This window comes from Mangifera indica, chromosome 20 (genome assembly GCF_011075055.1).
Source record: "Mangifera indica cultivar Alphonso chromosome 20, CATAS_Mindica_2.1, whole genome shotgun sequence".
Taxonomy (NCBI): Eukaryota; Viridiplantae; Streptophyta; class Magnoliopsida; order Sapindales; family Anacardiaceae; genus Mangifera; species Mangifera indica.
In genome coordinates this window covers 10,824,880-10,953,856 of record NC_058156.1, presented here as the reverse complement: position 1 = coordinate 10,953,856, position 128,977 = coordinate 10,824,880, and the positions used below count along the sequence as shown (strand labels likewise).

The 128,977-nt window shown below is 32.1% G+C and overlaps 17 protein-coding genes, 1 non-coding gene and 1 pseudogene across 24 annotated transcripts; 8 read left to right on the top strand and 11 right to left on the bottom strand.

Moving 5' to 3' along the window:
- Window positions 1-9,194: 9,194 nt before the first annotated feature.
- Window positions 9,195-16,182, top strand: LOC123204655. 3 transcript variants are annotated; one of them, XM_044621432.1, is made up of 13 exons: window positions 9,195-9,356; window positions 10,292-10,342; window positions 10,811-11,082; window positions 11,169-11,243; window positions 11,340-11,398; window positions 11,532-11,667; window positions 12,595-12,691; window positions 12,796-12,862; window positions 13,661-13,759; window positions 13,933-14,022; window positions 14,409-14,563; window positions 15,381-15,482; window positions 15,598-16,182. In XM_044621432.1, exons 3-13 carry the CDS (start codon window positions 10,830-10,832, stop codon window positions 15,746-15,748), a joined length of 1,284 nt encoding a protein of 427 aa, XP_044477367.1. In that variant the 5' UTR covers window positions 9,195-9,356; window positions 10,292-10,342; window positions 10,811-10,829; the 3' UTR covers window positions 15,749-16,182. The 3 variants fall into 3 exon arrangements, with proteins under 3 accessions (XP_044477367.1, XP_044477366.1, XP_044477368.1); XM_044621431.1 differs by lacking the exon at window positions 9,195-9,356 and adding an exon at window positions 9,418-9,646; XM_044621433.1 differs by lacking the exon at window positions 9,195-9,356 and adding an exon at window positions 9,419-9,570.
- A 451-nt stretch (window positions 16,183-16,633) lies between these two features.
- LOC123204055 (coiled-coil domain-containing protein 12-like) lies at window positions 16,634-19,390 on the bottom strand. The gene is made up of 4 exons (XM_044620597.1): window positions 19,170-19,390; window positions 18,025-18,157; window positions 17,806-17,920; window positions 16,634-17,065 (listed from the first exon to the last, which is right to left on the bottom strand). The coding sequence occupies exons 1-4, from the start codon at window positions 19,313-19,315 to the stop codon at window positions 17,004-17,006; spliced, it is 456 nt and encodes a 151-aa protein (XP_044476532.1). The 5' UTR covers window positions 19,316-19,390; the 3' UTR covers window positions 16,634-17,003.
- A 657-nt stretch (window positions 19,391-20,047) lies between these two features.
- On the top strand, window positions 20,048-23,352 carry LOC123204713. The gene is made up of 4 exons (XM_044621506.1): window positions 20,048-20,322; window positions 20,404-21,181; window positions 22,047-22,213; window positions 22,971-23,352. The coding sequence occupies exons 1-4, from the start codon at window positions 20,156-20,158 to the stop codon at window positions 23,176-23,178; spliced, it is 1,320 nt and encodes a 439-aa protein (XP_044477441.1). The 5' UTR covers window positions 20,048-20,155; the 3' UTR covers window positions 23,179-23,352.
- Window positions 23,353-23,506: 154 nt separating this feature from the next.
- On the bottom strand, window positions 23,507-24,598 carry LOC123204714 (NDR1/HIN1-like protein 6). The gene has a single exon (XM_044621507.1). It carries the CDS (start codon window positions 24,484-24,486, stop codon window positions 23,728-23,730), a length of 759 nt encoding a protein of 252 aa, XP_044477442.1. The 5' UTR covers window positions 24,487-24,598; the 3' UTR covers window positions 23,507-23,727.
- A 2,056-nt stretch (window positions 24,599-26,654) lies between these two features.
- Window positions 26,655-26,738, bottom strand: TRNAL-CAA. Its single transcript has one exon. It is a non-coding gene; the product is annotated as a tRNA-Leu (tRNA).
- Window positions 26,739-27,354: 616 nt separating this feature from the next.
- Window positions 27,355-29,899, bottom strand: LOC123204032 (protein N-lysine methyltransferase METTL21A). The gene is made up of 5 exons (XM_044620567.1): window positions 29,493-29,899; window positions 28,711-28,853; window positions 28,447-28,631; window positions 27,822-27,935; window positions 27,355-27,742 (listed from the first exon to the last, which is right to left on the bottom strand). Exons 1-5 carry the CDS (start codon window positions 29,757-29,759, stop codon window positions 27,615-27,617), a joined length of 837 nt encoding a protein of 278 aa, XP_044476502.1. The 5' UTR covers window positions 29,760-29,899; the 3' UTR covers window positions 27,355-27,614.
- A 711-nt stretch (window positions 29,900-30,610) lies between these two features.
- LOC123204089 (UPF0426 protein At1g28150, chloroplastic) lies at window positions 30,611-33,202 on the bottom strand. The gene is made up of 3 exons (XM_044620636.1): window positions 33,044-33,202; window positions 32,797-32,967; window positions 30,611-30,957 (listed from the first exon to the last, which is right to left on the bottom strand). The coding sequence occupies exons 1-3, from the start codon at window positions 33,131-33,133 to the stop codon at window positions 30,775-30,777; spliced, it is 444 nt and encodes a 147-aa protein (XP_044476571.1). The 5' UTR covers window positions 33,134-33,202; the 3' UTR covers window positions 30,611-30,774.
- A 5,645-nt stretch (window positions 33,203-38,847) lies between these two features.
- LOC123204351 (abietadienol/abietadienal oxidase) lies at window positions 38,848-42,619 on the top strand. Its single transcript, XM_044620953.1, has 8 exons — window positions 38,848-39,396; window positions 39,659-39,808; window positions 40,478-40,717; window positions 40,813-40,887; window positions 41,251-41,329; window positions 41,561-41,682; window positions 42,001-42,128; window positions 42,503-42,619. Exons 1-8 carry the CDS (start codon window positions 38,848-38,850, stop codon window positions 42,600-42,602), a joined length of 1,443 nt encoding a protein of 480 aa, XP_044476888.1. The 3' UTR covers window positions 42,603-42,619.
- A 1,002-nt stretch (window positions 42,620-43,621) lies between these two features.
- On the bottom strand, window positions 43,622-48,415 carry LOC123204078. Its single transcript, XM_044620625.1, has 5 exons — window positions 48,153-48,415; window positions 47,060-47,219; window positions 45,990-46,332; window positions 45,043-45,275; window positions 43,622-44,053 (listed from the first exon to the last, which is right to left on the bottom strand). The coding sequence occupies exons 1-5, from the start codon at window positions 48,235-48,237 to the stop codon at window positions 43,942-43,944; spliced, it is 933 nt and encodes a 310-aa protein (XP_044476560.1). The 5' UTR covers window positions 48,238-48,415; the 3' UTR covers window positions 43,622-43,941.
- A 1,511-nt stretch (window positions 48,416-49,926) lies between these two features.
- On the top strand, window positions 49,927-54,876 carry LOC123204941 (peptidyl-prolyl cis-trans isomerase FKBP43-like). 2 transcript variants are annotated; one of them, XM_044621759.1, is made up of 12 exons: window positions 49,927-50,079; window positions 50,177-50,250; window positions 50,560-50,795; window positions 51,045-51,184; window positions 51,562-51,967; window positions 52,292-52,519; window positions 52,850-53,095; window positions 53,525-53,801; window positions 54,002-54,089; window positions 54,183-54,224; window positions 54,355-54,403; window positions 54,495-54,876. In XM_044621759.1, exons 1-12 carry the CDS (start codon window positions 50,067-50,069, stop codon window positions 54,577-54,579), a joined length of 1,884 nt encoding a protein of 627 aa, XP_044477694.1. In that variant the 5' UTR covers window positions 49,927-50,066; the 3' UTR covers window positions 54,580-54,876. The 2 variants fall into 2 exon arrangements, with proteins under 2 accessions (XP_044477694.1, XP_044477695.1); XM_044621760.1 differs by having other exon boundaries at window positions 49,995-50,079; window positions 50,717-50,795.
- A 1,231-nt stretch (window positions 54,877-56,107) lies between these two features.
- Window positions 56,108-59,064, bottom strand: LOC123204007 (sm-like protein LSM8). The gene is made up of 6 exons (XM_044620530.1): window positions 58,910-59,064; window positions 57,678-57,779; window positions 57,003-57,043; window positions 56,814-56,888; window positions 56,527-56,579; window positions 56,108-56,384 (listed from the first exon to the last, which is right to left on the bottom strand). Exons 2-6 carry the CDS (start codon window positions 57,712-57,714, stop codon window positions 56,294-56,296), a joined length of 297 nt encoding a protein of 98 aa, XP_044476465.1. The 5' UTR covers window positions 57,715-57,779; window positions 58,910-59,064; the 3' UTR covers window positions 56,108-56,293.
- A 929-nt stretch (window positions 59,065-59,993) lies between these two features.
- LOC123204879 lies at window positions 59,994-62,004 on the top strand (annotated as a pseudogene).
- A 530-nt stretch (window positions 62,005-62,534) lies between these two features.
- On the bottom strand, window positions 62,535-68,778 carry LOC123204425. Of its 2 annotated transcripts, none has more exons than XM_044621069.1 (7): window positions 68,366-68,778; window positions 67,361-67,584; window positions 65,847-66,555; window positions 65,153-65,498; window positions 64,979-65,073; window positions 64,083-64,277; window positions 62,535-63,471 (listed from the first exon to the last, which is right to left on the bottom strand). In XM_044621069.1, exons 1-7 carry the CDS (start codon window positions 68,540-68,542, stop codon window positions 62,845-62,847), a joined length of 2,373 nt encoding a protein of 790 aa, XP_044477004.1. In that variant the 5' UTR covers window positions 68,543-68,778; the 3' UTR covers window positions 62,535-62,844. The 2 variants fall into 2 exon arrangements, with proteins under 2 accessions (XP_044477004.1, XP_044477005.1); XM_044621070.1 differs by having other exon boundaries at window positions 65,174-65,498.
- An 840-nt stretch (window positions 68,779-69,618) lies between these two features.
- Window positions 69,619-74,055, bottom strand: LOC123204424. Of its 2 annotated transcripts, XM_044621067.1 has the most exons (7): window positions 73,689-74,055; window positions 73,474-73,570; window positions 71,393-71,610; window positions 71,054-71,294; window positions 70,781-70,866; window positions 70,294-70,385; window positions 69,619-70,198 (listed from the first exon to the last, which is right to left on the bottom strand). In XM_044621067.1, exons 2-7 carry the CDS (start codon window positions 73,555-73,557, stop codon window positions 69,945-69,947), a joined length of 975 nt encoding a protein of 324 aa, XP_044477002.1. In that variant the 5' UTR covers window positions 73,558-73,570; window positions 73,689-74,055; the 3' UTR covers window positions 69,619-69,944. The 2 variants fall into 2 exon arrangements, with proteins under 2 accessions (XP_044477002.1, XP_044477003.1); XM_044621068.1 differs by having other exon boundaries at window positions 73,474-74,054.
- A 2,894-nt stretch (window positions 74,056-76,949) lies between these two features.
- Window positions 76,950-80,147, top strand: LOC123204035. Of its 2 annotated transcripts, XM_044620572.1 has the most exons (3): window positions 76,950-77,722; window positions 79,412-79,522; window positions 79,655-80,147. In XM_044620572.1, exons 1-3 carry the CDS (start codon window positions 77,561-77,563, stop codon window positions 79,964-79,966), a joined length of 585 nt encoding a protein of 194 aa, XP_044476507.1. In that variant the 5' UTR covers window positions 76,950-77,560; the 3' UTR covers window positions 79,967-80,147. The 2 variants fall into 2 exon arrangements, with proteins under 2 accessions (XP_044476507.1, XP_044476506.1); XM_044620571.1 differs by having other exon boundaries at window positions 76,960-77,722; window positions 79,412-80,147.
- Window positions 80,148-101,918: 21,771 nt separating this feature from the next.
- LOC123204350 (putative receptor-like protein kinase At3g47110) lies at window positions 101,919-106,368 on the bottom strand. The gene is made up of 5 exons (XM_044620952.1): window positions 105,450-106,368; window positions 104,732-104,803; window positions 104,429-104,650; window positions 102,347-104,344; window positions 101,919-102,274 (listed from the first exon to the last, which is right to left on the bottom strand). The coding sequence occupies exons 1-5, from the start codon at window positions 106,366-106,368 to the stop codon at window positions 101,919-101,921; spliced, it is 3,567 nt and encodes a 1,188-aa protein (XP_044476887.1).
- A 4,118-nt stretch (window positions 106,369-110,486) lies between these two features.
- LOC123204886 lies at window positions 110,487-113,719 on the bottom strand. Its single transcript, XM_044621691.1, has 5 exons — window positions 112,954-113,719; window positions 111,755-111,910; window positions 111,167-111,265; window positions 110,940-111,095; window positions 110,487-110,851 (listed from the first exon to the last, which is right to left on the bottom strand). Exons 1-5 carry the CDS (start codon window positions 113,608-113,610, stop codon window positions 110,717-110,719), a joined length of 1,203 nt encoding a protein of 400 aa, XP_044477626.1. The 5' UTR covers window positions 113,611-113,719; the 3' UTR covers window positions 110,487-110,716.
- Window positions 113,720-121,057: 7,338 nt separating this feature from the next.
- On the top strand, window positions 121,058-122,413 carry LOC123204706. Its single transcript, XM_044621499.1, has 2 exons — window positions 121,058-121,332; window positions 122,076-122,413. Exons 1-2 carry the CDS (start codon window positions 121,131-121,133, stop codon window positions 122,273-122,275), a joined length of 402 nt encoding a protein of 133 aa, XP_044477434.1. The 5' UTR covers window positions 121,058-121,130; the 3' UTR covers window positions 122,276-122,413.
- A 739-nt stretch (window positions 122,414-123,152) lies between these two features.
- On the top strand, window positions 123,153-126,486 carry LOC123204925. Its single transcript, XM_044621740.1, has 4 exons — window positions 123,153-123,457; window positions 123,740-124,135; window positions 125,257-125,671; window positions 126,001-126,486. The coding sequence occupies exons 1-4, from the start codon at window positions 123,214-123,216 to the stop codon at window positions 126,200-126,202; spliced, it is 1,257 nt and encodes a 418-aa protein (XP_044477675.1). The 5' UTR covers window positions 123,153-123,213; the 3' UTR covers window positions 126,203-126,486.
- The last annotated feature ends 2,491 nt before the right edge of the window (window positions 126,487-128,977 follow it).

The window sequence follows — 128,977 nt, the reverse complement described above, 5'->3', positions numbered from 1 at the left end:
TATTTATAAAAATTGAGATAATCAATTTGTAATCGGATAAAGTAATTGTTTATTTTTACTGTTATTTCAAAATCACTAATTTAAACATCGTCATATCAAGTTGTATAGATAAATTTGTGCAGTTTATATATTTTTCTTGGGCTTAGCTATTTGAAGAATCATTGATCTTTAAAATTTGTTGATTTGCGGAGATGTTGGCAGAACTGTCAAGAAGAGAAATGGCTGCAAATATCAACCCACATCCTTATATTGATCTTTACATGAAAGTGAGATAACCATTAGAAATATGACAACTACATTATGTTATTTTCTGTTTTCCTTTTTGTTAATGGTTAATTAATTTTGCAGGATGCATCACTCGAAGGGCAGCAGACCAATGTAGTTAGAGACTATGTTCTCAAGGTCCCAATTCATAATCCAACTAAACATTTAAGCAACAAATACAGAAATAATTGAACATATGATATTCACATTCATTTGTTTTAACAATTATTCAGATTTTGGGACCTGAAGTATGTGCAGACGCCATGGTGGGAGATGAAAAGATACGAGGCATCTCTGGTGGACAAAAAAAGAGAGTAACAATAGGTGAAGCATAAAAGAATTCACTGTAATTTAAACAAGCCTGGATTTCATCTTTGCTTAGTCTGCTAGATTATTCTGGTACAGGGGAATTGCTAGTTGAACCGGTAAGAGCACTTTTCATCGATGCAATATCAACCGGCTTGTGAATAATGTATGGAGAGACTGCTATGGCTGTGAATGAATTTCTCAAGAACAGTTGGAGTCATGTAAGTAGAAATTTCTTATTTTTAACTATAAATCAGAAGTTTAAGAATTTGAGCTAATTTTTTTCATAATCTTCATTTGCAGATTCCTCCTAATTCTACGAAACAATTAGGAGTTCAGCTGATGAAGAGTCGTGGTCTCTTCCCACAAGCATATTGGTACTGGATTGGACTAGGAGATTTGGTCGACTATGTATTTCTTTCCAACTTCCTTCTAACAATGGTTTGATAGTAAGTAATTCATTCTTATGGGCTTCAAAATCCATGGTGCTAAAAAATTCTTATAATAATTGAGTAATTTGTTGCAGCTTGAAATGGGCCGAAGCTTTTTTAAAAGGAGTTTACAAAAGGACCTCATTTTGCGAATCATTCAGGTAAAATGGCATTATTTGTTAAAGATGAATACTATATGTATTCATTTTTGTATATAATTTGTATATTATTTGATTAGATATTATTTTATTTAATTCAATATCATATAATCAGATAATGATATATTATATATGTACATAAATTAAATATTAAAAATGTGTATATATAGTTTTATTGTTTGTTAAAGGCAATATTATGTGTACCAATTTTTGGTATACAAATGTGTATACACATAAATATATCATCCTATAATTAAATATTAGTTTATCATTAATTCAAAACTACTCAATCGTATAATAACACATTCATGTATGTATATATTTGTCTACCAAAAATATATACACATAATTTTATTGATTTGTTAATAAGTTATAAATTCGAATAATGAGTTTGAACTATCGATTTGAGTTATAAACGCTTTCATTATTGTTTAGGTCTATTGAATGACAAAATTCGTCGTTTAGACAAAGTTTTCATCATCTTAATTGTCAAAAGTTGCTAGATTGTGTGAGTGAAGAGCCTCTAAGCCATTGTCATCGTTGAAGAAAAAGATGGTTCGATCAGAGCCCATTGTTGGTCTCTTATCAGTTTAGAAAACTAATAAGAGAAAATTATATAAATTTTGTAGGGTTTTATGGTTGTGGTAAAATGGGTATTTTATCCTTGTCTCTAAAAAAAATTTAATAAAAATTAGTCTACGGATAAATTTTGGGTTTTTAAAACTTTATGGATGTATATCTATCATGTCATTAAAACTTGGATGGGGAATAGTCCGTTGGCCTTTAAACATGTGCCACCTTTTAGTATTCATGTTATTTTCAATTCAACATCTCTTACATAATGGGCCTAAATGATCCAGCATTTTGAGTGGGCCTAAATGATCTAGTTCCTTCAGTCAGTGTGAAAAATATACCGACACGTGGTACATTTCATCATGTCCCTGACCACCTCGATCAAACCAATTCTCTCACTTTGTGATCTCGATTCGGAAGTCCATGAATAAAGATGGACATGCATGCACGTTATATGTGATTGTGGGCAAAAGAAGTCATGGCAGGGACCAAAAAGTAGGGCCCCCCATGATTGATGCCACGTTGGACTATTTTAGCCATTTAACATGATCAGACGGCTGTTCTCCATCTCCCATCTCCCTAACCTAACTGAAAAGTTGTATTGTTAGCGTCACTGTTCTTACACGTGGCGCGTTCAATTGGGTATTTTATCTTCCTTCACGCACATACCGCAAAATATCGCTAACATTAACCCGATATGGCCAATGTCTTATCATGAGGCTTTCATGGTCTTTTCAACCTCACACGTGTGGCCCTCGTGATTTAGACGCCATTTATTTCATTTTAGGATTATTTATTTCCTTTGTCCCATTATAAATGCATAAAATAATAAAGATATTTTTTCTATTTTTATAATTTAATATTTGCAGAAGCTCAGATTATTGACTCATGTATCCTTTAATAAAAAATTTGCTACATGATGTAAACTAATTTATCCTTTTAAATTTACAAGTTTCTATCCATGGTTTAAAGCTCCAACCAATCAATTTAACAGGGAATTAATGACAAATTTGATTTAGGTTATGGTTAGACAATAAAATTATATATATATATTTAAATATAATTTAAGTGTACAAATAATATATTATTATGTGATTGAATATTTTTAAAATATAGATAAAGTAATATCCACTTACATAATTATACATTATTTATGTATTTAAATTATATATCAAAAATATGTAAATATAATATTACTCTATGGTAAAAGCAATTTAAAATTTTATTAAGCAAAAGTGGAATTGAATTGGATGAAATATATTATGGTTACATTATTAGGTTAAATCGATCTAACTATCGTGTTGATGTCAACATTAATAAAACTCATTTTAACATTTTATTAATATATTATTGATATTATCGATGAATTTATGAATCAGCTCTTTAAATAGGTCAAAACTTAATTCGAGTCTAAATATATTGGTTTTAATAGTAAGTTTGCACTTAATTTCACTTAAATCAAACAAATTTCAAGTTCCAAATATATTTATAATATTTTTAATCTAAAAAAATGTCTATAAAGATTTCGGAATAAATATAAAAATGAATTCGCCAAGTCAAAATGGATGACAACGAGACATACACATATTTTATGTGAACAAATTAGTCAACGAAAGTAAAATAAAAAAAATAATAAATTTTCTTAAAAATTTAGCGACCGTCCTTGGAGGGGTCAGCCCAATCAAAGTCAGGCTTTAGATCATGAAGATGATCTAAGCTGACGTCATGCAAAGGTAATGCCACGCGTTCATGCACGTGGAGCGCTGCTAAACCCTGGACGGTGGCGTTTTGTAAGTGAGTCATTTGTCTGGTCCCAACAACAACTTCCAAAGTATTGTTCTCATCATCTTTTTAAGGATCGTTGTGTTTTCCCGTTCAATCAACTTCGATTCAAATTTACATCAAATTACCAAAAGCGAGGTTTTGGCTTCTCCCTTTGGCATGGATATCCTTTACGTATGGAGATTCATACGTAACATCATTAAAACCTTATCTTATTCAGATAATTATTTAATGAAAACTAAGAAATTAGATTTTTATTGTATTCGAATTGATACTTGATAAAAATAAAGATAGTTACGTAGAACATATCACCATTTGTACGTTCACCAATGGGAAGTGAAAACATGGCTGAAATCTTGTGGACTTAGTTGAAGTGAAATCATGATACATGTCGTATTGTATGAGAAAAATCAATATTAAACTTATATATATGTGATTAAGACTAATTATACATAAAATAATGTTACATGTATAAATAGTAAACACTAATTAGTACAACAATATAATATGTTACATATAATTAGGTAATTTGATTGTTTATTTTATTTTTAATTTGAAATCATTCAATCGTATGATAATATATTAGTTTAATTTAATCCGTTAATACACAACATTTTATAAATAAAGTATTATTGTTATAACAATAAAACCAAATGCATTGACTATACGTGATTGGTGAATTTAACTTAAAGATAAAAAAACCAATATATCGAATGACGACGCAGCATGGTTAAATACAAATTAGTACACATTTTTAATGTTAATAATTTTTCACTTGTTATGAATATTAGAGATTTATGGTAATATTGAAAATTTGAATAATTTTCTCTTTTCGAATTTAGTTAGATAAAAATGAACTCCATGAACCTAAAACCTTTTTCAAAAGGAAAAACCACACACTATGAATCGATGATAAGGTTACGGGCCAATATCATAGTAATTTTTATAATCCCATATGATAATCAATTCAATTAAGTGATCGATTCAATTGGAGTTGAGCTAGAATAAAGGTTAGCTCGAACTCTGATTGAATTAAAAACAATCAACTCAAGTTTAAGTTAACTCTAGTGAATAACGAAATCAAGAAGAAGAAAAAAAATGTCAAAGAAGAAAAGTTTTAGTATATCAATGTTAGCAAACCCTCAAACCTAAAATTCGATTTATTTGAGTTATACATAGATTCGAATCTAAATTGGATAGACTTAAATTCACTGCAAATTTAATGAAAAGGATAGACATTTTGTAATAAATGAAAAATTTAAGGATTTCTTTATAATGTTTAGTATGCATCAAGTGATCTTTATAAAAGCTAGTGATAACAATTGATAGAGAAAATAAATTAAATTATAGTCGAACATTTCTTTCATGTCTTTTTCCAAAATATGATACCGACACATGTCTCTAATTAATTGCATACATATATTTATATCTCATCATATAAATCCAAACATGTTCAAATCTTCACATAAAATTAAGAACAAGCTTCGACTATTAATATATGTGATAATTGGATCTTTCAAATTGTTTTTTGTGGATGATATCTTTGTTACCAACTAAATGTAAATTAGAGCTTTACGTGCCATATATTATAATGGCAGTAATTATAGTTAATAATATAATTTACGGTTATATTCGAATCGAATTTATTTGAGTTTAACTTAAATAAATTCAAACTAAATTTGATTCAAGCAAGAGTAAGGTCTCAAGCTCAAGCCTAAGAGTTCAATATTTTTGAGCTAAACTTTGAACTTAAACTTTAGAGATATTCGGTTTATAAATCTCGCAAACTTTAAAAAATTCAATACAAATTGACTAAAAATAATATCATTTTGATCAATACGCATTAAAACGACATAATTTTAGTATTAAATCGAGCTTAAAATTTGATTCAAGATCAAACTTGAGCTAAACTAGAACTCAGCTTCTCTCGAATAAACTAAACTCGAATACATTTAAAATAAACTTAACGAGTTTAAGCTTGATTCTACTAAACTCGAATACGTTATACAAAATAGACCCAAATATTCTTTTGATGTATATTAATAATGAATATTAATTTATGTGTATAATAATGTATTGTTATATTATTTAATATTATCGTATTTTTAATACAAAGCTATTTATTATTAAAATATATAGTTTTGTCGATATTTATTAGTTCAAATATCTCTTTCAAGCGTTTATCTTGTATTTATTGGCATATAATAAATCCATACCAATGTTGATGTTTCAATATCTAACATTTTCATAACTTTTTAAAGATAAATTGACCGTAGAAATATTTCCACGTCTTAGTATAAAATTAAGGAGTGGTACTACATATATTAATGAATGATAGTGATGAGCAGATGTGTTGTCATATGATTGAGTTATTTAATTAGTTACCAAATATAATCAAAATTATATATATTTTTAAATAATTAGATGATGTGTTGTTGTATAATTATGTGACTAATTATTTTATTTTTAATTCAAAATTTTTTAATCACATGATGACACGTTAGTATTTATATTTGATATATAGTTAATTTTTTTCCCTTGGAGTCAACTCACCGATATAATTATATATAATAATTACTAGATATTGACTAAACAATTACAGGCCGTTGGACCAAACCTCAAGAAGAACAACTCATTTTCTAGAAGTCTTAAAACGGGATATAAAGACCACTTACACCATGATCTCAACAACAACTAAAGCTTTAACCTCCTAAAAACCAATGCAATGGTTAAAGTGTAGTTACGCTACCCATCGTTTCGGAAGCTACCATGATATCATAGCTCTTAATTATGACATTATCTCAAATGTAACCTTCTACTATAAATACAAAACAATGAGTAAGGGAAAAAAGGAGGCATCAATTGATCAATCGAAAAAATCGGTTACTAATACTATTGTATAATATTTTTATATCAATTCAATAATAATATCATCTATATGATCAAAACACATAAACAAATTATTGATTCTTATTTACATACTATATGTATTCATATTATTATAGTTTTTTTTTTTTTTTTCGATGAGAAGAAATGTCACTTAAATCGAATCATCATTTTCAGGACCAAATCAATTATATTAAAAAAGATACGTTCTGAGTCTAGTAACTAATCTTATAATTATTAAACTAAGTAAATTAAAAGTTTAATCTTGATATATCGTCATAAAAAATTTAAACTTATATTCTCTTGTATATAAAGTCTCACATTTTATTATTTAAACTATTCTTTAAAGATTATTTGACTCTAATTGAATCTTACTCATTTTACGCATTTTTAGTGGGTGCATACTTTTGCATTGATAAAATATTATGATGGTTTCTACTAATAGAAGGCGAGAATTGTGTACATTCTAAAGCAACAAATTGCCACCATCCTTTTTTATTGTGTTCCTTTCACATCAAGGCACCACGTTTGTTGGACACGTGTTGATTGGTGCACCGTGACTTCCACCATCAGACAATTCGCTAGTCTGTACCCTTAACTATCCGACACGTGTCCTTTGTCATATAGCTGAAAAAATAGAAACTAAGAAATCCGGTTGATTTGAAAATCAAATATTTTTGGCGTCACCAGGAAAGGGCAACAACAACACAAACAAGTGGAAACAGTGGCAACAGCTGGTGATTCTCAAATCATACCACGTCTGTCCTGAAACGCCGCGTTTGACAAATCTCTCCTACCTCTGATTTCACTGTTTTTATTTTTTCAATTTTAATTTTTAAGCCTAAACATTCAGTCTGGTTTAGACCAATTCGATTTGAATTTTATTAATTTATAAAATTAAATTCAAATTTTTATTTAAACTTGATTCGTTTAATCTAAATTATAGTTTAAACTCTAATAACTTTTATTGAATTTAATCTAATGTATAAGGGTTTACTCAATAAAATTTTATTAGAATAATTTTTTTATAAAAATATTAGTGATTATTTAGATAAAAATGCATAAAAATTTCTCTAATATTAATTTATCAAAAAAGTTTTCATATATATTTAAGGATATTTCTCCATTAAATATATAATTTGTTTATTTATAAAGCACTTTTAAAATTCAATCAAATAGTTTAAAAGATTTTCAAAAGTGCTTATAACTTTCAATCAAGACCAAAAGACTAATTCCCAGCCAAGGTTTTTTAAATCTCTGAACTCTCATCCATTAAATTTTAAAAACTTAAATATTTACTAATTAATTATTAAAGTTAACAAAATCAATTGATTATATAATAAAATCGTTGTTTTATCAATAATATAAAAAAATTATCTCATTTTCTCTTTAAGTTTAAATTATTAATATTTTTTTTAAGAATTAAATTTTAAAAAATTATATTTTTCCTCAGAGAGTTTCAATTTTTCAAATACAATTTTCAAATTGATATGTTATTTTATGTATATTAACTTAATTTCGTGGCAAATAGATAGAATTACCGATAATGAAATACAAGACTATATAACATTACACTAGTGGGTGCTCTCACCAAATCAAATAAATGACGTGATAAACTATCTAACAAAATCTTTTTAGTAACACAATATGTCATTGTTTTATTGGTTGGTATCATCGAGCAAAATGTCGTGACAAGACCATCTCATGCCATTTAAATTTGGTCAAATGACAATTTCTCATCTAAGGTTTGATAAAACAATAAATTTTTATTTTATAAGTTTTAAAAAACAATTTTTTTATTCATCAGTTAAAATTATTAAAAAATTACTTAAATTTAAAAAAAAAAACTAACTAATTAACACTTTGTCATAAAAAATTTGTTAAAATATATTTTACCTTTAATTTATATTAATTTCAATGATTAAAATTAACAGTAGTCAATGATAATGACATTCAAATTGCACCAATCATTAAAGTTAAAAAAAAGTTAGAAGCGATAAAGTGAACGTGAGGAGAAAAAAAGAAAAAAAAATAGGGTAAATGTAATTTAGAGAGAGAATTACTTTTCAAATATAAAAGATTGAAAATATATCAATTTATTGTAGTATCGCGATGAAAAATATTTATTTAAGCTTGTAAATTGATGAGACCAAAGGACTTACTCCCACATTAAGTATCTTCTTTTTTCAAGTTTTTATTTCTCACTTGTAAAAAATTTATTTACCCATTTATGAATGGTTAAAATTAATGAAATTCTAACATTTTAAAAGTCTTTCCAATGAAACTTATTATCTTTCTAGAAAAAGATAATCGTTTTTTCAAAAAAAGACGAGAAAAATGCTCTTCTTTTTTTAGGAAAATAAAGAGTTTTACCTTCTCAACTTCATTTGACATCAATCGGATGTTCAGATAAAAAGAAAGAGATCGTCAGAGGGAGATGAAACATCAAAAGGAAAAGGACACTGGCAATTATACCAAAGTTTGAAAACTAAACTTTACGGGAAAAAAAATCATTTTTTAAAATTTGACATAAAGAAAAATGATTAACTTTTAGGGTTTAAATAAAAAAAATAAAATTTAAATTTATTTTTAATATTATATATAAAATAATAGTTTTACCTTTAAAACTAATAAAATTAATTATAAAATTAAAAGATGGAATTCGGGAAAAAAGGATACTTTAGGTGGTGGGAATACGTCCTTTGGCGTTTGTATCAATTTGAATAATGTCAAATTAGTATATACATATTTCAAATTGAAGAATTTTGATACAATTGTAATGCATATCGAATTAAGGTTAAAAGTTATAAGAGGTTAAAAGTTATTAGAATTTTCAGGAAGAAGATCTATATCCAAGCTTCAACCTCTTTAATTCAAAAATCATACAAACTCGTTTCAATATCAAGACTGTCAATTTTGCAGGTAGAGGCCAACAAGCCAACAAAGCAAGAAAAAGGTTATTAATTTAAATAGTTGCAGTTATCATCAAATTATCTGTTGTTTTTAGTAATTTATTTATTTTTTGATATTCCTAATCCAATCCAATGCGATTCTCTCTCTCAACTTCCAATAAATCCAATTACTCTAAGTTCTCCAACTCTTGATTTCCACCTAATTTCAGATTTCAGTTGGTGCACTCTCCGCATTTCTTAGGCTTTGAATTTCATTTGGTATTATACTCTTGGTCTCAGTTTCAGTTTTTCTTCTTTGACTATCTTCACACAAAACACCGCTTTTCGATTCATGGTAAGATTTTATTCAATTTCAGTTTTCACCATTTTCCCATTTCATCCCGTTTCAGTTTCTTCAAATGATGAGAATTATGGGTTTTTAATTATCAAATTCTTATCATAAAAACTGGGTTTTTGTTGTTTTTGGTGAATTTGCTCTTCTGGGTTCGGTTTCTTTGAGTTTTCTCAGCAACCAAACAGAGTGTTTCTCTTTTGGTTTATTTTTGTTGTTTAATTCATGGATACGCCATTCTCAGACAAATTAAAAAACGAAACAAACAATCGCTTTGCTTTGTGGGTTGCTTCTTTGAGCTCGCTTGCATATTCTTTACTCATAAAATTCATCAATTTTTGAACTTTTTTCCTGCTGTTATTACAGTTCAATTTCTTTGAGTTTATGTTATCATACTCATGGCTAGCTCTGATCTGTTTTGTCACCTACCCCCTTTATTATAATTTTTTCTTTTTTTTAAATCTTGGCTGTATTAGGTATCTTTTTCTTCACAATTTTCTTTTGAAATTTCATGCGTAATTGTAAATATTATGTTGCAAGTTTTAATATTTATGCATTTTTTTTTATTTTTCCTCTTTGAAAAAAATATAAACTTTCATGCTTTACTCGTGATGCGTTGCCTTTAACTCGTCTTACATTCTGGTGCAGAAATTGCTTCAACTTTTGACCCGTCACTCAAGCTTCTGATTATAGGACTTGGTGAGATAGCTTAATCTTTTTGTGCACTGTTTTTTGTTTTCAATCAAATATATTTTTAAAAAATGGACCATCCTTTGAAGGTAAAAAGGGGAAGAAGAAATATTTTAATTTGTTTTAGAAAATTGTTATGTGGGGGAAGAAGAAATGTTTTAATTTGTTTTTGAAAATTGTTATGTGGAAAAGTTATCATTTTCGAGAACTTTTGGGGAGTTCCAGTGAGAGTGATTTGGATGCTGCTCCTCGTGATTTACCAATTGGTCAGCTGTTTGTTAGTTGAACATTAATTGCGTCTGCTGCTACTTGTCCACTTGTGATTTTTGTCCACATTCTTTGAGCTGCATTTTCTTATAATTGTACTTTTCCCCGGTTCATATTTGTAATTGTTGCCCTCTGTATGAGAGGCATTGAGTACTTTGAAATTTTAATTTGATTTTTTGTAATTAATTTTTGATTTCCTTAAATTGGTAGATACAATAAGTTAGAGGATATGGGATGCTTTTTGTCAACGTCCAAGGATACGGTTGGAAATAGAAGAAGGCCAGGAAATATTGGAGATGTTTCTGTTTATGTACCCGGTTTACGAATTCCTAAACCCGTTGATTTCTCTCGATCACTCGGTGACAACTTGTCGAAGAATTTGGTGGAGCGATTATCTGCCCTAAGAACACGTATAGTTGTCATGGCAGCCCAAGAAGGACCAACAGTTACAAGAACAAGAAGAAAGAGTGCTACACAACATGGTCTGTTTCCTCAAAGTAGGAAAGAATGATATTTATTAGAGTTCATTGGCACAGGTTAATGTATTTACCTGAACTGTCATTTGCAGGGGGTTCAACATTGGCTGATCTTCATCAGGCTCTGGAAGATTACTTGCCTGTACTTATGGGATTGGTAAAAGATGGTAATGAGTGCATTTATTGTGATGTTTGAGAGAATGTTCCAACTGCCTTATTTTGTTAGGTAATTTCTACTGTTTTTGATTGTTTATATTGTGCAGGAAACCATCTACTGGACAAAGTACAGTTTGTTTGGATAAATCAGGAGGATGAAGCGGAGGTGGGAGTGTTATTCTAGTCTTTTGAGTTAAAAGTTCTTTTCTATGTTTATTTGGTCTTGATTTGGGATTTCATTCCTCTGCTTGTCGAAATGATGGGTTGATATGAATCACTTTTTTTTTTCTTTTTTTCAGGAAACTGCCATTTCTAATGGTTGGTATGAAGTGTTATCAGTCTTGCACTTGATGGCAATGTTATCATTTTTGCAGGCCAACTTATTACTTCTTCCAAGAACATCTGCTGATGGCTATCAGCCAAAAGTATCTGAAGGTAAGTGTTTTTATGCTGATGATGTTCCCTCTCTCCTGTTTCATTGTCATTATATTGATGTAATTACAAAAGCTTTGAAATTCTTACTTGAGTGCAAGAAGTTGAAGTGTCTTTCTAATTGAAGGATACCAATAATGTAAATAATGTGTTCGAGCTGTATATATGTCCAACCTCATTGTTCATTTGGCAATTAATTTGATCTTATCTTTACACATTTTGAATTAATATGAACTTGTTGTGACAAACAACAGCTTATGGCTAGGTAAATTGTCAAAATCTGTCCATGCTAGCTCTAAAATAAGAGAAGCTGGCTATTATATTCACACTGGATAGTTGGGTTGGAGGGTTAGATTCTACTTTTACTGCTAATTATACAGGAAATGAACATTTGTTTATTCTTTTCATTGTTTGGTCATTTGCCTAAGATGGTTTTCGGATAGTATGTTTAAAAGACTATTGGTTTTGTTAGTCATGAATTTAATTGTAAATTTTTCCTTGTATTAATCTCATACTTGTTAACTATGCTTGATATGTTTTGTTACGGAGAGTATTTGAGTGTTGTATGAAACATTATAATTAACCTGTCGACTGCTCTCTGCCGTGCACTTAATGGTTTTAGTGATTAGCTGTTCTCAAAGATTTTTTAATTCAATTGAGTTCACAATAGGGTTATTTTTTATTATATTTCCAGCCCTGCTATCTGAATAGGCTTTCAGTTTTATCTGATAACACAATTTTAAACAGTTGTTAATATCATTCATTTTCTTGCTAAGATAATTGCTTAGGGATATATTGGGCAAGATGTGCTAGTTTCAAAGCTTTTTGGTTGTTCTTATGCATTCATTCCTTATCCTTTGTGTGCTATATAAGGAAATTTAATTTGTTTATTCCTACTGCAAGTGTGTCATTTTCTCTCTTGTGTGATAGAAAGCAGGCGAGCTTCGATTGATATATTCTTGAAAGCAGCAGGATACCTAGATTGTGCTGTCCGACATGTTCTGCCACAGTTTCCTTCTGAACTCAGGTTTACGAAGATAAAATCTTCACAGAAAACTACTTTAAGGGTTGTAAATTCTTCACCCATTGTGGGGTCTTTTCTCTTTTGTTGACCTCTGCTTTTGGTTGCAGGAGGGAGTTACCAGTAGACCTTGCAGAAGGAGTTCTCCGAGCACTTTGCCTGCAAGCATTAGGGCAGGTACTCTCTGCTATTGGATGGATTTAGTTCATGAACTGTTCCAATACATATATTCTTCTTCTTATAATGTTAGACATGCTAAATTGTGGATAGTGACAAACCCTTGTTCCTCCTATTTATTCTCTCTCAGTTCTACTTGTCCTCTATCTTGATATTTTGTCCTATTCTACCAAATGGATGAAAGAGATGATGGGTCTTTTCTCTTCTTACCTTCTTTTAAATTCAAGCAAATGTGAGAGAAAGGGTTAACTCTCTTCCCTTCTTATTTTCATTCCTTTCCACCTATCCAGTAAGGGATTAAAGAGCTGCATGACTGTTTACCAAGTATTTAGCTGACATGTGAGTTTACCAAAATGCCACCTTACAGTATGTGGTCATATGTTGGTTACCTTTCTTAAATAATATGTTAAAAGGAGTGGTGAAGCCATTGTAGAGATGGGCTTTTCAGTAATACATTGTTTCTAGTTTGCATTGTGATTTCACACTCCAATAAACTTTTAAGAGTAGTCACTTGGTTCATGTAATTGATTGTACATCTTACAATCTCTCAATGAATATTGTAATTTAGTTGTACAAGGTAATATGTAAACAACTGAAACAGTCAGGAAAATGAGAAATCAATGTAAGAAGGAACAGAAAGCTCAAAGCTGAGATAATAGATGATGATGTACATGCACCATTCTTTCTTGCCTGAAATATGATTAATTTAAATTTAAACAGACCCTAACCTCATATCTGCACAATTTTTTCTGTTTGGTCTCTCACATTGTTTCTTACTATTTCTGTTGTTCAATGTAGTGTAATGACATCCAACTTGGAATGGCCATTGATAGTGCAAAAGCCACTTTGGCTGTTAAGCGAAGACTTGCATGTGAGATGGTAAAGTACTGGCAGCAGGTAGATGCATTAACCTTTAATCATTTTTTGAGCTCAGATCAACTGATAATGTTTCCTGAATTCTGGGATATTGTAATAAATTTGTTGTGCTTGCATAGTTTTACGTTTGTTGAACTATTATCCAACTGAGGAATCTATAATGTGTTGCACCTTTTTATGCATTTGCTTCACAGGCTCAAGACAACATCATGAGTCTTCCATTAACAAATGGCTGGGGGGAAAAACATTGTCTCTTTATAAAGTGGAAATATGTTGAAGCAAAGGTATCTCATGATTTCTTTCCTGTGTGTACTTTTTCTGTTTTGCTATAAGTCTCATTGCTCACTTATTGTAGTCATTTTATCTCCTAATGTTTTTTGTTATTAATTGTTTGTACTTGATTAGTGTTTTACTTATAATTTCTAGCTAATCTATGTATGAGTGTTCATCGGTTTTGATTCAATGGATTCGAGTTGTTTATCATCCGGACCTTGAAATGGACAGTCCAAGTTTTGATGTTGCCAGGATTGGTCAATGTCCTTATTGACCAACTTGATTTCTTCTGCTTCACCAAGTCGTTCTGTTCTTAATTGTCTTTTTATTTCCAGCCAAGGGGATTAATGTTTTTCTCCTGTATGTTTTTCCTTCTCTCGTTTTTGCCACTGTATAGGCGGCAGCATATTACTATCATGGTTTGATCCTTGATGAGGGGAACACAGAGAAATCTCATGGGATGGCTGTAGCTGCTTTTCAAGCTGCAGATGGGTATTTCAAAGAGAGTAAAAAGGCAGGCGAAGCTTTTAATGCAGCTCCTCCTTTGTCAAGGTATTCAATAAACCGCTATACTTTTTTTTATTGTCTTTAGTAATGGATCATTTATTTTTTAGAGGACAGGGATTGTTATCTATAATTTTAATCGTAACACTGTTTCCATGGTACTTGTCTCCTTTAGGGGGTAAGCTGCAGCAGCATTATACAGTGTAGACATGTCTTGCCAGAGCACCTCAGTCATTGGGTTGGGTTATGGTGCTTGTAGTTTGTAAAGCCTCATCTGTTATGCTTGGTGTGCATACATGTGATACTTTGTATCCTGTGGAATATACGTATCTATACACCTGATGCAAATAAGCTAAACCAACTTTTAATCCTAATTAGTACGTCACAAGAATAAGCACGCTTGACACTTGTCACCAAGTAGTAGATATACTGAACTATAAATAACCCATCACAGCGAGGCTCTGCCTTAGTGTCTGTTTCCTTCCCTAGAAATAATAAAATCTGAAAGATCCAAAATTGTCTTAAGAACTTTCTCGAACCTAGTACTTGATTTCTGTAACAGCAAGCAGTCATGTGGATTTCATTATCTATTTCATCTTATAAAACTATTGAACTTCTACATTGTTTTTGCACATGTTTGCATGCATTCATAAATTTGAAGTTGGTTCTCCCTATTGTTGTTTCAGCACATTCTGTGTTGAAGATTATTCTCAAGGCAATTTTTCTTTATACTAAGCTTTGACCTCATTCTAATTGCAGACAATGTTGATATTTTTTCCTGTTATATTATATGGTATATGAAGCAGTGTAACAAGTTGATCCATATGGAATTACCTCCTAATTGTCATTCTTGTTGTCTGTCCAGAAATCCGCCGCTTTGGGGAACCATGAAGTATCTCTCTGAGAAAATTCCAAAAGATACTTCAAGCAAGGTTCGGATAAACCGTGACCTATACTCCCAGGAGCAGTAAGTTGTATTTTCAAATGATAATTAAATATAATGTCTTTCTGCGACCTTTTTATTATGGTTGGGAGCGGTTGATAATGAACGATGACATGAATATTGGTAAATTTCACTACAGAATCATGGAGACGGCACCTACCTTGCCTGATTTTGCTCTGGCCCTGAAACCCGATGAATATCAACTTCCTCCAGTGGACCCCTCTTGGAACTTGGAGTCCATGAATAGGGTGCAAACTGCCTCCAACCAACTCAAGGCTGACCAAAGATAGGCCATACATGATATAGATTTCCAGTTACCGATACACTTGGGCCAATGTGAAGCTTAGAATGGCCCGCCAACCAGGTGGAAAATTCTTGAATTGCTGTGTTCATCAAAGGTTCAATTTACTCTGCTGTCTTCTTCCACCCCTTTTTTGTATCGTCCTTAGCCATTTTCTTCTCTATTTCCATGATATTCATAACTTATCCTGCGATAGATCCTTGTACAAGTTCCCCGTTGTGTGTAAATTGTTTGCTTCCAACAAATAGATGGTTTCCTTTGCCGAAACTGTAAAGCTATGTATGCCCTCTTTTCACCGAGATGAGCCATGAAAATGTCAATTTGTTTGGTAACAGAGATGTAGAAGTCCTTGTGTGTAGAACCACTTGAATGGCACTGTTCTTTGCCATTACAGTTTTAATTATCCATAAATTTAGCCAGCAATTGTGCCGTGTTTGCTGAAATTGTATCCTCATGCACCCATTTTGTCAGGGTGCAGGGCATAAGAGATTACTTCGGTATTTTATTTTTTATAATTGATATTAATTTGTATGGTTCATCAGCTAATAAAAAATTTATGATAATCTTTAATTAACAAGGTAACGTTAACATATAATATAAAAATAATATAATTATCGTATTTTTCTTATATATTAAATTATTAGAAAAAAATTTAACTTGGGAATAATTTTAACTTTATTTGTTAAGAATACTTAATTAAAATAATATTTTAATTTTTTTATTAATATTAGTCCAAACAAAGACTAGCTTAAACTCATAAATTGAGTTCGCATCGATCGATTGATGATGAATTCGTCAAAGAAGCTATTGAAAAAGAACAATTGACAAAAATAATGAAAAAAATTTGTTAAACAAAAAAAAAAGTTGTCAGAGATAATGAAAACCAAAGTGAATTTCATGGAATTTGCATATTACAAGAGATAATGTAAATCTTCCAATTGAACTAAACAGCTAGAATTCTAATATTGCATTCAACCTATGACGGACCCAGACAGAAACTTGTATTTGCATATGGCCTGCATACAACAATCAACTCTACTCACAAAAAATTCTACTTATGTCCGAAAACATAGCAACTCTAATAAACAGAAGTGGTTAAGGTTTTCAGAAGTTTTATGTTGACTAATTCACAACTGTAATTGCAAGTTGCTCCTCCTGGAAGGTCAACAAACTGTAGTTCTCAGTCATTTGTTAATGACCATTGCCGAGCTTCAATGGCTCTTTTGCTCCGTTGAATTCTAATTCTAATCTTCCACAGCATTTCCGCCTTCATCTTCAGCCATCTGCTTTTCCTTTTCTTGTTCTTCTGAGGAAACAACAAAATGAAACCAGTTAAAACAAATATGACAGGAGATGCAGACAGTTTCGTTGCATCATCAAATTATTACACTAGATCAACAGAGACTTAGGCACCAGAATAAGGAATCAGCAAAGAAGGTGAACCAATAAAATCAAAACAAATATCTTTTAAAGAGATGTCATGGGCAAACCTCCGCTGGAAACACTATAGAGCTCATGTCAAATGTCATACACTACTTGATACGGATATTTATATTATCCATTGCTGGATCATCATGCTAATGACTAACATTGGAGAAAATTGTTGATTCGTATGCTGCATGATATCTAGTAATTATTAAAGTAGGCATGAACAATACAGAAAGCGAGCATACTCTACACTTCAATCTGATTTGAATGTATAGGCATAATTATTCCTAGTCCCCATTTGATTTGCACAGGGAAAAAAAAAATTCAGAAAGCTCGTAACCCAAAACTAAAATAGAAGGTGCAGAAGATTATAATTTGGGAGAGCAAAAGATGAAATAACAAAAAGTTATTCTCCAAAAGAAGATGAAGTTTCATTTTGCTTAATAAATCACAAATCAATAGCATTGATGAATGACATAATGTCTTAAATTTCAAATATCAACACCATATGCAATGCAGTAAAAAAAAAAAAAAAATGAAAAAAAGAGCATCAATGATAGTATATAGGATGTATGTATGCATTCATGCTGTGCTGTATCAAAAAGAGCAACTACTCACCCATAATTTTATATATTGCCTTTTGTGTGCGCTTTTCAAGCTTATCAAGCTTCTTTTGCACATCCCTCCGCAGGTCCCAATTTGGCTTCTTTGGAGCAATGTTGACGAATGGATCCTAAACAGTACTCCATATTTAGAAAGCATTGAAAAAGAGACATGGATACAATCAAAATGATAAGAAGAGAAAAAAACAAGGATCACTGAGAAGAAGATCAATACTTCTTTATTTTCCGGAGCTGGAGGTTCTGCAGCAACAGGGTCTTCAAACTTTGGTAGCACTGGTGGAGCAAGCTTACCTTCCTGAAGTTGCTTATCATGGGGGACATAATTTCGAAATTTCATGTTGGTATTACTGAAATGAAAATTGTACATGGTCAGAAAAGCATTAAAAATTATCCATAGTGGAAATGAAAAACATTTATATGTCCAACTGTGTCATCCAGGATTTACATATAAACAAGTAAAGGATACATATATTTGTATGGAACAGATCACCTATTCTTCCCAAAATTTTGATTTCTCCTGATATTACCATCAAAAAATTGTTTTCTATTCTATCGTTCTATAAGATGACAAGTTAGTGCTCCATAAACTTAAACATCTCCAAAGCAGCTCCTCTAGACTAAAACATGCCTTCACATCTGCGGCAAATGAACCTCCTATGCTGTAGTTGTTCAAATCTAAAGCAAGGTAATAAACTAACAGGTGATGCAATTGAAGCTACCATGAAGAAAAGTCAAAAGAGTCAACTAAATTTTACTATTTTAATTCTGTTTCATACAAAAGTTCAGAATGTAAACCCAAGTTACAACGTGCTTGAACAAACTGAGAAGAAATCAGCTATTTTCAAGCCCTAATTTTCAGGCCAAAACATTGAACGATTATGGTATAACTATATACACTAAAGAGACTCAAACTCTTTATTGTAACATCATTTCATAAATGTCATAGATGATTGCATTCTCCAGCCAAAAATATTCCCCAAATAAAAATGAAAAAACAAATAAATGACATGCAGAGCAGCCTGAGCAGACAATCCACAATTATCATTGAACATGAATAACCATAATGCTTTGAATTTCACTTCAATACATGTAAAATTTATAACTTTCGGCTAAGTTCCTATGACTATTAAAAGTAAATTTCATCAAACGGCTAAATAAAATTCATAATGTGTTAAAACAAAACCCTTAAACCAAAAAAAGGAAAAAAAAAAACTAATTTAGCAAAATGATCTTAAATTTTCAACAAAATTTGAGCTTTATTGAAGAGAAAATAACCCTTCTGAGAAATTCACAAAATTGCGAAGAACCCGGAAACCAATTTGCAATTTCAGAGCATTAAAGTAAGATGAAAATACGCACAGTTCATCATCGGTTCCATTGTCGTCAGCTTGAGGAGCTGAATCACCGTCAGTGGAATTTAGAAGCTCCTGAGCAGCTCTTAGAGCCTTGAGCCTCTCTCGACGCGCTGCAGCAGCTTGCTCGATTGACTCTTCTTCAGTAGCCATCCCTTGAACCAACGAGGTCTATCAAACAAAGATTACAAAATAAGCAAGGTTAAACTCTCTCATAAGGGGTCGTTTGTAATGCTTTTAAAATATTGTGGGTGCATAAGTTTTAATAATTTTTTATTAACCCATAAAAAAAAAAATTTATTAACCAGTATTATAAATGAGAAAACTTTTTTATTTTTTATTTATTAAATTAACAAACACTTCCATGTTTAAGTTCGTTTCAAATAAAAAATAGTTTAGTTTGAGTTTATTAAATAAATATTATGGATGATTCAAATGAAAATAATATAATTTGAGATTGATTTGAATTTATAGTTTAAATATATGATTTAAATATGTAATACAAATTTCTAATTTAAATTCGTGATTTATTGATGAAACAGTATTATTTAATAATTATTTAATATATTTAAATTGAGTTACAAACTAAGTTCAAACTAAAGCAATTCATTTATCCAACTCGTAAGTTAAAACAATTACATTAATTTTTTTTAAACTTAAATTCAATTCAATTTTAAAATAAATTAAATCTCTTAATTTAACAATATAAATTAAATAAATTTAAATCAAACCAAACCGGATATTATAAATTTTTAAACCTGAATCATCTCGGGTTCGATAAGATAAGCCCTGTATTTAGCAAAAGATAAACTTGATGGATTGACTAGAAACATACGAAAATTTAGACGTTTTTGTTTTAAACAAAAGCAAAATTGGGTCCTTGAAAATCATCTCATCTATAAATTATCACGAAGCCCCCTGGCCCTGCTATCACCTTACCCAGTTACAAAATTCTGACACGACAGGAAAGTGCAATGTAAATTAGTTCTGACGATGGAGGAAGTAGAAGTTGCCAAGAGAAGATGCAAAAGTGTGATAGATCAAATTGAAAGGCTACCTTCATCAACAAATATAACCCGTTCATCCAAGCAAACCCTCTTCAAATTGGCACTCTCTGAATTCAACTTTCTCTCTCGCTCTTCCATCGCCCATCCCCTTAGGTCCGTTTTTCTCGTCTTTCACTTTGATTATGTATTCTTTAAAGCTTCATTCCTTTATTGATTTTTGAAAAAATTGATCAGTGTCAACATTGGTCACCTTGAGGCTGTGCTTTTTGTGCTTCAACACCCTTTTATAAGTGGGGTTTCGCGTGTTTGCAAGCCAATAAAAAATGGGTTTAAATCTGTTCATGTTGATGTGGTTTGCACTTTTCAAAAAAACCCAGTTTGGATACTTGTTTCCGATAGAAATCCCAAGTATGTTTCTTGGAATGAATGTCGTAAGAGTAAGGGTTTGAAGTCGAGAGTTGAGGAAGTCTTGGCTGCAGCCAGGTCTTGTGAGACTTTGAGACCTAGAAAGGTTATTCTTTTCTTCAGTCATGGAGTTGGGGAGTCTGTTCGTGGTCGTCTTGAAGATGAATTTGGGGCTTTGGAGATTAGTTTGTCTGAGTTTGATTCTTGTGACGAAGTAGAAGATGGGTGGGTGAATGTGCCTTCGAGATCATTTCGTGAGGCATGTGTTCTGGAAATAAGTCTTGATTTTAGTGGGAATAATGCTTCAAGTTTAGAATGTGTTGTCAAAGATGTAACTTTCGCAGCTGAAGGGTCTAATGTCCGAGGAGAGAATGCAAGTGTCAATTTTGGTGGTAGTTTTGGTTCTATTGTATCACAAATGAAATTATATTCTATGGGTGAACCAGATCATTTGCAAAGTGATGGCAATCTTGTAAACTTTGATACGACAGCTTTGATTGCTCTTGTATCAGGAATTAGTAATGGTTGTGCAGAGAAACTTTTGGCTACGTCAGAGATTGAACTGAGGCAGCGGTTTAAGGGCAATGTTCAGTTTGTGATTTCACAGGTAACTTATTTATTCAGAATATCTCAGCACATGAGGTGGTCAGACATATAAATGCTAATAGGGTTTTATCCTTGTTCTTTTTGGCTTAAAATTTCAATTTTGTGTGATTAGAACTTGTGAACTTATGTTCGATTCTCTTACTGTTTTCTGCTGGCTTTATCCTAGGTCTTGTATGAAATTAACACTCTCTGCTAGCTAAGCTAGCTAATTGCCACTATTTCTGGATGGCTATTGCTAGACAATCATTTGGCATTGAGGTCTTTTAATGAGAATAGTGGATGAACTGCCAAATATCTATGTTTTAACCACTTGAGAGTTTAATGTATTAGGTAAGTTCCCAACATTGATAATTAAGTCTAACAGTCCCCTCACAAGTAAAATGAGTCGGATGTTAAGGTTAAATCGATTGGGTGAGATTTTACAGCCAAATTGAGACTGATGTGATTTTAAAAAAATCAACATTATTGTGACACATGAGAGATTTGAACATGAGACTTTAGCTTTGATTCCATATTGAGAAACTACTTCACACAAAGCTTAAGTTATTGGTTACGAATACAAGGTTTCTTAATCCATTAAACTTCAAATTGTATCCGATTTACAATTCAGGGGCTTTTTACTTTTGTCCTGAATTGGAGGTTACTTTCAATTTGCAATGGGTTTGAGGTGGTTTGGCTTAGCAATAATGCAGATATGCTTTTTGTCCTCTCTCCCTCTTTCTACTCTCTAGTGATTGGCTGTGTGTTCAAACAGTTTTTGTAATTACCAGTTATAATTAATTTTATATTCTCTTTAAGGCACTCATTCTACCATCTCTATTATGCCATATTCTTTTTTTATTGTTTTCACTAACAAAGATTGCCAGGCTATGTCAGAACTTCAGAATCCAATTCATGAGGAATTGCGAGGTGTATTTGCTGGAAAGAGAGGCATAATATGTGAAAGTGTGCTTTCGGAATTCACGGAGTTGGTCTTGATGTGTGGAGGGCCTAATGAAAAGTTGAGAGCTAATCAGTTATTGACATGCTTCATGTGAGTTTGTTTACCATTTACTTTTCTTGAATTCTTTAGTTTTAAAAAGTAATATTGAAAGGAAATGGAAATCAAAATTGGTTATGCTATGCTGGAGGAACATATAATTTGGTGGTTGCACTACTCTTAACTGTGTTGAGGAACAGAAAACTGTAGTCTGAAGGTATTAATGTGTTAGCTTATATATTTATGATCCATGTGGTGTAAAAACCAAGTTCGTAATCCCATCTGTTGTGCAAAATTTATATCTTATTGTAGTTTTTCTAAGCTCATCCACATTCTACTGAATGTTGAGACTAGTTAGTTCCCAACAGTTAAGAGAGTGAATGGGTGCTGTGGAGAAAGTTATTGAGAGGGATTTGTGGAACCAGCTTTTGGACCGTTACTTAGGAGCATAAATTCATGGGTATGATTTCGTGCTAATATTGGCCTCAGTTCAACCTCTCTTGCCCAGCAATAAGCTTTGCCGGACTGACTTGTGGTTCATTGTTGGAGCTTGCTTTGATTTCTGACCTTTAGGCTGGGTTTAAATTCACTCATATCAAGTTGGGCAAACCTTTGACTTTGTTTTAGATAAACTAAAATACAACTAGGTTACAGTGAGTCTTGAAAATGTTTAGCTATGTCATTCTTATCAGAATGGAATTTTACTCTGTCCTCACTACTTCATGTGTTTATTTTGGGATATTGACTGGTTTTAATCCTGTGAATCGATCTCATTATTTTCCCCTCTTAATAAAACTGTGAAATGCAACAGTGTTGTGAATGATAATCCTTCTGAGCGTCTGATGGGGCTGCCAACGACCAGAAAGCTGGCACTGAAGAACAAGGTTGTTTTTGGAACTGGTGATCACTGGCATGCACCAACTTTGACAGCAAATATGGCATTTGTAAGAGCAGTTTCACAGACTGGGATGTCTCTCTCTACCATTGAACATAGACCACGGGCTTTAACTGGTGATTAGCCATATTTTCCTTTGCAAATTGTTTTTTTCTGTCAAGAGAACCATTTCCCTGAATTGCAGATATTTGATGTACACATTGAAGGGATAGGTTTAAGAGCCCAATATGTTTTACACCAGTTTCTATACAATTTTTTAGTCATTGGAATATTGCATTCTAATGTTGGGATTGCTTCATTTTAGAAGTTCCAGCTTGATTTTGACTTATTTAAGTTGAATAACGGATTCGAGTTGAATTTGCTCAGCTTGATTTCATCCCTACTTTTACTGGGAGTTGACAAAAAAAAAAGATGTTGAAGAATGAAAATTGGAAACAACTTATAAGTGACAATGAAGCTAAAAAGAGAAAGCAACGTTTTATTTTAAAAATATAGTGAAATAAATTAAAATAATTAATAGTTATATCTATGCACCATATAAATACATATATAAAAATAGAAATCTAAAGAATGCCAAAAAGAAAGGAAAAAAAAAATGAACTTCCCATGTCAAGAATGGGAAATAGAGAAAAGAACAAGCATTCCCCGTGACAATACAAATATGTAGACAACATTAAAGCTTCAACTTAAACTTGCAGTCACTGGCTTTGATACTAATCTGATTATCAGCAGATAAACTATCAACAACCAACATGCATTCCCCCAAAATTCTGACTTTCTGGAGCTTCAACCTGCCAAGTTTGATCGCCACCGGTGCATTGACGTTAAGATCCAAAGGAATTCTCCCTGTTTGTTGCTGTTGCTGCAGTGCATTCATCAAAGTGTTACCATATTGATTTTGGCCTGTCAATGACAGATTAAGTTTTGTTATATTCTGATGACCCTGGTAGAAAATCGGCAATGATCCTTCACAAAGCTGCATATTCGTGTACCAAACACTTAATCGCCCTCCTTTTTCGTAGTAAATTCCGATCTTTTTGTTCGGATTGTTGGCTGTAATCTTCACATCAAATTTTGCAGACAATGAAAAGTCCAAGTTGAGACTTAAATCACTTATTTTCAAGCTGTCTACTGAGTATTTGGGCAATTTTGGTTGGAAAGCAAGGTAAAGAATGCCAATGACTGCTGCAATGATAATAATGAGAAGAACCAGGGTGCTAATTGTCCAGTAGAAGCACTTGCAGAAGCAGCTTCTGCTTTTCTTTGGTGGGTTCAACTGCATTACTGGGATCATTCTCTGCGGAGGAGCCTGTGCCGGTGGCCTAATACTGGTATCTTTCTCTGATGTCGCTGAGCCTGGAGGCACTAAAGGCGCTCTTGATGTTGCAGCTTCAGCATCAGCCATGGGATGAATTTTCTGATGATCAGCCATGTCCTTTGTTGTTGTTTTCAAGTGAAGCTCAAGCCATGAACCTGAAACAAGGAACCATTAGAGTTGAAGTTATAAGCCTTTGCTTGGTGAACTGGCGAAGCCATTAAATAAGTGATTCTTGGTGATGTGTGGGGTGGATTGACTTGTGTTTGAGGGACAAACCCTCTTTGGGTTGGGAATTTCTCACCAATCTTACCTAATAACAACATTATACAAAGACCATTAAAAGGTGGAAGTAGTTGAGCTAAGTAGGAAGCTTTTCAACTCAATTTTCTATAGTTCATCATGTGCAAGTAAGAGATGTTTTTCCACCCTGCCAATCACCTTGGAGCTTTTGATAAAAAATTACCAAGCATCTGCTTAATTCCAAGGTATCAGAAAAGCCAAAAAAATAAATTATACAAGTTGTTAAGTTACTTACCTAACAGTTGTCAAGTTATCATTCAAACAAGTGACCTAAATGTATAAGCGTCAAAAAGTGACTATTCTTCCCTTTTCTTAATCCCTTTCTAATATTTAATATTTTATGCGATCAAAACTTTCCCTTCATCAAACTTACGAATTTGACATTCGAAAAATGATTAGACACAAAATAGTGATATAAATTATATGATCAATGATCATACATGTCACCTATATATAAGTTAACTTTGGATACAGAAAGAAATCTCAACATTCAAAGATAGTAAGAAGTGTAAGATTTGACAGTTATCATCATTCTTATAATCTCTTCAAAGATATAGTGATTTTCTATGATCATAAGACCACTTTCCATGATATTATCAGTTAGACAGTTACAATCAAAGTAAAATTATTCTTCTATCATTGTAAAAGCACATAGTCGCCCAATAGTAATAAAAGTTATCAAGATTTATTGTGTTGTGTTTTTTTTTTTCCATTCAATATTAAACATGTAACCCAAATTTATTCTCCTATAAATTCAAGATTCTATGGAAACAATATTTTTAATATCCACAAAATTGTCTTATAAGAATTTACTTATAACGGTTAATAACATAATTGTAGACGTAAGCTTCTAAACAGCAAATTAAATCACGCTAAAAACTTTTTAATGTTCAGTAGATTTCCCGTTGGTGTAATTTTCGTCATCAACACAAGAATTATTTGAAACTATTTCAATGTGATTATTAATTTGGATCCTCTCTTAATTTGAGCTCATAAAACTCTAAAACATTATCATCTATACAGTCATAACAGAAGAAGAAAAGTCCGTAGAATTACATATCACTAATAATGACAGGAAATTCTATGAAAAATCAAATGATACCGATTCCAGAGGAAAGTCCAAAAATTTACTTCAAAATCCCCAATGAAGTAAGATTGACAATCAAGCAACAAAAATTTTCATTCTTATTGATTTGGAAATCCTGAAATGTTTGATGGTTCAACAAGAAAGGCAATACTTGAAGATTGGTCGAATTTAAAGTTCTTAAAAAGAAATGGTTGAAGAATGAAGACAAGTTCTTAAAAGAATTTACATCACGACATGATTATACTGCTACAGTTTGAGTTTAAAATGGTTAGTTTGTAATCGAGACCGATTCGTTTGAATTGTTAAAGAAAGAAAAGAAATCGTCAAATAAAAGGAATAAAAATTGTTGACAAGGAAGTGAGTCTCGATGCAACAGTGCCAATATAACAAGATGGTTTGAACTAAAATTTTTTCAATTTAAATTGGATATCAATTCGAACTCAAACTATTTAGATCGAATTTAACCCTTTCAATCATCATTATATTCATTTTATATATTTTAGCATAGTTTAATATGAAATAAAACGTTTTTACTAAAATTTAGTTGATTTTATCATAAATTGTTAAAGTCTTCAATTATTTACAAAAATTCAACCCCAAAAATAGGGTTGGACTTGAACCGGGCCCATTCGAGCTCAGTTAGAACGACTCTGAAACGAGTTAGTTTTATACGAGCTCGAATTATTCGTCAAATTTTCTAATTAAAAATTTTGATACAAAACGACGTCATTTTGATCAATATATATTAAAACGATATCGTTTTAATAACAAAAATAAGTCAAACCGAATTCAAACTTGGCTTTCACAAGCTCGATGAGCTCGAGCTCGATTCGACTCGAATCTAACCCTACCCAGAAGCCCTTTATTAGTTGAGAACAAAAAAGAAAAAACATTCTGTCAGAAGTGGGATTTGAACCCACGCCCTCTTTCGAAGACCAGAACTTGAGTCTGGCGCCTTAGACCACTCGGCCATCCTGACAGGTCGAGCAATGAGCAGCAAAAAAGTTAAATTATTCCTATAATAGATCAATTTGACTCCATGAAAAGCTTGTGCAGGATTTAAATACCCGCAGTCCCATACGGTCTTTAAGCCAAAATTCAGCAGCATACTTGAGTAAATGATATGAGATTATACACAATTCTAATCTTGTTAGAGTAGGCAGGACTAAAGATGAAAACAAGCCGAGCCTTTGGCTCAAGCATAGGCATGGGGCTCAAACTCAAACTCAATGAATTTGGGCGTGGCCAAGAAGGACTTGAGTTCAGATTATAAAATTACTTACAATCCCTATCATGTATATATTTACCAATTAACTTTGTATACAAAATAAGGGAGGGAGATTTTAAGAGGGTAAGTGTAAATTTTTAAATTTTTGGAGGTTTATTAATGTTATACTTTGAGTTAAACTGTGAGTTCATGAGCTCAATGACTCAACAGTGGAGCTGAACTATGACTAACTCTGCGGCTCAGCTTGTTTGCATCCCTAATTTTAGGACATTACTAAGCTTCTCAGAAGTTCTAAGAACATCACTGGATAAAATAAAACATATACTGCATAGAAACTTTTGATGCAGACAGTGGAAAGCGGCACAGCTTTTGTAACGAAACACAATTCTACATGTAAAATGTAAACATCTCAAAAGGTTGGAGTTAAGCGGCCATCATTCAGTAAGGTTCAATTGTCATAGGCCTGAATACAACCAGAGTTCTTAGCTATTGGCTAGCACAGACAAATCAAAAATCATTTCTGAACTTGTCTATCAACTTTTGGTCCAATGGCATCTTCGCTTCTTGCAAATGTGTGCTGAACAGTGCAGTTGCAGGTTTGATCTGAAGTAGGTCTTTCTCTAACTTTTACTTCTTCACCAAGATGTACATCACAACTCGATGGCTGCAATAATCTGGATGCCACTCTGATTGATCCACACGCCCAATCACAAAATCCTTCATTGCAGCTTCTAAAAAGTATTCCAGGATAGAATCTGCAAAGGCAGAAGCATTATGAAGACATAGTCTCCCAGCATAAGCAGGAAGGAGAAAGACTAGAGAGAAAAGACTTGCCATTACGAAGTTCTCCAGCCAAAAAAATGGTAGTTTGGGTTCCACAAAGCTGCAGTAATGTGTCCAATAAATCTTCCACTGCTCCTTCACTATAGATCACATCTGACCCAAGCACTGGATAAGGAGTATACATACTAAACTAGTAAAAAGCCCTCAGCATCCAAACTCAAGGATACAAAATAATTTGGAAATGGTCATCACTAAGAAGCATTCAATGAATCATTCAAGGAGCTTTCTAGCTCTTAAAAGTAGAAACTTCAGAAGTACATATATATGCGGTTGTTCAGATAACACCATGGGAGGTCACACAGAAAATCGCAGTTGAGAATTTCTTGAGAATAAGAAAATCATACTTGTATCTTATATTGCAAAACCAGATTCAGGAAATCGGAAATATTACAACTCCTATCTGTGAGAGTTGAGTTGTGAATTAAAAAAAAAATCATTTATATATATACTTTTTTCTTAAGAAAATTGATTGTAAGTTGTTTAAATTAAAAAACAATTGCTTACTCCCAATTTGTCTTGATTAATTTTTGTTTAGTAGCTTAAAATTTGAGTAGCAGACAATTATGTGATGTCATAAATTGCTAATTAGGAAAAAAAAAAAAAATAGAGGCATTACCATAATCAGGTAAAGGTTGAATCAATTCCTGGTCAGGGTCATCTCCCCATGTGAGCTCCCTAACTGTGGCAGAGCCCCTCAAATCTCCATGACTAAGATTGGTTTCAATGTTCCTTTTCAGTAGTCTCAGTCTGTCCGGCAAATCTGTGAGGATAACTTGAGCACCCAAAAGGGCTGCAATGCAGCTAAAAAAACACAAAGTAAGAACAAGAGAGTTTAAGTGTGAGCAAGAAACTAAGAATGGGACATAGCGATAATCATTACCCAACTAAACCACACCCAGAACCCAACTCCACGATCTTTTTTCCTTGAAGAAGAAGTAATCCTGAGTCCACAGCATGCTCTAGAAACTTTCCTAACACAACTCCGCTGTCCCACATCACTGATCCAGTTACTCCCGGTTTGCCCTGCAGGTAGCACAAAATCAAGCATTAAAAAGTCTTTTTTTCTTTGTGATGCAAAAATAATTTAAAGGACTAAGATTACTAAGATTTATCAAGGAAAATACTTCTTTTGTTTCCATTCCACCCATTTATTAGAATTGTACCACAATCAGTTATTGATAATATTCCAGCCCAACTTAGTTTCTATTACTAAGATCCCTTATTCCCAGAAACAAAATATTTCATTTAAATTCTAAACCAAACAAGCAAAACACAAGTGGGTATCTACTGAAAAGAATCACTACCGCATCAAAAGGGAAATGAGTTGCAGTGCCAAATTGTTGATGTTATAAGCAACTGTGTTACAAATTATTCATCTGAAAGGGACGCACAATGGAACAGACCCCAAAGCATGCTACTAAAATAAAGTCTCAACTAATCCTTGTTTTTAGGATTACTTCGAAAAAACTTTTTCCCAAAACATTTCAACCAATCCTTTTATCACTTGTTCTCGACAACAAGGAATTGTATTTAAATTCTACCGAAAAAAAAAAAAACCCGCAAAAACAAAAGTGGGTATCTGCTGAAAAAGAATCGGCAAATACGAAAATTGTTTTGGCTAATACTGATACAAAATTGAATAAGAAAAGAGATAGCTTATACCAAGGAAGAAGGGGATTGAAGAATGTTGAGAGAGTGGCCACAAGCGTCAATGTGGAGGTTCAGAGACGTTTGAGCAACAAATGCATTAGGTTTAGAGAGAGTGGGCTGTTGAATTCCCCACAGCAGCATGGTCTCTTCTGCAGCTAATTCTGACTCTGAAATTGACTCACCACCACCATCATCATCCATCAATAACTTAACTTTCCCTTCGTACGATCCCAACTTCACCAGCTTCTCCACCTCTGTCTCTTCCAAGTCATCTCCCATCTCCTTCCTCTTCTTCTCTATCTGGGTTTTACTCACTCTGGGGTGCGGGTTTCTGTACTATTAAAGCTTCACTTGCCTCTGTTTCTCAAGGTAAACTTCTTGCACAGTAACGTTATTTGGACCGGTACGGATCCTTATTTTGCATTTTGTTTTTCTAAGAGTTTAGGATAAATATATTTGAAAATAGAAATAAAATACTTCATTTTATATAAAATTTGCTTTCTTAGATTTTCCTTAAAAAATTTAAAACTGTTATAACGTGTTTATTTGCTAGTTATGATTTAAGATTTTTGGAATCGGACTGAATATCAATCTAATAAAAAAGATTATTTAATTTAATCGATAATTAGACTATTTAATTAGTAATCGAATCGATTCATTGTTTATTATATATATTGATTATACATATATTCAAATCTATACATAAGGTTTCTAAAACAAATTTAAAAAGAATTATTTTTTTTATATTGATTAGGTTATACTCGATATTTTTATTTATTTCAACCATTTAAAACATTCACTTTGATTCAGTTTAATTTGATCTAACTCTAAATATAATTTTCAAATAAATCAAAATTATTTTTAGTGTTAAACCATCCGATCTAAACCAATATGTAAAACTTGTGGTTTTGACCGGAGTTCTTTTTATCAGTGATTATGTAAGTATAAATCCTGAATTCTTGGTTATTTTTGTACCCATCTCTTGAAAAGTGACTAATTTAGTCATTACCTACCTTTTCAGATAAATGCAGAGTATTGTGACAATTACATATATATATATACATATATATATATATATGTATGTATGTATGTATGTATAAAATAAAATATAAACTTTGAATAAAATTAGATGTAGGAACATTCTTACTAATTTAACTCTTCTTCGTTTTCTTTAGTCACAGATGTGTTTATTCCAATAACATAAAGTGAGGTCTTGTAAGCAACCATCATTTGAATTGATCAAATACTGTATAATTTACTCTACTATGATAAAAATCAAGGACCAAATTTCTCATCATTCAATATTAATTTGTTCTGGGACTTCTTCTTCTTGAGTCTTTGAGCCTTGAGCATTGATTTCTTCCTCTGCAATTCCAGCAGCTTCTGCAGTCCTGGTAACCCATTCCTTCAATGGATCTTCATTCAAATCAAGCCTCAGAAGACCAGCAAAAATCCCACCTGCGAATGCGAGGGGCTCCTGAAACAGATAGCTATGGTATTAGCACACATTAAATTGTCTTTATTCTTTGAAAATGGATGTTTGTTTGTATGAAACGGAATAAAATAAAACAAAGTCTTTGGGAATCTAGAATAAAATTAAAAAGAGGGGTTAACAAAACTGGTAAAACATTAAAAATTTTATTGAGAAGACTTGGATTTAAAGTTCGGTCACACTTGTGAAACCTTTTAATTAATTACTCACCGAAAAGACAAAAAAAAAAGCTGAAATAAAATTTTCAATTTTGCAGCTGAAAAACAAGAATAAAGCTTAATGGACGGGCTTGATGATACAGACTGAAACTCATGGTGTCATTGAAACCATAGGGGTGTGACTGATACAACATGAAACCTCAGGTGTGTTACTGGTACAGCGTGATAGCAGAGATTTTCAAACTGATAAACAGAGACTAAAAGGATTCTTCTTAAAAAAGAAAATTCAAATTTCAAACTGATAGGAGAAATTTAAAAACATGCTACTAAAAACAAAGTGTGAATTGCAATTCTAAATTAAAATAACTAAGGAAAATTGATGCCAAAAGAAGCATCATTTTCAGATTCTAGCACCATTTTTCACTAGTGCTATCAGAAGAGAAAAGCCAGGCTTGATTCATGTGAAATAATGCCCACAGCCCAGACAAAATTAATAGAGGGTAGATGAAACTATTTTTCAAAGAAGAAATAGATAAAATGGCTGATACATGAGACTCACAGCTAGTGAAACTATTGTGACCAAAGAAGATGACATGACTGAAGACTAGACCGAAAGGACCAAATAGTCATCAGGGATCAATCCAGCATAGAACTCTGATTGGCCCAAAATGGAACAAAAGATAAAAAAAATAGAAACAACCTCAATGTCTTGCTGATTCAGCAAGTAGAGTTCAATAAGAAAACAAATAATTACAGCTGATATCAAACCTCTGCTAAAATATTCAACAGCTAAACCAGGCATTAGAATTTTTTTGAAGATACCCTGCACATCCCCAAATCGGAGAGGATCCATCCACCTCAGATAAGAAATACAAAACAAACCAACTAATTTGGATTCTACAATACTGAATAATTCAACCTCATCATGCAGATGTAACAATAGAAGTCATAATAATACTGTAGCCAATTGAACCTATGATAATACACATTGTTTTCCTCACCATACCCCATCCATTAAATCAGAGAAGAGAAAAAATCATGCATGCTCTCTGTGAATTATAGCCTATACATAGAACTAAAAGAATATCTAACTCAACAAGAGTAAATCAAGTTTGCTATTGCTTAAGAGATTTCTCCTGTTCATCAGCTAAGCTTTGAGAATCTGAGTGAAACATATTCGCCATAGGATGAATGGACAAAACTCAACAAAAACAATACACTCATGTAAGTTTCATGTCAATAGGGTTTAAAAGAAACCCAGAGAGGATCAATATCACAAACAGAATTAAAGGCGACCACGGCATTCCTTGAAATAAATATGCCCTAGGATGAATTGTCAGCCGTAACAACAAGGCATAAGAGTTAACCATGGCTCCAGCCAAAGGATGCCACACGGGAGTATTGAATAATTTAAAGGTCCCCATCTCGTATAAGGAAAAAATCAACATTCATCCCAGCAATGGTACCAGTAGCACTCCATTGTCAAGGAGATTATACATTTCCACACACAAAGGGACTGGAAATTCTAAAGCCACACAACAAAAAGATGCAAAATTGACAATATACGAAGCCTTTTCGACTTACAAGGCAAATGGGTTTGCATTATTAATGATGAATAACACGGCCAAAATTGAAATTCGGAGAGTGAAGATAGTAAAGGTAGTACCTTAAGAGCTTCTTTGAGAATGGGTTCTTCCAGTGGATTGAAGAAACAAGCTACGACCCCATTTCTGTTTCTATATTTACTACTCCGAGGTCCAATACTTGTATGTCCACCACTAATGGGGGTGCGTTTAAGCAGTGAAGACGATGCCGATGGGTTTTTCAAGCTATGATACTGCCAAAAAGAAAGAAAAAAATTAGGAAGCAATTAAGAAATTAAGAGGAAATTGTGAAGAAAATTATGAGGATACCAGTGCACAAGAGGGAGAGCTCTGAAGAGAAAGAGCCATTTTTGTCTTGCTTGCTCGCAGCCTTTTACGTCTGTAAATTTTCTCGTACATATAAGCAATTGGCTGTCGCTCGGGTGGGTGGGGGAACTTGAGGGGCTTTTGTGATACTTTCTGGAATTGACGGGTTTGTTAAATTATCTGATAATTAAGGGGTGAACATATATTTTCCCTCTTTTTCGTATAATTCATCTCGATTCATGAAATCAATCACAGTTTGCTTCAAGATCTAAATCGACCCTTGTATAAATTTAGGTCTATTTGTCCTCTCCTCTGTATATTTATGGTTCATGGAGTCAATCACTAGTCCCACCCGTGGTTTGACATAAAATCACTTTTTCACCCTTTTATAACATAAGTCACATTTTATTATAAAAAATCAAACACCATTAAAAAAATATCATTGTGAAGATAAAAGTATTAATTTTATCATGTATAAATTGTCAAAAAAATTTTAAAAAAAATTAACTCTTTTTCTATCGCACATTAAAGTTTTAAACATAACAAATTAACTCTTTTATAGGTTTAAAAACTTGCAATTTAATTTTGATAAAATTTAGTAATCTTAGTCGTTGGTAGCCACCTTCACCAGTCACATATCTTTGTTGTTTCTTTTTGTCAGTGACAAAGTCATAGCTTTCAACAATGGAGAAGTCATTTTTGCTTGTCAATGAAGAAGTGAGAAGTAGGATGAGATGTTTATGTTAAAAGAGCTTCAAACGTTGTTGTTGTTTCTATTTCCTACGTTGGTGAAGTCAATGTTGGATAAAGCAAAAGGAGGAAGATCAATGGGTGTGGAAGTCGACATCGTCATTTCTGCTTTTAGTGTCCAATGTGAGATCAATGGGATGAGATATTGAAAATCAAATTTGACATCGTATGAGATTAGAAAGGAGTAGATTAATAGGAGTGGAAGTTGAATGAAATTCTTGTTGGTAAAATAAAGAAGAGAGTGAGGGTAAAAAGAAAGGAGGAGGATAGGGTATTCGTACAAAAATGATATATAATATGATTTGTTAAAATTTTCATTAATTTGGGGTAACACTATAATTCCAAAAAATAAAATTATTAAGGATAATATGATAATTTAACTTTTTGACATAAAATTCTTTTATATTAACTAAGTTTTTGGGTGGGAAAATGTAATTGACTCTAGGTTATGATTATGTTAATTTATGGGCACCAACAAGAAGTACACAAGGTTAAACCAGGTGCTAAGGAAAATTATAGTGATGAGGATTGAAATTAGTAAGTTAACTTTGCAAAACATACAGTGATGAATTGATATAATTGTGAATAAAAGAGATTGTGTGAGTGAATTGGACGTTGGAGGTTTTTAATGTGATTCACCTTACTACTCAAGAGTCTGTGCCATAATTATGATCATGACACTAAGAAAGAATTCATATTGATACAGTCGAAAAAAATATCAAGAAGAGTACTTTGAGTATATATACAAACATAGATATAGGTTGTGTTAGATCATATCAGGTGTGGTTTGTCGTGCCCATAAGACGTGCCAGCCCATGGTCCACCAAGGTTTGGACCTTATAGATCATACCTATGTAAGTATTTAACGAGTTAATCCATCATATTATATATTTATTGTTTTAATTATTATATTTTGGCATGTTAGACTCTTCAGCCCTCGACACGACCTTCCTAGTCTGCAGGCTATGCCTTTTTATGGGGGTGGCCCGATCCCCCCGACATCTCTCTCTCTCTCTCTCTCTATATATATATATAAAATATTTTTTATTAATAAAAAAATGACAACTCTCCATAACTAAACATGCAACCCTCATTCCTTGCCTTGGGAATTTTAATCAACGTCCAAATTCGGCACCTACCAAAATAATAGGCTGAATCAATCAATCCGCCGCCCAACCATAGCAACTTTTGCAAGTTTCACATGCCTTGTAGCTAAAATTACATATTTTATTCTCTCATAATTAAATAAAAACACTTTTATACGTTATATTTAGAGTTGGATTTGAGCAACCCAATCAGACTAGAATCTATGTTTGATTCAAATTCAAGGGCTCATTCGAGTCATCCCACTGAAGCTTGTCTCATCGACAATACTTCTTTTTCTTCAATGATTTTTTCTTTTATGAATATTTTTTTTTTCTTTGATAGTTCGTAGTCTTACTCTTTAATTTTATTGTAAATTTTTCTAACATTGATTAATATTAATTATAATTTTAGTTCAATAAAATTAGATAATTTTGATCTAACGTGGACCTTACATATTATGTAGAGTTTAATTCATTTATATAAAATTATGTTATAAATATTATTAACCAATGTATCGCAAACTGGTTATTTTGACTTTGATATACATTAAGATGTTATAAATATTATTAACCAATGTATCGCATTAATATTCCTAAATAACCCAGGACCTCTCTGTTCTTCTCAACCATATAGTTTTCAAAATGATGATATGTTTGTTATTTTTTTATTATTTTATTTCTTAAAAATTATATTATACGATAGATACGATACTCGATATACAATAAATAAAATTAAATTTTTGATACATATTCGACTACTATGTTTTTGAGTTAAATAAAATATGTTTTATTTTTCTTTCAAAGAATATCACCATGATCTTGTTCCTGGTCAATAATTATGATAAGCAATATTGCCAATAGAAGTATAAAACTTTATAAGATTTCCACTATCATTAGAAAAAAATAAAAATCTTATTTTAATGATTTATAAGTCCCCCACTATATTTTACAACTAATTTCTTCGAAAATACACAAATAATTTATTGAACCTTACACAAACATAACCCATAAGCAAACTCTATAATTTAATTTCACCAAATTGGGCAATAAATTCAAAAAGAAATTAAAAAAAAGATCATATTTATATCCATCGTATTAATTTTATATGTGTGTTTTAGAAATATGAAACAACTCACTATAATAATAATATTATATGTATAAACAATAGATACTGATATATAAAAAATAAATTGATATATTATCATGTGATTGGATAATATCTAATTATTTGTTTTATTTCTAATTCAACATTACACAATCACAAAATAACATATCAATTTGTTTATATTCGATGATATTCAATTGTTTATAGAGGAATATGGTTGGACCTGAACCAAATTAGCTTTGTTTCAAAAGGTTGTGCGACTCAATTCAGTTCAAATTGAATTAGTTTAAGTCAATCTTGAGTTGGGAGGGTCGGCTTGTTTCTAAAATAGAAACGAACTCGAATTAAGGGAGTTTGTCTTGGTCCAACTCACGAGGAGGGAGATGACTTGGTTTGGTTCGAGTTTGACTCATATTTTGATTTGAGTCATATCAAATAATTGTCAAAACGATATCGTTTTATCCATTATCAAGTAAAAAATGATGTCGTTTTCCCAATAAACTGTGAACTTGAGCCACAAATCTAAGTTGAGCTTTAAACTTTTTAATTAAGGACTAAGTCAAACTCGAGCCGAACTCAAACTATTCATTTTTTATTCAAACCAAACTCAACCAAAGAAGTGTTTAGGTTCGACTCAGTTTGTATTCACAAACGAGTAAACGTTATTATCCAATTTTTGAAACTAGTGGATGCTCATTTTAAAATCATGAAACATTTAGGGGTTCATTGTACATACAAAAAGATGAATCTTTAGTAATAATCCTATACAAAATTTGGTAAAAACCTAGTTGTTTTGAAAAATTCTTAAATAGAATTTTTAACAAGTTTTAAATCTAAGGATAAGAGATGAATTAATTAAAGATTATAAGTGGGATTACTTACCAGTTGAAGTTAGTTGGAAGGAAGCAAATGGTATTTATTTAATATCATATATTATATGATTATTCAATATTAGCTGGGATTCGGCTGGCATTTTGTGATCTATGATCATTCCCTACTCTTCTTCATAAATTTATTAAGTTTAAAAAATAATATTCAGAGCCCTTGATTCTTGGAGAAGAAGGGTCCAAGGTTCTTTTAAATTAAATGTTCCACTGTCTTAATCGCTTGTTTGACTACTTTAGTTTAGTGCATCTTAATTTACTCTCTAATGGCGTAATAATCCAAAGATATTACGTTAGAGTTGTGATGAAAATGGAATGGAGAATGATTTATGGACTACGAACACAAAGCAATAAAGCATTGTTGCAATATTCTTATAATGTGTTCTTATAAAACAATTACAGATAGTGTTTTTGCTTCTGAAAGATTATGAGAGAAATTTTTCGAAAGATTACAAATAATATTTATAGAATCGATCAAATCATAAACCAGTGAAACTTGATATAGAAACACAAAGCAATAGTGTTTTTACTTTCGACAGTTTAATAAGTCTAAAAAGATTGTGAAAGAAATTTTTTGAAATTTGGGAGAGAAATACAAGGAATGTTTTTTGAAGCTTGATAAATGACTGAATCCCTATTGCTAGCTAGCATGGCCAAGAAAAATGATGAACAACAAGTGAATCAAGAGTTTAATTTTGAAGTATCATTTGAAGGGATTTGAACTCTTACTCTCATGTTTGGAGTTCTATTATTTTGCTACTCAAACTATCTATTAAGGGCATTGTGTACATTTGAAAAATCTCATCAACATGGATAATATCAGGAAGGGTTAATTTTAGCTTTCTTAGTTTGTAATGCTATAGGTTGGGCCTTTTAGTTGTGTTTTTGCCATCTTGTTCTTTTAGGCGAAATGAGTTTTGGTTGTTCCCGAAACCTTTTTATATGCTTGTTATTTTTCTGTTAGTATAATTTTTACTTACCAAAAAAGAAATTATAATATCAGCTTATATGAAAAACGTGTTGAACAAGTTGGTTTAATGATTTATCCATATAAAATGAACCTGATTTAATAAAAGAGTAGCCCTTGAATGGGTAAAGCACGAGTGAAATAAAGTAATGGTGGTGTGTTGCTCAAGGGATGACATTATGGGCAAGAAACAATATTAGTCTGACCTCGAGCTCTCAACTTGAAGAAGTTGTGGCCGATGTGCCTCAAGTGAATGCTGGCAATTTCCATTAATTTATTCCTTAAATAAATGGCTTTTCAAGTCAAACTTGAACAAACTTTATTATTTAGTGATGTGAGAAGAATCCCCTCTCTTCAACTTCAAGATCACTCTCCTATTTTTCTGCTTTTGTTTTCTATTTTTTAACTATTTATTTGCCTAACAAAAAAGCTAATTTTTGGAACATTAGCAAGGCTTTCAGATTTGGATCAGGCATATCCGATAGATGACATCAACATAATATAATAAATTTTAAAGAATATATCAACCAAGATTGGATTGCATTAATCCAATGGTTACTATAGTTTGATATTGTTTATGCTGGTTCAATCTCAAGTTAATCCTAATTTAATGACTCAGACGGGTTTTAACAATTTAATAGAGTGGATTTGTGATCAGTTATTGGTCGAATCAACTGATCTGATTTAGGTTTAAACTTACTTTTATATATTCTTTTTCGAGGAATTTTTTTTTTTTGGGTATTTCACTTATTTTCATATATAATATAATCTTTTAACTAATATTTGATCTTACCTTAGTGTTGGCTAAAATTTAATGTAAGAATTTAAATTTGGATTTTAAAATAAAGGTCAACCAGAGCTTGTGATTAATTTGAAAATTTATATATTATTAACTGTATTTTTTCTTTATTGTTAGCATATTGTATTTAGCTTGCTATATATATAAATCATGAACTGTGTTGCAGCTTCCCAGGGTTAAATTCTCTCTCTCTATCTTCCCAATTTTTCTTCACAAAATGGTAGAAATTTATCCTCCAGAATGGCCTATTATGGCCATCTTAACATCATTGTTCATCATTCTGACAGTAAAACTTTTGTTCAGAAAAAAGAACCCAGTTAAGAAAACCTGTAGATTGCCTCCAGGAAGAAGAGGGTGGCCACTGGTGGGCGACAGCTTCAACTGGTACAATGCTGTGGCAAGCTCTCACCCTTCAGGATTTGTTGAAGAACAAGTCAAGAGATTTGGGAAGATTTTTAAGTGCAGTTTGTTTGGTGAATGGGCTGTGGTTTCTGCAGACCCCGGGTTTAACAGATTTGTTATGCAAAATGAAGGCAGGCTGTTTCAGTCAAGCTATCCGAAGTCTTTCAGAGATTTGGTGGGCAAAAACGGGGTCATCACTGTTCAAGGAGAGCAACACAGGAAGCTTCACAGCATTGCTTCGAATATGATGCGATTAGACAAGCTGAAATTCCATTTCTTGAATGATATTCAGATGATCATGCTTCAGACTCTGAAGAATTTCCAGGATGATCAGGTTATTTTTCTCCAGGATGTTTGCAGAAAGGCAAGTACAATCTGTTGCTCTCCTCCAGGATGCTTAAATTTTTTTGTTTTGTTTTGTTTTTTTATGATGTGAAACCTGCCAAGCTTCGGCAGATGAGTAAATCTTGAGCTCACAACTAGGACAACGGGTAATTCAATCTTTCATTAATCCTGGTGGAGACTCGAACCCAAACCTCCCACTTTGATGTTATGATATTCCACCATTTTCGCGAACATTTTGTGTCATTTTTGCTTATTTATAACTGGGTTGATTTTGATTCCAGGTTGCTATTAACTTGATGGTGAATCAACTACTGGGCGTTTCGAGTGAATCCGAAATCAATGAGATGGCTCAGTTATTTTCTGATTTTGTTGATGGCTGTCTTTCTGTTCCTATAAATTTTCCAGGATTCACTTACCATACTGCCATGAAGGTAAATTAGAAAGTTATTGGCCAAAAGTTATAACCAACCTAATATTTGCTGAAATCACAAATTCACATATTTAGAGTTTTAAAAAATCAAATTCCCACTTATCATCTACTTCTTTAGAGAATTTCGTTAAATGAAAGAGTAAAAAAGTCATGTTATATAGATTTTTTTTATTTTTTATTTTTCTTTTCTCTTTTTTCCTTTATTTTTTTATTATCCTGTTTATTTTTCTATTTTCCTTTTCAAAAATGTAGGAGGCAAACTATAGTTTTTAAAAATATTAAGTGTGTTCATGAATTTTTTTATAGGTGTTTTAAATTTTTAAAATTTCAATATGCCCTTTAATAGTTCAAAAATGACAACTACACTTCAAAGAATTTACTAAAATGTAACATTTAAAAACTTATTGAAATTACTTCTAAAATATTTAAATTGGGTGTCAATGACAGTTTTGTAATTTCTATAAAAGGGTAAAATAATCATCTCCAAGAAAACTTAACAAAAGTGGTTGACACGTGGGAATTTGACTTTTTGAAATTTAAAATTAGGAATTTGTCGTTTGGTCAAACCTTGCATGGGACGTAGTGATTTGCCAAAGTTATTTTACTGGTTATGATTCCAAATTTTGCAATTAGTGTATTAGATTTAGAAGAAAAGTACATGTGTTGGCAGGCAAGGGAGAGAATTATAAGCAAGATAAGGAAGACTATAGATGAGCGCAGGCAACAAGGCTCATCAGAAGCCAGCAATGGAGTTCTTGGAAGAATATTGGATGAAGAAAATTTGCCAGATGAAACCATATCAGACTTCGTTATAAATCTTCTGTTTGCTGGAAATGAAACCACTGCTAAAACAATGCTTTTTGCAGCTTATTTTATTACTCAATCTCCCAAAGCCATGAAGCAACTTCTGGTACTCTCAAAAATGCTGTTGAATGTGCTAGATTTGGTTCAGAACTTCTATGGTGTCTCTGATTAACCTTTCTTTTTTTCTTTGGTGGCTTACAGGAGGAACAAGACAGTCTAAAGAGAGACGAACTGCTAACATGGCAAGATTACAAATCAATGCCTTTTACTCAATGTGTAAGTTACTGGTGATTAGTTTCAGGATAAATGTTTTTATGGTATAGTTTCTTTGTCTTGTTTTTTGTAGCAGTGAGACTAACGTTGAAAATAAGCCGAACCGTAGCCGAGTTTGTAGCAGTGAGACTAATGTTAAATTTAAAAAATAAGAGGTAATTGATAAATGTATAAGATACGAGATTTAACTATAGTTTTTTGAGTTAAGCTGAAGTTAGCAACCCATATCTCGAATTTGAGTTTTGCATAAACCCAATTGAGTTGTGCTTGAGCTCAACAAAACTCAGCTTGATTTGATTGCAACCCTAGGTGAGATTGATACAACTTTGAAAATATTTAGCATAATTGAAATGATATGTGATACAGGTCATTGATGAAACTTTGAGGATTGGGGGCATTGCAATTTGGTTAATGAGAGAAGCAAAAGAAGATGTGACATACCAAGGTAGGTACATTCATAAGCTTCAATGTCAATAGAGAAATGCTACGTGCCCCTAGTTTTAAATAATTTATTGAATATTTAAATCATTAAATTATATGATGATATATCATTTGAACACATAATTAGATTATCAAAACTGGGTGTATATAGTTTTATCGGTGTCAATAACATATATCATAAAGTGAATTTCTTAAACAAAACCGTTAATAAATTTGTTTGTAATTATCTTGGTAGATTATGTTATCCCCAAAGGATGCTTTGTAGTTCCATTTCTATCAGCAGTTCATTTGGATGAGAATATATACAAGGAAGCTGTCACATTCAATCCTTGGAGATGGATGAACCCTGAAAATGAGGTAAGAATTCCATCCCTTATCATTATTATTTGAATCATGTGTTGACCCACTCAAAGAGTCTGTAACTTAATCGATTTGATTGATCAGGCAAAACAATAACATCAACATGACAGTTGGATTGGTCTGACTCGACAATTGAACCGTGACCTAATATGATTCATTTGGTTTAACCTTGAGTCAATCTAGTCTAATGATTGCGTGTTTTAATCTTGATTTATATTGAATTTGTCACTGATTTTTGATAGACTTAATTGGTTTGATCCGAGTTTTACAATAGTGCTATGTAGTTGTTCTGATACTTAAATTTGTAATGTGTAGCAAAAGAGAAATTGGAGAAATAGCCCGTATTTTTCCCCTTTCGGAGGAGGTGCTAGATTTTGCCCTGGAGCAGAGTTGGCTCGCCTTCAAATTGCTCTGTTTCTTCATTACTTTGTCACTACTTACAGGTGAATGCCTCTTTCTAAATTAATCTGTATAAATTTAGTGTAAATGTAATCAATAATATTCAATATTTGTTAAGATTGGTACGATTTGAGTTATTCGAACTAGATTTAAGTTTGGATTGAACGAATTAAGTTTTAAACCGATCTAAATATTTGCGTTCAAACTAGTTTATATCGAATCCAATTTTTGAACCAAATTTGAGTCTCAACTCATCAGTTTCGAACTTATTCTTTTAAATTCAAATTGATCTTGAGCCGGGTTTGGTTTAGATTCGATTCAAATCGTATGTAAATCACAATTGTGCTACTAAGTTATAATTGTAATTAAGATTATGAATTATTATATTAATTTTAGTGATTTGGATGGTTTAATACAGGTGGACTCAAGTTAAGGAAGATCAAATGTCATTTTTTCCATCAGCAAGATTGGTGAATGGCTTCCAAATTCGCTTGATAAAAAGACAAGAAACAAATTAAATGGGACTGAAAAGAAAAAACAAAATGAATCGTGTGCTTATCTGTAATTTTACTACTTTTGCAGTTTCCTACGCTCATTTTTATTTTTGCATTTTTATGTTGTGTAAAAATGTTAAGTTGAATTTTCTTTTTCCAATGTTAATGCATTGTTGATAAATAAATACATTTTAAAATAATTTAATTCATAAAGATGAAATTATATTGAATATACAGTTTTTATTGTATAATTATACTGTTTAAACTCTAAATTAATAAATGGATATTTTAAAAAATCCATCCAATAAATCATTTTTATTTGATAAATATTTAGACCAATTATTTGATGATATAGTTTAAACCACGAACAACCCTCCGAGGTCTTTAGAACTTACATTATATATTCAATTTAAGCTTAAGCCTAAGTATGACAATTCCATTTGTAAATATATTTTTTAAATTTTTACATATTAAATAACTTTTAAAAATTTTGAATTATTATAAATATATCTTAATGCTCAATAAATATTTCATTATTTTTGTAAAGAGAATAAAGAAAAAAAAGTGAGAAATTTTTCCCACTGAAATGAAGAGAAGAGAAATTTTGTCCGAAAAGAGGGGACAAAGATTCCCCCTCATCCCCATCTTGGGGACAGGGCAAAAATAAGAATAGGTTTTTTCTATAGGAATGATGATTAAAATATTCGATCTTTATTTACTCTGTTGCCATTCCGACTTGAGCTGGTTCCAAGCTCGGTTGGACTTAGATAAAATCCCCCCATACCATTGAGGAGAAGAAATGTTCACCGTATTAGTAAATTAGGCTCATTAGACACCTTGTAAAGCCCTGGCTGAAGGAGACAAAGCACACTCTCACCTACCCAAATATCTTACCAGTCTGATTTTCAGCCCATTCCCACCTCCAATTTGGTGTTCTGAAAAAACCTAAGCCAAATTGAGAAAAGTTTGTCCATGAACATCTACAAGAACCTCTTAGAACTTCTCTAGTGTTCCAACCATTCTGATGAAGGCCATATTTGAACTAACATAATGAAAAATGTTATTATCCTTTTGCTATTTAATAGTTAAAGCAACACAACAGACAACAATTTTGACAGACAAAGGCACAAAGTTCAGTAACAATGTAAACACCAAGAAACATAAAGTGAGGGCTTCCTGGTTTCCTCTCTTATCTTTCCTAAATCATGGGCCATACTAAATGTAATGCATGTGCTATACAAAGAGAATGCACTAAACAAAACTGCCAACAAAAATGTGCCAGAACTCTCATGTCAATCTTATCTGCTAATATCACTACCTACTCTAACATCAACAATGTTCAAAGGGTAGCAAAGGCAATGATTTACAGTCTCTTCCACATATTAATAAAGCTATCTGTAAATGACTTTAGGCTTCCCCAGATGGTTGATTTCTTTGGAACTTCTTTGTCCTCAGCCTTGCTACTAGAGTTGTCACTGCACATAGAAATTTGACTTTCAGTTTAATATTCATGTGGGGAGAGGAATTTATAAAGGTGCAGACGAATAGAAAGATGAGGTCCATATGGTTCAAGGGGAAATAAAATACGACAACAATTTCTGCAATAAACATTAGTCAAGCTAAATGAGTTCTACATATGATAAATAGGATCACACAAGGACAATACGAAAAAATATTTTTCAAATTGGAAAAGATTTTCAGTGACCACAGAAACTTTTGCTTCGAGGTGTCTGAACTGGATTGTGACACTCAACAGCAAGCAATTCGTAAATACCATCACGGTTTGGGATCTTTAGTGGTCAACGTGAAATGAAGCCCCGTAACAGAAAAGACTGTCAAACAGATGTAGTTGTAAACTTTGAATATTTTCTAAAACTAATAAGTACCGTATGTAAGGAAATCAATAAGACTAGATCCAAAATCAGTAGAGCAAAGACTAGTACATATTTTGAGATCAAATGTAATATTTTCCTAGATAAATCCCTCTAAAGTTCCCAATAAACTCCCACATCAGATTTAGTAACCATTTTAAAAACTTGCTTGTTAATAGTTTTGGTTTTTGGATAAAAAATAGTGAAAACTATTTGTACAAAAAGGTGATGATTTACAAGTGGGGGGACTAAATAGTAGACAGACGATCCACACATAAATCTCAAAAGAATGGAAGACCTGGATGATTCCAAACAAAAACATAGCTCCACACATGTTGCCAAAAAACAGCAACTAGGAAAAGAATTACTAACACAAATTGTTCATAAGGACGAAAAAGCTTTCCAGTTGTGAAGGATGAAGAAAAAGGAAATGTTTTGAACTCTGCAGAAACAAAAGCTAAAGCAAATTCCAAAAACTTGACTCATTTGTTATCTGGTTACTCATTGTTATCTGCATCAAGCCCTCAGTTGATCATATTCCAATGAATGTAGACACTACACAGTTTATAATCTCTATGTCATATAAAACTTACGCTGCATTCTGTTCAGGCTCAGAAGAGTCTTTATATGGTTTCTCTTTGCACTTTACGTCACCAGGATCCAGTAACTTGTCTGACAGAATCTGACCTTTCTCATCCGCATTCATTAAGTGTGGATGAGATATTTCCTCAGTTTCTCTTTTTAAGATATGACCTTCACTCGCAACAAAATAAGAAGAAACACCCACAGCTTCTTTTTTACCATCTTCTCTACCAGACCGAGCACCCTGCAATTATAAATAAAGAATAAGTAATATTAAAGTATACAAGAAACTTCACTCTTGTAACAGGAAACAAAATAAATAAATAAGATTTTTAAGCAAGACCAACTAAGAAAGGGGGCAAATCAATGAGTCACCAATTTGTCCTATAAAATACAATTGAGACGTAGCAGAAACTTGGGTAACACATATTTATACAAGTTCAAAACCCGTAGATGCATTATTTTTCATAATTCTTCTGTAGAAGTGTCCTCCAGAGCACCATTTCATTCGAGGTGTCATGTTAAGAAGAGAATCAAGTGGCAGCATGCTGCATATGGACATGCTTTTGCAACTATTAGGGAAAAAAAGTTCTGTGGGTTTCCAGAAACAAAAGCTAACACCACTTGTGGTGCCAAGCTGTCTTGAAATCTACCAGATGACAATTTCTTCTCTAACAGCACCACATTTTTGCAATTAATAGACCAAAAAAATTAATTTAAGAAAGCATGTATGAAAACTTTGAAATTGTTGTCTCAAGATGCCTAAAACATTTGCCAACTGATATTTACACTTCCGATGGGAGGAATCACTATAATCAACATTCCAGCCTCCTTGGACATCAGACAGAAGTTCAATTTACAGATCCTAAATGGTGTAATTTACCTAAAAGTTCCTTTCCATAAAACAACTACCTTTTATTTTGCAGAAAAAAAATGTTGAAAAATATCAAATACATACATGAAAAGCAGACTTTGTGACCTCTTCAAATGAGGTCCTTCCAGTCAGAAAGGAGGCCGAAGGCCCTCCCTCAGCTTCTAGTTGTTTGTCATTAATATCAACAACCTCCACATCCTCATCTACTATTGTATGGAGCTCATTTTGAGATTCCACATCCACTGTCACTTTATTCTTTTTTATAATCCCTACTCCTAAAAATTTTTCAGACCCTCTGTCTGAAGAAGATACTTTACATTTGTATTCCAGTTCCTGAAGAATTGATCTAATAACATAAAAACCACCACCCACTTCTTTTTTAGCTTCAGTCACAGTCGGGAATTTTCCATTATGTGTAGCTCTGTAACTGCACAACATCAAATAAATTTTAAGATTCAACACAAACTTTCGTTGTAGCTTACTACTCATTCCACTCTATAAACAATAAATATAAAGAAAATAGAAAAATTAAAAATAGACAATAAATTATAAAGCTCAAATCACAGGAGACATTTTCTATCAAGATGGCAAACTTAATCCATCCAACTGAAGGTCTTCACTTCATTACTAAACAAAATACTAAAATTTCCAGCATTAGTGAATTCATTCATTTCTTATCTTATGTTTTCTTCTAATCCAGCAGATTGATCTGCACACTCTCATTTTAATGACAAGCATTTATGGAAATGTTTGGTCTCCCTAAATACATGGCAGATTCCACCAAAATATAGAGAAACAAAAATTAATGATGCCATCGATTCTTGTCTTCTAAAATAATTTAAGCATTTCTGTATCATCTACACTACACTAACTCCATAAAGCTACATATTAATATCCTCATTTCTCTAGATCGATCTTTCACTGGGGAAAAGGCTATTTTCTTTTTTTTCATTTTTGCTTTTTATCAACAATATATTGGTTTAGTCAAAAGAAATAAAGAAAAAGAATTTCATTATGAATGATTTACATCCATGGTTGAAATCGGAACAATCTCAAAATACATAAAAAAAAGGTAACAAGTTATAAAGTACCATATCCTCAAGAGTAGATTTAAAAACTCAATTACATATGTGAAAACAAATAAAAATAACTACTTGTTCACGAAAGATTCCAGCATAGTACGCCGTTCATCTTTTGAAACCTTTTCCTGACCTCTCCTGGCTTTTGGTGAGTCAGAAGGAACAGAGGTAGCCACTGACCTTCCACGCCATTGTATATTCGACCCATATACCACACTATTTTCCTTAGAAAGAACTGTCAAGTATCAAGGTTGTATATCATTACATGATTTTCTTCCAGAATGAAAATTTAAAACTTAAAAAGAAAAAATAAATCAGGATAAAACATAGAACTACCAAAAGAGAAAATAAGAAGCATTATCATCTTCAACCTTAAACAGAAAATATTCAATAAACCATTTATACATTTTATATGGCTCATTTAGACATTAAAAACACAAGAAAAAAATTAAAAACATTACTCATTATACCCCGGATTCCAGTTCAAGACATCAAAGAACATTATTATCATATTATAACATCATAGCCTCCAATCCTGTAGAATACTTATATAGAATAACATTACAGATGAACTAACATTTTTTGTAGTTATTTCACTCTATGGTGCTTCTAAAATTAAAAAATAATTAAATATATGAATAAAAACAAGCTGTTTGTCATTTCCTCTCATCCAATCTTATGAGTTCTCATGTTTCACACTTCACACTTCATGTCTCTGTGAAAACACAATACTAACGTCCATGCCTAAAAATACACCTTTCATCATATTAGAATCAGGTAAACCTCATCAAGCAAACTCAACGAGTGCTTCCCCGGTCAGGATTATATTTGAAAGGTTCCCTTAATATACTTCTAGCAACTCTAAGTACAAAAATGGCTGCTGAGACACTCCTCTACCAAAATTCTAGAGCATTATGACATAGCGTAAAACGGAAAAAAATCAAATTCTCAATTTGACTTCTTCTAATAAATGCTGGCTAAAAACAGGACAATTTTTAGTCCATAACAAAAGAATTACAACACATAAAGTTTAAGCGCCATTTCTTTTGTATAACAGAAAAAGCAGCAACCAGCAGAAGAGTATCCAATGATGAAAGAAATGCAAGATAGTCGAAAACCCATTTACTAAATTTGAGAAAGAAAGTTGGTTTTCTTTTGTTTCACTCACCGTTTCTATTTCTAGCTAGGACAAGTTGATCAATGAAATACTTGGAGCAAAAAATCTGTCGTCCTCTAATGGTCTTCAACATCATTAAAATACTTATATGCCTCCTCGAATCAAAATCCAAATAATCCAAAATCCGAACTTAAATCGGCTCGAAAACTCAGCGGTGATTTGTAGCCCGGACATACAAACTTAGTGCTAAAATTTTTAGCATACAGGCGAGCTTTAGAGAATATAGGCATTGGTGGACATGGAAACTAGGTTTTTAAATTTTTAAATTGGCCAAAGTACTATTCCCACTCAAGATTTGTTGCAATCTTCAATTGATATCATTAAATATTAAAGAGTCAAACACTCACCTCTAAACAGGTAAAATTAATATAATTTAACTAATTAAATTTTAGAAATAAAATCATTATTTAATCAGTAATTTATGAAAAATAATAAACTTTTATTTATTTTTCTTCTATATTTGAAAATCTAACGATTTTTTTTATATTTAAATTTTAAAATATTATATTTTCTTTCTCCCTTCTTCAACATCATCTTTAACCAGCTTCTCTTTCTTTTTCTTTTCTATCACCATCTCTAGATGTAGACTAACAAAGATGTTGTTTTCGTCAATCTTTGGTTGTAGATCATATCAAAAAAAGAGATGTAGAGAGAAACCGATAGGAGACAACATTGGAATAGAGAGGGAGAAAGAAAAAAAAACCCTAGGGGAAAAAATATGACATTTTAAAGTTTAATCTTGGGAGAAAATTGTTAGTTTTCTAAACTTAGAGAGAAAATAAATAATGTTATCTGGTTTTATTAATTTTAAAAATTTACAAGCGAGTGTTTAGGATTTTAATATTTAATAGATATCAATTTAAAAATGCAGCAAACTTTAGTGGGAATAAGTCCTTCGGCCTTTTAAATTTCTCTTTGAATGCTAGAAAGTATAGTTTAGAGGTGTCTCCACAATGTTTAAAAACTAATGGGTCAAAATAGTGTTTCTAAAATAAATTATAATAAAACTACATCATATATATATATATATATATATATATATATATATATATATATATATATATATATATATAACAATTTTATCCCATTTAAATTTTAGCAACAAAGTGTATGTGTAAAATATTATATATGTTTACATATACACATATCTAACATGTGTGGATTAGATATTGATACAAGGGATTGATGTAATTTGAGCAAGTTTAAACTTAAATCTTTCTTTTGTTTAAAAAAAGTTAAATTCAAAGTAAAATTTTAGTTTATCTCAAGTTCAACTTGAGATTGACACCTTATTTAGTGGTGAACTTGAATCAAATTGACTTAGTTTCAAAAGTCAGTTCAATACAATTTGATTCTCAAATTTGTTTAACTCAAATTCTAATTGAAAGGGTTGACTCGTTTTTAAAATCAAAATAAACTTTAGTTAGAGTGAGTTTAATTTAGTCTAACTTACGAGTCTAGAATAATTCAATTTAGTTTAAATTTAATTCATATCTTAATCTGTATTATATTAATGAATTATTAAAATAATGTTATTTTATCTTATATTGAGTAAAACAATATTGTTTTATCAAAGAGTCATGAATACGAGCTATGGATTCGTGTTAAATCAAGCCAAATCATTTTTTATTCGATCCAAACTCAAGTTAGTAGAGTCCATTGAAGGATGAAGCGTGTATTCGTAAACTTCAAAACTTTCTAGACCCCAATGAATTTGCTAATAATTATTGGACGGCTCCGAGTTGCGCCATGTTTGACATGCCGCTCGGTGAAAATTGAACTATAAAATTAATATCAGCATCACCGTCAACCGCCGAGGTTTTTAGTAACTGTTGAAATCATTCAAACAGGGTTTTATTGTTATTGGAATATCTGGGTTTAGGAGATTTCTCTTCTTTTACTTCCATGGCTTTCTGGGGTTAGATTTCTCGCTTCCTTCCTTTCATTTTCATGTGGTTTTTGCATTGATTGTACTTGTTAAACAATTACATCATGATTTATTTGAATTGTTGCAGGAGTTGAAGTGAAACCCGGAAAACCTTTCACTCATATAGCTGACAGTGCAAGAGATAGACTTCACATTTCCCAGGTAAATTTCACCAACTAAACCCTTCAGAAGAAAAAGAAAAAGAATTCATTTCACTTTCTAATCCGATATATGTGACGATTCGCATTATTTTCGTTTTTTGATATGGGTTTACGTTATATTGTTGGCGGCTTTATGTTCTTAAATGAGAAATTTGAAAAGATTTACCAACTGAGTTTTTGCCCTTAGGTTTATCTTAGGTATTCGATTGTTTTCTAGTTCCATTTTAACATCGGTGGCTATGAAATTTAATGTGAAATGGGTTTTGTTTTATTCATATGGTTAATAACGGTGCACGGATGTTATGCTCAGGCAACTCTTGGGACTGGTACTGCCACTAAGAAAAGTGTAGTTCAGTGTAATGTGGGAAACAAGAGTCCTGTTTTCCTATGCTCTTTGTTTCCTGAGAAAGCAGAGTCTTGTCAATTGAATTTGGAATTTCAGGAGGCTAATGAAGTTGTGTTTTCAGTTATTGGCCCTCAAAGTGTTCATCTGACGGGTTACTTTTTGGCTAGTGGTGGTCGGCACTATAATCTTAATGATGAATCGTATCCTTTTAATTCTTTTAGCCTTATAACATTACATCTCTTTAATGCATTGAGTCCATAAACTTCAATCAAGTCTATTATAGATGACTTATAGTTTTAGGAGACCTAAGTTTTCACTCTTTTCCTTGATTTTGATTTTTCTAGGAAACCAATTGCAGATTATATTAAAAGAAATTTATCAGTGTTGATTTTTCTTTTAAACTCTTGCCATGGTGTTGTCTCTATTCTTCCTTTACTATAATTTGCTAGAGAATCATTTGGAGAAGATATTGCCAACACTGAAACAGAAAGATCTATGGGCAATAGTGATGAAGATAAGTATGATGATAGTTTTATTGATGATAGCGATCCAAAACTCTTTCCACCCTCTCCTCTTTCCGATGATAAAGGTTTGTTTAGCATAACATCTACTTCTTTGAGTTTTTCCATTGACTCAATGTATCCGCTTCAAAGCTTTACTGTTGAGAATAGTTCTTCACTATATTTTGTTTCTTAGTGATACATTATTATATTATGATTTAGTTTCAAATTTTCTTATCATCTGGAGATGGTACTTCAAGTGATAATTTTTTTGAATTCTAGTTGCCCTTGCAATCTTACAGAAAATAGAAAAAAATAATTAGTGAGATTGGACAAAACTGAACATATTGAAGTAATTGTTTTTCCAGTGAGTTGATATTTTTTAACCTAGTATATTTTCATATACTAGTCTGAGCTACATTTATCTGAAGGTGTTCACTATTAATCATTATGCTTTTATTTCAAGAATTTGAGGAGACACCAGACAATAGAAAACCTAATGTGAAGGACAGCCATAGACGACTTAAGAAGAAGTACCAATTGAGTGAGACTGATGATGATGTTGGCGCTCAAGAACATATGAGTGCTAATGGTACAACAGCACTGGACAATGAAAGTGAAGAGATGTTGCCAATTTCCTCTCTTTGCAAGGGTAGTCCTGCTATAAGGAGAGGAAAATTGGAAGCTGAAGAAAAAAATGTTGAGAGAAATGGTGATAACAATCCTGCTACTAAGAATGGAAAATTTGAAGCAGAAGAAAAACCTGACAATAAAAGCTGTGAGACAATCAACAGTGATGCCAAGGATGAAGAGCCTTGTTTTACTATAATGGAAAGAAAAGTTGATGCTGTTGACAATGTTGAGTCCAAAAGGTGAGAGTCAGCATAACTGGTACTTGGTGGGTAATTAACTCGTCCCATCTATGAATTATACTAGGTTCATGCTGCGAGCTATAGTTTTGTGGTTCTACAACAGGCCATGTTGTTGATTTTTTTTCACTTGTAAAAGCTTAGCTCTCCATGCTGGAGAAGGAAATTAATGTGGATTCACACATGTAATATTAACACACCTAAAAGAGGCTATGTTGATGCTTATGTCAACATTTCCCATTGTTTGTCTGCATGTGTGTACAGTCTTAATGATTATACTTTTCCTTAAACAATCTTTCACTTCAATTTGTTAATTTACTCAACCAGGCCTAACTCTGGTGATTCTGTGCTGCCTGCTGTTGAGGCGACCCCTGAAAATGGTGCAAAGCCAAAGAAGAAAAACAAAGCACGGTCTAAGGAAGGAAATATTAATACAGATGGTTGCTGTAATATCCTTGCCAAGGATAAAGCCCAGCAAAATGATGCAGAAGCTGAAAAAATGGTTCAAAATTTGTCTGTGAGAAATGAAGAAAATGAAAAGACTTCTAATTATGAGTAAGTATTCATCCCTCTTTCGTAAGATTTGTTCTCGTGTTCTAGAATTCTTCATTTATGTGACCATTGTGAAAAAATGTATTAAAAAAAGGAGTAATTTGAACTAAACACTTTTAAAGTTCACTTTGAGTGAAACCTGAAGTTCTGGATTTTGATAATGGTTTTCTTAACAAGGGTACAGAAAAGACTATAATCTCTCTCTCTCTCTCTCTCTCTCCCTCTCTCTCTCCCTCTATATATATATATATGTCCTCTTTGCAAAGCTTTTAATCATGAAATTAAACCTGTTTACCAACTCTTGTTTTCTTCAACTTTTCTGATGTAATCTAGGAGCAACGCTGCTGATCTGCCACCTGATTCCATGCAACCTTCTACCCAGACAGTTCCTGAAAGTGATACAAAGCCAAAGAAGAGGAAGAGGAAAGATCATGCAGAGAAAAGGTTTGAAGCCAACAGTAATTTCCATACCAATGTTATCATAGAGGATAGTGCCCTGCAAGATGAGGTGAAGCCCAACAGCATGGACCGGGATCTGGCCGTGAGAAATGAGCAAAATGAGAAAAAAGCCAATGATAAGTGAGCATTCTTGGTTTCTTTTCAGATTCATTTGTAGTTTTACTTGTACAAGTTCAGTCACATGGGAGTACAATTATTTTATATCTTTTGTGTAGAATTAGGAAGGGTTTATTTATGGGGTTTTTTGGTTCAAATGAGGTATAATTATTATCTGTACTTTGTGTAGAATTATTTACCCCCTGCTTTCTTTTATTCTTCATGGACATCTGATCTTTGACTGTATCTCAATAGATCTTTTACTATAATTCAAAACTTTTAGTTTCTTGTCTAAAAAAATTCACATTTTACTTCAATTCACTGATGCATACGAATATTTTGATTTGATATACTTGCTGGTCTTTTATGCCACCCTTTTATACAATAACATTTTTCTTTGTATTTTCATTAACTTTGTATTTACAGAATTTTTTCTCTGCACATTAAATGCAGGATTTTTGACAATGATGTTCAATCAGCTGGTGAACATCAATCTGAGGAGAAGAAAAAGAAAAAGAAAAAGAAGAAAAGGAAAGCCAGTGAGGATGGAAAGATTATGAATATGGAAACAACTCTGCTACCTATGGATGAAAAGAGTGGATTAGTTACGGATACTGAAAAGAGTTCAGATAGCAAGTTATCTCAGCTGAGGACCTTGTCTAGTGGAGTGGTAATTGAGGAGCTAGGAAAGGGAAAATCAGATGGTAAAGTTGCCACTGCAGGGAAAAGGGTAAGTCCTCTTGAATCTGTGCTTAATTAATTAAATGATGATTTTGTTATTTCAACATATACTTGAAATTTATTCTTTCTTCTTGGGCTTAGCGCTTAGCCAAGAAATAATAATTTTTTATAAACTTTCTTCTGTAACAAATAAAAGAAATTTATTAAAGAAACTAATTGTCACTTGGAATAACCTTTCTTCGGTTGCAGATCAGTGTACTTTACACTGGGAAGTTAAAGGAGAGTGGACAAGTGTTTGATTCCAGTCTTGATGGCACTCCGTTTAAGTTTCGCTTAGGTGGTATCTTATTAGATGAAACCTTATTTTGCAAAGATATGATAATTTATTTATATTTATGACTTATACTTTTTAGTATGTTTGTAATCACAGGTGGGAAAGATGTTTTGGATGGTTTCAATGTTGGTCTTGAAGGTATATAATATGAAGACCGGTTCTTCCCTCCTTTTGTCTGATTGAATGTTCATGTAGCTTGGTTATAACTTTTAAACATTTTGTCACTATTTCTTCTGGAACTTATCAATAAAATGATTTGTGTTATCAGGTATGCGAGTTGGTGAGAAACGAAGGATTCATATACCACCATCAATGGGGTATGTGATTGCTGGCTCTTCTAAAATGCGTCCCTTTCTGATTCATTTTTTATGTTAGTTTCATTCATGACATATCTTATTTCTGATGCAGTTATGGAACAGAAGGAGATGGTAAGAATGTTCCACCAAACGCGGCTCTGGTGTTTGATGTGCAATTGGTTAAAGTCCATAAATGATTTTGCTTCATCGCCTGTGATACTATCCATATACTATTGTGGGGTTGAATTTTGATTTCCAGTGCATACTCCCTACCCATAATTTTTTTGTCCTGAGAAAGCTTGGTTTCTGTTAATGCTTGTTATAGTTGTTTAATTTGGCTTCAAGACACGTTGAAAAGAATAGTTCTGATTTGAGTACCGTTCCCACTCACAATAGTTATGTACAAAAAATTTGTATCCATATTTGTGTATGTTCAAGTATACTTATCTAAGTGGAGCCAAGCCCATAGTCAACTTGCGCTCCCCTTAATTCTATGATCACCAGTTACAAGCTCATTTGAGTTAGTATATAATTACATTAAAAAAATTGTAAATAGGATAAATGGGTGAACAATATAATTGAAGGGTGAATACTGTCATTATAAAGGCAAATGACCCTAGTTGCAGAACAATAAACGTTCAAGTTGAACTAATTTTGCTCGAATCCATAATATTTATGCTTGAATCTAAGTGTTGTATTTCCATTTCTTTTAAGTAATTACTAATGACATGGGTCACCAATAAATATATCAAGGTGGTTGAATCAACCCGTGACAGGATTCAAACCCCTTTATTTTGACACAATTTGGCGTGAGATAAGACTTGTTGATATTATATAAATTATATACAAGTCAATCCATCAAAGGCCGACGAAGACTTGTACAGGGCCTGGGTTGTGCTGCGAACTTTATAATTTTTGCGGATTGATTTGGCTTATATTGTAGTTGACCTTAACCCGATCTGCTCATGCACAACTCACTACCATCTCTAATCACCAATGATTTTGGAACATCGCTTTTAACAAATGTGATTAACGTTTTGAAGAATCCATTGTCGACACATCCTAATAATTTCGGCTTTATGGGATCCCAAAAAATTCCTCTATACATACTGATCTATATTGTTATCCATTTCTTATTTTGTTTTAATGAACGAACAAAAAATGCATTGACCTTTCACAATCTTGCACAATCACACTAGGCGACAATGTTCTATTGTTCCAATACCGTTATTAAGCCGATCTAACCAACGATTGGAAAAAAAAAATTTCTAAGATTCCAATCCTATTGCATAAACCAAACCAATAATATTAGTAAATAACTTGAATATACATATACCTTACTTTCCAACTAGGGGTCGATTCAATATGAATTGTTTGCATTCAAATCGTTTTCAACTAAATTTGCCAGTGATTCTTCATCTTTGAAAATTCTTCTTTTTTGACAAATTTCTAGATTCAAACAATTCTCTTTTTCCATAATTTGAACAATCTAAACTTGATCTTGAAATGACAATTCTGGATTCGAGCAGAGGTTGAGCTTACCCTTATTTGGGTTCAGCTCAAATCCACCCCTATTTGCAACCTTTTGTGTAATTTAGATTTTATCAATAATGTTTTGCCACTAAGCTTGACAGCATAGGGAGACTCAATCACTGACTCCTTATAACAAGTAAAGGACAGATTCTACACCATAAAAGTGAATATTCCAAATCTAACACAAGCACAATCACCAAATGATTCAGTATAGATTAGATATTGTGACGGTCTACGAACATCAGTCCATTATAGAAAACAATTAACACAGAAAAGAACTCTTCCATAGTAATCTAATGTGATTTTTGTAATCATACTCCTGACATGTGATTTTTACCAGGGTTGGGTGAAAAAGAGCTCTATAGCTTCGATGGTCCACTAATGGATGACAGGTTTGAGGGGGTGTGCCCTCAAATTTGACAAGTCGAGATTAGAATCCAGTTCTTCATCAAGTTCTCCAACAATGCTTCTGTGAAAGTCACACAATAAGAATATATAACTACTCATTGAATATACCGAAAGTTATATGTGAACAGATGAGCTCTTCATGGCCACCAAATTGTAAATACTTGAAAGAAGTAAAATATTTGAAAGGAAGAACAAAACATTACATGTTGTCGCCCCTTATTATGTACAATCCTAACACAAGTTGCTGAACACCTTCCTGCAATATCAGAATACGTGAGAAACTTCTTCTGTTATTTATTTATCTATTTAATGTTAGGCTACAAGAACAATAAATAATTATCGCTGCTCAGTTTACAGGAGGAAGCAACAGAAAATCCAGAGTCCTAAATGTATACAAAAAATTAAAACCAAATTTTCCTCCAATTAACAAGGCACCAAGAGAAAAGGAAACCAATGATAAAAGGAACCTCATGGAGATAAGAATGCAAACCTTAGTAGAGTAAACACGCTCGTGAGATTCATCAAGGATTATATTAGTAGCCTGGTCAAATCCTTTCAAAATTCCCTACAGATATTTGAAAAGAATAATGTAAATAATTTATATCAGAAACCAGATCAAGATATATAAAACTAATATTCCGTATATCATACAGATTACTGGACAAATGTTGTTACCTACCACTATGTTGCGTCCATCATTTGTGATGACTGATATTGTCTCTGTACAGAAAGGAAATCGTTAATGAATAAGTGAGAGTGAATTTAATTAGCCCCAATGAAATACCCAGAAGTATGGGATGAAGCACTGGGAAGCAAATCTAGAATTGTAATTACTTTTACCTAAAACAAGGGATTTTAAAAGGCATTTGGGGACCTTAAACCACCTCAAGAAAAGGGCCACTAGACATCCAAAAGATTTAAGTCTCTAATAAGGTGCATTGACAAGCCAAGAACACTTGTACTTTGTCAAAACTCATGAGGCAAATTACTTATCCAACTATTCTTAATATATCACTCTATTGCAAATACTACCATACTAAACGAGCAATCTAACAATTTCCATATGATTTGAACTGTTATTTAATCACAATACACTCTCCCACAGCAACTCTATTAATTTATTAATATACTTTCAAAGATTAAAAATCAATTAGAGTGACATTATTGATAAACACTATTCTAAAATTGTCCTAAAAAAAAAGATTTCCCTCAAGATCAATATTCCCCGGAATTAATTACCAATAGTAATTTTAGAAACATCAACTCTTCAAGACTTAGGTCATATATTCCTGTGCTTATAAATAGCATAAAAGAAAGAAATCAGCAATAACAAGGGATAATAAAGAATTCATACGATCTACAAGAGACTCAAGTCCAGGGCCACTTGACATTGTGCCACTTCCCAAACCCCTGAATCAGAAAACACTTGGCAAGATGGGTTGACAAGCAATTATTCCTGCATAAAATAAATTTTACATATAAGGAAAAAAGAATGCAGATTAGATATATAACAACAATCTAGTTACCAAACACTCATTGCAAAGGGCTGCAGAAAGGAGAACCAGAAAGAAATATATCCAACCAAAAATAAATAATTCAAGAAACCTGTTAACTATAATCATCGGCAGGAATACTTCCAATGAATAAAATTAGTACATAAACCATAAGTCTAGTCTTAATCTCAAATGGATAATATAAAATCTTTTGATACTAATGAGTTTCATTAAAAGTGTTACAACAGATAGGGAACACCAAAATGCTCACCACCAAAGTATAAGGTGGCATTATTTTACTTTTCTGTAAAGTCTGCCTTAATTTTGAATCCGGATTTGAATCCACACTTCAACAACTCAACACAAAATTGGATTCATTGGAAGTCCAAAACTATATCGATCCCAAGCGAAAAGTATAAAACTTTGATTCCATATAGAAAAGTATGAGCTTTTGATATAAGATTTATATGACTTTAAATATACAATCTCAAAAACTAGCTTTTAAAATATGGTTCTCCTAAGGTTTGTATCATTTGGTATCAAAGTTCTCATCATGTCTTCCAGTTGCAGTTATGAGATGTGGGTAGTGATCCCACTATGATAGTGTTTGCCCATCTTATGAGATGGATGGTGAGCTTGACAATACAGTGTTTGCCTAGGTCAAGCAGGCAGCTAGCATCCAGCTAGACCTATACCGAGCTTTTGGTGGGGGGTTGTGGTTCTCCCAAACTTGGTATCAAAAAACAAGTAGTGCAACAACAAAGCAATAACAGTATCAAATTTTAGGAAACGGGGAGATGTAAGGTACTGGGATACCAAATCCCAGTAACAATTCCTAACTCAACAGGTTTTATACTACGAAAACAACATTGAAGTACACCATTATTTCAGTAACCTACAATAATCAGAAACGTCACCGGTAGCATTACCGAGCCAGTACTAAAGCAAATGAAACGCATTGCCTATACCAAACGGCACACACAAGATCATATGATATTGAAAAAATACAAAATCATTAAAAGTACGCAAGTAGGAACTTGTTGATTAAAACCCTAAAAAGCTAAAAACGACGTCGATGAATAAGAAAGCTTACAGAAAGAGCGTAGGCTGGGAGCTGGGAGCTCAGAAGAGAAGAAATGTCCCTCTAGTCTCGAGTAAAAAACCCTCCTTTCCTCTTCGTCTCTACGCATTGCACGTGTCGTTTTACTGTTTCCTTTTGGGGTAATTCTGCTGGTGAAAAAAACCCCCATAGTTTAAAATTATCACTCAGCTCCCAAAGAAGTAGAGGTGTAAATTGTCGGGCGGTTTTTAGCAGGACCCGAAACCTATCATGGGCTGGATCAGGCTAAGATTGTAAGCATGAAATCTCTATGGATGGAAAGGTCAACCTTGCAAAAAAATAGCAAACAAATCGAGTTCAAATTTATTATTATTTGGATTGGTGAATTCGTAAGCTTGTGATTTTTATATAATATTGATAAATTTTTAAAATTTTAAAATCTTATACTTTAATCGTTAAAATCTAATTCATTTATTTGATTTTAAATATAAGAGTAATTAATAAATATAAATTATGAAATTTAACTATAATTTTTTTAAGCAAGCTTGAATTTGTCATTCTTTTTTCAAAATCTTGAGCTTGATCTCTAACATACAACTCTCCAATGCATCATTCAGGTTTCACATATATATAATCGAATTAAATTTAATTTAAATAATAGTTTATTTAACTGAATTCAATCATAACCATATATTAAACTATATTGATAAAATATTATTTTATATTAAATTTAAAATCACTCGATTCGATAATTAGATGTCACCGGTGTATCAAATACTCATAACAGATAGATTTATTGTATGGTTATTGAGGAAGTTTTGCATTCAAGAATGAATGAACTCAGACCATTAGCCAAAACAATCAATTCCATGACTTCAGCAGAAAGAAAGAAGCAGATTGAAATGGAGAAGAAAACAAGATAGAGATGAATGGAGACACACCACACCGGGGAAGCAAATCCAGTTGGAGAAACAAAACCAGAACACATACACCAACGTGTCAACCTTCGTGCATCAAAGGTCCCCAAGTGTCCCACAAACCTCCAACCCTTCTTTGGCCAATTTAGGCCATCACACTTCCACTTCATGTTCATGCAAAAACATTCGAACTTCCAAATCAAAGCATTTTTACACCAGAAGCTTCAGCATTATTCTGCAACAGCAGCAGTAGTATAATATATTACCTTCAAAGACTAGAGATCTCCGGCACCGTTGCTGGTAGTCGCCGGCCACCATGCCACCTCGTAGATATGCGCTTGGGAGAGCTGATGAGGCGGTTAACCCGGATACCGGCAGAGCCACCTTAGCTGAATTCATCTCCACTCTCATCCTTGTCTTTGCCGGCGAAGGCTATCCTAGCTCTAGGTGTGTAGACATGTTTAACTCTCCATCTTGATATATCCTTATATGTACACGCATATACAAATGTGCAGCCTAGGTAAAATCCAGACTTGAAAGTATGAAAATGGTGAAACTTTTGAAGGATGCTGCAAACTGATGTGGAATTTGTCTAGTGAGGTTTGTCCCACTATCACTCATCCCTAGGTGGGTTTATTGTTAAGATTTTATCCATTTTGGATTCACATTCTATTATAGTTTTATTTTTTGTTTTGCAACCCAAAAACCATGCCAAGATATTGTTTATTTTTGATATAGAGTCTACAATGATGATTTTGTTTTTGTTTTTGCAATCCAAAACACCTCTAAGGAGCTTATAGACTTTTGCTAATACGAGATTTATCTAAGTGTCACACATGCATATGCATGCAAGCATATGGTGCTTAGTTACGGTGAATATTATCTGCTTATGTTTTGTGTTGATTTGCGGCCAAGGCTTACAAGGGTGCAACACCAACGCCTTCTGATCTGGTAGCAATAGCACTAGCACACGCGTTGGCGCTGTTCGCCACCGTGTCAGCGAACATCAACATCTAAGGTGGCCATGTGAATCCTGCTGTTACCTTTGGTGCTCTTCTTGGTGGAAGAATCTCTGTCCTCCGTGCCATTTATTACTGGATTGCTCAGCTTCTGGCTGCTGTTGTTGGAACTGTCTTGTTGAGACTTGTCACCAATGGCATGGTAAATTATATGGAGTCCCTTCTGTTAAACTTCATTGTTTGCTTGAAACATCCTTGGTTTTATAGTTGACCGATTGTTAAAATGTTATCTATTTTGAACACATAATTCAAAGTGGTGGGATGGTTTGTTTTTATACTTTGCAACCTAAAATACAACTTGACAGTTTAAAAAACTTATTGACAATTTAACCAGTTATATTTTAGCGTTCTCAAGCGATGTAAGATATGCATACAAACCTAACATCTCCCCATTGCTTTGTTGACGTGAGATTTATCTAAAAGTGTCAAATTCACCCTCTTTACAAAATTGAACATTCTTACTGAGGTTTAATTTACTATCACTCAAAAGAACACATGAAATGGTTATAATACTATTTATAACATTTTTGGTCCAATAATTTAACCTATCTGAATATTTGATCAAGATGTTACATTGATTCACCATTGTCTAATAACTTTAATTGGTTTGTTATTTGGCAGAGACCAGTGGGATTTTGGGTGATATCAGGGGTTGGAAAGGGACCTGGGCTTGTGCTGGAAATTGTATTGACATTTGGTTTGATGTACACGTTCTATGCAACAGCAATTGATCCCAAGAGGGGAAGCTTGGGGATTATTGGCCCTCTGGCCATTGGCTTCATTTATGGAGCAAATGTCAATTTGATGGAGCAGCCATGAACCCAGCAAGAGCATTTGGCCGAGCACTGGTTGGGTGGAGATGGAAAAACCGCTGGATCTACTGGGTTTCTCCTTTGATTGGGTCAGGGATAGCAGCACTCATCTATGAGTACATGGTGATGCCAACAGAGCCCCCACCACATCACACTCACCAGCCCTTGGCTCCTGAAGATTATTAGTTTTTGTATTGTAACTTTTGCTCATGAATGCTCTGTTTTGCTTTAATCTTTGTCTGTAATCTGGATTGCCTTGTGTCTTCTTTCTCTATACTTTTATCTCTTGGGTCTGTAGCTTTTGAGTCCGTCCACTTTGAGCAATTGTTATCCCATGTGATGGCAATAAAAATAAAAGCTCCAGACTCTTTTTTTATTTACTCTTTCCTTTCAGTTTGCTCTGATTGACATAGATTAACACACAAATCATATTATGCTATATAAATCCATCTTTTATTTATAATATTATTGCAAAACTCTAGCAAATTTTTCATCAATGAAGAACAGGTGTTAAATATGTACATGGGAATAGAATTAAAGATTAGTTTAATAACATGTGAATTTTTAATCTTTAACTGACAAAAAAGCTTTGGTATATCTTGATAGTAGGAGGGTTTTTGAACCATGATATTACAAATAATATAAAATTTTTAGGTAAATTTTACACTAATAAAACACAAGAGATATGGTTGGATAAACCTTAACAAAAATATTGAATCTCGTATGAAGATGAATATAACACTTATAAGCGAATTTTAATGGACAAAACACAAAAGAGATGATAGGACAATCCTACACTAAGTCTCTTAAGGAAGTGAATATAATGTCGTTAGACAAATCTCATATCGACAAAATTCGAAAGAATAGCGTTATAACTAGCTTAGACAAAATTAAGATGTTAATGAAGTTCTTTACGTGAAAAAATGCCAGTTGGCATTCATTAACCAGTACTCTAAGAACAATGTCTTTACTTTCACATTGTAAACAAGGATTTGTAGAGTATCTAGGTATCAATACATTTTACTGTAAACTGTAATCCCTGACCCCCACCCCCCCGTGATATCTGAACGCATGGATTCTTGGTCTGCAAGCAAGAGTTACTTCATAAATCCTGTATTAAAGGGATTCCAAGCATCTGAAGTGAATAGCACAGAACATCAACGCACTAATTCTGATGCCTTCATTTCTGTTTCCAACAAAATAGGTTTTGCCCACTGTTTTCACGGCCCTCTCATCTTCTCAACAATGTGCCTACTCTTTTCCTCGATGTGTCGCCTTTTCTCTTCAAATTTCTCCCCCATCTTCTTCCCAAGATCAAGCATCCTTGCCTTTCTCCCTCCTTTCTTTGGCCTTGAATCATCCTCTTCAACTGCACTACTTTTTTTTTCTAGCAGGAGCAAAGACCTGGGCGGTGATTGACAGTCTGGGATTTCCTCTTTTTTCTGTTGGCCTGTTTCCTGCGTCACATCACTCTCCAGCAAAGGAGTTTTTAGTTCTTGTAAAGACTTACCATTCGGTATAGATGGAATGGCAGAGGCTGTTAAAGGCATCGACACAACTTTAGGGACAGTGGGTGATTGTTGAACACAATCTATGTTCTTTGGGCTTTGATGCTTGCTCTCTGGGTGATCAATTGATGTTGCTTTAGTAGCTTCCGTCTTCGTTTTTGCTTCCCCACTTTGGGAAACAAAAGACTCAGATACACTGGTATGATCGCTACTGGCTTCTTGATTAAGCCACATAAATGGAGCAACACTCCTTTGGACCCAGTCATCCTTTTCTGCTAACATCCATGGGATGCATACACTTTCACGGTTTGGAAGAACCATAGTTTCCTGGATCCCCATCTGCACATATGAAATCAACATCAGCCATAGCTTCTTACCATTGTTAACTGAATTCTATTATCAATATGTTCAAGCAAAAATAACTTCAATAAAACTGGTTGTTTTCCATTTGGACATAAAAGAACTTGTGAGAGGGTATCATAAGCTTTACTTAAGAAATCCTTGGGGATATATATATCCACAGTTTCTTCTTTCCCATAACTATTACTAGCCTTTAGATAATGGCTCCTGTAATCTTTAGAAAATGATTATAACCATAGAAATGGAATTAGTAATTGGTGGTTTAGCATGGTTTCATTGTCTGGAAATGCACATCTGATAATTACCTGAAAGTTTAGAATAAGTAATTGCTTTATCAGAAAAAAAATTTCAAATTACAGATTGCTTTTCACTACACAGCTGCTTTTTAATATATCATATGCAGCTGGGTCATCCACAAAAATCAAACAAAACAAGGGCAAGAAGGGACGAGGATGCAGGTGAGGGTGAAGGTGAAGGTGAAGATTAGGGAAATTGAATGTGTACATGAATGAGTTTCCTTGTGCATTCTCACAGAGAAGAAAATTAAATGAAGATCAGATAGTAATATGTGATAAAAGTGATTTACATACCTTAAAGCGGTTAATCAGAAAATCAGCTATGCGTCCACTAGTAATCTTGTGATCCCCAACACCGGACTCCAGGTTGAAATCTATATCAGGCATGGATGTAAAGCCAAACCATAATTGATCAGAAGGTGGTGGCTTTATATGTAAACACACTGTTCCTCGAAGGGATGCAACTTGTATGGACAAAGAGAGTGGCACCTTCAATGCAAAAAATCAGTCAGTATGACACAAAGTTTGCTTTTAGAGATTGATTTAGCTGAATCAACCTGAAAACCGGAAAGCCCACAAGATAAGACACATGTTCAAATCATAACAATAAATACCATTTATAAAACATAATTTCATAGAGCAATACTATACGTACCTATTTTGAATACACAAATATGTACACACTTACATGTGTCATCAAATGATTGGATATCATTTTATTATTAATTAAAAATTATCCAATCATATGATGACGTACAAAAGTGTATACATATTTATGTACCCAAAGTGGGTACACATAGTTTTATTGTAATGATTTTTGATTCTATGTTAACATTTTATTTTAGTTTACAAAATAACTAATTTCTACCGTCATTTCATATGCTCAGTCCAAACATACATTATTTTGTTCAAATGCATATGAAATAAACTTTTCAGTTGTATAGATACTAGACCATTACAAAATATATCCATAGAAATATATATAAACAAGTTGCCTGAAAAGGTTATAGGCATACTTTTGTTTTCCTTTATTCCATTTCTCTTTCACTGTTTGCACATTTAAGGTTATTAATATGCATACACACAGAGAGTTAATGTAACAAATAACTTCATTAGAATAGAATATATGTATGGGTATATTTGGGGCTGTCTATTAAAACAGATGCAAGAGCAAAAAATTGTTTACAAACCTGAGAAACCTGTTTGGCTATAGAATTCAGAATACACTTCCACCTTGACATTGAAGTTGCTCCCAATGCAGGGCTATTGTTGTTTTTCAGGCCATCTGTAACAAAAAAGAGTTAAAATGAAAATTTCTACTCATCAACTCCGAATTGAGACTATTAATACATATTCATACTAACCAAGTTTAGGATCCTCTTCACCTTTTTGGACTTGTTCATCAATATTCCTCTCAGAAATATTCAACTGTTTACCATAATATTCAAAACCTTCAAGAAGGTCTGCAGAAACATCCCCAACTGAACTTGATTCTGAATTTGCATCTAATTCGCGGACTTCAAGTCTTGTTTCAACATTCAGTACCACTCCACCAGAATACTCAAAGTCAACTTCAAATGCCCATACTTCATGCATGTCCATTGGAAGAACCCTCATACCATGGATATGAGGTGGAATATTCCCAATGTCAATTCCCTTACAGATAATTTCACCAATGTAACTGGGGGTTCTCATACTTGACAATGTTTTCTGTTACAATGATAAGTATCAGATTAACGTTGACATTTAAAATGCAAAGAAAAGCCGCATAAGCTTCAGAATAAATTTATTACAATCAATGACACAACATTTTGGTACTTCCACAAATAAATATGCAATAGATATACAGATAGACACAACCAAACATTAATCATTTGAAAAAGACAAAAGCTAAACCTAGCATTGGAAGATGAATAGTTTTTCATTCCTTTGAGAGTATAATCTAGTCAACCAACTTATTGGCAAAATTGTCACATAATACGAAAAAAAATCTCTCCAGGAACTATAAACAACCATGCAAACAAACCATTACAGATCTTATTTTGGAAAATAACAGACCTGAATTCGTGCCTGAAGAGAATTTTTCATTCCCACATGGCTTTTGGCATCAAAAAAAAGCCGAAAGATTAATAAATTACAGCAGAGAGTTGCCTCATCTGTAATAAATTTGTCATCAGCTTCTGTGTCAGAGAAACCGGTAATTTGACTTTGGCTTGCCAAGTGACGAAACATTGATGACAGTGGCTCATCATTTTCTTCTCCAGAATTGCTCAGCACCTTTGTTGTTCCAGATTTTGCAGAGCTTGCACCCAAAACGGAATCTTGGGAAGTATGAAATTTATCATAAACCTTTCTCTCTACACGGCCTGAGTTTGAAGAAAGTGGCTTATTTTCCATACAAGGCTTTGAAGCCTTTTTGGCAAGTTTTTTCCAAAGGATTCGGACCTTCGATGAAGAACCATCAAACCTACCAGACCTATCAATTGGCTCAACAATGGCACCCAGTGAGGATGGCTCAGCAGTCAACCCAATTGAGGGTTTCGTAAATGAAGGATATCCTGTGTTTAAGGATGTAAGGTAACAATGGAATTCTTCATTCAATCTGGTGCACCACTCCAGCCTTTTCTTGTCATCACATGCAGCAAGACGGAAGGCTTTACACCATGACTCCTTTTCCCAGGAAGTTTCAAGATAAATGTAAATTGTTTTGCTCAAATTGTATAATGTTGAGGTCTTGCTTTCAACTTTTATTGGGAACCTTTTGGCCCTATAAAAAAACAGGATTAATCATGTCATAACAAAGATCATAGTTTTCATCCAGAGATGAATTAGGACTATTCCTCACTTATTTGAACACCGGTTAAGAATTTGCGTAAGAGAAAAATAACCTAAAATTAATGTTAAAGCAAAAACTGAAAATATTAATAATATTGGCTTCTTCCCCATGCAAAATATGTATTATACAAAATGGTTCAAACTGCAATGATGAGTATCTGTGAGAAATAAATTAAAAGGAATTGACATTGTTTAGAAACTTCCAAATCCAGCAACCATTTTCAAGTGGGCAAAGAAACAAAATCTTCTTTAACAGACATTATTAATGACAAGAAAATTGGGTTACACTGCAATGATTTCTCCAAAGGTCCCTTGCCATGAAATTGAAAACAATCTTCTAACTATACTTGCCACCTGCAACTGGTTGAAGACCAGAAGCCATCAAGAGATGACAGTTCATTCATGATGACTGTAACTACTACTTAGAAAGGCATACATTACAGTATTTTATGATGGGTAATATGATCTTTACTTTTATTCTTTATGATAACCCAGGACCCATTAACAAACTTGACATCATAACTGGGTATCCTACCGAGCCCTAAAACTTTGGGAAGCAGGAAACTTGCAACATTTTCCAAGCAACATAGTATTAATCAATCCTCAGTGTAAATCCAAACAATGTTTAGGATATAAAACAAAGGGCAATCTCATCCTTGGTCTAATTAACGGGGGAGTAAAGATGATTAAAATCTAATAATCTAAAATAATAAGCACTTCACAAACCACCATGTTACCATTTTCTTGAGGGTAGAGTTGAGCCTGAAACAGCTTCTATTACACAACCTTTGAGCGGAATAGCTGTCTGAGAACCATCAGATTCCTTCAAATGAAGGGTTCGATCCTTGATTTTTGCATATTTGCGAACGGGATAAACCTCCAAGATATCCTTTTTCCTCTTTGGTTCTTTTGGTAACTTATCATTGGGAAGTTTCTCCGATTCCAAAACCCAAACAAACCCCTGGTACACAGAGAATTAAACTAGCAAATAAAAAACACAAATTAATAACCAAAACAACTCATCTCACAGAAGGAATGAGAGATCTCTCCTTTATAACATAAATGGATAACTAAAGTCTTATATTTATATAACTTTCTGAATTCCCCATATTTTCTCTCCTACCAGACACAAAAAAAGTGGATTCCTAAGTCATATAACTAAATGAAAACCTTCTGGGTTCATTATGTTCCCTCCATTTCTACTCACTTTTTTCCAATTTTCTGCCCAATCAAACATATAAAATAAGATTACTAAGTCTTAAAACTACTTGAAAACTTTCTGGATTCATTAGGCTCTCCCCACTTTTTTGAAATTTTTTCCCTAATTTTTCTCTCCAAGCAAACAAACATGAAAAAGTGGATTACTAAGTCTAAAGCCTACTTAACAGCTTTCTCATTTCTTTACTTTCTCTCCAATTCTATTAATTTTCCCTCATTTTCCCTCCAACCAAACATGAAAAGTAAATCACTAGTTCTTACGACTATTTACCAACTTTTAGGATTCCTTATATTCTTCCCGTTCCGGTAGTTTTTTCTCTCGACCAAACACGAAAAAGGTGTATTACTAACTACATTCAGTAAATTTTCCTAATTTTCTCACATTCTCCAGTAATTGTCAACCCAAAATGATACCCTGTTTAATTCTACTAAATAAGACTTTCCAAAAAATTCATAGCCTCGCCGTCACGAGCAATATTAAATTAAGTAGGGGGAAAAATTTAAATAGAAAACAAAAGCAATACCTGCTTGTTGTAAGCAAAATCAAGCGACTGTTGAGAATCAAGAACTTGAGCAGACTGGCTAGAAGATTTGGCTCTGGCTTTTTGAGTAAGTAGATTAATAAGATAAAAAACCGCCGCAGCTTCCAAACCCAGTACCAAAATCGCGCCAAGAAAAAACCCAATAAATAACGGCAACATCTCTGATCTCTGAATCGAGGATGACAGAGATCTTGATCTTCAGTTACTACTGTGGGAGATGAAACATGAATGAAATGGAATGAAATTCCTCTCCTGCTTTGTGGGTAGTGGGAAAGGGAATCAGATGCTTTGGCAATGAAGATTAGAGTAAGAAATAATTACTTACAGTACAAGTATAGAAATTGAGGGCAAACGGAAAGCCGCGTTTTCGTCTTGGATTCTTTGTTGGGTTGGGATTTGGAGTTTTTTGGAGCCGTTATTTATCTACTTTCTGTCTACACCGTTACTTTGCCATGTCACTCTGCCAAATGATTTTCCCTCCCAAGTTTGATTAACGACCAATGCCCACTCTCTAAGTTTCAAAAAGCTAGATTACCACCCATCATTTAATTTCAGTAGTAAATTTAATTTAATTTTCTAAGAAATGATTGTTTTGTTATTTTATTAAAATTATGAACTGTTTTTAAAATTTAATATAAAATTGAATTATTAATAGACCCTTATTTATTTAAAAATTTATCATTTAAACTCTTAAAAAATCAATACCATAATATATCTGTTCTGTTTTTTAATCAATAAAATTGTTATTTTAAAATGATTGCAAAAATTATTAAATTTTTAAAAATTTCAAAAAAAAAAACTCTCAAAATTTTTTTTTCCAAAAACCCCTTAAGATTTTTATAAAGACCGCTGACATTTTGCCCCGAAATTTGATTGAACAATGAAACGTAATTGGGTGATGGGAAAATATCCTAGCAACAATTAGGTGTGATTTACAGTAACTGGGTAAACAAGGACAGGCAAGTATTCAATAATCAGTTTGAATTTTGAGCACGTTTATAAAATTTTAATTTATCTAATATAATAATTATAGATCTAATCACAATATTTTAAAGATTTATTCCTCCAACTAATTCGGATGAGATTTTCCGATTAACCAAAAAAAAAGTATTCGATGATCCATAGATCCAATTTCCAATCATCATTATTTCTACAAAAATAAAATATATATGTAATATATGCACATTCAATCATATTGTGACAAGTATCTATAATTTACACATGAAGCATTATCATATACAAAAGGCAGAAGTCTTTACTTCATATGCTTCTATTAAACTAGTTTTGAATCCATACAACTGAAAATTCACAAGCATCTGCACAAACTAACGAAACATAAAAGCAAAAGGGAAAATTATAAAAGTTAGGAAAGGGCCTAATTATAGGGTTGATGCCTAAGAAACTTAACAACAAACTCAACAAACTGCATTGATGAAAGGCTTTGCATTTGCATCGATGCTCCACGTTACCGAATGCTTGCTTTCAAAACTAAAGCGGTGGGGAAGTTTCTTACACAATGGCTGCCCGGTGATGACTAAACAAAAGCTATAGGATAAAGAGGTCATGTAAACATACATACTGATTTAGAAGAGTGGTGAGTGAAAAAGCTGAAGTCGTGGTGGTTGACATTAAGCTGCTTCAACCAGGAATCTGCTGCGCAATGGAGATCGATTAGTTTCTCTTGGTCAGACGCATCTGGGTTTACCCAAATATCTCCTTGCATTTTGTAAGAAGCTAGCCCAAAGGGGGTAAGGGGAACTCTTCTGCCACCTTCGCCTTTTGGGTTGCCATTGTTGTCATGCTCAACCATACTATCTGCAGAATCAAACCAGAGACAGAAAAAAGATGAACAATGCATATATACATAATCATTTAGACTTTGAAGTTTGAATTATAAAAAATAAAAATACCTTGAAAAGATGAGGATAGCGTATGATAAGAGAGGAAGCATGTTGACAAGTCCTTCTCATTTTTCTTTGATGGAATATGATAGATAGGATACCTGTGAATGAAAATCATACAAGAGTACTTCCGTAAGAAAACATATATAGTGGATAAATTTCAGATGATCTAAAAGAAAAGACTGAGATTCGAACTTCTCCTTCAATTGAAATATAATTGAAAATAATAACATCACATCACTCACAACTACTTATCATCCTTTATCAATATAATCAAAGATGAAGCTTTCTTTAAGACGCATATATTGCACTACTCATGACAAACAGAAGAACTAAGAACATTGTCGAGTAGAGGGAAGGGAACATGCAAACCATATACGTAAACATAAAGTCTTCATCAGTGGAATTCATTTATCAATGGAAACATAAAACAAAATTATAATATTAAAGATTAACTGAAAAATAAAGTTGTGAAGGAACAGAAAAGCATGCTTACCATGCAACGGCCATCCAACTAGCAGGTGAGAGATCCACGCTTCTGAGGGTCAATAGCCCCGGATTATTTTGAGTTAATTCAGTTATCTGAAACAAAATTTTGTTTCAACAATCAAATTTATGCAGCACAGGAAAAGGCTACACTAATATTTGTATAGATTGATAAGATGGCAATTTATTTTATTATGCAAGTAAACAAGCCAATAATGCTAAGCAGCCTAAGCTGTCTATTTCTTTTAACAAGGACAGCAAGATAAAAATGGACAATAATTACCTTTTCCTTAAATGGAACCCTCCAGTAAGGAGAAGCCATCTCGAAGTACTGGAAGTTAAGGTACCCAAGCTTATTGTTCAATGGCCATGAGCCATCCTGGTCCAAGTTTGAATCCTCAGAAATGGCATCCCAAGTCCTGCTAGAGTGGTCGCTGAGAGACCTTGATAACTTATCACTCCCACTATCATCACTCCAAGAATCACTTTCAAATTCAATAACATCAGCATCCTCCCTCAGAGTCCTACATTAGGATAACAGGAATGCTCAGTCTAATTGCTACTAACAACAACAAAAGACTTGAATTTCGCACACGAAACATGAAAAAGATTTGTTGACAACCTCGAAGTGGCAACAGGCTTATTAGTGTAGATCTGAATGGCCGATAGGTAAGGAACATAGAATTGCATAACATCCTCACTGCTATCTAACACCACCGATGTTCCAGCACCATATGCACTCCATTCATCATAGCAATTCCAGAGATCTCCCAATGTGAAATATTCAACTACATCCTTATCAAGTGGTTGCCATTGGCTGTTTATTTCATGAATACAGCTCTGCCAATTTTTCAGAAAGCAATTTGCAATTTATTTTAGAGGGAAAAAAAAAAAACAATTTCAACATTTAAAAATTGCAATTGAGATCTACATCTATTGACCAATGGAATACATATACAGGAATCAAATACCAAGAGTTAGATATTCTCAGCTATAGTAATTTGAATGCCTGTAGATGTAAAACAAAATAATATTTCTCCCAAGGAAATCCTTTTAAAACTTCCAGAACAAGCATTGTTTCTGGTCTTAACTGCAATAACATGCGTTTAGAGATAAACCAATGGTTAGAATTGTTTCCTGATTTCATTTTCCACATCCACTTAGCTGGAAGAGTAATCAAACAGAGTTAAGTAATACTTTGTTTGAGTTTGGCTAGATGACATTAAGGCAAAACTTGAGCTAGTCAAGCAAGAAAGTTCTTGCTTGAGTTTGAGTTCAAGACGGAAACGACCAATTCGAACTCGATTTTAAAAAATAACATTTAAACTCATAAACTTATATATTTATTATCATTTATACCTCATATTCAAAGTCAAAAAATAATTTTTTTTAGTATAAGAGCAAAAATTAAAATTTTATTTTAAAGGTATTAAAGTAAAGTTTTAAAACTTTTAAAGGTTAATTAATATTTTACTCGAGTTAAGTAATGGGCTTGCAAGCTCATCAAGCCAATCATTAACAAGCTCAAACTCGATTTGAGAATTGAACTTGAACTGAGCTAACTTGAGTCACTTAAACTCAACTAGAGAGCTTAACTCGAGCCACTCAAGTTATGCTCAATTCAACAATAATCGAATAGATCCATGAGCAACTCAAGTGTGGTAAGGCTCATTTGTATGCCTGCACTTGGGCATAACCAAAAAATAAAACCCTAATTAAAAGTAAAACTTCAATAAATAATTAGACATGTATAAGCTCTTCACACATAACATCTTTGGTCCACTATTATTAGAATAATGAAATATGATAACATTGTGCCCCAAAGGAAAATGTTAAAGAAGATTAAAATGGTGAATTGCCATTGATAATTTACCAAAAATTTAGTAATCAGAATTATATTTATAAATGGTATATAATAATTAATATTATCCTTACACAACTCAAGCTTATCCATTAACATAAATACAGAAGAAATTCATTAATTATACATCATACACGTGTCACTGACAGTTACCCATATGGGCTACCACCTGAACGGTCCAAACTCCAATTGGTCAAATATTGAGCACAATTAAAACAAGGAAATAACAACTAAAAAACTTACCAATAAAAAAATAAATATTATTATTTTAATATAGAGTTTGGAGAATATTCATGGCATCTTCTGTATATTATATTTGGTTCTTCTTTCCGATTGTGTACCTAAACTGGGCCCACCCCTCACCAAGTTAAATTATCCCTCAAATTTACTAAAAAACTAAAATTATTCTGATAATAATATAATAAATTTATATATATTAATAATATTAATTGGATTTAGATTTTCTGAACTTTAAGATAAACATCTACCAGTGGATTTTTTTTGGATTAAATCTAATGATAAATATCAATAAATCAGCTAATTTCAAAACATGGATTAAGACTTTTACAAAACGGTGTCGTTTTAAGATTAAATTTAATGACTTTAGCCACAAAATCTGTCAATGTTTCGGACTGAACCATTTGACTTTCTTCTACTTTTTGTTCTTCCAGAAAAACAAGCAGCCAGCATCCATTGATATAAATAATAATAGTAATAATAATAATAAAATATCATTAAAATAATTTTAAAAAAAGGAAAATCAATAAGAAGAACATGGAATTTTTTCAGGAATCAAGAGAAAAAAGTCAAAACTGAACAAGAAGAGAAAGGAACCGCCGTACCTGAGGAAGACGTCTCGACGGAGGACTGGGCGTAATACAGTGGAGGAAACTCTCGAGATTTGAGTGGACAGTGGAGGACCACATTGACGATTTTGATCTTGATTTTGGAGTGAGGATTGAAAAGAAAATAAGAAGAATGAGAAATATAATAACAAAGAAGCGACTGAGAGAGAATGGAAAGAACAAAAAAACAGAAGATAAATAAACTTAATTACAGGCACACAAAAAAGGAAAATCTGATCCGATATTCTTAATTTAAGCCTTCAGCATATCCCTCAGCATATCCAAACATTAAATTACAATGACGAAAAAACAAGAAGACCGCTTAAATGCTGGATTGTCTTTTTGCCATACAAACAAAATTCCCAACCCAGACTCAACTATTCCTAACGCTTCCTCTGTTTACAATGACGAAAAGGGGTTTTGATTTTGGGGAAGTGGGTTTTCCGGATTTGGATTTAGATTGGGAAAAGAAAGATTTTTTTTTTTTTTGAAATTTATAAACGAAATTCAGCGAAAGAGTTGAGTGAGTGGTGTCGAAGCCGTGAGAGTGCGCTTCGCCGCGTGTAGAGGAGGCAGTGTCTGTCAGAGCTTTCGCTTTTTGTATTATTTGGTTTGGGCTTTTGCTTTAAGCCCACGTGTCCTTTTTATTTGTTTATTTATTTATTTATTTTGGATTTATACAAAAATCTCCCTTATATATCACCACAAAAAATAAAATTATGCATAATACAAATTTAAATAAAAAAAACAATATATCATTATATAATTTAATATTTTAAATAAAAATAAAATAATATTTAATTATATAATAATATAATTTTATATGTATTTTAATTTGTGTATATTACATACAGATATTACTCTTAATCAAATAACAAAAATTCTCATATAATTATAATAATGAAAAAAAATACAATGTAATCTATAATATGAATAATAATATATTTATATGATTAGACTTAATTTTATTTTTAATTTAAATTTATTTAATTACATAATAATATATTATTTAAATATTTAAAATTAAATATACATAATTTTATTGAGAAGAAACTCTGTTTGTTATTATTTTTTGTGTTAAAATAAATTATGTGAACATAATTTAAAATTATTTATCAATTTACGTAAACGTGTGACGCAGGTGTAATTTGGTAAATTTTGCACTTGGTAAATAGTATTATGATATAATTAGAGTTTTAATTCAAGTTTTCTATTATTTTTTATAATCTTTATGTAAAGTTAATGTTTTTATGGTTATGTAATTTTAATTAATAAGTCTTTAAATAATTCTATTTTAATTTGACAGATAAAGAAATTTTAGGATGTATTATTTAGAAAATTCTAATTTTAGTTAAAGTTTATTTCTTGCCAACTAGATTCCTTATAATTTGTAATTAATTAATATTCTTATTTTTAGTTAAATTTATTTATTTTTATATGTTTAAATTTTTCTAATTTAGTGAGTATAATAAAAATAAAAGGCACTGAGTCTTGTACTTTTTTTTAATTCATTCATAAATAAATCAATTATTTAGTAAAATTTTATTTTTTGTTTTCTAAAAAATTTGATACAACTTGCATTTTATTTATATATAATTTTTTTCATATAATTAAACGTTATCAACTCTATTCACCTTTGTGAACGGGATTATCACTCCAACTATGTTTTTTTTTGTATCAATTTTGATTTTTTTCAATCAAGAAATAGAGGTAAAGCAATGAATTTACAAGTTGATAAAATAAATGTATTTTGGATGCTTAAATGATATAACTCTATAATATGTGTATTATAATTAGAGGTGTCAAATGGGTTGAATCGATTGGCGTAAGGTCTAGTTTCAAGTACGAAATTTTTGCTTGGTCCAAGCACATATAATCTATTACTATAATAAGTTGTGTCAAGTTCATAGATTGATCAGTTTGTGTCATAGGTGTGGTCTTTAAACCCACAAGATGGATTAGTTCAGCGTAATACTGTATATAATATCATTAAAAAAATTAATTAATAAATAAAATAATAATTTTAATGTAAAAAATTAAAAATTAACAAACCGACACTATATACATAGGGCTGTGCTATAGGCTTTGTGTAGTTTTCGAACTGACTCAATTAGAAGACTTGCAACTGAACAGGCCCTTGGCCAAGTGAGCCACGTTGGAACTGGTCAATCTCAACTCACTAACACCTCTAGTAGTAAATTGAGTAAATTGGACCATAAAATGTCCCCATAACCAAATTAGAATTAATTAATTATGCAATGGCCCCATTTTCACCTACTAATATGGCATGCTAGTGACACCCAAAACAATATATTTAGCTCAATTAATAGATATCGAGATTTTTGTAACTAAAATTTCATAAAAAAAAAATTATAAAAATTAAATGAATTGAAACTCTTATTATAAGAAAGTATAATATAAAGAATTTTACCTGTGATATATCGATACAATATGAATCTAATAATTCATCCATCACGTCTAAACACAATCGAATACCTTTCAGTTATAACTAAAATATTTTTCAAATTCAATTCCACATATACATACATATACATATGATTTCACATACATATACATACTCATATCATACATGCATATGATTTCATATACATACATGCATACATATACATATGATTTCACATACATATCACATATATATACGTATCATACATACATACACATATATATACATATACATAAATTTACATATCATTTCATATACATATGATTTCACATACATATCACACACACACACACACATACATGCATACACATATACATTCACCAATTCATATTACGCCATATTCTCAAAGACAATTTATCCACCGGAGCTAACCATTCACCCATTAAGCCCAAACACAATCAACTTGCCATTAGATTTCCAGTAAAGCTTTTTACAACTGAAGTTCATCTTCTAATTTAATAATAAACTTCTAACGGCTACTTTGAAAAAGTAGCTGTTGGAGAACTGTTACACATGTTTTGAAGGCGGTTAAGAGAGACATTAGGTTATTAAAAATTCATATCTCCAATCTTCAATGGACAATGAGTGAAAATTTCTAATCCCACGTGCTACTTTCATGTGAAAATAAATTTAAATATATAAATATAAAAAATAAATATATTTATATATAAAAAAACAATATCTATATATATAAATAAATAAAATATAAAAATAAACAAATAATATATATACATTGTAGGCATGGGCGAGCTCATTTTCTCCTTCTGTTCCTAGAAATAAGAAAAGATAAAAGTGTGCAATTAGTGTGCTACTTTGTATGAACCAGATATACTATTTTACAAAACACTAAACCGATCTCAGTCAAATTTATAATTATTGTACTGTATTATACTACAATGTATGAACCGGATTTACCATTTTACTAGTTGCTACAATGTGATATAAAGATTAGACATGTAAGGGAAAGCAACAGAATTAGAAACTGCCCAGGAAGATGCAACGTTTATAACCCCATTGCCTTCCAACTTCAATTCTCCACCTTCACATTCCTTCTGCAAATGCCCACCTTGCATCTGCCTAAAGACTGCATCAACTTGGATTATTTCGACTTCTCTGTTTCGCTCCATCACTTGTGTTTCCTTACAATATTTATATTTATATAAAAATACACACTCAATCCATTCAACTCCCATCACCATATCTGAATTTCAGAACAAAGAGACCCAATTTCTATTACATAACTCTTAATCACTATCATCATATCAGAATATATTGAAATCATGTTTTATTAACCCACGCGCTAATTCTCAATTCTCAATTCCGTTGGCACTCACTTTTGTATCCTCCATGAATCGGAACCAAAACGGCGGGTACTTGCTGGTTGTGCTTCAAATTCCCCAAAAACATAGGGACATAAATGGTAAGATTCTTACAGTTTGGGGGGTTTATTGGAATTAACCGTCGTACATCTCGTCCATTAATTTAATAGAAATTCGTTATGACTCGCTGTCCTAATCTCATCTTATTAACTGAAAGAGTTGATGAGGAATTTGATTAATTTAGCAAATTAAATTGAAGGGTTGAAGATTACGCAGAGAGAATCGTGGGACAAGATCAATAATGGAAGAAAAGCTACTTGATTGTTTTCTTGTACCAGCAGGACTCTTGTTATTTACATTGTACCACGTTTGTCTCCTTTACTGCATAATCCGCTATCCCAGAAGCACTGTCATTGGCCTCAATGCTGAGTCTCGCTACCAGTGGGTTCTTTCCATGATGACTGTGAGTTCTTTCTCTCTTTGTTTTCTTTCAACCTTCTATAATCTGGGTTGCTGTTTGTTTCTCAATTTGGATGTGTTTTGAAGGGTTTTCTGTGTTGTTCTGTTTTTGTTACTGTTAGTGAACTTTTTAAAGGGCTTCATGTTATGTTAATGATCGTTGGTGAAACAAGTTTAGGACTTGGCTTTGGTTTAGCATCCAGAGGGATTCTTTCTTTTGTGGTTGATTTGGCCCTTCATTTCTTGGAGAAATGGGGGTAGAAAAATTGGAACTTTGTTGAATGTAGAAGTGTGTGTTCAAATGTTTGAAAAAAAAAAAACAAAATCTTGATTTCGTTAAATGAATCTTATAATGAAACTTTTCTTAAGGGGTTACTTGCCATCCACCAATTTAATTTGAGTAATTTTTATACTGGAAGGAATATCATTTACATGGATATGTCTCTTTCAGAAAACACTTTTAACTGGGGGAGAGTGATATTCTTTCTAGTTGGACGAGTTCTACATGGTTTTGGTTGATTTTGGGAGAATTCAATAATTAAAGAGTTGAAGAATGAGATTGTTTATGAGAAAATATGAGAAAAAAGCTGTATGATATAATGCATACATTGTATAAAATAATATCACTTTGCTGTGATTGATTGAATAGATGAACCAGATAGTCTATGTTCATTGTGATGCATCAGTTTTCTTTAATTCAAAATAAAGAAGGTTTTTTTATGAATGTGACCCATATGCCTTCATGTAGGGATTTTTTTTTTGTATTTAATTTGTTATCTTCTTTATATTTTTATTCTTACTTATAGGAACATGGAGAGGGATGAACTTGAGTGAAGTTATTTGTAGATTAAAGCAAAAATTGTGGACATTATATGTCATGATTGATTGTTGTGCCTATACAGCAACTTCTGGAGTCTCTTTAGACAGAGAGGATTGAAAACACGCGTGGTTAATTGATTCAAAATTCAAATAGAAGTTATTTTAACTTGAATATGGTCATTGTCATGAAAATTTTCATATATAAGGACTTGTTACATAAGAAAATCTAACCCCTTGTAAGACTTATTAGATATGGAGAAATAAAAAAATTGCTAAACAAATAGTTGTCTTGATTTCAATCTACTGGTGAATCAGTCTAAATTGATCATTTGTCATTTTCTTGGACACCTTTTGGTTTGTTAACAACCGACGCAATATGAAAGGGTATTTTAATGTAAGATGTCTTGCATGTATGAAAAGCAAAGTTTAAGTCCCTTTGGGATATGCTGTTGGAAGATGCCAATTACATATTAAACTTATGTTCAAAGGCAGCAGGTTTGACCTTTTGCTTGCTTTGATATGAAGAAACTCGTGTTTAGTGTAATGCATGCAGTTTCTTCTATTGTTATCTTGGGGCAGATTATCACTCACAGATGCAAGTCTATTTTGAAATGATTATTTCCAGTGAAGTAAAATTTAGTTCTTATTAAGTGGATTCTATTCTCTGTTGACCACTTTTTTACTTTCTGTTGGTTCTAGCATGTTAATATATTTTTTTAGAATTCCTTTTTCATGAAAATTAATGGTATTTTATAGAAGTGAAGAATAGAGTTGAGCATCCATGTATGGCTAAGATATTTTTTCTGAAATTCACATTATATATAATTTGGTTCAATAATAAATTTCATTGCCATTTCCTTTGTATTTTGTTCAGGATCCCTTGAAGAATGGTGTTTTGGCAGTTCAAACATTGCGCAACAATATCATGGCATCCACAGTTTTAGCAACAACAGCAATCACTCTCAGTTCACTGATTAGTGTTTATGTGAGTAGCACATTGACCTCCGAAAATATGGCATCAAAGTTAGTTTATGGCAACAAGACTGCCTTATTATCTTCAATCAAATATTTCTCTATTTTACTATGCTTCCTTGTTGCCTTTCTTTGCAATGTGCAGTCTATTAGATACTATGCCCATGTTAGCTTTTTGGCCACTTTGCCTACATCTGTAGGCAAAAGAGATTCTATTGAGTATGTCGCAAGAAACTTGAATCGAGGAAGTTTCTTTTGGTCCGTCGGACTGCGAGCTTTCTATTTGTCATTCTCTCTTTTTCTTTGGATATTTGGCCCCATACCAATGTTTGTGTGTTGCTGCATAATGTCAGTGATTCTGTATTTCTTGGACACAACCACCAGTTTTACTAGGCATCTTCACACTTGCGCATTCAAAGATGCAGTGAAACCTGATAATTTGGAGTCTTCTGTTTGATCATTGTAAGCCCTGGAATATAGATATACTGTTATTAATGCTTAAACTAAAGGCAAAATATTTTTGAGATGGTGAATATGATGTTTGCTGTTAGGATATCTGTAAAGTTTGTATTGCTGTTGATTCTTGCTTTGTAATGAAAAAGCTGTTTCATCTTGGAGGAACTCTTTTAGTTGTTCAATCACTTGCAATAGTTTGGTTTACTGTTGGTAATTTTATTATGATGAAAATAGATATTGTATTCTGTGAAATATTCTTTCAACTAAAAGTTCAGATTTTGCATTTAATGGAATACATTTTTTGGAAGTTATAAGTACTACTTATGGTGGTTAAATTGAAACTTTTGGATATTAAAACAAGAATGTATGGTAATTCTGAGAATCATATCATTTCACATTGGTTTTATGTACGTTACATCCTTGTTGGGAGAGGTTCAAGCTGCTTGAGCTTGGATCTCTGTTTAGCTTGAATAATCCAAGCTTAAGCAGAAGCAACTTTAGCTTGTCGAGTTTGAGTTCAGCTCACGATTGACATCGAAGCTTGTCTCGTTGGTGATTCTTCTATAATGATTTTTCTTCTCATTTTTTATAAATTTTCTTTTTCTTTGGCATTATTGTTTACCAGCTTGAGTGAGTTGTAATCGAGTTTGAGCTGGTCATTCTAAATGTAAACCAAGTTTGAGTCAGTTTTTATTTAGGTTCGTTTTGGTTTATATCCACCCCTACTTGTTGGGTTCTTGTTATTTACACACGAAGCTTTGAAAATTTATCATTAAAAGTTTTGTGCTAATCTTATAAGTAATCCTTGGCATGGAAAACATTTGAAGTGCCTGGTTTTTTTGCTTGACAGAGCATATGATCTTCCAAATTCTGCTTTATCTTCAACTGTACAAATAAATTAACTGTTAATATAGATTTTGTCTTAAAAATCACATTGATTTCTAGGATTTTTATGGGCCACAGTGAGCTGAAAAATTCCCTCAGGTGGTTCGTTCTTTCTTCGGGCCTCAAGGTGAACTTAAGCCCTAACAGTAACAGTATGTTGTTGGGCCTATTTGACTTCTCATTGGCTTAACCCATTGCTCTTCAATTATAAATTTTATTAATATTTTATCCAAATTTTAGTAAAGTGAGGTAGAAATAAATATAAAAACAATTTTATTTTAAATTTGATATAAATTAGCTTGAACTCGAATGTATAGATTGGTTTGAACTCAGTTTGTTTTATAAAAGAAAATCCAATCTTTGGTTTAAATTCTGATTGTTCAATCTAAGTTTGAATTCAAACTTAAATAACTTAAATCGAATCCAGTCTTAATAAAAGAGATTAACACACTTTACAAACATATTTTAATAGTCCCCCACATAGATATTAAAATCTCTTGTGACTTTCTTTTTTAAAAAAATATAAAAGAGGTCTGTAGACCCAAAAAGTAAAAAAAAAAAAAAAAAAAAGAGAGAGAGAGAGAGTAAATTGAAGTAAAAGTCCAGTGCTGTCTCCTAAAAGGATTACTCACGGTCCTATTGATACATCTTGATAGAATGTTATCTAATTGGAAAATTCTAAAGCAAACAGACATCCTATTAGCAACTTTATTAATTTCACAAACCACATGCGCAAATTTCACTTACCAATTCGTATAACATAAATTGTCGATATCATTGATGAGTTTCAAACCAAAACCTCTAATGCGATAAGTAGAATGCACAACTTATTATTAGTGTATGCCCTAAGAATAATTTGTGTTATCAATTTTGGGACGTTTCATCTTATATATATATAATTATGATTTATTAAATAAAATATTGTGCTCTTTGATCTATATACATAAACTGCTTCTTTAATTAATTGTTCAGATAATTTATTTAATTAGTAAAACAAAATTATCAAATTATTTCATAAAAACGTAATATTAGTTGGTTAATAATATCATACAATGGATATACTTAATACTTTTGTTGAATATCATAAAAAGATATTACTGCAAATGATAATGATGATCATGTCACTAGGGCATTGTTATGGATTAACAATTGGTAAACTATTTTTTGAACGTGACCAAAAATGATAAATCACATGGATATTGTAATGTAGTCAATGATTTATGGTATGATTGTACTATTGTATAAATATAAATATAAAACCAATTATGTTCCGTATAATAAAGTCAAGTTGGTCATGTGTTATTCGTATACGAAAATTAATTATGATCAAGAAAGGATTTGTTGACTCAAAGTTATTAGATTCAGAGTATTTGCTAACTTAGTAATTATTCATTTTCAAGTTTCTACATGAACCTTGATACATATTAGAAACAAAATCCTTGGCTAGAGTCTAATGTAATTCATATAAAGGATGTTCGTGATGAGACATTCTGAATATATTGATTGATGATTTGGTGAAATATCAAGACTACGGTTTTGATGAATCATTAACCATACTTGATTAGGATTTGACAACAACAGGATTTTACTTATAGAGAGCGTATAATTGAAAATAGGTTCAATTGAGTGTATCTGCACATGATTTAGGGATTATGACACAATGCTAGATGTTCACTATAACCGTTGAGTTTTCAGACTTATTTTTTGGTTCGTCTAAAAATGACTCATGGTTGCACCACCCTAAACCTAGATAGTCATACTAATAAACCAAATATTTTAGAGAGATAGAGAATTGATTATCCGAGAATGACTAGCACTCTCTAAGGGTAATAAAGGTAACATTATGTATAAAGTGTTACATGGATGATAGATGTGAAAGATGACATTTCAAATGTTAAGGTAACATTATGTATAAAATCATAATAAACTGAATGTCTCAAACACATCAACAAATAATCATCAATAAGCTAGATGGCTTGAATGAAAAAGAGATATCTAGAGTGTCGATTAATGTTACTACATCACTAATATATAATTTGTTTCAGCTTTTGTGGCGCAAGAATGCAATCAAAAGATGCTTGAGAAATTGACAATGGAGTTAAATAATTTGACAATTTGGACCGCTCATAGGAGATAATACAATAAGGGACCTCAAGGCCCCCCCATTTTCTTATAGTTTGGATGAGGACACAAATACAACAATATATTATAGCTTATCTAGTATGATTAGTATTAATTCTATATTATTTGACACTAATTAAGTTCTTTATTAAAACAATAATAATGTTCATGAAACATATCAAAATTAAAGATGACAAAGTACATGTGACATATCAAATATTACCATTTTTTATCAAATAATAGGTGGATTCAAGTGAGGCATGAGAGTTTGAAGACGATCTAGGAAATGAGTACTATTATATATACAAACAAATTTTATTAAGTTATTTATACATTCTGATATGTAATATATAATTGTGTGATTCTGAAATGAAAGAAAAACTAAATAAATTACATTATCCAATTGCATGTTATCATATTAGTATAATCTAATATATAGTATATGATTGGATGATTATGTAACAAAGGGAAACATAATTGAAGTGGACTGATCACAAAGTTGGGTGACTGAAAAGGATGAGAGAGTATTATTATGTTCATTGTATTAATATTAACAACAAGCTTACTAATTTTGAATGTAAAACTTGAATTTTTAGTCATTGCAGTTCAGTTGACAAATAAAAAAGAAGAAAGGAAATGATTGGGGGCATGGAAATTTATGAGTAGCAGTAGTAGAGTAGTGTATAAAATATATGTAGTTGACTTTGTTGTTAAATAATCTGAGCTTGCTGAGATCAAGAATGGATGCCCACAAATAATTGCGTCCTTGATTAGCACCATAAATGATAGTTGACTTAAATTGTTGAGCCTTAAATGGATAAAAACAAACTGATATTTTGACATTTGATTGACCAAATTCAACCATAAAAAGTTGTGGCATGTATGTGTCCAAGTATAACATGGTAGGTGATGTGGAGAACATTACACTTATAAATATTGTACACAAACACAATATAATTTGAAAGAAAGAAATTAGTTGTATAACATAAGTGAATGATGAGAATATATGTACATCTTGTAGTCTTCGTAATTGAAGGATCAAAAAGAATAAGTGAGAGATTTTGGTACTAACAATTATGGATGCCAACGGGGCAAGATGAGATTGAATTTCACATTTCTTGTCTCCGCTAGATGAAAATATTCTGCCCCCACCTTGTTCTTGCTATATGGATGATGGGGAATCTTTGTCCTTATCTTGTAAAATAAATATTGATTTGCTTTCTTGTTTCATATCTACCCTTGCCCTATTTGAAGATGATGAGGAGTCCTCATCCTCGACTTGCAGGGAAACAATGATCCTCCTACCCACCTATCCTTGCCAACAATAAATATTTGCATTATTAAATTACCTTCATCCAGACGAACAAACCACCAACATTAATAAATAGTTACTGTTAGTTAATGGCAACATACATAACAAGCACTAATTGTCGTTGAACAATGAAGTGTGTTGTGATGGTCATGTGTCATTTGTTTTTATTATTAGAAGTTCATAAAGCATGAGTGATAGTAATTCTGTTTTACAATTTCATTGCCTTCTTCTTTTCAATATCATAAATCTTCATAACATCTTTCTTAATAATGCTCCTAGAGACAATCTTAAATAAGGGTTAAATAGTATTACAAAATCTTCTAAAACCATAATGAGCAACCATGCTAATAGGATACTTATATAGAATAATCAATAATTATAAGTTTTTTTCTCACTGCCTATTGATCAAAATGATATGTGGTTAATGTCAAATTTTTATTCTCTTTCAATGTCTTCAGAAGCATCTTTTATGCTACAATTTGGTACTTTTTCCTTAAATAACTTTTATGATCGTGCAAGTGTGTTGTCACATCTTTACCACCACCTTTTAGTTTGTTGAAATGTTGTCAAATTTACACCTTCAAGTAGGACCAATACAAACATACTTATCCAGGGCATTTTAGAGAGGGCTTGAACAAGGACTATCTACATCATGTATTGGTTCATCACTTTTATTAAGTGGAGATAACAACTGATTACTTCCAGCTGGAGTTGTAGAAGGATTACCACTCTCAATTGATATATATATATTTTTTAAGATTGAGCAGTTTGATTGATCTCCTCTTCTGTGCTTTTTCTTTTACAAAGCAAAGAGTTCTGAGCTAACATGTTGAGAATTCATAAATTCAAACTGAGAAAACCACAATTAAGTTGTTTTGTCTTCCAAAATTAAATTTAATATTCTTTGATCTACAACTTGTTGAACTTCAACCTGATCATGTATCTTGACATCCCAAAAGATTCAGAAACCATACCATACCACAAACTCATGAATTTTACATAATAACCATGACTCAAGCATTTTACCTTATATCCATAAGCACCTATATCATCCCATCAAAACATGTGCCATGAAAAACATGAACAGATCAAACTCAACAATATTCAACAGAGATAATTAAATTAGGCGTCTAAGCCCCACAATAAACAACTACATTAATTACATTCTAAAGATGTACCCATTTTCTTAAAATACTTCATGATAAAAATCATTACAAAGGTCAATTCACTTCTAGAATAAATTCCTTCAAAGAAGATAAACACAAAGTAACAACATTCTTGACCAAGGAGAGCTACAAAACATATAACACTAGGCTCATAAGTTAGCACATTACATTGATGCGTTACAGGATCATCCCCTAAATATTATAAAGGTAAAGGCTGCCAGATTCCGTAAGAGAAAAGCTGACAAACTTGGTAGCTGATAAGTACAACAATTGAGATTTAAGGCTTTAGAATCTTCTAAGACCCTAACAAACCACAACCTTAATTTTCTATATAATCAACAATTTAGATTTAAGAAAATTACTTTAATCGGAAGGAAAACAACGGTGAGTCGGTGACAGATCTGAGTAGAGAAGAAAGGCGACAAGCCAACAAGAGAGTGGAGAATGAGATGATTAGGGTTGGACTTTATATATGAATGACTTTATGTCAATTATTTAAAAAATGCAAAACTATATAATTAGTAAATTTATATAGAGATTATTTTGAGGCGAGGCGGGTTGGAGAGAGATCTATCTTGTCTCAACTTATTGAGAATATGTTTGCCCTTGTCAGTATCAGATCTTGCAAGTTGAACAGTTGTAGAGAACTATTGTCATTAGAGATAGAGGGGAAAAAATTTTGAGTTTGGGTTGAATATATTTTTGAGAAAGAAAGTGCAACAGATTCTCAATTCTTCTACGATTTGAATTTTTTAATAAGTGAGACGGTAAGTTTTGGTTAAAACCGTTCCTTGATACGATGGGATGGAGACTAGAATTTCAAGGGACAATTACCATCTCTATTAATAATGGATAATTTGATTCCTTGTGGCAAGCAGGAGCATCATGAAATAAGAATGGTTTATAGTTGTTTGTCAGTTTGGCCACTCACTCTTTCTACTTGACTGGAGGAATAGGATGGCCACAAAGAATGAGACCCAGTAGCCACTAACCAAAAAGACAGATAATTCCATAAGATCAGAATTGAGATCTTTTGGCCAAAAATGCATTTTCCTGATTTAATAATCCAGAAATTTATTTATTTATTTTTCCTACTGCTTATTTTCTTTCTTTATCTGATATATCATTTTGGATGACCCTTAAAATGACTTTAAGATTAGATAAATATATGAAAAGACATTTCTCCATGAGATCCATATTCCATCACAAAATACCAAATTCCCTTCCACTAGGTTTATCCTAGGCAAGTATTAATCTTTTTGTTTTTCTCTCTCCTTTGTGTAATTGTCTATATATTAATCAGGACAATTTAACTTCATGACTCCTTTAGGGTTCATATAGTTCAAAAGATCCATATACATTGATTTTTTTAGGGCTAAAATGTATATAGTTTTTGGGAAGAAAAAAAAAATTACGAGGAAAATTTAGCATTATTGAGATAGATTTTCTTTGTTTTTCTTTAAATTACATGCCCTATATAAATTACTTATAGTATGTATAAGTTATAAATGTATTAATTCTATAACTTTGTTTCTATTGTCTTTGTTGAGTGGTCATGATATGATTAATTTTTGAAGTTTCAAAATCATAAATAATTGACATGATTCATATATATAAATTGCTTTATAATTTTTAATAATTCTTATTATAAGACTTTGACCATGCATGCCTAATATCATTATTTTTATTTTTACTTTTTTGACCTTTATATATATATATATATATATATATATATATATATATATATATATATATATATAATGTTTTCTTTTTATCATCTCTTTGTTTTGTAATGACAAATTATTAAATAAACTAACAATGTTATATGTACATATTTTGAGTATAATATGAATATACAGATGATATGTTATTATATATTTGGGTATTATTTTATTTTTAATTTAAAATTATCTAATTATATAATACTAAATTATTTGTATACTTAAAATATATATACGCAATTTCATTGTATTTTCTTTGTAAGATTCTCAACGCTTAATTCAACTCCTTAATTATGGTTTTGGCTTTAGCTATAATCTCCTCTCTCTCTCTCTCTCTCTCTCTCTCTCTCTTTCTCTCTTACAATATTAAGTGCATTTCCAATATCTTTACAAGATTCAAGTGAGTAAGATAGTATGCTATACATATTAACAAATGCTAGACGAACTTCCATTAACACCACTAATAAATATGCTTAAGAAATTAATGTGTATAAGGTTTATTAATCAACATAAATTATATACTGATTCAGATTAACTTTCCCAACCAACAAGTTAAATTTAATATCAGAGACCTGGATTTAGAAGAAAACATCAAGCAATAGTTTTGTGCTTTGAGATTATTAAGTTATTCAATAAAATAATGTGTACTTACTCATTTTGAATACACATTTGATTTATACGTGATTGAATAATTTTAAATTAATAATAAAATAACACTTAATTACGTAATAACACATATAAATATATACCTATTTATGCAATGAAAATGAGTATGCATAGTATTGTTTTTAAGTTATTAGCTAATTAACATTCACTAATCAAAACCCTTGTTTTTTTTGAATTGAACAACATTAGTGTATGTGAAATATAGATTAATTTTTCATGACTATCTTACTCCATCTATGTCAAAGAGTATTTATCACTATTAATGGAGCTTTCACATGCATTTTGAAAGATAAACAAGCAGCATAATCCACTTCATTCATAAGAGACCAAAAGGTATTAATTAAGACCATTAAAACAATGTCTACCAATTGATACATATAAATACTGTATACATATTTAGATATATCATTTGTATATTCAATTATATATTTAAAAATGTGTATGTATAATATTGTTAACTTACAAATTGTAAAATTAATTGATGATAATGATAAACCCTCTCTTAAGTGGACCCTTGTGTATCCTAAATGGCTAACATAAAAGTTTCCAAACTACATGCCATACCAGTTAAAGTTAAAATAGTAAGGGGGCGTTTGGTTAAAGTTATTGAAGATTACCTTGGTAATCTATCTTTTATTTCTTTATTTGGTTTGTCAATAATAAAATATTACAGTAATCTTCTATTACCAATGCTGAAGTGGTATGTAATATATGTGGTAATCTGATTACCACCTTCACCTTAGGTATTTAAAGATTACCAAGGTAATTTTGATTTTATTATAATTATATTATTATTTATTAATTTTTTTAGATAAAAATAAATTTATTTTTAATTAATATGACAAATAATATAAAAAATGTTTAAAAATAATTATATTTAAGGGCATTTAAGTAAAATAATTTACTAGTAATCTTTTATTACCTTTAACCAAACACAATAATTATTTATACCTACCAAATTTTATTAAACATAATAATCATTTATACCCAGTAATTTTTTAAGTAATATATTTTCAAAGTAATCTTTCTATTTTGATAATAAAACATTATCCATACCAAACGTCCCTTAAAGGCCTACAGCTTCTGGATTAATTTGATTACACAGACACAGTTGATCAGGTGAAAAACTAGCAAACTTGTTGTTCATCTCTGGAAAATTATTTTATTACCATTTGTATAGTAAATGAAGCTAGGTCTTCAATATATATAATTCATGAATTTATGTTGTTTTTGAAATCAAAAGACAGACCCAAGTGAAAAGGATAGCTAGAGGCTACTTGCAGTAGTGCATAATTCAAAGGAATCTTGATGAAGAGTTTTGTGGGCCACTTTGGCTGTGAGTTGGTTTATCCATGAACACCAGTATCCAGATTGGCTCTTGTCGATAAAGCAAGTGGTACCTACCCATTCCTCTTTTAGGAATAACTTTAATCGTAATAATATCACATCCTTTGCATCTGAATGTTGTAAAAATTCTAGCTTCCCTTCCCACAGCAACCACGACGCCAGGTGAGTCAAAAGAGATTTGAATTCTTACTTTTATACTTGAAATCCTCTATTTGCCACTTAAGTTGCTATCGGCCAGCTGCCCTCCCCATTATTAAGAGAGACGCTTGGGTTGGGTTTAAGTAAATAAGCTTTTTATCTTAAACTTCTGTTAATTTATAATTAACATCATTGAAAGAAGTAGAAGCTAGAAGAGAAGTGAATGCAAAATGCTTTTTCCACTGAGATGTATGTTTACTGACAAATTGTTGTAATTGAACATTGAAAAATCAGATCAAAGCATCTTTGTTAATATAAACAATAAAACTATGTGCACTCATTTTGACTAAATAAATAAATATATATTTGATATATGTCATTATATGATTGAATAATTTTAAATTAAGAACAAAATTAACACTCAATCATATGATAATATACATAAATATTTATTTATTTGTATACTCAAAGTAGGTATATTTATATTGCTCAAACGTAAGACTCCAAGTTGAACATGAAGTTTGAACCAGAAAGGGAAAAAAACTAAAAATGAGCAAACTTCCAGATTAGCAGCATGGACATGATTATTGAGTAGAAGAGTGAAGGTTCTGAGATCATTACCATGAATCAGACCCTATCTGGCTGCCAAATCCAGACTGCAAACCATTTAACAACAACCAAAAAACGAAGGAAAAACAGAATACTTGTTGATATAGAGCATAGAAAGACCAAAGAGTTTAGCTTTGGTAATGCGTGGAGATGTTGCAGTCACTCTTCATAAAAGCACTTTGTCCCACTTCTTCTGGCCTGCACTGCAAGATACATGAACTTAGTTTGAGCATATACTAAAAATAACTTATACTTTTAAGAAAAACCACACGATTTATTCATGTGGGCATAGTTTGAGCATCAATTGAAGAAATATATATGTTAGTATGATCATGAAAATGAGTTAAGATTGAGGGAAGGAGAGACAGAGAGGGGTTGAAGTGGATGACAGAAGCATAGAGAGCACAAAGGAGTGAGATACAAACTCCATCTGCAAATCATCATCTGTGCTCTCTATCTTCTGTCAACAACATCACCAAAACCTCCTCTAGAGAAGAAAACTTATCTACTGCAACCATTCTTCATCATTAAATTGTATCATTAATGAGAAAAGGAGGCTACTTTCTTTAAAAGGAAAGGGGGTTTGAAGAGAGGAAAAAGAAAAAGAAAGAGAAGACTTGATGAGAGATGACCTGTAAGATAGAGAGCCCCAATAGCCTCTATTTATAGCAAAAATAAAAAACGAAGCCCACGCAGAAACAAACGGTACTACTGTACTGCTTGTCTCATGTACTCTCTCTACTTAACCGTTTCCCACAAGATAAAAAATAAAAATAAAATCATTTCAAAGGATTCTTTTTCTTTTTCATCTTCCTAATAAAACCCTAGTCGTACTTTTATGTCAACCATGCATAAAGTAGGTTAAATTTACCTTTGAAAAGTTTCAAAGCGCAAAATTTTTTTTTACAGTGGGATATATCAGAAAGGATTGTGCACAGTGAAATATATCTATTTTCTTACAGAGTTTCAGCTTGAATGATCCTGTAGCAGCTTTACTGATGTGGAATTCAGGCCATGTGCTGGGATTTGTGCAAGATTTTTTACAAGTCAAATGGCATGATATTGCAGTTAAAAGCTTTGGATCCTGCCTGAAATATTTTCCCTTTTCTTATTCACATATTTTTAGTTTGACTTGTCATTTTTTTGCTGTGTGAATCCACTCACTCACTCACGTACAAAACACAAACTTTGTGAATTGTGGTAGGTTAAACTAACCTTTATGTGATTGAGATATTCTCTTAAAGAAATTCCATTGTTGCGATTATGATCAGAAATTAGAATGATATGATTGGCGATATAGAGTACATTTACATGTGTCAAGCTATGCTTCAAAGCTTAGAAAGTTTGTACAGTGCAAATTAATTAAGTTTTGCGTAATGAGAAAGAGTTAGCAAGATAGATACATTTTTTGAGTTTATTTTTCAGGTAAACTCTTTCTAATTAGAGTCAAACCAGGTGATCCCGCTATGCCTTTTGTTGGCAGTGCTAAACGACAAGATAAATGTGGGATGTCGTTCTAAGGGATTGGGTTCTTGTCAGTCCTTATAGCTTGTCAATTACTTCACAATATGAGTCGAAGAATCCATTGTTTACTGTAAGCCAATTCTCGCCTTTGAATGACATAATTTAAAATGCCAAATTTCATCTTTGAATGGCATAACAAGTTAGTAAACGGAGAATAAGAATGTTGTATCATGAGAAATGGATCAATTAACTTTTGGTCACAACATGGTCGTAAGATAAAATATAGAAGCTAGCATTATTGGATTCCTCAGCATCACCCAAGCATATATATCTGATCATGAACAATATCAATGCGTTCGGATCTATCTTCAGTAATCGTTTACAACAGTATCTTGGATTATTTCCTAGTCTAGAGTATTATTCAACATAAGACTGGATTGAACTTCCCCATTGCTATGTTGATTAACCTGTGTAACCCATACGCAGAACACCCTCCTTTTATCGCTCCATCAGATATAAGACAGTCTAAAAAATAAAGGGTAAGAGATTTAATTGATAATATGGCGATCATACAATCATATTACTGTTGATGAAGGTTATTGTCACTCATTTAAGGTGTTGTACAAAATAAATTATGTTAGTAATGGTGAAGATTGGTCGATCAATCATATTATCTACTATAATGAAAAAGATAAATAAAACATAAAAATATTTTTAATGTGATTTGACATATTATCTAAGTCTATAGTTATAGTTATTTCATTGTTAATTTAAAAAAATGATACGTTAACATAATGTGGATAAAAAATTACATAAAAGTGTTCTAAGAAAGACTTGAGTTTAAATAAACTAACTAAACAGAGTTGTTAAATTTCTACAAAAGTACTTTTGTCTATCTTAGGAAGATGCTCATATGATTTTGTGTTAGATGTTTGTAATTTGGAGCTATATATTCAACTACTATTCACTTCTTTTCTCTTTTTTTTTTTGTAAATGATGTTTTATATCTATAAGATAAAATAAAAAGTCATAATCTTATCGGTTATATTTTAAATTTATATTTAAAAAGTAATTTTCTCTTCTAATACATATTAGAACTCAAATAACATACAATTTTTGATAAGGTGAAAATGTTATTATTGTTCATCGTAGACATGTGATACAAAAGGAATGTCAAACAAGTAAATTGTTTTCTTTGGACAAGGGATGCCTATCCGTGGGTATAGATGCTGTAACTAATTGCTTCATTCTCTGGAATTTACTCCTCAAATTGGGGTTTACAGTATAACAACTACATTAGTTTGTAAACTAACTTAAGTTGTAAGTACATTTGATTTAAATTTAATGGAATTTCACATTAAGTTCTTCGTATAATTTGAGTTGTGACAACTAATCAAACTTCATAATAGTTGTATCTCACACCCACCCAGGTGTCGATTTCAAGTCAATTTGGTTTGCATCTCCATTAGGCAAGATTTAATTTGCTTTCGTTGTATTCGTGGCCATAAAGAATTAAAAAGATGAGCTTGGTGTCTTACTTTAGAAAAAGGAAAGTACACTATCCCACATAGCAACTTGCCGAGAAGAATGGAGAACAAGTAAACATCAAAGCATCCCTTAACACACATTTCTTATCTTCAAAATGCTTTCAACCTCACACCTGTTACTCACAAAAATACTAAAGCTAATAAGATAACCCAATTTGGACGGTCTGTTGCTATTTTCTTCTCCATCGACCACTCTATACGTGTCAGAACCCTATTCTTTCTTCCTCATTTGTTATCATTTTTGGTCCCCAATTTAGTAAACCATTTCGTTCTCATTGCTTACAAGCAGGGGGAAAGAAAATATACTACTTCTACGTTTATGTTGTAATAGTGATTAACAGTGAATACCAGAAATAGACAAAAATCCCTTTCTTAAAAATATGATTCTATGAAAGATTGATGAAAATTTAGAAGATTCTTACTAATATTTTTGAGAAATATTTTGTTAATATAATGACCTAAAGTTAGGAAAAAGCATGCCATTTTGGGGAATGGAATACTTTGAAGTTTGTGCTTTCCCTTTTTGGATTGGGATCTGCAGATGCTTATGATCAAAAGATGGGGAGGAACATGTGTGCATGGCAACTAATTTATCTTATACTTGGACGGTCGAATGACTATTTCCCATCAAATTTTGATAGAGCGATGATTCTCACCTTCTCAGTTAAAAAAAATCATTTTTTTCTTTTTCTTAAAATTAGATATATTTTTATCACTTTGCACAATTATATATAATGTTGTTTATAATATTTTTATCTTTAACAATACAAATAAATTATATTTTCACTTTAACATTTATATATATTTTTTTTTTACTCTATATTTTACTACAACAATTATTTAATTTAAAGACAAAACAATTGATTTTTAAAGATAACGTTTTTTACATTCAAAGACATTCTTTATTTTTAAAGATGAATTTCTAATTTTTGGGGGCGAAAATTTGTCACCTTTTTAAAATTTGTTGTAGTGTCTTCTTTTTTTGTTTCTCATTTCTTGGCTAATGGAAAACAAATATGTCAATCAAAGTGTTTGTGAAAGCCACAATGTGACACACCATCAGGCAATAGTGGCGGTAGTGGTTAGGGTAAATTGGCAATCAAGACCCCTACAAGTGTTTCTCCTCTTGATTTGAAATGGTGCAACAAGGAAATGCAGTCCTTTGATTGTCGATGTTTAGGATGCACATGATGAGGACGGCTGAGAGCGATGGTTGCTCACAATTTTAAAGATATGCAAAAACAACATCAACAATGGAAATATGATTTAAGTATGATGTGGTGAGATTAAGGTGAATCAAAATGGACGGAAATTGATGAAATCCAACCAAATCCCAATCATTCCAGTGGACGAAAAAGGTTGGCAGAACCAAGGGTATGGCATCGTAGTGAGGGAGAGTTATTGCAAGACTGACAAGGCCAAGGATAGCGAGACGACAACAAAACAACTACTTTTATTCTATCAAGAAGATGAACAAAATCATTGGAAAGATGAAATTCAACATAGTTATAAATTTTAATTAGAGTGGATAAATATTTTATAAAGTTTTTATTCACAAATTACAATTTAGCTTCAATAAAGACATAATATATTTTTACAGATTTTATCAATAAATATAATAGATAGGTGAAAAAATAAACTTTTTCAAATTTAAAGGATATCGTTTCATCTAAATTCGAGTGAGAAACAGTCGTTGACTGATAATTTTGAGTTCGAATACGAATGTGAATGTTGTTCATGTTTATTCTTCATGCACGTCAAATTCACGCCACAATCACATGGCAAGGAACCTGAAAATAGTTAAGGGCATCTTTGAAAACAATTCTCTTTCTCTTTCTCTTCTTTGAAGTTTTTCAATGGAAGTCATTGGTCGTTTTCAGCCGATGCAATTGAATTTATTGGAACAATCTAACCCCTTCAAGCATCGGTTGGACAATTTATTGCTTTATTTAATGCGCATCGCGTCAATTTGGTTGTCGGTGCCCCATATATGTAAGCATTATATACTATAATGTTACACATAAAATTCAATGTATGAATCTAGCTAGGTATTAAAATCTGAATTCTCTACCTATCTTAATTAATGAGTACAATGAGAGAGACTCTTAATTTGTTAGAAAATATGGGAAATTTTTAGTGGGTTGGTGGCTGTTATCGAAGAAAATTTGTATTAATATTAAGTGGGTCGGTTTGTTGGCAGGAAAAATTTGCATTAATGATTAGTGGTTGGTGACTATTGAAGCGATAAAATTAGTTTAATGATCTAATAAGATCAAGAAGTCAATGAATGTATATATGCTTTGAAAACAATGCTCTTTATGGTCAAATTGAGAATGGATGGAGAAAACGACGGTAGTAAGTATTCCAAGTTTGTCATGGATAGAGTCATGGAGATGAACCTTACCACCGCCAACCCAATAAAAAAAGCTATTGAGATCAATTCTGGTTGTTGAATCATTCAAAAGGTTGTACCTAGAGTTGGATCCGATCTAAGTGATGGCTCAATTGAGTTATTTTACTAGAGTTTTAGTTTGACAATTTAACTCAAAATTAGTTTGTTTTTTTATTCGATAATACAGTTCATTTTATTAATAACATTGTTCACACTTTTGACAATACTGTTTGTACCTTAATGGTGCCCCTTTAATAATATTATATATTAATTCAAGTAAGTTTGAGCTTAAACTTAAATTGAGTATAATACCCTAATTTTAAGTTTGACTTAATTCAAATCGAATTCATCTCTAATTGTATTTAAGATTTAAGTTGACGTGAAGAGATTTTGTTTTTATAAGAAAGAAAATAATACCGAACTCTAACTTAGATACTAGACCGGCGATTATATTATAATTAAGAGCTAAATAAATTGATAATATAATATTGTAAATAAAAAATTCCAAAGAGTCGCATCGCATAGACTTTTGTTATGATATAAAGTGGTAGAAGATATAGCAAAATTTACGACTAACTAAAGGCCGTGTGCTCAGAAGAAAGAATGTTTGACATTAGAGGATCTGTGCGTATGAGGACAATTTGAAGTTCAAAAATGAAGTCAATGGCTTCCTGGCTGTAAAGGGTAGCAGAAACATCAGGGAAAGAGAGAAGAAGAAGATTCTCATCACGGTGAGAAGGAGCAAAGGTGAGTAGACTGAATATGTGCCCTAGTATTAACAACTTGATGGATGCTTCAATTTGTGGCACCATGCATGCATTAAATATAAATGAATTAAATCTTGAATTTATAAAGATAATAAATTATCTACATATTAAACTAGTGTTTTGAATAACTATGGGCACTTTATTTCTAAATAGTGTTTTATTTATACATATGTAGATATGGGTAGGATTGATTCGAATGAGCTAAGCCGAACTTAAATAAGGACAACTTGGAATTCAAACTCAACTTGTTCAAGTTGATAGAGATGTCAAAAAATAAGAAAAATTACAAAAAAAGAAAAAAATTACTGAAGAAGTGAGCTTTAGTGTGACAACATCGATGAGGTGTTGATCTCAAGTTGAGCTTCAATTTGATGAGTTAATCCTTCTTTAACATAAGTTTGACTTGATTGCATTGAAACGCTAAACTAACCTTGAGATAGTTCAGTTCGAATCCACTCTTATATATGGATATGGGTTTGTATAGCATTTTTTATTCTTGAAGTTTGCCTTGGGTAACATGAGTCTAGTTTGATCCCTGACAACAACATTTTGATCCTGAGATTTGTTAACGACAGGAAGTAAAATGTTAGTGATGGTTTGAAATGTTACTTAGAAATTCTATGAACCTAGAGGACTTGAACCAAACCTTAGGTATGAACCTGTTATTATCCATTTGACAGTCAAACTACAATTGGTGGGCTGATACTGCATTGGGCTGCCAAGACATCCAATAAAAAAGATTTCGTTAGAGAGATTGACTGCAGATATTCCCAAAAAAATAAGTGCTGCACTGCTCGCTTTACCTAGAACTAGGCTCAAATTCTTTCTCTGGCCTAATTTCAAACACTCTTGAAAAGATTCTTGATGGCCTTGGCGAGGAGTATAAAAGCTATTGCTAAGACCGTCATTGTTCGTGAGACCCCTCTCTTTCGAGGAACCATATTCCAACAACGGTGGAAAGATTATGGAATCTTCAAGGTTTATTCATCAGTAATACTAATATGGAGGGAAGCATCCCATATGAAGTTTTCCAATTGAAGAACTTGGCTGATTTAAATGATAATAAACTCTCTGGAGAATTATAAAGACAATGATCACTCAGTTTTAAGTATCCACTTGCTCGAAAAGTTCAGTTTTTCCCAGAAAACTACACTTGGGCTCCAACAATTTCATCTTTTATGGAATCTTTTATATGTCCCATATGTAAACTTATCATCAAATTCTTTAACTGGTTCTCACCCAAGAAATTTCGAAATTACACTTTCAGTTTTAATTATACAATTAAGTATTCAAATGATATATCATCGATTAAATAATTTTAAATTAAAAATAAATAATATCTAATTATATAATAATAAATTATCTTAATATATCTAATTAGATACTCAAAATTACGTTTAAATAATATCACTTATAGGATAATTAAATAATAGTGTTAGGTACTGTTTTACATACAGTGATACTGGGGCTGGACTCTGAGGACTTGTGCACATAAGCCCAAATCAACTTCAAGCCCCAATATCATCCACCAATCATTATCAAATTGGGCTGTTGGGGCTCAATACTAGCTACCAAATTTGCAGCCAACATTTTTTCACCAATGTCCAATTCGATTTGCATTAGTTCAAATAAGAGTTAATTCGAGATTAGTTTGAAATTAAAAAAGCCAACAATTTTATTTTGAATTTAATTTAACTTTATTTGAATTCTAATATTTGGATCAGCTCGCTCTCGCTTAGTTTATAAAAACGAACTCAATCCTTAACACAAACTCATTTTATTCGATCTGAATTTAAATTCAAGTTTGAACGATTTAGATCAAAACTATTATCCATGTCTAGGAAAGTAATTTTGCTCAGCTTCGATATTATAGAGTTCATTTCCATAATTAATGATATCAATTCGACTTGCTTGAAGGAATTAATGAATGCCATGTGTAGCAGGGAAGCCATAATCATCTTCTAATAATGGCCGCTTAATTGTTTGCTAGTGTGATGACAACCTACAAAGGTTGTCGGCTGCTTCTATTTGCTTGCTGCCTTCACTTCAAGTCCATTTACCCATCTTTACCTTCAAGGTTTTCAATTAGAAATCTTAAGTGAAATTAATTTTTTATCTTTGATTTTATATAAATCATTAGGAAATTCGAAGAAGCATAACAAATTTCAAAATTAACGGTATGTAAAATAAATCATCAATCATACAAACAACATAACGTAAAAATGATTTGTCATAAAGTTTACATTTTCGAACGAGAGAAGAATATATTATAATCACAAAAATACAATAAATATAACACATTATGTGGTATCATAAAAGAGTAATCTATTAAAACTCTAAACAAATAATTTTTTTTTACAAGAAATTCTTCTACACATTGGCAGATATTGTGATATTTTCAATGAACTCAAACATACCATTTTTATAAAAAAAAAAAAAAAATCTTAGTTTTCTTAGAATTGTTATTATTGTATACTTTTATATTTATTATAGCAAAATTTTCTGAAAAATTCAAAGTCAAACTTTAGGTAAAAACCAAAAAAAGAAACATTTGTATACTAATATAATAAAATTATGTATATTTAATTTTGAGTATTAAATTAGATACTTTAATAATATATTTTTAAATGATTTGATGATTTTGAATTAAATATAAAATAATACTTGATCAAATGACGATACATTATTTGGGTAATACTCTAAACTGGATACATATAATATTGCTCATATTAATAACTTCAAAATGTGTAATATTATATGTAAAAGAAAAATTAAGGAGATTTTTTCATCAATAAAACTATATATACACATTTTTTAATACATAATGAAGTATACAGATAATATGTCATTATATGATTAAATAATTTTAAATAAAAGATAAAATAATATATAATAATATGATTACACAATATATATTTATGAATTACCTAATGTTTACTAACTTTGTTCTAAAAACTTGTGCATAACATTGGTTTTTTCTTTCATAAAATAATTTTTTTTTGGTGTGTATATATATATATATATAACGAAAAATTTTATCCAAATTAGATTGATTCATTAAAAACTAATTAATTATATCAAATAAAATAAATTCTAAATCAAATGGTTAAATTGATAAACCTTTTCTAAAGTTTTCCCACATCAAATTCGACCTTTTCAACTGTTTTTCTCCTTTATGTCTCTTCACATTAACATTCAGCCAGACTAGCATCCGGAGCACGGTGGTTGCTAATTAATTTCAATTTAAGGCCAACCACAAACCCATCTTGGCTTTTAATCAATCTTCTCTTTCTTGGCATAATTTTTTTGCTTTCTCTGCAAAGCCATGGACGAAGAGAGAACTCCCTTCTGTGTAAACATCAACAAGTACAAGCGGAGAAGACGGTACAGGAGACTGAACAAGGCAGCGAGCGACACCGAGAACGTGAAGATTACGTCTTCCTGTCGAAGAACCCATCAAAGGTTTGCGAAGATTCAACTCATATCGAGAAGAATCAGAGACGCTTATGTCGATATGATGCTTCATCTTGCTCGACATGTTGCCAAGCTCAACAATAGCGGAAACGTTTACTTTTTGATGGAGAACGCCCCAGACGTTCACCGTTTTACAGAGTACAAAGGATTTGGTTCGTGAAGCAGTTCAATCAAGGTCTGAAATCTCTCTTTTTATCTCCATCTTCTTGATAAAAAGATTAAGTTTAAATGATAATTTGTTAAGAAATGTAATTTTTTTTCTTTCCGCCGAAAGTTCATGCATCTGGAAATGAACTTTCACTTGTTAGCTTAGACATGTTGACATGTGGGAATGCTGATACTAGGATTGTAAGTGGAGCTAAACTCGAACTCGGATGGTTGGTTTGATAAACTTATTTAAATAAAATACTAATAAAATCTTTTAATTTTAAATCATGTCATTACAACTCTAAAATCTTATTTATTTATTTGAATATATATGCGATATTTGATAAATATATTAGTTAAAGCGGTAAATTGAAAACGAATCCACTGTAAAACCTACTTGAAACTTGGGACAAATCTCATAAAGCTTCGAAACTTGTTACAATATAATCAATTTGGGTTCAAATCAATCAAAACTATTAACAAATTAAGATATAGTAGTGGGTTATGTCAGATTAACTCGACACAACCCACCATGCATGAAGGAGGGATCATGTCTAGACACTATAATTGGTAAGTCGAGCAAATCAGGCTGACTCACAAATATATTAAGGTTCGTGGCATAATCTAAAACTCCTAAAGCTTGCTTGCGCAAATCTTTAGTATCAACCTATCAAATTATATATTTTTAAATATATTTTAGTATTGTATTTATTTTAAAATTTTTATTATTTTTTAAGGGAGTGCTTTTTCCCCAGACCCCGGTTTGCCACCAGTCCCTGGTGCCAAACTCCATCTAATGTCCAGCTATTATCCCCTGCCCCCACGACAGATCCCTCTGCTACATAGGCGGCGACACACGTCTCATTGTGGTTGAGACGCCTCTCTCGTTCTCTTCTCCATGGCCTAAGCTTCTCAATGAAATACCAGCTTCCTACTGAAGACCTTCACTCTCTTGTATTTATCCCAACTGATGAGGATCTCGAGATCATGATCGAAGAATATGACCAATTAACATTAACTTAAAACTTCTGTATCTTCTACACGGATTCGTTTGTTTCTTTTCTTCAATAAGCCTGAAACTGCAGCCTCTATAGGATCACTTCTTGATGATGCCAAATCTGAAACTTGGTTTGTTGATGCTCCCAATGGTTCCTGGCTACTTCCAAGAGGGCTCTGTGACACCACCATGGATTGCTTGCTGAATCTTGATAATGATAACAACTTGGAGGCTCAACCTGAGGCCGATCACAACAGAGAGGTGAAAAATGTGGTTCATGATGTGCATTATTCTCTGCCAGATTCCCCTTTATAGAAAATAGTTCATCCTTTGGCTCATCTTCTTGGAGACTTTCTATGTCAAACTTGCCACTGATTGGAGTTTGCATTGAGGATCTGAAAAATGGGATGGAAGAAAATTTTGTACATATGAGTTCCGCTCATATGTAGTTGCAGCTTCTGCAGCCTGCAAAGACTCGATTCTGTCAATTTACCTCACAAAACCAGCAACTCAATCAAAAGTGAAATGCCTGCTAGTGTATACAGAACGGCTGTGACTTCAACTCATGCATTAGTCCAAATTCCTGCTGATCAATTTCAGCAACAGTATGTTGGTTACTCTCAATCGCAGCACCCTTCTCAGTCTATTGCGGTTGCTTCCGTTGCTAATTATGGTTATGAATATGCAAATCCTGAAAAAAATAGTATGCATCACAACAAGCATGTGACACCCCTAAGGTAATCTCATATTAGCAAAACACGAGAGACATGAGTTTGTATGTGGTTGTGAACCTCTCTTGGGTTGCAAAACTCTAAAGTAAAATCATAATAGACTGTATCCAAAGTAGGCACTTCCTCTCAAGCAAGATGCTGAGGTGGTACCATGATTTTTATTTTTCATTTATGTGATGGTATAGCTTTAGTAGATATAACAATAAGGGATCATCTATCTTCTTGTTGTTTCTTCATTGATGTTCAAATTAAAAAGATAAAGTCTTCTTCTGTATTGCTTGTTATGTAATACTGTAAACTACATTACCTACAAATAAATGATGAACTTGGCAAACGACTTAATGGCAGCTTTTCTCCATGACAAATATTTGAAATTGAAGGTAGCTCAAAATTCATTATTCAAAATTAAACTAGATAAATAATCAACTAGAAAGATCATGAGCATAAATAACATACATCACAATGCTATTTATTTAGGTGCCCCTACTTTTTGCTGAAACTGCAATCTGATCTTCTTGAGTTTTGCCAAGGCATCTTTCATATTGATCCTCTGTTCAGGAAAGTCCTTGGAACAATTCAAAGCCAAATTCATGATGCTTAACAAGCAATTCACTTTGGCAACAAAACCAGTCTCTTCCCTTAACAAATTAGCATCCACAACTTCAGTCACTGCACCAGGCAATGATTCCTCCACCAAGCTCTTTAAACTCATTTCTCCAGCAAACATCTCATCTGTGGGCTTCTTTCTAGTGAAAGTTTCCATTAACAAAATGCCAAAACTGTAAACATCTCCTCTTGTGGACACAATTCCCATTGATCCATACTCTGCAAATTTACATTAAATTCATCAAAATAAATAAATAACATTCTAACTGAGATTTAGAATTGAAACTTCACCTGGTGCCATATACCCCATAGTTGCTAGTGTAATGGTTCTTGTCTTAGAATCTCCTTCATCTAAGAGCTTGGCAATGCTGAAATCACTCACATGGGCAATCATATCTTCATCCAACAAGATATTTTGAGGTTTCAAATCACAATGGATGACTGGTGTTGAATAATCATGGTGGAGATATTCAACAGCCGATGCAACATCTATCATTATGTTCAACCTTTGTAACATATCTAGAAAATAGTTGTGAGAATACAACCACTTCTCAAGATCACTATTCGGCATGAATTCAAGTATTAAGGCCTTGAAATCAGTATTACAGCAGTTGCTCAAGATTTTTGTGAGATTTCGATGACGAATGTTGCGCAATACTTCACATTCAGAATCAAAGCTCTTAAGTACTCTTTCTGCTTGCAAATTAAAGACTTTTATAGCAACTATAGTTCCATCTGAAAGTATCCCTTTGAATACTGAACCAAAGCTACCAATGCCAAGCAAGTTGCACTGGCTAAAATTATCAGTGGCTTGTTGAATTTCTAGATATGATGTTCTCCTCCATGTTGCTAAAGATAACGAATTGACTCGATCAACCGAAGGGTCTTTTCTTCTACAATGACACCGTATGAAGAAAAAGGATACAATCACTGTTATTAAAACTAACAGGATTGAAGGCAAAATATATTTCATTGCGAGTGTTTTCAATCGTTTGATGGTGTCACTCTTGCAAAGAGGCACCCCTTGTCTTGGCAAACCGCACAATGCATGATTTAACAAGAAGGATTCAGCAGAAAAAGCTTTGAAAGGACCTTTGCTGGGAATTTCCCCTTCTAAATTGTTAACAGAGACATTTAAGTTTTCAAGATACAAAAGAGTCTCTAATGATTTAGGAATTTCACCTGAAAGACTATTGTTAGAGAGATCCATGGATACCAAGCTTATCAATGCCCCAAATGTGTTGGGGATGGGGCCTTCAAATCCATTGTCAGCCAAAGATAGAGTTTCAAGAGATTGAAGGCCCCCCAGGGTGGTGGGAATATTTCCTGATAAGTCATTTTTTGACAAATCTAGATCTCTCAAGACCTTCAAACTTTGTACACCTGGAGATAAAACCCCACTTAACGAATTTGAAGACAAGTTCAAATACAGGATATATTGAAGAGTCCATAAGGATGATGGTAAGCCAGAAGTGAACTTGTTGGAACCTAAATGAAGATACCTTAGGGAGGTCAAATTTGCTAAGCATTCAGGAATCTGTCCATGGAGCATGTTATCATATAACAGCAATTTATTCAAGGCCTGTAATCGGCAAATCTCAGATGGAATAGATCCCCACAAGTTATTGTTATTTAGATATAGACCTTGGAGGTTTTGAAATCTTCCAATGATAGTTGTAATAGAGCCATTCATATCATTCATTGAAAGGTCTAAAACCATCAAGCTATGTAAGTTGCCCACCTGTATTGGGATGCTGCCCTTGAGTTTGCAATTTCTTGCATGAAATTCCTGAAGAGATGTAGATAGGTTCCCAATCAAAGGTGGAAGGGTGCCGAACAATGGATTCGAATTGAGAACTAGATGTTTTAGTTTCCTGCAATTTGTCAACGAAGAGAGAAAGCTCCATTCTGCAGTAGGGGATTCAGTGGTAAAGCTGTTGTACTCAAGGACAAGCCATTCCAGGAATCTCAAGTTGCCGAATGAATTCGGAAAAAGCCCAGAAAATAAGTTATCGGACAGATCAAGGATGCTGAGTTTGGAGGCATTGGAGATGGAATTGGGGATTGTTCCACTAAGTTTATTTGACCCTAAAAAAAGATTCTCAAACTTGGGAATCCAGTCGCCATTACTTGATGGCAGATGACCAGAAAGATTATTCATATATAGATCAATGATAACTAATGCTGAATTATTGAACATTGACCCTGGGATTACACCAGTTAAGCTATTGGAAGCTAGCACTATTTGATTTAGACTCTGCAAATGGCCAATCTCCTGCGGAATTTCACCTGGAGAAATGTAAACATTGATGCATAAAGTTGAGTTTATGCATAAGTTCTCAACTACAGAGAGAGTCTTAAGAATTTAAGAACCTGTCAAGCTGTTTTCTTGCAGATCAAAAGCAGTGAGAGAAGTACAGTTGATGATATTCTTTGGAATACTGCCGCTGATCTTATTGCGATAAAGATCAATTCTCCAAAGTGATGGAAGACGACTGCAGATATCCACTGGGAGACTACCAAATAAGCCACTGCTTTCAAGAGCAATAAACCCCAGGGAAGAAATATTGAATATGCTTGATGGGAGGAGACCAGCTGTAAATTCAGAATGAATTCCTCAATGTTCTTAAAAGACAAAATGGTTGAAATACTGAATTGAGAGAAGATTATTAATACCAGTCAAGAAATTGGAACCAAGAGCTAGATTCTGTAGACTTTGCATGTTGCCAATCTCCCGTGGAATTTCACCTACCAAGTTAAGGATCAACTGGAGAGTCATTGCACTTTGTGTAGCTCAGAAATGGAAACACGAAAAAGTGGAAACGTTTGGAAAGAAATGTTGAAACATTTTTTTATTTTTAAATATAGGAAATGAAAACATGAAAAAAAAATGTATAAATATGAAAAATATAGTTGGTTTTTTTTTATAAATATCAAATTTTATAAAAATAGAACAATATATATTTCTTTAAAAAAATTAAAATACAATAATTTTTTAATTAACATAAAATATGCATTTAATCAGCTTAATTAATCTATCAATCAATCGTTTTAAATAATCACTCTATATTAAATTTGATGAAACCAATTTTTGAACATTCACCGATAGTTGAAGAGAAGATAAGTTTTAATACGTTAAAGAGGGGAGAAGACAAAATAGAGTTCGGATTCAAAATTGTGAAAAACAGTGAAATATGAAATCTATTTTTAATCTATTAAAAAATAAGGAAAACATACCCTTTTTTTTTTTTTTCATGAAATGCATTTAAAATTTTTTTTAATATTTTCGTAACGCCTTTAAAATGTTTCGGAAACACAAACATTTTGGCGCTTCCTAGGTCATCATCCTCAGCAATTAGAAGTAAAATATGCTTTGAAAGATACGGAATCTCACCTTGTAGATTGTTAGCAGTAAGATATAAATAGATAAGCTCAGTCAAATTCCCAATATTTCGTGGTATATGTCCAGTAAATTTATTGTAAGCCAATGACAACTTCTGAAGCTTCCTGCAATCACCCAAACTACCCGGAAGCTGACCAGAAAGTCCATTTAACAGCAAACTAAGAAACTCAAGATTCGGAAGACGATTACAGATATCATTCGGTAGACTTCCAGAGAGAAAATTTTTGGTTAAACCCAATCCTTGCAGTGATGAAATGTTGTAGATGCTACTCCAAGGAATCGAGCCCGAAAGATGGTTGTTTTGCATCGAGAAAATTTTCAAATTTGTGAGCTTCCGAATCTCCGAAGAAATACGTCCTCGGATATAATTATCTCGTAACCACAAGACCTCTAGCCTAGTTAAATTGAAGATTGAATCTGGGATTTCTCCTGTGAAACGATTGCTATCGAGTTCTAGGACTTCGAGTTGGGATAAAAAGCCGATCCATGGAGGAATGCTTCCACTTAATTTATTGCCACCAACAGAAAAGCCTCTCAATCTGTGTAATTTTCCAAGTTCATTTAGCAGATGGCCATGGAAATTATTGTCTCTGAGATTGAGATATGATAGAAAAGAGAGATTTCCCAGGTGGGGAGAAATGGTGCCTCGAAGATGCATTGATGAAAGGTCCAATGCTTTTACTCTTCTATGGCGGCCATCACAGGAGACTCCAACCCAGTTGCAGACTGGAGTAGAGGTGGACCAGCTGTATTCCAATTGACGGTGAGGATCGGAGGTGATGTGTGCTTTGAACTGAAGAAGCGCAGCTTGATCTGCTGTTAAGTTTCTGGCAGGGATGGCGAGGCTAGACAGGATGAAACAGTGCGCAAGCAACACTGAAACAAAGCCAAATCTCTTGAGAGTCGCCATTGATGTTGTAAATGTAAGGTTTTGTTAGGTTCAATGCAAGTTTATAAGGTTCGACTCCATGTGGCCACAATCACGGAGTTTTAAGACTTGAGAGCAGAGGTTCCACTAATCAGCGAAATCTTTGAAAATCGAGGAAACCATTTACATACTTTTAAATCGGATTAATGGTTTTACATTTGCAAAATTTATGTCTCGTCTTGTTTCCCATTACTCTGTTGCTGTTTTTCCGCTGATTCACGTAAGTGTTAACCTTTTGTATTTATTTTTTGGTCAAATAAGGTTCCCACCCAAGATTTGATGAATAATCAAATTACCCTGTTAAAGTTTCTAAAAGCCAAATTCTCACCTGCCATCCACTTCCATTATTAAATTGGCCAAAGGACTATTTCCCACCCAAAGTATGCGCATTTGACAAGTTTCCCCCTATTAACTATGAAAATCCCATTTACCCACCCATGGGCTGTTAAAATTAACTGAGTCCGTTAGTTATATTATTTTCCCCCCCAAACCCTAAAAACTAAAATTTCACCCTCAACCCAAGTTTTAAAAAACAATATTTCCCCCTAGGGTTTCCAGTTTTCAGAGTGCGTTTTTCCGGTGGCGTTTCTTCCTCTGCGGCTACCTCCAGGCGACGGCTCTTCTTCTCCGGCACGGTCTTCTTCCGGCGGCACTCCTGGGAGCTGTGATCGACGGAGACGAGTCATCTTCGTCGCGTCTACTTCTCGACGAAGACGACTCGTCTTTGTCCAGAGAAGAAGATGGAGTCTTCGTCGACGACGAAGACTCCTCGTCGACAAAGACCTCGTCTTCTTCTCTGGACGAAGACGACGTCTTCGTCTCGACGAAGATGACTTGTCTTCGTCGATCACTTCTCCCAGGAGAGCCGCCGGAAGAAGACCGTGCTGGAGAGGAAGAGCAATGGCCTGGAGGTCGCCGGAGAGGAAGAAACGCCACCGAAAAAACTCACTCTGAAAACTGGAAACCCTAGGGGGGAAAATGCTGTTTTTTAAAACTTGGGTTGGGGTGAAATTATAGTTTTTAGGGTTTAGGGGGGGCAAAAAATCAAATTTAAATTTATTTTTTATAATACAGACAAAATGACAATTTTACTCTTGAAACAGTTAATTTTAACTGTGCATGCGTGGGTAAATGAGATTTTCAAAGTTAACCGGAAGAAAACTTAAGAAATGCGCATACCTTGGATGGGAAATAGTCTTTTGGCCTATTAAATTAATAAAACTATGTGTATCTATTTTAATTACACAAATAGATATATACTTGATGTGTGTCATCATATGATTGGGAGATTTTAAATTAAAGATAAAGTAACACTTAATTACATAATAATATATATAAATATGTATTTATTTATATATTCAAAATTGATATACATAATATTATTTTTATTAAATTATTTTTTATTTTCCTAGGTAATTAGATATAATTATTTTATCCTTTTATTAAAATCACAAAACTATCATTAACAGTTTATGTGTATGTTATCAATATATAGTTACTAGTTTAAAATTTTTTCATTTGGATGCTTAAAAATATCAAAACTCCAACTAACATTAAAATATTTATTTCATTCAATTCTTTAAGGGTATACTTATTGTTTTTTAAACCATCAATGGCCAAATTGAAATTTTAAAACACCCTAGAACTTTTTTTCTAAATTTCAAAGAATCCTTTGAAATTTTTCATTAATATTATAATGTATCCCCAAATATACGTCATTTTGAAAAGGGATTGAAAATTTTTATGCAAAATAAACTTCTTGTACTCTCACTTAACGAAATTCACTAATAAAAATAGATAACATGTGAGAAACTGACTTTCTGAAACTTAAAAATATAGAAATTTATCATTTCAACAAACCTTGGGTTGGAAATAGTTTTTTGGCCTTCTATATTTTATATCAAATCTATTGGAAAACAAAAACATGTTATACAATTTTGTATAAATAAATTATACAATTTTATTTATAAATAATAATATATTATAATATGATTGAATAATTTTAAATTCATATATATAATTTTATTAACATTTTATGTCTGGTTCTCGAAACGTAGATAAAAGTGATAATTTGGTCAGCATTTGAGACTTTTATATAACTTTAAATTCTTGAAACATAGAGGCAATGATTTGAAAATTGAATTAGACCGATCTATTCAATCAGTTGAATCGGATATTAACTCTAAATTTAATCTAATTAATATAAAAAACTGATTTTACTATTTATTTGATTAAATCTACTTCAAAACCGATTTTAATTAGATTTGATTTTTAAATTTTAATTATTTTTAAATAATTTAATTATATTTTACCTTTTATTTTTCTTTCATTTAATCAATCAAATTATAAATTAATAAAATAATTAATTTAACCATCCATCTAATTTTAAAAATATTGGGCAGAAGGTTTACCCAACACCACCATAGACGGCTCTGGTTAAAAATAATAATATAATACAGTAAACTTTGACACTTTCATTTGACTGACCATTTTACTTTCTATACTAGACTTTTTCCTCCACTTTGTAGGGACCTTCTTATTCTCTTTCTTCTGGAAAATGTCACTAACTCTTTTTGTTATATTTATTTATTGTCCATTCTGTGAATGTGAATCACGAAAAGGGAGATAAATAAATAGAATCCCAGCTAGTGGGATTTGCTCTCCTCCCTATGTATGCGGCGGTTGTCAAGTATTCTTATTTATTCAGGCTTCTTGGAACACGTCAATGCCTCCACTACAATTTACTCTCGTTGCCAAGAAGTCAGCAATGGCTGGAGCAATTTCAATTTCTTAAAACTGCTGAATAGAAGAATATATTGCATCTGCTGATTGTCTTTCAAAGCCAGATCCCATTTTTCAAGTATATTAGATTTATCTTTATTGATCAATTAAACCTTTTTATAAACTAACATTAAATTATTTAATTATCCGATTTATTAAGTCAAAGCCATACATAATTAGTGTTAGCTCAGAAAATTTCTAACACAGAGAACCCACCACTCTGTTTCAAACCACATTTATTCAACTTTATGTTCTGATGGTGTACAACTTGTAATATTTTCAGGCCTGGTTTCAAGTTAGACAAGTAATATTACTGATAAGTTGGTTCATAGCTGGACAATGATTATTTTGTTCTAAACTGTTGCTATTTTATGAGGCTTTGAAGGAAAGAATTCTAGGTTGGCATTGCATCATCATTCTACATGCGTTCAAAATCATTGCTCAAATTGCTCTTACCTCTAGCAAGTGTTCTGGAAAACTCACTGTTTTGAACAGCCTTTTATTGGTTTCACTCAGACTTTCAGTTGCAGCAAATAAAACAGAAGCTGATGTTGTTTCACTCTGCATAAAGGTTTTAGAGCAACAAGGCTTGTTACTAAATCCCAGAACCAGAGGAAGACCTCTTGCAGTTATTAGGTTATAATGTGCAGGCAACATATCCTCCACGCTTCTTTTGCATTTGTCAACAGTCCTCCATGAGGGTGGATTTTGTGACAAGAGTGGAAAGGGATGGCATCAACCTGGGTAAGAGACAAATACCCGAATCCCTTTTTCCGTTTCCACACAGAAAACAACTCTCTTTCCCTGTCCACAACACAAAGATAACAGAGAATTCTCCTCCCCATGGAAAAATTTTTCTTTCCCCTTCCCCTCCTTCAAGGGAAAAATCTCTACCCTTCCCAATAATGGAATATTAAATGTCAAGATATATTTATAATAATTTAAAACTTTCAAGAGTAATTCAATATTTAAAAGTTTAAGTAATATGTAAAAGAGATGATGGACCGGGTATGTATTTATCCTTGTCCTAACCCCATCCCCGTTCCTATCGGAGAATCCCTTCCCCCGTTTGGAGAGAAATAAACTAGGGACCAAGTTTGGATAGCCAAATTGCCATCCTAAGTGTGATATGTGTTTTTTTCCCGGGATCACCTAGGCAAAAGCAATGTCCTGGCGTCAGGCACTTGCTGGACTTCCATGTGAGGTAAAGAACCAGTTTACACATCTATAACCTGCTATGAGCATTGGCTGTATATAAAACAGAAAATAAAATATGTAGTAAAGATTGAAGGTTTAGCCAAAACACAGACACAGCGATATAATTTAAGTAGGTGAAGCATGGTAACAATTTCCATAGAATTTCATGATCATAAATGTCAATGACATGATGATAGTTTCAAGTTGCCAAAAACTGCCCATCACAACCAGAGGTTGAGGGTTCTTCACACCAAAGAATGATTCTTGATTATGTATTGGAAATAAAAATCTATACAACCAAATTTTGAGATGTGAAACAAATCCAGTCATCCAAGAACAAGCACCTGTTGTTCTAGCATCTTGTGACCACTGCAGTCTTGCAGATCGGGCATGCATTTTTCTGTGCAAGCCATTGCTTTATACATTGAATGTGAAAGCTGTGTCCGCAATCTAGCTTGCCCATCTCGTCCTCTTGTTCATATTCCTCCTGTGTAGAACGAAATGTGCAAGCATATCAAACCAAACGAGATTCGAAGGACAAAGGATAGAGAGTATCACAGAAAGAAAAAATTCACCTGACAGATGGTGCATTTCTTATCAACATGGATTGGCAAATGAGATGATAAACCATTTGCTACAGAGTTCTTAAGTTTCCGAAGGCATTTTCCCATCTCATCTTCTTTCAATCCAGTATTCACATAGCCAATTCTGTCACCCAGCTCGAGCAATTCCTGTTTAGACACCATAATAAGAATATTGCCATTTCGGATCAAACAAACAAAGCAAAAAGTAATCAGCATACCTCATATGACATGTTGTCAACATCAAGTCTCCAGTCTCGAAAATGGTCATGAGAATCTAATCTTCCTCCCATCAGCAAACTATTTTGAAGCATCATTATCTGCACCCAGAAAACACCAATTTCAGTGAATCTTAAATACAACAAACCAAACATATACCAAATACTTCACAGGATAACAGCAGAAGCTGTTGAATTGCTTGGCTTCACATTCTCCCTTCAATTTCATCTCGCTTGTAATATCTTTATTGTATACTCTTCTGTAAATTAAGAATCTATCAAAAGTAGACAACTTCATCACCTAAACTACCGCAATCCCAGAAAGGGACAAGCTCCAAAATTCAAAAGAAGTAACATAATTTTGAAAGCAATCTGTAGTATGAAAATAAAAAGCTATTCCATAAATTGATCAAGGATTCCATATCAAAATACTTCACATTTGGCAAAAGAATCCAAAGAAGTTCCTTCAAACCCCCTTAAAGCTATAAACTAACAGGCAATATATGATGTGATGGAGAAATCAAATGCCTAACGGTGGCCATGTCAAATCATATACTAACACAAATTGGTAAAACCAACATAACTACACACCTCAGCAAGGCCATCAGGGGAAGGATGTCGGACATGACGATAGTACCGGGGTCCAAACAGGTCAATTTCCGGGTGTCCAAATCCAAAACCAGGGTCAGGATCCGGAAAGGGAAACCTCTCAGGAGTGACAGTCCGCCGCGGTATACAAGAAGAACGCTGCCAGGATTAATGGAGGAAACAGAAGCAAAATGTTAAAACAAACAGAAACAAAATAGTTTTCAAGAGGAGAAGAAAACAAATATATTAAAAAAGTTGAGGAGGCCAGTGTCACAGTACTCAAATACTAACAAAAAGCTCCGTAATGAAACTCCAAGTTTATAGGGGCTCCACAGGGGAACCCAAACGTCCAAGCATTTTAGTTTCGTTAGTAAATAAGCAAAACCAGACGTGTACGCACTTTGGAACTAATAAATTACATGATTTTAACTTTGGTTCCACAAATACACTGAATATTTCACCTCATAATAAATGAAAAATTAATGAAGAACCAATCAAGATTGAGAAAAAACATGAACTAAAAATATATATCGAAGGAAACGTATGGGTTCAATGACAAGGACAAACTGAGAATCTAGAGATGAATGAATGAACGAAGGAACAAATTAGGCCAACAACAAGTCAGCCAACATTTTTATATAGGCTAGAGGAAATTTGTATTTGAAAACTTCTTAAATGGCAATGGTACTGAAAAGGATATGAATTTTATTAAATTTGAATGCAATTTTTTTGCTTCTGGGAATTGTTTTGTTTGATGATAAACGAGGCAGGCAGATGTCAATATATATGAACAGTGAGTTTGATTGGCTAGTAAAATGTCTAGATTAAACTGAAACACACTTAAGAGGAAATTGTTTGAAGAAATGAAAATTAATTAACAGTAGAAATCTGGGAAAGGGTGAACTTTTTGCCTGCAAGAAAAAATATCAGAGTTCAGAGAGTGGCTTCATTGGAAAATGAACAGAAAATCTAGTTTGGACATCTTTAAGGATGAAAAATCAGATCAAGCTCCAAACTTGCCAATGAATTTGACCATACAAAAAACCAACAAACAAAAAAAATTCTTGATGGAATCCCATAAAAGAAAAAAATTCATCAGATGAAAAAATCTAAAACCCAGTTCCAACATCATCAGATGAATTCAGCATGCAAACTCAAAACTAAGCAGATTGCAGATTATGGGAAAAAAATTTGAACTTTACCTCCCTGTCCCTTTCCCTTTCCCTTTCTCTTTCTCTTTCTCTTTCTCTTTCTCTTTGGTTGACCTTCTCAGCATCAATCTTCCCTCTTCCAGAGGAAACATTTCTTCTGGCCACCACACAATCCACAGACCCAACAACTGCATCAGCTCCAGAGAACCCAATTCCAGGCCCACACCACACATCCTGAGCAACCATACAATTACCGCTACTGTTAGTAACAATATTATTATTACCATAACTCCCACCACCACCGTCATCACCACCACCACCACCACCACTTGAAGACCCCTTATTGCTGCAACTTCCAATCCTGAAAAAATTACTACTAGTACCACTACTGTTATCACAATTCTTGTTTACATTCTTTTGTTTCTTTTTCTTCACTTTCTTGCCATCCCAATCAGCCGAAGTTCTAATCACAGCAGGCAGAGAAACCTGCTGAGATGCAGCCGCTGTGCATCCAAACCCTCTGAATGTAGACTGAGTGAAGCTATTCAGCTTCTTCTTCGGGGTGGTGTTGGTACTGTTTGTGGAGTGAAAAAGGGCAGAAATTTTAGACTTAGAACGAGAGGATAGGGGTTGAATTTGTGGTGGATCTGCCTCAAAAACACTCATATCGTTTCCGGGTCTAGTTCTCCACCGTATGTGCTCTGCCATATCTCTAAACTTCCAGAGGATGAGAAGGAAGAAGCGATAAAGAAAGGACTTCTATTGTTTCTGATTGAGCTTCAACTTTAAAGCTTTAATCTTTAACACTTTAATTAATTCATTTGTTATTATTCTAAAACTAGGATGCTGTTAGGTGAGCGTATTTTGAATTTTCATTTTTTGTCTTTTTATTGAAAAATGAAACAAAAATAATTTGCCTAAATCAAACAGTAGTTTGAGTTTGAGTCTTTGGGAACATTGGAATCTGTAAACTGACATTTTACTTTTGATCTGTTTCACATTACTGGTTTTGTAAGATAAGTCTGATGCTTAATGCTTAACAATCCAATAATTCCAAGCAAAAGCTTTCTCTTTTTGTGTCTTTATTAGTGTTGCTTTTATTATTATTATTATTATTTTATTTCACAGCTTTCTTGATAAGGCTTTGGGTTCAGAATAGTGGGGTCAGGATTGTCTTTTCCTCTAAACAATAATTTGCAATCTTTTTTAATTTATAAAACACATATTTTTATACATAAATATTTCAAATAATATGATAATTTATTTATTGTAATTTTCATTGAATTATAGGTTTTTTTTTTGGCATGAAAAAAAATGATAAAAAGAGTTTATAATTTGGTTCAAACAAATGTTCAAAAGTTTATATTTACGATTATGTTATTTATTTTTGAAAAAATATTTAAAATAGAAATGTTAATGACGATCATATAAAATGTAATATTTAGTAAGTTTTAAGAGTTTCTCTTGGATGGTTCTTATAGTTGCGTTAGTTTTTTATATTTATAAGATAAAAATGAAGAGTTATAAATAAATTTTGTATTACAGATTTCATAAATACAAGTATAATTCTAAAGATTTATTTTATTCTAATTATATAAATAAGATAATTACATGATTTTGATTTGATAAGGCGTATTTTTTTTTTTATAAAAACAAAATAAAATAGAATCAAAGAAAGTCTCATAAATACTAGAGTTCAATCGTTAAATAGAAATTTTCTTATTATCTTTTAGTTATGAGACTTTTGTTTACATTTTAGCTTGATTTCTGAGTTGATGATGTATACGATTGCGATTATTTAGTTTGTCATTACATAATCGTTTTTTGAATGTCAATTCTTTTGAATTTAAACAAAGAGGTTTACATTATAACATGTTAGATTGATAGGGGTAGGATGTAACCGAGTTAGATTTGATTTATGGGGTAAGTGTGATTGAAATTGAAAGGTGCCCTCAAAAAAGTTTCAAGGTCAAAAATCACAGTTAGTGTTGAATTGTAACCAAACTTGTGGCATCCCATTCCATTAAGCAAACAAATGGTTGCAATCATGTGGGGGCATAGTACTAGTGAACTTTAAATTTTAGTGAAGAAATGACTTCAATCAAAAGCATCCAATGGTGGGCATTCATTCACCACCACACTCAATTTCTTCCTCCTCTTTTTTTATTTTTATTTTTTTTTGTAATTTTATTTGTCACCCTAATCATCATTCGAATTTGTTTTTAACTTTTGTATAATATGATTAGATAATTTTAAATTTTAAATAAAATAATATTAATCACATAATGATATATCATTTATATATTTAAATTAAATAAAAATATATAGACAAATAGTATTGCTTAAATTAATTCAAACAGAACGAAATTAAGGAAGGCAAAGTTACAAAAAATATGATAATGAACCATCATAAACAGCAAGAATTAAAGACAAATTGAGAGCTTATTTTATGTTATAATGCCCCACCTGCTTAATATTTTATATAAATTATTTTGTGGAAGATGAATTCCATTTTGTAATTCAATAGGAGGATAAGATTGTCATGTGATTAAAGCTGTAAATTTAAATTATTAATGCTGATTAAGTTAGGGATTATCAAGTTGCAGAGGATTTGTTATATATATTTTTCGAGTAATAAAATTATGTCTTCCCAATTTGAAAATTTCAATCGAGAATCCAAATAATGTGTTATATATTGATTAAACAATTTAATCAAGATAATATATTATTTAAATATTTTTAAAATCGAATTGCTAGTCAAGCCAAGGTTCAATCGGTTTAACCTATTCCTAAATTATTATATATTTATCAAATAATATCAAATATTTATCACATTTTTAAATATAAAATATATAAAACATATTTTTAATATATGTTAATTAAATAATCTTACAATTAATTTAATCAAAATCTTACACATTGTAACTCTTTTAAATTTTAATAAGATAAAAATTGTGTAATATTATGTAAATTTGATTTTGTTAGCTTTAAATAGTTTTTCTAGTTTAATGGGTTTAATCAAATTTTAAATAAGTTAATATTTATATATAGACTGAATGAGATTATAACGGTTTAACCAATTGAATCAATTGATTCGATCTGATTTTAAAAGCACTGTTTAAGATTATAGCATTACTCATTTTTCAATTTTATAGGTTTTGGTAATTAGAATATTAAGAAAAGGTAGATGATTAGGAATTGGACTACGCAGAAGTTGCAAATAATAAGATTAATGATGGAGGTGGGTGAGGAAGAAATGGCCTAATTAACTATAGATATGTACTTGTAATCTACCAATGCTTGAGTTGGAATTTATCAAGCCAGAAAAGGATTTCAAAATCAAAGTTTCCATACGCAAATGTTTGTATATTAACTGATATAAACAAGTTGATGTATCATCGCATAATAGAAAATTTTTTAATTATAAACTCAACACATAAGTTTAAGAGTATCTAGACCGTAACAAGTTTACAATTGGGCAATTTAACAATAAATTTGTGTTATATGAAAAATGTCTAAAAGAAAAATAAGGTAAATTTTTATTTTTTTTAATATTATTGATTAAATAATAATTTTATTTATAAAATTAACTGATTTTATTAATTTTAATAACTCAAAAATAAATATTTTAATTTTTAAAATATAATTGATGAATCTTAGAAAAAAGAGTAAACTTTTGGTTGGAAAAAATCCTTTTACCTAAGTTTTACAATTCATACTTATACATATATTATGCCAATGTTAGTAGCCATGCAATTCATTATGAGTTATGTATTAAATTACAAGTCAAGTCAAGTCAAGTCAATTCTTCTTTCATATCTAGAATATTAATTTAATAATTTGTGCCAAAAATAACATATATTTTAAATTCCTATTATTTCAGATGAATCTACAGTAAAAAAATTTTAAATAACAGAGTTGAAAGGGGCATTTCAATTTTCAAGTGGCCAGCGAAGCGGGGTGATTGAGGTGGAGTAGCATGGAAAATAGAAAAAAGACAGAAAATTCTTTAAAAAAAGACTTTGGGAAAGCAAAAGCCAATGAAAAATCTGAAAATGAACAGAAATATTATTTTATAGAGATGCGTGTAGAAAAAAATTGGAAGGGAACAAGAGTTTGTAGTTTTGTTTGTTCGTTGGGCAAGCCTGATGACTCTTCTTCTTCCTCTTTCTTCTTTGACTTCTTTTTTCTTTCCTTCTACTCATTCCCCTTTGCTTTTCTTTTTTTTAATTCATGGAGATTTGTGTATTCCCATTTGATTTATTGTTTTTTAATTATACAAAGTGACAAACTAACTAGACTTTTTTTTAGCATAAGCCATTTAAGCTTTCGGGTGGATTTAAATAAAGCAAAATCCATAAAAGAACCTATTCGAATTTGGATGGATGACAAAAAAAGAATATTTAAAGAAAAAATTTATATTAAAAAACCAAAAAATATATGAATTTAATTTTTTTTAATAATAAACATCATAAAATTTTAATTTATTTGATTTAATAATTATAAAATTTAGAATTTAATTTACTCAATATAATTGATTTTGTCTCGAAAAACAGTTTAACTGAAAAAAAATCTTTTTAAAAAAAATTGATGAACAATGGTTCATGAAAAAGAAGAATAATAAAAGAAAAGAATTGTTAAAAACAGAAAATTGATAAAAAAAGATTTAAAATGTTGTTAAAAGAAGTCATTAAAAATGTTATTAAAGAGATAAATTTTAGTATTGGGGTCAATCGTACTTTAATGTTAATATCGATCACAAATCAAGTTTAAGCTCAAAAAATTGAAATTGTTTGAGTTGGAATTTGACTCCTTCGAGTTAAACCATAATCGAAACTACTCATTATTTAATTTATATATATTCTCAACTCTAGTTATCAATATTAAGTTTGATGAACAAAAATTAACAACATTAGAAAATGTCTTTATGTGGGCATTTTTTTATACATAATTTATGTATATAGATTATATATCATTATATGATTGGATATCATTTAATTTTCAATTCAAAGTCAATTAATTATATAATAACATATTAACTGTGTATATAAATTATATGTTAAAAATAGATGTACATAATTTTATTATTTTTTAAAATACGACCTGAATTTTCATAGTGGTAGAATACACTGAAGGGAAGAATTTTATAGATTCTTAACAAAATTCTATAAGGAAGAAAACATTATTTGGATTTTCTTATAAAATTCAAGATTCGAGACATTCAAAGTGGTAAATGAATAATTTAATATAAATTTCAATAATAATCACTAGAATTAACTTATTAATTTAAGGAATAATAAAACTTTTTTGATATATAAAATAGGTAAATAGATAATATATTATTATATGATTAAGTGATCTTGAATTAAAGATAAAATAACATCTAATCATATGATTACATATCATTTGTATACTTATTTTATATACTCAAAATAAGTACATATAATATTGTCCTTTAAGATAATGATAAAATTAGGGTATGATGCATTTTGAGCTCCGTTTTGATCGGATCTAATGTCAAATGGTTTTTAATCAAATTTAAGTCTAAATTTTACAAATTGCATCGAGCTCAAAGTAAAATAAAGAAAATAATTTGAAGAGCTTGCGTTCACACTTGTTTAAACTTAATTCAGAAAGAATAAACCCTAAATATTATGACTATTCTTCTTTGTAGGAGACTATTTGTTGAACAGACATGCATGATAGAAAGAAAAAAAAAAAAGCAAGATTAAATTACAAATTTCTTGCTGGCTACAACAAAATCTACACTGAATGAAAAGCTTAAAATTGCTGTGAAATTGCAAGGCAAAATGATGAATGCGAGAGCTTGACCTTGATATCATAATTCAAGCTGACACATTTTGCATGATTTGTTTGTTTGTTTGTTTGGGTCCCAAGAAAAGAAAAGAAAAGAAAAGAGAAGGAAAAAACGTTTGCTTGGATTGGATACCACTAATCAAGGCAATTGTCTCTTTCAGGAAAATCAGCTGTCCACCAATAAAAGTATTAATAAATTTATGACTTTTGCGATAAAGCCAACAAGAAATTTGGAACTCCCAATAGAACAGCCCCCTCATTTTGGAATTCCTCCTACTCTTCGTCACGCGCTTCAAATTTATCAAAACTTCACACTGTCATGTCTTGGGATTAAAGAAACAATTTCTCCATACAAATATGTCCATTTTTCTATAATGAATTTTATATATATTCGCCCTGTCGAGAAGATTTTCGAAATTTGTTATATATCCATTAAAAAAAAAAAACTTTTTTCTCACTTGGGATTATCAAGTATTTCCAAATTTATGAAATGATTAGATTTGATAGAGAAATAGTTTGAGTGATAAATAAAATGAAACTTTTATACATAAAAGAGTATAAATTTTTCTGATAATATATTAAGATCAAACTTTTAAAGTATTTGATTCAGTAATTGTGAGATCAATCACTAGTTTAATAATTTATTTTATTTAGTATGATTGATTTTGATCTAATATAATATTTTAACTTAAATAAAATTTTTTGTTAAAAAATTTTAGATCTTTTTTATTTAATATAATTGATTTCAATCTAACGTAACAATTTATTTTTATAAAAAAAAAATACTTTTATTTCGCCGTAATCAAAACTTCGAGCATGACTATTTATAATTTATAAAAGTTGATGCAATAATGCTGTAAATGGGAAAACGTGTTAATGGGGTTGAGAATTAATTGGGAATTGAAAGCTGTAATTTGATGGAAAATAATAAGGATTATAGTGTGGGAGGGAAGAACATGGCGGGAAGACATTAAAGACTTAAAAATGTGCTACTTACAGAAATGGGCCCGTAATTAATACTGAAGAATGACTTAAATATCAAGATTAATACTCATAATTAAAGTGATTTAAAATCTAATTGCCATTATAAGAAATAATTGTGGCAATAATCAGGATACGCCATCAAAAGACTCAAAAATGAAATAAATGAATAAGACGACGTTGGTAAATGAAAGTGAGTTATAAAGAGTTTCTTTAGATTTTTTTTATAAATAAAATTATGTATATATATTTTTATACATAGATAATATATTAATATGTGATTATATTATTTTAAATTAAAGATAAAGTAACAATCAATTATATGATGACATATTATCTGGATACCTAAACTATATATATAAATAATGTATACATAATATTATTTTTTAAATTAATTTAGGATTAGAATATTTATTGATTTTCATTGTATTTTAAAATGGGAAGGATAAAAGGACTACTGTAGGATGAAGGGATGATGGTTTTCTAACCCGAAAGTATTAGATAGTGTTCTCAAATATTATTTTACTTCTTGATGAAGTTCGATGATGTTCGAGCTTAATTTGTTGATAGACGTTTGATTTAAACTTGATCTAGACGGCCCAAAAGTATAAGAGAATATGTTACATAATATTTTAGAAGCTTTTAGAATATTTTCAACTAAATAGATGGACAATGCTTATAGTTTTTAGTAAATAATTGGATATATAAATGATATGTCATCATATGATTCAATTATTTTAAATTAAGGATAAAAAAACACTCAATTATATAATGATATATTATATAAATATTTAATTACATATTCAAACTGTGCACAAATATCACTACTCATGGATTAGTAGAGAGTATTTCTAAAACTCTTACAAGCAATCGACTTGTAGTAGGATTCCTACTGTTACCAAGATAGTTCTAAGGGGCCATTTGGTTCATGGTTAATGAAAATTATCTTGATAATTTATTTTTTATTACTTACATTATCTTATTTGATTTGTCAATAATAAAATATTACAGTAATATTCTATTATTAATTGTGATGTGACAGGTAATATATATGGTAATCTGATTATCACCTTCATCATAAGTATAATTAGATATTATTTTATTTTTAATTTAAAATATATATTTATATGATAAAATATAATATATATATATATACTCAATTGTGTATTCAAAACTTTATAGATGTAGTTTTATTGGTTTTACGGAAATGAGAGGACCATCAAGGCCTATCATTTATTACCAAACCCATAAAAACTTCTTTTCAGGGCATACCCAGCCCAGAAGTAGCATATATTGGGCCGGCCCGGCCTATTTGCTGTTTGCTTCTTTGCATGTTCTTTTCTGTCATATCGATATTGGTCTTCCTTGAGAAAAATTGGTGTTGATTAAATATTGTTGAAGCCTAAAACCCTAGCAAGGATTAGAGGGCTATGAAACGAGCTCTGTTTTACACTCGCAATTTTCTTCTGTTCCCACCCAAATTCAACGCCAGTCGTACAATTTCACTTGTTCAACACGGTTCTCCAGCCCCTCCCACAGTCAGGTTCTACACACCCGAGTCTAAATCATCCAATTTCGCCCAAACCCAGAACAATAATGGCGCTAGAGGCGTTGAGGACGTTAGCAACGAAGGTAAAACTGGAACTTGTCCTCTGTTTGGTTGCCAAGAAAGTTGATAGAGAGAAGAACTAACCAGTTTACTTGTGGGTTTTCAATATTTTTTATTTTAATAATCTAGAGGTGTGTTTGGGAGCTTTTAAATTGCTTTTAAACCGTTAAAAGCACTTCTTGAAGTATTTTTTTGGAAAAAAAGAAAAACTAACTTGAAGTTAGAGATGGGCGCGAATGCCTTAATCCCCATTTACTTTTCTGCAGGAAACCTTTCTTCTCCGATGCGGAGATGACAGAGAATCACTGTCCCCTTCCTCTTCATCAAGGAAAATTTCCCCATATTTTTCTCTCTTCATTCGAAAAAAAAAAGAATGTTTATTAGGATTTAAGAGTTTTGTGAATATGTAAGAGAGGGCTTAAATTGGTGAGGTGATGGGACTGGTCGGAGAGTATAGATCCCTGTCTGGACTACTGGGATTTTAGTCATCTACGGTCTCTAGTCTTGTCTTTTCTGGGGAGTTCTCTACTTTACGGGGGAGACTGACAGAAAACCAGTTTCGCGAACTGAATTGCTATCTCTATTTAAAATGGTTGATGTGTTAGTCCTTCTGTTAAAAACCATTTTTGTTAGAAGTGCTTCCTTAAAAAACGTTTCCAAGGAGTCGTATGTTCTTTTTATTCATGGCTGCTTCTCTATTGTACTTGTTTATGAAGCTCTATGTTACCATGTATGTTGACTCATTGTGAAATTGTTCTGCAAATAGAGCTTAAAAGGAGACTAGACAAGTTCTTTGAGGGACATGAGGAGGCAATCCCATCAATCTTTGAAGCCATATTGAGAAGGAAGTTAGCAGGAAAGCATGAAGAGAGTGATGATGAATTGATGGAAGAAATTGGACACAAAAATTCAGATGAAGCTGATGCCAAAGATGCAGAAGAAGACTCTGATTCTGAGCAAGATTGAAAAGAAGAGTTATCCAGCAATCTGTACTGTATAATCCACTAATGTTTTGTTCGTGTTTATGACCGCTAACATTTTTGTTAGATTTTGATGCATACTCATCTTGTTTTTAATTTATAAATGTAAAATCATTAGGAATAATTTTTCATATTTATAAACATTATTCTTAATATTATTTAATTTTTATTTAATTATCAAAACCTTAATCAACCTGTTCATCGTATCAACGCCCGATTTGTATGAATTTATTCTTAAAAAAATAGGCAAATTGACTCTGAATAACTTTGAAACAATTAAATTCATAGGTAAAATTAGAGTAGATATAAATCGAGTTTATTTGAGTTCAAGCTTGAGTTTGACTTGAATGGATTTAGTTTAAAAAACTTTGAGTTTAAAAGTTTAATATTTTTCAATTTCAAACGTAGGTTTTAACAATGTAAGGCTCGTAAAGCTTACAAACCTTAAAAATTTGATACAAAATAATATTATTTCGATTAATATACATTAAAATGATATCATTTTAATAATAAATCGAGCTTAAAGCTCGAATTTGAGTTTAATTCATTTGAAACGAATCGAGTTTGAGTTTCTTTGAAGTGAGTTAGATGAGTTGAAGTTTGGTTCTATAAAAATCAAATTAAATTTGAGTTTGATTCAATTCAAATTTATCTTAAGGTAAAATGCAATGGTAATCACTAATTTTGCTTAATAAATCAAAGCAAAAAATGAATTTTTCTCATCAAATAATTTTAAAATTATAATTAAAACCTAAATCTGATACTGTACAATTTAAAAATGTAGAGATTTATAAAGAATTTATAATAATAATAAACCAAAAAAAAAAAAAAAAGAGTAAAGCCCCTACCTAATCCAGCCAAACAAGCCCTTAAGCTAGTGATAAAATTCACAAACCCCTTTATCTAAAACCCTAGCAAGCAACAATGAGACGAACTCTGCTGAAAAATGCTTCTCTCTTTGCTCGAAACCCTCTGCGCAGTCCAAACCCTAACCCAGCAATCCTCCCACTCGCTGCTTCGGCTCGGTGTCCACTCAGACTCTACTCGGCCGACTCAAATGACTCCTCCAATGACCAAGGCCTCCCGGCCCCTGTTGCTGAATCCACATTGGCAGCTCAAACCCAGAAGAAGGACGTATCTCTCGACGTTCCGGATGTGAGTAACAAAGGTAAAAAAGTTTATATTTTGTGTTTTAAATATGTTTGGTTGGTGGGAAAATGGAGGAAAGTTAGAGACCTAGTTTTCTGGGTCTGATTTATTTTTACTGAATCCGAAACTTGTTCTGGTGAATTTTTTTCACTACGATTGATTAAAGGTTTCTGGGTTTGTTTTATTTGCGTATTTCTGAAATCTATTACGGAAAAACTGAAGCTTATATTGAAAAAATGTTGTACTGGAGTTTTGGGTTTTAAGTTAAATGTGATTTGATGAGTTCGTTGTTTGATATCAGAGCTAAAAATGCGGGTTGAGAAGTATTTTAAAGGAGATGAAGAGGCATTGCCAGCTATTCTTGAAGCTATATTACAGAGGAAGTTGACAGGGAAGCACTATGAGACAGATGATGAGTTGGTGGAAGAATTGCAGATGAAACCACTAGATGATGTCAAGGACAAAGAGTTTGAATCAGATTTTGAGGAGTTGTATGAGACTGATGAGGAGATTGATGATTTGTATAATGCAAGGGATTATGTTATGAAGAAGATGGTGAAGGATGAATACTTCAACATGGATGATAAGAAGTGGGATGAGATGATTAGTGAAGCAGTTCAGCATGGGTATATGAAAGACACGAGAGAATGCGAGGCAATTCTTGAGGATATGCTTAGCTGGGACAAGCTTCTGCCAGGTACTTCTTTGTGTGACTTTCTGATTGCAGTGACATCTCATATTATGTGGTTCTTGAAACAATGTGTTTATTGTATTGTTTTTTTGTAGATCAGTAACAACTCTCAATGATTTTCTGTTGTTCAGGTTTGCTTCAAAATGTTTCTGAGAATGCTTGTGATGTTTCAGAGTGGATGTTGTGTTGCACAAGCAATTTTTTATGCAATAATGCCAATATGCTTGTTGAAAGACATATATGGGAAACAATAGAAACTTCCTGAGAGGACTATTAAAATCAATTGGACTTGTTAATAATATCACATACCATAATATAGATGGAATCTGTGAAAGCCTTTCAATTAGTCTCAATTATTGCCCGGATCTCGCAGTTTAGTTATTGTTACTTCAATGGTTATAATAATCCTTGGCCATCTAAAAATGTGAGGTCTTGAAAAAAATTATGAAGTATGAACTATGGGGTTACTCTTAACTAGTATTGCTGGGGAAAGGTTAAAATAGTTAAAAATATTACGAGGCAAGAAGGTAACTTAGGCTGTATCTGCAATGAAAACGTGCTATAATCTATTGTGTAAAAGATGAGATATGTGGAGGAGTCACGTTGTCATCAGAGGGACCCAAGACATCTATGGCATGTTGTGATATTCCACATCTTTTTGTTAATAATAGTAGTGCATTGTGTTGATCAGAATGTGAATTCTGAAGAGATTGATATAATGAATTGTAGATTTCTGATGTGATTGTTAATCTCTCTGTTGTCAACATGATGGGTGTCCATTGTGAGTCCAGTCACATATGTGTACCTGAGAATAATGCCTGTTTTGAATCCCTCTTCCATCTTCTCGTGTAACCTTCAGTGATTCTAGTTGCAGCTTTTACCTCTTCTCCATATCATGCTCTTCTTGTACTATTTTCCACCATGATCTATATATTTGTCATATCCCATTAAACTATTTTCTTTCGACAAGTTTATAAGTCTAAGTTTGTGATTGCATGAAAGTATTTGCTTATTTTTAAAAAAAAATATTTTTTGCTAACTTTCAAATTTTTATGACATGGTAGTTGCTTAATCCACTTTGTATTTGGATTGTCTGGATTTTTCTCAAATTATAATTTTTTTGCCAGATGATATCAAGAAAAATGTGGAGGAGAAGTTCAATGAGCTGGGGGATATGTGTGAAAGGGGGGAGCTTGAACCTGAACAAGCATATGAGCTGTTTAAGAAGTTTGAGGATGAGATTGTATCTGAATACATGAAAAAGGTCGACGCAGAGGGTCCGCCACAGTTTGATTTAACTGCAGAGCCAGACATGAAGAAGGACATTGATGACCCACCGGGAGAGGGGCCAATCCTGAGGTGGCAAACACGGGCCATTTTTGCTCCTGGTGGTGATGCCTGGCATCCCAAAAACAGAAAAGTAAAAATGTCTGTCACTGTGAAAGAGCTCGGCCTTTCAAAACATCAATTCCGTTGGCTGAGAGAACTAGTCGGGAAAAGGTATCATCCGGGAAAAGATGAGCTTACTATCACCAGTGAGAGGTAAAGTCAATAACTCACTAACATTATCACATTTTTTCTTAAAATGAAAATTTACATTGATAGTGTCAGTCCTTGAGAAATTAGTGAGAAAAAAATACTTTGCTCCTGTTGCCAAATTTTCTGGTATTGTGTTCAAATGAGTCCTTTCCTTCAGAAAGATTGGCCTATTTTTTTTTTTTTTTTTAATTTTACAATATAATACTTCACAAAATGACACTCTGCCCTACTGCAGCTTTAACAATAATAATACTTCCCAAATAAACTTGGTGGCAGCATCTTATGCATTGTGTGCAGTTGAAAATATATCTATGAAATGATATCTTTTGCAGGTTTGAACACCGAGAGGAAAACCGAAAAGATTGCCTTAGGACTCTCTTTTCCCTGATAGAGGAAGCTGGGAAAGCAAACAAGATGGCGGAGGATGCTCGAACTTCTTATGTGAAGGACAGACTCAGAGCTAATCCAGCATTTATGGAAAGGTTGTGTGCCAAGAAGATGAGATCACAAGGATCTAACTCTGTGAATGCATGAGATTTGAATAGCAATCACATGGAGAAATAAAATTACAGGTTAAGGACTTCCGATTCTGGATATGAATTCGCAGCAGTTTCTGTTTCTTGCAATTTTATGGGCATAACATCTTTCCTGTAGTTTTTGCTGGGATCAATATGCATTTTTGCATGCTGATATCAGTCCTTGTGGTTAATTAACCACAAAGATACATTTTTTATTAGCAGTATGCAATGTCATTATTTGTTCTTTAAGTTAAAAGGATTCTTCCATGTATATTATTCTTCAATATAGATTTTTACTAAGGCAGTGCCAAAGAGAGCAAGGGCTTGAAAAAATTATGAAGTTGCTATAGATCTGTCATATTTTCATGGCACAGTGCCTCTTTCTGAAGTTAAGGAGTGTAGTCAAGTAACATTGCTTTTAAAATTCTTTTTGCTGTAAAAACCAACTAGAAATTGGTCCTATCGATCAAGTTCAGGTCGAGAAAGAATCTTGATCCTGGATGGGCAGTGTTAAAGATAAGGAGGGCTATCATTATGTGACATTCTGCAAGAATCTATTTGAAAACTAAACAGATAAAAGTTGAAAAGAGAAATATACAAGTGAAGAAAAGAATTCCAGCTAGCTAAGATTCTGCATAGATTTGTTTATTACAAAATAAAATGACTTGGACTAGAGTCAAGATGCCATACTTTAAAAGTATGAAAGCACTGAAAATAAGAGGTGCAGTAATACTTGGGGAATCAAGCATGTCTAAAGCATTCTTAGACTTGTGTGCCAAGTTGTGCAAAAGTAAACAGCAAGTCTAGTAATGGGGCAAAGAAGAAACTGCAAATTCATAAAGCTGACGAAAGAAACCCTCCCAAGTTCTCCAGGATGGGATTTTTCACAGGCTCAGATACATCGCAAAATCCAAAAAAATGAAAGACTGTTTGTAGTAGCATTATCATTATGCAGTTTTGTTACAGTAGCAAAAAAAATGAAAAAAAGCAGACTTCTCCTTGAAGACCAAGTAAAGGAAAAATACCCAGATAAACATATGAAGCAAAGGCCTCCCACTTCTTGTACTTTTACACACAGAAAAATTTGCAAATGCTGTGGGAAAATTGTGGAGTTTGCTTTTGGTGCTTGTATGTTGTGCATTTGTTGCCCTCTTTCTCTCTTGTGGTGTTGCGTCAAGCTACCATGCATGGTTGGATGGCGAGTTGCGAAGCGATTAACTCGTAGCGCTTGTTGTGGCTGTGATAAGATTTTTGCAACATATTCTTCATTTTCAGATATTGATTCTGATAGTTTGCCATGTAGATCACATACTAACTGTGTCAAAGAGTTGGATGCTCAAAGAAAATAGGATAGAATGATGAATAGGCATAAATAGTTGCTGTGTCTAAGGCAAGCTTCTAGTTCAATTCTGAGTTTTACCAGTAGTTCAGTCTCATCAATTTTTAATTTTTTTTGTAACACTTCTGCATTACATAAAATTCAATTCCTTATTTTGGTCATTAGGGTTATGATGTTTCAGTAATTTTTTCATACTTTTGCAACCTAACAAACAGAATACAGCTTAGCATAAAAAGAGATAAATGCCCATTAATTATAACATATGGTTGCTTCTGTAAAAGATGGAGGAAGAATGTTTGGTTTGCTGTGGATTTTCCTACAGAAAGAAATTGGGACGCATAGAGGCTTCGGATGTAAATTGTTCTCTGAAATGAGAACTTATATTTTTTAAAATCTTTTTCAGATCAATTTTCATAGTAAAAAATTGAAAAATTGAAAAAGTTTTCGATATGAAGAATGGGAATTGTTAGAGATGGATTCAACCTAAACGGGCTCAAATGAGTCAAACTTAAGTTAAGGTAAACCTAATTAGTAGATTCATTTTATTTAATGATTTTTTGTTTCTTTATGTTCAACAACTCCTTCTCTTAAAAAAGAATATCATTTGAAAATTTAAGAGGTTGAATAGGGTTATAATATAAACTTGAAAATTGGAATTTTTTAAGGTTAAGTATGAAAATGGGATATTGCCAATATCACAATGTTCATTTTTTCATCTCTTTCCATGTGTTTTATGACTTCCGTCTGTGTTTCCATGCTGCATTATAAAGTGCCACTCAACCTTCTCAATTAATTAGTTTTCTTTAATCTGAATTAAGTTTTTGAATGAGAAAAGGTGCGCTACTTTGATATAATTAAGTGCATGATTGACTGCTTTATTATAATTAGCTGACTAACGAAAAGGTGTTGAATATTTGTGTAACAAGATTAATTTAGTCTAATACGCGTGCTTTGTAAGGTCTAAAGAGAGGAAGACCAGTTACTACGTTCATATTAATTTTAATAACTCCGTGGATTCAAAAAGCATAATATACTGAGTATTCCTGTTACCCTAAAACCTTATTTTTAATTTAAAGAATGTAAAGAAAAATAGACAAAAGAAAATTTACTCGGTTCGAATTTTTTAAATAAAATCCTACATCTAAGATAGATGAGATCCTTTAGTCAAATCCACTAGAAAAAATAAAATACAGCAAGATTTCTCAATAAAAACTTTCTCGGGATTGAAAAAATAAAAGAGATTTTATAGAACACAACAAACTTTAACAGAGAGAAATATGAACATTTGTTAGAATTCTCCTTAATTCTATTGACTAATTTTAAAAAAAGACCCATATGCTGTGGCCAGGAAATGACTAAAAAACCCCTACATCAGCAAATTATGGCACTGCCCTTGATTTATAGGTTTAAGACACACAGATCCCACACCATTAAAATATATGTTCACATAGC

What these genes read in the sequence shown, in the direction of transcription:
- LOC123204655 (XM_044621432.1), top strand. Translation starts at nt 10,830, where the DNA reads ATGGGATGCTTTTTGTCAACGTCCAAGGATACGGTTGGAAATAGAAGA. An exon ending in ATCAGGAGGATGAAGCGGAG is followed by an intron (nt 11,399 to 11,531) that starts GTGGGAGTGTTA and finishes TCTTTTTTTCAG; the next exon opens with GAAACTGCCATTTCTAATGG. An exon ending in GACCTATACTCCCAGGAGCA is followed by an intron (nt 15,483 to 15,597) that starts GTAAGTTGTATT and finishes ATTTCACTACAG; the next exon opens with AATCATGGAGACGGCACCTA.
- LOC123204055 (XM_044620597.1), bottom strand. Translation starts at nt 19,315, where the DNA reads ATGGCTACTGAAGAAGAGTCAATCGAGCAAGCTGCTGCAGCGCGTCGA. An exon ending in CAGCTCCGGAAAATAAAGAA is followed by an intron (nt 17,921 to 18,024) that starts GTATTGATCTTC and finishes AGTACTGTTTAG; the next exon opens with GATCCATTCGTCAACATTGC. An exon ending in GGCAATATATAAAATTATGG is followed by an intron (nt 17,066 to 17,805) that starts GTGAGTAGTTGC and finishes TTGTTTCCTCAG; the next exon opens with AAGAACAAGAAAAGGAAAAG.
- LOC123204713 (XM_044621506.1), top strand. Translation starts at nt 20,156, where the DNA reads ATGGAGGAAGTAGAAGTTGCCAAGAGAAGATGCAAAAGTGTGATAGAT. An exon ending in TCCATCGCCCATCCCCTTAG is followed by an intron (nt 20,323 to 20,403) that starts GTCCGTTTTTCT and finishes AAAATTGATCAG; the next exon opens with TGTCAACATTGGTCACCTTG. An exon ending in CAGTTATTGACATGCTTCAT is followed by an intron (nt 22,214 to 22,970) that starts GTGAGTTTGTTT and finishes GAAATGCAACAG; the next exon opens with TGTTGTGAATGATAATCCTT.
- LOC123204714 (XM_044621507.1), bottom strand. Translation starts at nt 24,486, where the DNA reads ATGGCTGATCATCAGAAAATTCATCCCATGGCTGATGCTGAAGCTGCA.
- LOC123204032 (XM_044620567.1), bottom strand. Translation starts at nt 29,759, where the DNA reads ATGGGAGATGACTTGGAAGAGACAGAGGTGGAGAAGCTGGTGAAGTTG. An exon ending in TTCAATCCCCTTCTTCCTTG is followed by an intron (nt 28,854 to 29,492) that starts GTATAAGCTATC and finishes TGCTACCTGCAG; the next exon opens with GGCAAACCGGGAGTAACTGG. An exon ending in TCTGGGTGTGGTTTAGTTGG is followed by an intron (nt 28,632 to 28,710) that starts GTAATGATTATC and finishes GTGTTTTTTTAG; the next exon opens with CTGCATTGCAGCCCTTTTGG.
- LOC123204089 (XM_044620636.1), bottom strand. Translation starts at nt 33,133, where the DNA reads ATGTACGAGAAAATTTACAGACGTAAAAGGCTGCGAGCAAGCAAGACA. An exon ending in GCTCTCCCTCTTGTGCACTG is followed by an intron (nt 32,968 to 33,043) that starts GTATCCTCATAA and finishes TCTTTTTGGCAG; the next exon opens with TATCATAGCTTGAAAAACCC. An exon ending in TTCTCAAAGAAGCTCTTAAG is followed by an intron (nt 30,958 to 32,796) that starts GTACTACCTTTA and finishes TATCTGTTTCAG; the next exon opens with GAGCCCCTCGCATTCGCAGG.
- LOC123204351 (XM_044620953.1), top strand. Translation starts at nt 38,848, where the DNA reads ATGGTAGAAATTTATCCTCCAGAATGGCCTATTATGGCCATCTTAACA. An exon ending in AAGCCATGAAGCAACTTCTG is followed by an intron (nt 40,718 to 40,812) that starts GTACTCTCAAAA and finishes GGTGGCTTACAG; the next exon opens with GAGGAACAAGACAGTCTAAA. An exon ending in CAATGCCTTTTACTCAATGT is followed by an intron (nt 40,888 to 41,250) that starts GTAAGTTACTGG and finishes TATGTGATACAG; the next exon opens with GTCATTGATGAAACTTTGAG.
- LOC123204078 (XM_044620625.1), bottom strand. Translation starts at nt 48,237, where the DNA reads ATGATGTTGAAGACCATTAGAGGACGACAGATTTTTTGCTCCAAGTAT. An exon ending in CTGGAATCTTTCGTGAACAA is followed by an intron (nt 46,333 to 47,059) that starts GTAGTTATTTTT and finishes GATGTTGTGCAG; the next exon opens with TTACAGAGCTACACATAATG. An exon ending in GAGCCTGAACAGAATGCAGC is followed by an intron (nt 44,054 to 45,042) that starts GTAAGTTTTATA and finishes TTCTATGTGCAG; the next exon opens with TGACAACTCTAGTAGCAAGG.
- LOC123204941 (XM_044621759.1), top strand. An exon ending in TCCTCTTTCCGATGATAAAG is followed by an intron (nt 51,185 to 51,561) that starts GTTTGTTTAGCA and finishes TTTTATTTCAAG; the next exon opens with AATTTGAGGAGACACCAGAC. An exon ending in TTGCCACTGCAGGGAAAAGG is followed by an intron (nt 53,802 to 54,001) that starts GTAAGTCCTCTT and finishes CTTCGGTTGCAG; the next exon opens with ATCAGTGTACTTTACACTGG.
- LOC123204007 (XM_044620530.1), bottom strand. Translation starts at nt 57,714, where the DNA reads ATGTCAAGTGGCCCTGGACTTGAGTCTCTTGTAGATC. An exon ending in ATGATGGACGCAACATAGTG is followed by an intron (nt 56,889 to 57,002) that starts GTAGGTAACAAC and finishes AAATATCTGTAG; the next exon opens with GGAATTTTGAAAGGATTTGA. An exon ending in AGCGTGTTTACTCTACTAAG is followed by an intron (nt 56,580 to 56,813) that starts GTTTGCATTCTT and finishes CTGATATTGCAG; the next exon opens with GAAGGTGTTCAGCAACTTGT.
- LOC123204425 (XM_044621069.1), bottom strand. Translation starts at nt 68,542, where the DNA reads ATGTTGCCGTTATTTATTGGGTTTTTTCTTGGCGCGATTTTGGTACTG. An exon ending in ATTTTGCTTACAACAAGCAG is followed by an intron (nt 67,585 to 68,365) that starts GTATTGCTTTTG and finishes TCTGTGTACCAG; the next exon opens with GGGTTTGTTTGGGTTTTGGA. An exon ending in TGAAGAGGATCCTAAACTTG is followed by an intron (nt 65,074 to 65,152) that starts GTTAGTATGAAT and finishes TTTTTGTTACAG; the next exon opens with ATGGCCTGAAAAACAACAAT.
- LOC123204424 (XM_044621067.1), bottom strand. Translation starts at nt 73,557, where the DNA reads ATGTGGTCCTCCACTGTCCACTCAAATCTCGAGAGTTTCCTCCACTGT. An exon ending in CGTCGAGACGTCTTCCTCAG is followed by an intron (nt 71,611 to 73,473) that starts GTACGGCGGTTC and finishes AAAAATTGGCAG; the next exon opens with AGCTGTATTCATGAAATAAA. An exon ending in AAGCCTGTTGCCACTTCGAG is followed by an intron (nt 71,295 to 71,392) that starts GTTGTCAACAAA and finishes ATCCTAATGTAG; the next exon opens with GACTCTGAGGGAGGATGCTG.
- LOC123204035 (XM_044620571.1), top strand. Translation starts at nt 77,561, where the DNA reads ATGGAAGAAAAGCTACTTGATTGTTTTCTTGTACCAGCAGGACTCTTG. An exon ending in GGGTTCTTTCCATGATGACT is followed by an intron (nt 77,723 to 79,411) that starts GTGAGTTCTTTC and finishes TATTTTGTTCAG; the next exon opens with GATCCCTTGAAGAATGGTGT.
- LOC123204350 (XM_044620952.1), bottom strand. Translation starts at nt 106,368, where the DNA reads ATGGCGACTCTCAAGAGATTTGGCTTTGTTTCAGTGTTGCTTGCGCAC. An exon ending in TACTGCTAACAATCTACAAG is followed by an intron (nt 104,804 to 105,449) that starts GTGAGATTCCGT and finishes TTAACTTGGTAG; the next exon opens with GTGAAATTCCACGGGAGATT. An exon ending in TATGGGGTATATGGCACCAG is followed by an intron (nt 102,275 to 102,346) that starts GTGAAGTTTCAA and finishes GTAAATTTGCAG; the next exon opens with AGTATGGATCAATGGGAATT.
- LOC123204886 (XM_044621691.1), bottom strand. Translation starts at nt 113,610, where the DNA reads ATGGCAGAGCACATACGGTGGAGAACTAGACCCGGAAACGATATGAGT. An exon ending in TTGACAACATGTCATATGAG is followed by an intron (nt 111,096 to 111,166) that starts GTATGCTGATTA and finishes GTGTCTAAACAG; the next exon opens with GAATTGCTCGAGCTGGGTGA. An exon ending in AGAAATGCACCATCTGTCAG is followed by an intron (nt 110,852 to 110,939) that starts GTGAATTTTTTC and finishes CGTTCTACACAG; the next exon opens with GAGGAATATGAACAAGAGGA.
- LOC123204706 (XM_044621499.1), top strand. Translation starts at nt 121,131, where the DNA reads ATGAAACGAGCTCTGTTTTACACTCGCAATTTTCTTCTGTTCCCACCC. An exon ending in TGAGGACGTTAGCAACGAAG is followed by an intron (nt 121,333 to 122,075) that starts GTAAAACTGGAA and finishes TTCTGCAAATAG; the next exon opens with AGCTTAAAAGGAGACTAGAC.
- LOC123204925 (XM_044621740.1), top strand. Translation starts at nt 123,214, where the DNA reads ATGAGACGAACTCTGCTGAAAAATGCTTCTCTCTTTGCTCGAAACCCT. An exon ending in CTGGGACAAGCTTCTGCCAG is followed by an intron (nt 124,136 to 125,256) that starts GTACTTCTTTGT and finishes TTTTTTTGCCAG; the next exon opens with ATGATATCAAGAAAAATGTG. An exon ending in CTTACTATCACCAGTGAGAG is followed by an intron (nt 125,672 to 126,000) that starts GTAAAGTCAATA and finishes TATCTTTTGCAG; the next exon opens with GTTTGAACACCGAGAGGAAA.